The sequence below is a fragment of the Archocentrus centrarchus genome, chromosome 7 (assembly GCF_007364275.1).
Source record: "Archocentrus centrarchus isolate MPI-CPG fArcCen1 chromosome 7, fArcCen1, whole genome shotgun sequence".
In the NCBI taxonomy this organism is placed as follows: domain Eukaryota; kingdom Metazoa; phylum Chordata; class Actinopteri; order Cichliformes; family Cichlidae; genus Archocentrus; species Archocentrus centrarchus.
The window spans coordinates 37,070,272-37,194,188 of NC_044352.1; the positions used below are offsets into that span (position 1 = coordinate 37,070,272).

Consider the following 123,917-nt stretch of genomic DNA (forward strand, 5'->3'; position numbering starts at 1 on the left):
CCCAGTCATCTGATCCTCCCATACTGCCAGGATACACCAAACACCTTCTTGGTAGTTTCCCTGAGCGCTGCAGCTCTACTTTCCCAGTTTTCTGGGAACTCTTCGCTACCACTCATGGCCTGTCTCAACTCCTCCCTGAACTCTGTGCAACATCCGTCCTTCTTCAACTTCCAGCACTTAATCTTTGCCTCTGCCTTCACTCACTTCCTCTTCTTGGTTTCCATCAGACTACCATCCGATGCTGCCACCTTGTCTCTTTCACATTCCACCTTCTGCATAAGATGTAGTCCACCTGTGTGCACCTTCTTCCACTCTTATACGTCACCCGATATTCTTTCCCTTCTTGAAATGTGTTCACCACAGCCATTTTCATGCTTTTCAAAAACATCCACTGTCATCTGTCCTTCTGCATGTCTCTCTTTAACACCATACCTACCCAACACCTCATCATCACTTCTGTTCCTTTCACCTATATGTCCACTGAAGTCTGCTGCAGTCACCACTCTCTCCCACTTCATCCCACTCACTCCAGAATTCTGACTGACCTCCAACCTGTGGGATATACGCAACAACATTTTTAGGATTAAAAAAAATCACAGTGTCACAGAAATGTATCCCTGGGTTCATCATTTACCCTACTCGGTCACTTGAAGGTTAAAATCACAATCAGGAGGTACAGAGATGAACATTTTAATCATTACTTGTTAAGTTAAAATGATACAACAAAGTCTGTATTTTTAGTTGCATTTAGTTAAGTTGAGCCATCAAAAACGCACATTTAAACACAGGACAAAAAGTCATAGCACTGACTCAAGAAAAATACGAAGTGCATAGGGCCTATGGTATCACTAATCTTGACAGCTGCAAGGTAAATGGACTGCATGGTGGTGAAGTAGCACTGTTGCCTCTCAGCTTTGAGCCTCTCGTGTGGAGCTGGCATGTTCTTCCTGTGTCTGTCTGGGTTTCCTCAGGGTCCTTTCTTTCTTCCACAGTGCAAACACATGAATGTTAGGTTAATTGGTGACTCTAAATTGCCCACATACAGCATGTGAGGTAGATAAAGTGCTTTATGAATGTATGGTTAAAATGTGGTTTGTAGTCTAAAGTGCTTTAAATGAAAAGTGCTGTATAAATGCAAGTACATCACATACATAAACAGTACCACTTCATATCCCTTTGTCCATTTTGGCAGTTACTTTAAAGTGTCTCAAAATGACAAGATCAACACAAAGTCAGTATGCACTTGATGTTGTTAGTGCAAAGCAGGTTGGACCTGATTCATCCTTACATCTTTCATCATTACAAGAGAGTACCGAAGGATGAGGGTGCAGTGGAAGACACGGCTACTGCTTTATTTTGCACAAATCTCGATAGATCAATTAAGCTGTGCTTCTTGTGCAACTTTTGGGATTTGCAACTTGTGGAGTAAAGGTGGAAGGAGAACACAGGGCACAGATATTGTCAGTGAATGTCTGAAATCATGATGTGTCCTTAAGACTGGGAGGGCAAACAGTGTGTTTGGGGTTGGCCCCTTCTGCCATGGCATGTGACATACACAATAACAGCATGGCACACAGCAAAGCTGATCTTGTTTTTTTTTTTAGAAATATGGCCTTACTGCATACAAACACCAAACCAATGCAGCAGAGTAGACAAGCGCAGTGGGAGTAAGCGCTGAAGTCATTCAGCGTGAGGAAACAGAATGCTGTGGGCACTGCTGACATGCTCACTCTTTCCAGCTAAAGCTGGAGAAAGTGTAGTGAACAGGGAAAGCAGAAAAGTGACTTTTCTATTGCAACCTGTTGACGTGAGTGAAGTCCACTCTGGATTTTTGTGCCATAGTTTTTGTCTGTTGTTCTGTTTCCAGTTTTGAGACAAAGTCACAGAAAGTGTGTTCCATGAGCCATCGTGTGTTTAGTTGCCTCAGACAGATTATCTGTTGTAGATCTACTCTGACCTCTGTACCATTCTGTGTGTATTATACTGACAGCTAACTTTGAAATGCAACAGGAAAGTTCTTGATTATTTTATTTTCTATGTGTGTCCATGTGTGTGAGTATATTTCTATTGGCAGGTGTGAATGGGTGTATGTGTAAGGTCACATGGATGTAATAGGAAAGTCACAAGCAAAATCCATACATCTGCATTTCAAAGATATCGCTCCTGCAAATCCTTCCTGTATTTCTCTGTTGACCTTTTTCCTGACACAAAGATATGAAAGTGTTTTACTCTAAGTCCCTTTTTGAAACATGTTATTAACCGGAAGGTAGGGGGGGGTATCTAGCTTGAGCTAAAGCATCCAGTCAGGCCTAATGTGACTGTACAAACTGGCCTCTTCCCAAATGCTTAATTGAGGATTGTCACATTCAAAATAAAATATGTCAAATTATAATAAAATGATACAGTATCCATGAAACACGTGGCATCACTTTTACAGATAAGAGGTCAAAGGTTCTTCTCTTTTAAGGATAATACCAAATTATTCTGATTGGTCCTTCTTCATTTATTTCAATAATAATGCATTCTCAAGTTAAATGTTAAATAAAAAAATTTCCAAATGGCTTAAAATATATGAAAGGATTTTCTTTTAACCACCACAAATTATGAGTCACAGTGGTTTCCCATGTTCTGTATTATAAAAAAGTGGTTGAGCCGTACGCATGTCTTCAACAATTTATGATTTCTGTTCTTGGTTTTGTAATGAAAATAAATTATACTTGAAACAATGATAACATGGTTATGAATTTGACTAGTTGGGTATCCCCCGATGATCATTTCATGCTGTTCTGGCTGCTGAAGGGTGAGGGTGGTGATCAGTGCAGGATGGGCAGCCCAAGTGGTGCATTCAGTTCATCCAAACTATAAAAACTTCTGCTCATACCTAACAAACATATTTATTTTCATTAGTCCAGAATTTGTGTGTTTGAGCTAAGTTCTACTCTTTGTTCAGCTGTTCGTTAAAACCTGGAAACAAATGTGAATGGTCCCTGATATGGAGACATGTACAGTCCTGTTCCCAAGATTTTGCTGTGCAAAATGTAAACAAAAACATTTAAATAATTCACAAATAACTTAGCCTAAATGAATCTATTTAATCAAAAATAGTAAAAAATACAACATATCAAATGTTAAAACCACTGACTCAGTTACTGCAGTTCCTCCTCAGGCATTAACATCAGCCAGGAGCTTCATGGCACGGGTTTCCATGGCTGAGCAGCTCCTGTAGTGTATGTACAGTGTATGGCTATCAACGTAAATAACATGGAAGTCACTGCATAGGTTCACCAACACTGCTGCAGCAGTTCATCACTGCTGCAGCTTGCAAAGAAGAAAAATGCAGAGCCAGAAACTGTGCAAGCTTCACTGGTCCCAAGCCAAGTTAGGATGAAGTGAGGTGAAGTGAAAGACTGTATGTAGTCTGATCATCCATCCATCCAATTCAGGGTACACCTTGGACAGGTCACAGGGGTGACAGTCTGACTAATCAAAGTTTTTGTTGGTTTTTTGGGGGTTTTTTTTTGGGGGGGGGGGCTGCTCGGAAATAATGGACAACACACCCTCTTGATTAAGAAGGAGCCCATTTAAAACCAGTTATATCACCAGCATCCATTGATTGTACTGGGGTTATGACATGCCACAGAAAAACCTGCAGAACTGTGAAGGCCTGTTAACGCTGAATAAAATACACAAGTTTGAGACCAAATATGTTGCCATCCAGGTATCTTTTTCAGGCAAGGTCCTGCTTATTTCAGCAATACAAACCACATTCTGTATGTGTTCTGCCAGCACGGCTCTACAAAGAATCTGGGTAATAAGGTGGCATTCCTGTCACTCACTGGAAACATTCGTCACATTTTGAAGTGAAAATATGACAAAGCAGCCTCCACACCATTGCTGAAATCCTATGTCAAGCAACAATGAACATATGACTTCCTAAACCACAGCAATTAGTCCTCCCAGTTCCCAATAGTAAACTGGGAACTGGGGGTAGTATTTACTATTGTACTTATTTAGTAACTGAAAAGCGTGCACTGTTGGTTGAGGTCAGCTGGCTGCTTGGCCACTGAAGAATATCCTCTTTCTTTGCCTTGAGAAACTCTCGAGTTGCTATTGCAGTATGCTTTGGGTCATTATCCATTTGCATAGTGAAGGACTGTCCCATCAGTTTTGCAGCATTTGGCTGAATCAGAGCAGAGAGTATATAAGTCACCCTGATACTTCTATCAACAGTAACATCATCAATAAGCACTCTTTACCTGGTTCCACTGGCAGCCACACATGCCATAGCATTGCTTCCATCATGTCTGACAGGAGATGTGGTATGCTTCCGATCATGAGGCGTTTCTCTCCTTCTCCATATTTTTCTCTTCCCATCATTCTGCTACACGATGATCTTGGTTTGTTTGTTTTTTAGAGATCTCTGCAGGCTGTTTTAGATGTTTTCTGACAAAGTAAATGACAGATTTGTCTACAAACACTGTCCAGCTGCTCTTGGAGCTGAAGCTGTACTTTTACCTCTCCATTTCCAGTGTGTGGCACACTTTTTTAAGTTGTGCAAACAAAAATGAAAAACTACAGGCAACCCTGGCAATTAGCTGGTAACCAAAGCAATCACTAAGAGGGTATTGGTGCAACATCCTCTTGGCAAACAATTTCATCCCGTGAGAACCAGCAACCTCCAAGAACCACTGCCAACCAGTCAGGGAACACCTGTACGTTAAAAAGACAAAGCTTTATATACTGACAAATTATCCAGCAGAGCATTTTAGCTTTGTGTCACTGGTACTTTTTAAATAGAGAGCTACAAAGATGAGATGATGGTGCAGGTTTCCAGTTCTGCGTCTGTCATGCTGCATGTGGTCGCCTGCAGGAATACAGAGCAAAATATATGGAGGTATTATTACCAGATAAACTGTCTTAGTGTTGGGCATATATATTAGCATATATTATCTATCGCCCACCTGGCCCTTCCTTTCTGTCTGAATTTGCAGACTTTTTATCTGATTTAGTGCTCAGTTCAGATAAAATCATTATAGTGGGTGATTTTAACATCCACGTAGATGCTGAGAATGACAGCCTCAGCACTGCACTTAATCTATTATTAGATTCAATTGGCTTCTCTCAAAATGTAAAGGAGCCCACCCACCACTTCATCTGCAGAGGAACGGTTTATTTGAAGAGTTTCAGTCAGGTTTCAGAATTCATCACAGTACAGAAACAGCATTAGTGAAGGTTACCAATGATCTTCTTACAGCCCACTGCCTGCTGCCCGCCCTGGGTATCGGATGACCGCTACTGCTAATAGTCCCACCCGCTTGCCAATTGATGATGGCAATCAGTTCTGATAGCAAACCGGCAAAATTCTCAGATGGCACAACGCCAGGCAATCAACTGCCGGCTAGAACCCTGCAATATGGTCACATGATTAGTCTAAGCCAATAAGGCATGAGAAAGAAGCTGCATATCATTAACATATATTATTGTAGCATTTGTTGTTGTTTACTCTCCACTTCAGATAAATACAGCCAAAGAGTGCAAAAGGTAAACATCCAAGAATATGAATATTGTGCTGCACATCTTTGAAGGGTAAAGAACACATAAGCTAAATTTCACAGTTCAGCTCCTGATGGTTTTGGAGTCTGTAGACTGGTTTTCCTGGGTCATATTTTAGTTGTTCCCTGCACTCCCTCAATCACTCGGTCCCACTTTTTCTATTTCTGTAGGTATTTTTATGTTTTTTCCTTCCTTTGGAAAATACATGACAAAAAAGAACCAAGATTTATTTGTATGTTTTAAAAAATTAAATGCATTCTTATCTGTAAAAATAACTGACATCCACTTTTGTCATTACCAAAACAGTCAGTCAGGTCACAGCCATAACTTTGCCACATATTATGGTAGTGACTGTTTTGGTAGTAACAATTTTAACACATTTCTAACGTAACTCAGCAATACTAGGCTAAAAATGACTAGCAATCACAGATTTGAAAAGATGTTCATGAATAAAAACATATCCTATTTCACTAAAAAAAACATTATTTAGTTAAACAAAACTCAAAATCGGTAATACTTGTACTCACTATGCAGCCATTAAAGAAAGGAAGTCTGTCTTTCCTGTTGGTGAAAATTTGGAGTGTGTCTGAAAAAAGGCTCCCCCTATGGGCCAGAAATCTTCTCATTTCAGTAACAACACAACAATGTGAGACAGATTTTTTTGACATATACTTCTTGAATTCACAACAAAACCACAAAATCAATTTGAATATTTAAACTTCCCTTTAAAAATATCACACAAAAAAAGCTACCCAGAATACAATCAAATTAAAAAAATTGTATCATATTTAAATCATATTTTCATTTATTGAAATTTAGACATTAGAGTTTGGGACAGCTGCCTCTCAGAAAGTCATATTAAAAGAAGGAGCATGTGATAGGTACATTTACATGGTTACATCTGTAGGTGCCTGATTTCTCTCTTGTCTCCATTATTATACTCAGCCAGCACACCTGGAACAATTTCTGTGTCCTTGTGGAAAGGGACAGGAAGTATATAAAGGGATAATAACATCTAATAATAACCTAAAATATTATTAGGATATAAAATACTGAAATGAAAGTTTGTACTTAGTTTATACTTCAGCATAAACATAAATTTGGTCTATGATGTTTGCAGACGACATTGTGATCTGTAACGAGAGTAGGGAGCAGATGGAGGCATGCTCTGGAGAGAAGTGAGACAGGATACACGTATGTGAATGAGGGGAGACAGGTGGAAAGGTGAACGTGCAAGGAGCAGTGGGAGTCAGGGTGGATGAGTTTAAATACCTGGGGTCAACCATCCAAAGCAACAGACAGAGGTGAAGAAGAGCGTGCAGCAGGGTGGAGATGAGTGTCAGGGGTGATCTGTGACAGAAGGAGAGCAGCAAGAGTGACAGGGAAGGTTTAAAGATGGTAGTGAGACCTGCTGTGATAGATGGCGACGGTGACTCTGACACAAAGACAGGAGGCCGAGCTGAAGATGTTAAGATTTTACTGGAAGTGACCAAGATATGAAATGAGTCCATCAGAGGGACAGCTCAGGTGGGTGACAAAGTCAGAGAGGCTGAGATGGTTTGGACACGTGCAGAAGAGGGAGAGTGGATACACTGGACAAAGGATGATGAAGAAGGAGCTGCAGGCAGGAGGAAAAGAGGAAGACCTCAGAGAAGCTTCATGGATGCAGGTTGGTGTGACAGAGGAGGATGGTAGGGGACAGGGTGAGATGGAGGCAGATGATATGCTGTGGCGCCCCCTAAAGGGAGCAGCTGAAAGATGAAGATGACAGTATAAGTATAATTTATACATCTCCTGTAAAACTTAAATTGCTATTTTAAAGTAGTGTTGGAAGTTGACAGTATTTTGTTGGGATTTGGGCTCCACTGCTGTTAATGATAATAATCTGTGGATTTCCCTCCTGCAGTCAGTAGCTGTTAGCTGTCCTGTCAAACATGGAGGTGTTTTTATTCTCAAGCTCTTCTGTGCTATAGCTTTTGATTGTTTCATAATCTTTTGTTCACTGTTCAGTTCTACAGACCAGATGTACCAAAAATGTGCATCCTTGTAATGCCAGGTAAGTTCTATGTGGACATGATCCTCGTAAAGTCTAGAATATCGATACGTTTTTAATAGTTCTATTTCAAGGAGCACGCAGAGTTGTGAGGAAATTTGCTTTGCATATGCAGGATTCTTATTTACAGCACTTCAGGGTTTCCACCAGGATGAGAGATGAGAGCAAGACACCGTGGACTGTTTTCCTAAAGAGGAAGTGTCCATGAATTATACCTATCTCAGTTACTGGACTCAGGTGGATGGATAACAAACAGTATAAAATTATAACAATTACCTGGATTTGTAATTATTTTTTAAACTTCTTTATAGTCTTTTTCAAGCTGCCTTTTTAATATCTAAATATTGATACTGTCAACAGCTGGCTGAAAACTGATCGTGCCTACAAATCTCTTAATTATATTGTTGCTTTTGTTTCCATTCAAGCATGCTTCTCACTGCGATGAGTCTAATGGGGTGCTGACTGATGAAACTGTGCCTGTCTTTCCAAATCCTCTCCCCACCTTCATCCAAAGTCTGCTGATGTCATTTTGAAGGAAGGATTTTAATAGGACCCCTTATGGAAAGAACAACAAGGGAACAGTTTACCCTGCCCGTGATAGGGTTACCGTGGCCCCACCCTGGAGCCACGCCTGGGGAGGGAGTTCGAGGTAGAGCGCCTGGTGGCCGGGTGCCCAGCCGGACGCAGCCCGAAGTGATGACATGGGCCCGCCCTCCTGTAGGCCCACCACCCGCAGGAGGCGTTGTAGGGGTCGGGTCCAGTGTGTGTTGGGCGGTGGCCAAGGGCAGAGGCCCTGGCGGACCGATCCCCGGCTATCGAGACTGGCTACTGGGACATGGAATGATCAATTTTGTGATCGTACCACCAGATCTGCGGCCGTATGTTCTGGACACTCGGGTGAAGAGAGGAGCTGAGCTGTCAACTGATCACCACCTGCTGTTGAGTTGGATCAGGTGGCGGGGGAAGATGCTGGACAGACTTGGCGCACCTAAACGTATTGTGAGGGTGCACTGGGAATGACTGGCAGAAATCCCAGTCCGGGAGATCTTCAACTCCCACCTCTGGCAGAACTTTGACATCATTCTGAGGGAGGCTGAGGACATTGAGTCTGAATGGATCATGTTTCGCACCTCCATTGTTGAGGCTGCTGCCCAGAGCTGTGGCTGCAAGGTGGTTGGTGCCTGTCGTGGTGGTAACCACCGAACCTTAACCCGAACCGAACATTAAGCTGAAGAAGGAGTCTTATTGGGCTTGGTTAGCCTGTGGGACTCAGGAGGCAGCTGACAAGTATCAGCAGGCCAAGTGGAACGCAGCTCGGGCAGTGGCTGAAGCAAAAACCCGGGTGTGGGAGGAGTTCGGTGAGGCTATGGAAAAAGACTTTCAGACGGCATCGAAGAGATTCTGGCAAACCGTCAGGCAACTCAGGAGGGGAAAGTGGTGCTCCACACACATGGTCTATAGTGCCGGTAGGGCACTGCTGACTTCAACTGAGGCTATAGTCGGATGGTGGAAGGAATACTTCGAAGACCTCCTGAATCCCACTGACACAGCTTCTGAGGTGGGAGCAGAGTCTGGGGACAAGGGGGATGATTCGGCCATCACTGGGGGTGAGGTCGCTGAGGTGGGAACACAATTTTTTGGTGGCAGGGCCCCTGGGGTGTATGAGATTCGCCCTGAGTTCCTGAAGGCTCTGGATGTTGTAGGGCTGTCTTGGTTGACACGCTTCTGCAACATCGCGTGGAGGTCTGGGGCGGTGCCACTGGATTAGCAGACCAGGGTGGTGGTCCCCATCTTTAAGAAGGGAGACCGGAGGGTGTGCTCCAACTTTCAGGAGATCACACTCCTCGGCCTCCCCAGTAAGGTCTATGCCAGGGTGATGGAAAGGAGGGTCCACCCGTTAGTTGAACCTCAGATCCAAGAGGAACAATGCGGTTTTCGTCCTGGTCATGGAACGCTGGACCAGCTCTTTATCCTCTCAAGGATATTCAAGTGTGCGTGGGAGTTTGCCCAACCAGACTACATGTGCTTTGTGGACTTGGAGAAGGCATTCAACCGTGTCCCTCAAGGTATCCTGTGGGAGGTCCTGCGGGAGTATGGGGTGTCTGGCGTGTTGATGTGGGCCATTCAGTCTTTGTACAACTGCAGTGAGAGCTTGGTCAGTACAGCTGGCAATAAGTCAGACTCGTTTCCTGTGGGTGTTGGACTCCGTCAGGGCTGCCCTTTGTCACAGATTCTGTTCATAATCAGAATCAGAATCAGGCTTTATTGACCAAGTATCGCTCAGACATACAAGGAATTTGTTTTTGGTTACACAGATGCTCGCAGTGCATGGAAAATACAGTAAAAACAGTCTTATTCACACAGCTCACTCTCTCCTTACACACACATTCATACCCGTAAATCTAGAAAACATTTAAAACATTTAGCATGTGCAATTTACCTTGTAATTTTAAAAAGGTGCAGTTTGTGCAGTATAAAAACTATAGAAAATATAAAATATATAAATAAAAAATTGAAGTAAAGGTGAGAATCCTGTGTATGCCCTTACATAAATTAAATAGGTAATTTTTGATATGCAAGTGTCCCAAGTATTAACAGTTCAGTAGTGTTCAATTGTTCATGAGAGTAATGGAAGCTTCTCTGTAGCCTGGTCGTTCGGGTCTTCATGTGGCTGAAACGTCGGCCTGATGGAAGGCACCGAAACAGGTGATGTCCAGGGTGAAACAGGTCAGTGATGATCTTCTCTGCACGCTTCCTGATTCTGGAGGCATGCAGGTCCAGCAGTGTGGGCAGCTTTACACCGATGGTCCTCTCTGCAGACTTGATAATACGCTGCAGTCTCTTGGTGTCATGTTTTGTGATAGCGCTGCCCCACACTGATGGATGTGGTGATGATGGACTCTATGATGGCTGTGTAGAACTGCACCATCAGCTCTTTGGGTAGGTTGAACTTCCTCAGCTGGTACAGAAAGTACATCCTCTGTTGTGCCCTCTTGATGATGGAGTTGATGTTGCTGTCCCACTTCAGGTCCTTGGAGGTTATTGTGCCCAGGAACTTGTAGGACTCCACAGCCATCACAGTCCTGTCTAGAATAGTGAGTGCTGGCAGGGTTGGGGGGCTCCTCCTGAAGTCCACGGTCATCTCCACTGTTTTTGCTGTGTTCAGCTCCAGATTGTTCTGACTGCTCCAGAGGACAACCTGATCAACCGCCCGTCTGTAAGCAGACTCATCACTGTCATTGATGAGACCAATGACTGTTGTGTCATCTGCAAACTTCAGGATTTTAACATGGAGGTACAGTCATCATCATCAGGTGGCGGAAGGCTTCTTCTTTGGTGGCCTCAGAATCTCGTCTCTGCTCTTTGTGGATGATGTGGTCCTGTTGGCTTTATCAGGGGGTGTCCTCAGGAAACGTTTTCCTCCACCAGCATCACGTCGTGACCTGGCCACTATCCTGCAAGAAGAATGACTTAAAATCCCTCTGACCACTGTGCAGGACTTGTATATGTCATTCCCAAGACGAATTGACGCTGTATTGGCAGCAAAAGGAGGCCCTACACCATACTAATAAATTATTGTGGTCTAAAACCAGGTGTTTCAGTTTCATTGTCCAACCCCTGTACATGCTGCTCACTGACGCTGTTCATTGGTTAAGCTGACATGTGGTTCCTGCTTGATCCAAAACACACCCGCGGCATTAGAGTACACCACTGAGGAGTTTAGCAAGTATTTACATCATTTTCCCGCTGTATTACCTTCCTAATGAGAGGTGGCACTTCTCATACATTTCTAAAAAGAAAAAAAACGGTTGTGCACCCCTCCGTAGTGCCTCGTTTATTATCTAAATTAGCCATGCTAGTGCTGATAGATCGTGTTTTAGACAGATTCTTTGAGCATATGTTTTAGTGCACATGCTGCCCTGTAATGTTTTATTCATTTAGGCTATATCTCCCAGCTCTTGCTTGAAATGTGTGTGGTAATTATATGTGAAAAACCATTGTTGTTAGTTTCATAATGACTGAAATGTAAGTAGGCTATGTCATATGAAAGCTTTGAATTATAACCTTACTAGAGAGGTTCTAAAACAGAGAGGTGATGGAGCTTTTGCAGCAGCAGCACCAAAGCTATGGAACGATCTACCTCTCCATATCCGCACAGCTCAGACGATACACACATTTAAATCTCTATTAAAAACACATTTCTTTTCCTTGGCATTTGGCTGCAGTGCTACCTCCTTTTAGGTGATTGCTTTATGGTATTTTTATGGTATTTGCTTTAAATGTTTTTAGTTGTTTTATGTTATTTATTGTCTTTTAATGTTTTTATTTATTTATTTTTATTTATTTATGTTTTTTAATTTTTTTTTTATTTAGTATAGTCCTTGGGGTTATAGATCTTGTACAGCACTTTGTCAACGTTGTTGTTTTAAATGTGCTTTATAAATAAACTTGACTTGACTAGTTATATTAATTAATCTGTTTTTAATTTAGTATTATGTTAGTTAGCTACAGAAAACTAAAAACTACAGTTTAAATAATAATTAAAATAGTGTTGTCTCTGCCAAACAGTCATGGATATAAATACCAGGCTGTCTTATTTTGTGTAGAGCCCAAATGAAGAGAAAAGGGAATATCTCCCATTTCTTCTTAAAGAGGCAAAACCCAGGACCAGACAGAACCAGACAGAACCCTGCAGCAGTGACCCGCCTGGAGAAGCCAGCCAGGAGACACCAGGCCCAAGTGTATCAGCAGCAGGTTAGAGGCTGTGACAGTTATTAAGTAGTAAAATCCAATAAGCCTAATTCTAAAGGTTAGCATGATGCTTTTTGCATTTTTTATTGTGTCTGTTTATGCATTTTACAGTTGAGTTTCAGAGAGAGATGAGGGTGATATAGATTCAGAGTCAGACTCTGGGGAGGAAGACACTGAACCAGAAGGAAATGGCACTGAACTCCCCCCACCCAGCAGAACCTATTACACACCAAAAGGACCAGTCAGTAGGCACACACTACCCATGTTATGCTATAGGGCCTAGAGAAACTTAACTAATTACAACTTAACTTATTGACATGTCTGCCCCAAAATCCTCTTAAAATACTTAGCATGGAACAAGAACGAGGGCTTTCAGCAGCTCTTGGTACAAAGTACTCTGTATCTCAAAATGCCAGTTACTGTTTCGCATGCAGGCATTTCTCCCTCCCTCGTTACACAGAACCATCCTTCACATCTGAAGCAGAGTTTTTCAACTGGAAAAAAGCCTTGTTTAAGGATGCTGGGTTTAAAGTTCATTCAAAATCAGAGCAGCACATAAATGCAATGTATGCCTGGACTGAGTACAAAAGGGTCAATGAGTGTAACAGATCTATTCTTGATGCCTTAAATGAGGGTAGGAAACAGGAAGTTGAAGAAAATAAAAAATACATTATAACAGTTGCTGAGGTGTTACTATTAACAGCAACTCAAAATATTGCACAAAGGGGTCACAGGGAGTCTGATGACTCTGACAGTAAAGGCAATTTTTTAGCCATTTTGAATGAAATTGCAAAGCATGACCCCTTTGTGCAGAGAAGGTTAGATGCACGTGGCAATGCAAAGTATACTAGCCACCAAATCCAAATGAGATTCTGCAGGGATTGGCTGAAATGGTTCAAAAAGAAATCATAGCTGAAGTTAAACAAAGCGAGGTGTTCAGTGTGTCGGCAGATGAGACTAGAGATTTACAAAAGAAAGAACAAATATCTTTAGTAGTTCCTTACTATTACAGTGGTGCCATACATGAAAGCTTCCTTCACTTTCAGTCGGCAGAAAGCTTGGATGCTGAGGGTCTGACCAAAATGATAGTGGGGTGTCTGGAGAAGCATGGTCTGGACTACAGAAACAACCTTGTAGGACAGGGTTATGACGGTGCCTCTGTGATGAGTGGGAAGCATTCAGGTGTTGCTGCACGCATTCAAAACGATGCGAAGTTTGCATTTTATGTACACTGTAACGCACACTGTTTGAATGTGGTTCTTCTTCAGTCAGTGCCTGAAGCTGAAGACTTTTTTCAGAATATTTATAAATTTGTAACTGGTTCTGCTGTTCACATCAAGCGGCTTGCTGTCCAAAAAGAGCTGTGTCCACAAGAGAAGCCGAGGGAGCTCCAGAGACTAACAGATGTTAGGTGGGCACGTAGATACCCGGCATGTCGCAATCTGAGAGACAGGCTTCCAGCGGTTTTGAGGCTTCTGCAAGATATTTCCCTTGAAAATATCAGTGGGGATAGAAAAGTGGAAGCAAAGGGTCTTTTGGCTCAGACTGATTTTCAGTTTATAGCACTTTTAGTTACTTTTTAAAGTGCTTGGGGATGTCAGACAGGATGTCTGACATGCTTCAATCTAGCAATCTTGATTTATCAAAAGCTGCAGTTGGCTCCCTGACAGACACATTGAAAAGCTACAGAAGTGAAGCTTGCTTTGGTGAACTACTGAGGGACACTCAACAACTAGTAGAGCGCTGCAAAATCAGCACCCTGCCACTCAGCAAGAGACAGCCTAAGGCCAGTTCTAGGTTTTGGACTCACTGGTAATGACTACTGTAGGACAGAGGCACAGTGACCAAAGTAATGAGGATTTTAACAGAGGTGTCTTTTATCAGATACTTGACTGTCTCACAGCTGAACTTGAGAGGTGTTTTTCACAGAAAAATTGTGAGATAATGCTAGGGGTTCAGTCTCTAGTCCCATAAAGCCCATTATTCTTGAAAGAGGAACCACTGTATGCCTTTGGACAGACATTTGAGTCAGATCTAGAAGATCTTAAACACGAGGTTCACCAAACCAGACGGCCTCTTCTGAGGAGAGAAAAAAGTGGGTTAGAGAGAGAATTTGTTTTTAGTCATATTCTGGGCTCTGAGTTTACATTTACATGTTCACTGTTCCACGATGCCGTTTAACGTCTTGTTTGGTCATGGAAAATCTTTGTTAAATAAACCATTTTAATTTGAGTGTGTGTGAGAAAATATTTGTTTCCTTTCATTCATCATTTGTATATGGACCCCTCTGATAAAGCCTTGCTCACCCTTTGGCCACGCCTTGAAAAAAAGTCTAGCTCCGCCACTGGATAGTCAGGAAAGAGAAACTGGGCAAGGCACGTGGCAGATGGCAACAGGCCAGGACTTGAACCTGCTCTGGCCACACAGCCGAGCAGCATACATGGTCGCCTGCTCACACCCTGAGCTATGGTGGAGCCCCATTTGTGTCTTTTTTTTTTCACCAGTTTTGTATTCATGCCGTACTTTTCTAATAAAATCACTGATGTCGACTTTGGTGATTAGCATTTATTAGCATAGTTACGTAACTAAACATCCTGACGTGCTCGAGAAATTCTGTTTGCATATTTGGAATCAGCAGATTTGGAATCAGCAGATTTGGAATCAGCACATTTGGAATCAGCAGATTTGGAATCAGCATATTTGGAATCAGCGTACCCAAATTAGTAAACATCAGGTGTTTTTCCTCAGGCAGCAGACAAAAAGGGTTTTTGTTGACCAGTGTAATCAATCCTCATTCCAAATCCTTTCTGAAGACTGCATCCCTTTTTTCATGAAATCCCAGAGATTACTATTAAACTGAGGCTTCATTTCTGTGACTGTTTAAATATATCTGGCTAACATTAGACCACTGCACACTTTCTCACAGGACTTATTTTCTATATTGTCGTTCCAATTTGTCTGCATTATTTCACTCTCAATAAGTGCTAATCTTTCTTTGGATAATGGATATATTAGATGTACCTCCAGGACCTGGAGTACGTCTCCACACAGCAGCAGAACAATGCAAAGAAAGTTTGCGTAAACCAAGCAAGGGACTCTCTCTGGAAGACTGTCCCAGGCCTCTGCTGGAGATATAGGTGGGTGGGTGTGTGAGTGAACTGGTTCAGCGCCCCTTGGCATGGATCAGAGGTCTGTGTGTGTCCAACGGCTCACAGGGATCATTGATGGCCGAGGCTGCCTCTCCAGCATTGGAGTGTTTTTTCCTTACAATCCAAAGCACCTCGAGGTAACTGATTTCATGATTTTCATGCTACATTAATAAACCAAATTCCTTCTCCAAGTTTTAAAAATGCTGTGAAGGCATGGAGCAGCATTCGTCCAGGAGGTCCCTGTGATAACCAGCAGATACATCATTGACTTTTGTGCCCTTACTGAGCTCTTAAACCTCCGTTCAGACTTGCAGCCACGTTCACCCGTACGACATGTACGACTCCAGTGGACTCAGTGTCTTACCCAAGGGAGCTCAGACATGCTGACTGCAGGAGCCAGGGCTCAAACCAAGGGACCTCTGGTGGATGGCCGGCTCCACCTCCTCACTGTGCAGTTTTCCCATTCAAAGCCATTTTAGTGTATTTTGGTCACTGGGTGTGACTGAGCTCTTTTCTTCATCATTCAGCCATTAAGCTGTGGTTTCTCACTGGCTGCTGTGACAGGAATGTCCCATCCATCATTCACCTTCTCAAAGATTCAGTGATCTGGAAGAAACCACTCCCATGGGATAGAAAGGAAGCATTTATTTGCACAGTTTTTGTTCTCCACCTATCAGAAAGTCACATTGATTAAAACATCTACTGATTACTAAAACTTAAATATTCAAACTGCAAAATAATCAGCTACTGACCATAAAAATAAAAATACAGGAGAGGGACAAAAGTCACTACAATGGGCCGGGCTTCCCAGAGGAGCCGTTCACAAACGTTCTCATGTATCTGCAGTAAAGTCTGAGTCCATACGCCGGCTTCACAGAATCCACTTCTTTGGCAGGAAGAGTAGAAAGGTATGGGTTTTTTTGACATATGTGAATTGATACAAAGATACCTTAAAAAATAACCAGGCATAATAATAGATCATATCCAAAAATGAGACATTCATCCACCTGTGCAGCTGTTAGTGAAAAGAAGCATGGAGCTCCTGCATGTGTGCTCAGACTGCTGGAGGCTCGGCCCCTCCCTGCAGGTCTAAGCTTACTCTGTAGTGGTGAGACTGTTACACAGAATACAACAGTCATCTTTACAAACTTGTGTTATTTTGTCTGATCAAAGGATCAGAGAAGCACGAAGTGCCCTCTGTTCCTCTCATTGAGAGGGTTGAGAGTTGGTGCAGGCAGAGCAGCGCCACATCTTCTAGTCTACACATTCAGAAGAGCCACACTTTGATTTGGCAGTGTGACGACACACTGCATGAATCTGTTTATTTCAGCAAACTGACAGCATGAGCCAATTGCACTTCTCTTTCTGACCCCACCCACCAGCTGAGCACTACTCCATGCTGGCCACGTAGCAGAGTGTGGAGGACCAGCACAGGCTTCCGGTGTTGGTCCTCCACACTAACTCAGCAGCAGTGCAAAGCAGGGCAAGGCCAATTAAGATTGGGCCTTTATACCACTTTGCACCTATGACTCAGCCGCAACTAAAATAAGCTAAATACACACTAAAAGACAGTGTGAGGGACCTGGCAGAGGAGAAGGGCCTGCCACCTGCAGTACAACCAAACCAACCTGAGCTTTCCAGCTCAATGTCGTTGTTTCAGCCCGGTCCGAGTTTGAAAACCCTTCATAACTGCGTGCCCAACAAAACTATGTACACAGACGGATGACAAACTGAGCTCAGTGTTAGTGTGGTGAAACTGCCGGCTGGTGCTGAAACAACATCAGAGCCGCGTTTGTTCCAAGTTGCAACCACATATACTGCACCTTGGTTCTAATATCGCACTCACATCACTCAAAGCAGTACTTCCTGGGCAGAAAATGCTGCTGCAGACGGGCACTGCCTGCCGCACACTGAGTGGAATAATGTTGTTATGATTACCTGCCATCAGCACACAAAAGCATGGAAGGATAAAGACACTGAGAACTGAGTGTGAGCCTGTCAGCCTGGCGGGATTACACTGCAGTGATCACCCCAACATCTGTCCCTATAAATCACTTCAACCAACAAAGATCCAGATTGAAAAACACTGGAGTGCCTGCCTGCTCGGCTTTCTACCCATCACGCTTCTTTTGAGTGATGTGGCTGCAATAAACCTGCTGCAGTCACAGGAACACCAGAGAGGACTCACGCACTGCACTCTGTGGGACGGCCCAGCTGTTTAACCTACCACGCAGTTACAGGAGGACAGGAAACAAAATGACCTCTTTGTAATTAAGTGCGCATGCACACACGCGCACACACACACACACACACACACACACACACACACAAAACTAGACCGTGGTTTCCATCTTAAGAGTTTGCCGTGTTCACAAAGTGGAGTTGGAATTTAGTCTTTCATAAAAGATAAACATTAAAAACATAAAAATCTGTACAGTTTTCCAAATCTTTACACAGGTATAGGTGTTGTGTCTCCCACAGTCCTTCAGAACAGATATTTTCGACACGAGTCTGATCCACACCGACACTCCACTCGAATCCTCTTCTTTGGAGAGCTAGGAAGCCCAGCTAGACTGAAACTGGAATCCATTTTGGTGCTTTCTGTGTCAACTGGATCAACTAGAAAGAAAGAGAAGTGAGACTGGTTCACATCCATGTGAATTTACCACAGCAAACCCCATTTAGATGAACAACAACAGAAGATTCATTATCATTGCAGGCCTTCATGTTCTGTTAATGTCAAAACACGTGCAGTGATCTCATTGATCTCATAACAGTGCAGATCAAGCTAGCACACCGTGCTACCAGCCACGCCACAACACAGCTCAAAGAAAACAAGCTAGAGTGAAAGATGGCTAAGCTATAGCGATGGTCAATATGGACCAAAAATAATATCTCAATATGTTTTCTTCCCAAAAGTATAAACAAAAAGGCCCTTCTGAGTCAAAGCTACATACCCCAAATGTCACAGGCACCTTTATCAACCTTCAGCTGTAGATGTACATGAGAAATTGTTCAAAAATCAACTATTGGCATATTTAAATAATAATGCTCCTCACATAAATTAATGCTTTTTCCCCCATAACAAAAGACTCACAGCTGTGCTGTTAAAATGTAAACAGAAAAGATACAGAGCAAAAATAGCAAAAGGCTGAGTTATTCTTTACAAAGTCAGTCTGCAGTGAAGTAGACTTCACCAAAGTACTTCCTCCTCTGTGTACTCCTGTACATCTAGTACTCTGTGCAAATAACAACATGTAAACAGACTGAATGAATAAAACTGCATCCTTCAGTCAGCAGGGTTCTAGCCAGCTCAGCAAATCCACAGATTTATGTGCTGACATATCACAGTAAAGGGCCCATCCACTCAATGCGGTGTCTACGTATCCACCGGCTGCATCCCGAAAAAGACCCACTTCTGCTATTAAAGTCACGTGACTTATGGTACAAACCAACAGCCAGGGACTCCTGGGGGTCCGGGCGATGCTAAAGCGTACCAACGGACGCAGTACGAAGGATGTATGAACACAAAACACGGCGACAGCGGAGGATTTCAGGTTTCCAAAACTCTCCAAAAGTCGCTGATATCACCGGAAAAAGTCACTACATTTGTTGCTAGTCACTTTTTGGAAAAAAGTTACTGGGAGGGGTATGAAAAGCCACTAAGTTGGTAACACTGCCATGCTGTCACTTCCTGCATGATTTACAGGTGAAGCTGTGAGGAAGAAAGGCCGGGCCTTCTTGTCTCATCTTATATCGCGTATGAAAATATATCGATATTTCTTAAAACCTCGATATATCACCCAGCCCTAGGCTAGGCCTCCGAGATTTCCAGATCTGAACTCAGATCATGAATCCTCGGGATGTGCCAGAAGACGTCTGATCCATACAGGCCCCACAGGGTGGCTGTAGCTCAGTAGGTAGAGCAGGTCACCTACTGATCAGAAGGTCAGCGGTTCGATTCCTGGCTACTCCAGGCTACATGCCAATGTATCCTTGGGCAAGATACTTAACCCCAAGTTGCTCTCCGACCGTTCTGTCGGAGTAAGAATGCGTGTGAATGTTAGCTAATTAAAAAGCACTTAGCTTCATAAAAATGGAAGTGCTTGTATGAATGGGAGTGCATGGGTGAATGCAAACAGGTTGTATAAGCGCTTTGAGTGCTCAGACTGAGTAGAAGAGCGCTATATAAGAACTAGTCCATTTACCCTGCAATCTACAGGATCCAAACGTCCCAGCTACAGGCACTGCAGCACCCGCCTGGAGTTCTCCTGTTCCAGAGTGGGTCAGTGTGGTTACGACAGCATGGGGAGACCAACATAATTACTATTCAATCTTTCCTTTATGCATGTCTTACCAGGGGGGACAGAACTGAACGTATTCAGTTCTGCAGACTTCTGACAGCACCTTAAAGTCTGGTTTAGGTCAGTTTTTGCACCGAGACGAAACTGAAACTATAGCTCAAATCTGCTCAGTCACAACACCTACTTTGCATCTTGTAGTCGAAGGTGAGCTCCTCTCCTGCTCGGATGGCGCGCGTTGAAAATAACGCGATTCTTGGAAGCCTCTCATCAATGTTGTCGATAAACACGTTGTATACCTGCAGGTTAGGGTTACACTGTAAACAGAACAAAAGGTTTTCACTCAGACTCTGCTTTCAAATTTAAAAGCCACAGTCTGGCTGTGCATCAGTATCGATATTAAAAGCTTTCGTTTTGATGGAACATAATGCAGAATCTATAAAGGTGTGCTCATTTAGAAATGGTCTGGAGATCCAGACAGACATGTTCACACTGAGGCACTCACACTGTGGTTGACAAAGTGAGAAATGTTTCCTAGGTGAGCTGCATCCACTGTGTACACATCCTCCACGTAGTCCAGGTCAAAGAGGTATGTGGAGCCTTGGCAGTCATATACATGCCCCCTTCTCTCTGCTTCATCTGTTGTGATAATCTGTGGAAACACAGCGACAGCAGTGGATGGCGAATATTATTTTATAAAAATATTAATGTGGGCACATAAGCTCAGTCACATTAAGCCCAAAAAATGAATAAAAAAAAAAAAAGCTGTCTGAAGTTAAATGCCAAGATGAATGGTCAATACTCAGTTTAGGTTTTTAGATCAGCTGGTGGAGGAAAAAGCAGCTGTGGCTCCAACACGTCACTGTAAGCAGATGATTGGAAAAAGGCACTTTCAGCATTCTTATGGATCTACTCTGACTTCTGAACTGGGATCTTGGGTGTTTGGTGAACATATACAAACATGTTAGACAAACATTAACGCTGTCACTTAGTGAACACACATTTCACCAAGACCAGGCCTCTGCTGCTGCTTTCTAGATACACTCTTCTATTTATTGTGCAACTGAGCATCGCTGGATTAAAGTCACATAAGAATGAACGTAGGTCATTTTTTCTATTGAACTTTTATTTATACAGCACCAATTCAAGACAGCGGTCATCTCAAGGTGCTTCTGTTCTACTGTGTGAGTGTTTCAGTCTGCAGTCTGGGCTGACATCCTTCATTAGGCTGTCAGCAGGTTTCAGTTGGATCTTTTCATACTTCACCAACTTTCAAAAGCGAAACCAAAACAGGGTCACAGAGAGCTGTGTGAGGCTTCAGACTGAGCTAATTCAGTAGCATTAAGGTAAAGTATCAAGCACAATGCATTCATGTTTAGTGCTTAGCCCCTTCAGTCACCATACACCATCTGCCTACATAAACTTTTTAGGGAGGAGATGTCAGAAAATGAATATTATAGTACAAAATATAACTATAGAAAGTGATGTCCACAATTGTGTATACAGCGGCTGAAGGGATGAATGTCTTGAAAGGTGTGTAACTGTTACTAATAGAAGCATAAAGCTGTGGATTATTAAAGGGCTTACTAATACTGGGAGTATGGATCGTTCTACACACTGTGTGCTTTCAAACATTTCTACAGGCTAATTATGCAATCAAGCGTTACACAACATTAATGAAGGCTCTTCATTAACATCAGAACATGAACACGATTAGAAACACCTATGTGCAGCATGTTGGAGGAAAAGCACCCACAGCCCTGCCCTTTGTCTCCCCTTCTGTTCATGATTTTTATGGACACAATTTTTAGGTGTAGCCAAGGCAGAAGGCATCTACCATGGAATCTCATCTCTGCTTTTTGCGGATGATGCGGTTCTGTTGGTTTCATCGGGTGGTGGCCTCCAGCTCTCAGCGGAAGGGTTTGCAGCACAGTTGTCCTCAGCCGGAAAAGGGTGGAGTGTCCACCCCGGCTTAGGGACGAGTTGCTGCCCCAGGTGGAGGAGTTCAAGTATCTCGGGCTCTTGTTCAGGAGTGATGGGAGAAGGGAACGGGAGATCGACAGACGGCGCGGAGCTGCGTCTGAAGTGACGTGGACGCTGCACCGGTCTGTCGTGGTGAAGAGGCAGCTGAGCGTGAAAGCAGAGCTGTTGATTTACTGGTCGATCTACGTCCCTACCCAAGAAAAAGATCATGAATACAAGAGGCAGAAATGAGCTTCCTCCGAAGTGTGGCTGGCCTCTCTCTTAGAGATAGGGTGAGGAATGCAGCCATTCAGGAGGGGCTCAAATTAGAGCCGCTTCTCCTCCACATCGAAAAGAGCCAGTTGACGGGGTTCAGGTATCTGACTAGGATGTCTTCTGGGCGCCTCTTGAGTGAGGTGTTCCCGGGCATGTCCTACCGGGAGGAGGCCTCAGGGCAGACCCAGGACATGCTGGAGAGATTATATCTGTCAGCTGGACTGGGAACGCCTTGGGGTCCCCCCAGACAAGCTGGAGGAGGTGGGAGAGGGAGGTCTGGGCTTCTTTGCTTAGGCTGCTGCCCCTGTGACCTGGCTTCGAATAAATGGAAGAAAATGGATAGATGGATTTTTTTTTTTCTTTTCTTTCTTGGGAGGAAAAAAACAGAATTACACACAAATTAACTAAAACTTCCACCACTAGGTGGCAGTGGATGATAGTGTACTCACACTGTTCTAAGAACTACAGGACCTGCCCCAAATTGGGGTGGTAGTAGTTGGCACTGCTGCAGAAAGGCGGTGCTGGGTTCAAACATCTTTTTCAGCTGAGGCCTTTCTGTGGAGTTTATTCTCCCACAGTCCAATGACATGCTTGTTAGGTTATGGCCAAAAGATAAAATAAAATAGCCGTCGGTGTGGATATGAGTGTGTGTGTGTGCTTCTGCGTCACTCTCTGTTGGCCTGTGATAGACTGGTGCCCCCCCCCACCCCATGATAACTGGGACAGACCAGCCCTGTGATGCTAAGCTGAATAAACTGTTAACCAAATAGATTTATAGATGGTCTGAAAGTCAACAGTACCTATGATGTACTGTATTATTATACCTGCTGAGTATAAGCACCAGTGATTTTTAATCCACAGATTACAAAAATAAAGTTACTGACAAACCATTTTTACTTGGGTGTGTTTTTTTTTTCATGTTCTACATCTTTTATTTAGTATTATTGTGAAATACAACTATATAGCATTCAGAAATTGGCACTAGTCATCTTTTGCAAAGGGAAGTTTTTTATGTGTGTCAAATGTGGGATTTTGCAGGACTGCTTGTATTATTTTTCATATTTTAACTAAACCATATTCAGACATGTTTGGATGCATCTGTCCCAGATTACAGATCCTGGTTCATTTGTATGGTGAGAAAGACCAGAGAAAATTGATATATTCATGTTCAACCACTGCCTCAGATTTTGAAGTGCAAAAAAAAAAAACATGCTGGAAGTGGGCCAGCAGACCATCTGCTCTTTCTCAGCATCAAGCCAGACTGCTGCTCACTGACCACCACCTCTCTGTTTAACCCAGCTTCAACAGCTCTTACCCAGAGCTTCGTGGTATCAGCTTTAACCCTCTGTAGTTACTACAGCTCTGCACATCAGCCTTGTTCTGGGAAACTGGTACCAGTACACTTCTCCATTCCTCAGGCATCCTCTCACTCTCCAAGACTGTGTTCAACAATCTGGTCTAAAAGGCCACTGTCCTCTCTCGTAGACACCTCCATACCTCCACAGGCATGTCATCTAGACCAACCACCTTTCCACTCTGTCCTCACTTCCTTCCTGATTCACTAACTGTCCAATTTGCAACCTGCCACCGGGCACGGCCAGTTTCGTTCACAATGTGTACACGGGATCTTGCAACGGTCCTGTTCAGGCTTGATTTTTTTTGGGCAAAATAGCAACCATCATGAAACCGAGGGGGGAGTAGAGGAAAAAGGGCGCTCAAAGGACAATTTTGGGCTTCCTATTAAACATAAAATCCCAGGAGCTTGTCTTGTTTCTTGTCTTCGTAGACTCACAAGTATAACACACTGATGTGTTGCTTAAGGAATGCTTATTAACAGTAGCTGCAGGTAAACGTGAATTTAATTTTCATAGCACAGACTACACACGGTCCAATCAGATTCAGGTGCCTTCAATGACTCATTAGTTGTCAGTTAAAATCATCAAAATTAAAAAAAACAAACATTTGAAATATATCAGTCTGTGTGTAATGAATGAATATAATATACAAGTTTCACTTTTTGAATGGAATTACTGAAATAAATCAACTTTTTAATGATATTTTAATGTTATGACTAGGGCTGCATAAAACGATTATTTTAGTAATCGAGTATTCTATCGATTATTCCAGCGATTAATCGAGTAATCGGATAAGAAATACTTTTTTTATTAACAGTTTATCTGCATATTTTAACTTCCGTACTGCAGTTTTTCGCCTGTGAACAAACAGCGGTGAATGGAGCAGCTACAAAGTTCTCTTTTCTTCACCTTAACACTTGCTGATCAGGTGCTTGATGAAGGACCTCCAGCTGTTTCACAGATTTAATGGTGGTTACTAAAAGAAAAAGCTGCTGTTTTGGACGCTGGAAAAATGTTTCCTTTTTCACTACTTGAGCTCACCCTCACAGCTTCGCCTCTTTGCGCTTGCGCAGTTAAAACCGCTGCCTGCTATGAGTGTTTTGAAAAACTAGTGGCTGCGGGAGCCATGGCGCATGTGTGAGTAATGGTGTAATGCTTTGTATTCACAAGCATTCTCGAAAATACGTTTCTACTGCAGGTCTATATTTAGTCACTAATAAGGGATTAAAGTATAAAAAATATTTTGAAGGAGCCCCTCGGTCCTGGGGGGCGGGCCTTCCGGTACCGAACCATCGCTAGTGCTAATGGCCCGCGCTCGCTAGCAAACCAGTTCTGGTAGCTACAGCTGAAGTAAAGACAAAAATAGCAGCTGAAATTCTCAGCGAGCACAACACACACAGACACACAGAGAGCAGTGGAGGCGTGGAAATGCATGTCAGCGACAGTTGCCACCCGTCCCGTAAAGTACGAAACACGGCATGTTACGGAGCCGTATTCCACGGAGTCCCGTAACATACGGGGTTCTGTATTTTACGAGACAGGTGGCAACTCTAGTGATGATCCACTCTGTGTTAAATGAAATCCATCGCAGCGACGGAGAGCTTTTTAGAATGTGTGCTTGTGTATACGTGAGTGATTCACACTCCAGTCCAGTAGGTGGCGGTAATGCAGTTCTATGTTGGTTTGCCAGCCCCCAATAAACCCACAAAAAAATGTCAGCACTAATGCTGCTAATGCTAGTGAGGAGCGCCGCTTACACCGAGACAGCTGAGCACTGCAGAGTTTAAACAAAGCATCGACACAGTAAATTTGTGTCGATAAATTTTTAGAATCGATTTAATCGATGAATCGTTGCAGCCCTAGTTATGACCAGTACCTGTATTGCTAGTGAGCGCTGCCATTAGCACTAGCGATTGTTCCCCGTCAAAATATTTTTTATACTTTAATCCCTTTAATAGTGACTAAATATAGACCTGCAGTAGAAACGTATTTAGGAGAATGCTTGTGAATACAAAGCATTACAACATTGCGCTCATGCAGCCCCCAGTTTTTCAACAAAAACACTGATAACACAACAGCAGTAGTCAGCTGTTTTACCAGCAGTCTGCACAAAGAGGCGGAGCCGTTATAGAGACGGTGAGCTCAGGTGGAGCGAAAGTAAACATTTTTCTAGCCATATATCGCCTTTCCTGTAACCTCCATTAAACCTTTACTGGAAACAGCTGGAGGTCTTTCATCAACCAGCTGATCAGCAACATGAAGAAAACAGAACTTTGTAGCTGCTCCATCCACCCGGTTTGTTTCACACAGAGAAAAACTGCAGTACGGAAGTTAAAATATGTAGATGAACTGTTAACACGAAAAAAGTATTTTTTAACTGATCACTTGATTAATCAATAGAATAATCGATAGAATAAGTAATCAATAGTTGCAGCCCTATATCCAACTCTTCACCAACACTGAATTAGCAAGCTGCCATGGCATTTAGCGTTAGCAAGCTAATGCTAATTAGCCCCCACACCAGGCTGAAATTTATTTCTTGCTAGAACCCTGCTCATCACCTTTGGTTTCCTCACCTACACGTCCACTGAAGTCTGCTCCAATCACCACTCTCTTCTTTCTGGGGACCCTCTCTACCACTTCAACTCACTCCAGAATTCCTCTTCTAACTGACCTTCAACCTGTGGGGCATACGGACTGACAACATTCAGCATCACCACTTCAATTTCTGTCTTCAGACTCATGATCCTGTCTGATGCTGTCTTCACCTCCACAACAGTATTCACATACTCTTACCCCAACTCCATTTCTCTTTCCATCCACACCATGGTAGAACAGCTTGAATCCACCCCCAATGCTCCTGGCTTCTCATCCCTTCCACCTGCTCTTCACCAACAATATATCTACCTTCCTTCTCTCCATCATATCAGCAGTTCTCTCCCTTTACAGTCATAGACCCTACATTTAATGTCCCTAATCTCACCTGCCTTTCCTTCCCTCCCACTCCCTCCCCGACGCTTCTTCCTTTGTCTTCAAGGACTGACACAATAATTCTAAATAGGTTACTTACTCCTGCGGCAATTAGTTATATTACACATTTCAAATAAAATAATAGGGCAGAGAAAAATTGTAAAATATCAGCCCTGGTCCAGAGTACCACCTTTCTATAAAACACCACTCAGCTTGGAGACCACACTGTTGTTCCATCATCATGCAGATTTTAACTGCTTCTGATTTGTTGTGCTCTGCTCTGCAGTGACAAATGGCAGTGAAGAATGATGTGGCATGTTTTTAAATGAAACAGGAAACCAACAAGAAAAGGACTTTATCAGGTCTCACCTCTCCGATGTACTCCATGACAAATGTGTTCTTCTTAATATGTTGCAGCGTGCGGACTCCCCATCCCCGGCCGTTCTCTGTCTTAAAGATGCACAAATCGAACTGGATTCCTTTTTGCACAACTCTGTTGGGACAGTCAGGCCCACAGCTGCACTGGGAGTTACACTCGTATATGGGCTGTCCGGGCCGGATCCGGACCTGTCCCCTGTCGTTGTAGGCCATGCGTTGGAGAGAAGCGCCAGGGCAACAGCCATTCATTGGCTCCTCTAAACAGTTTTTACACTCACAACCTACAGCCATCTCATCTAACACAATGCCCTGACCTACTTTATAGTTGTTGATGTAGGTAAAGTTTTTTGGAGGACCCTCTAGGTCCACTTCGTTCATGACAAAAATGCGACCTGGATGATTGCGAGTCTGATTCAAATGGTCCTCCCAGCGCTGCAGACTCTGACGGAGTTTGGCCTTTTGGACCAGAAATGAGGAAACTTCTTTATCAAGCTTTTTTGGCATGTAGCGTCTCTTGTGGCGCCTCAGCTCCTGATCCAAGTCCAGATGGAACTGCTTAATCAGTTTGGGACATTTTAGGTTTCTCTTGGGTTCCCAAGTGTTATCCGATTCTGGGAAGCCCTTCCATTTCACTAAGTACAACTCCTCAACCTGAAAAACACATAATAACATCAGTTTTTTGGGGCAAATATTGGCTGTTCCTAAATTTTAATGTATTCACCCTGTTGCCATGTCCACAAAGACAACAGATGTTCTAAATATCCAAACAGCTACCACACAATATTTACAGCATGTGCAAAAGTTTTGAACCACCCCTCATTTCTTTTTATTTTTCTCATAAAGAGCCAGACTTTTTCAAGTGTAAAGTAAAGTGCTGTTGAGCAATAGTTCTCCAGGCTTTTCTCAAGTCTTTTCTTTGGCTGCTTTTTCATTCTTTCAGTCCAGCTCTTGTACCTGACCATTTTCAGAGGAATGCTTTTTTTGTTTGTTAAGCCACTGGATACTGACTTATGAATTGTTCAACCATAAAAGTACAACTAAACTCAAGGGATGAACCTGTGCTGTGTTTACACATAACAGACAACTTGGCAGAGAACCCATTTTAAATTGTATCTTTAGGCTCTTGTGGTATCTGGCACTTTTATGTGGCTTGTTGCAAAAACATGTAATTTGTTCTGATTTCTTCAGTTGAATCTATGAAAAATGCCAAAGATAACACAGAATGACAGGCATAAAATAATATTTTTGCACCAACAAGGTGATTCTCAACAAGTTATTAGCTGAAAATGTGGCATCTTAGCATGGTGTGCGGTATGTTTTTAAAAAACTTTGACAAAACTGGACAACTGGAAGTCAAAAGAACAAGTAGCACTAAAAAAGTAGAGCAGATGAACAGGATCTGAAAGTCATGTCTTTAAGAGACAGGAAAAAAAAATCCAGCAAAGACCTGACAGAGGACCTCAGAGATGCATCTGGACCTTCAGCTGATCCATCTGCTGGTCACTGAAGCCTCATCAGACATGATCTCTGTAGCTGCCAAGAAACCATTCTTAAGGAAGGGAAACAGGGAGAAAAGGCTGAGGTATGCCACTTTACAGAGTGATGAATCCAAATGTGAAATTTCTGGCTCAAATCATCAGTATGTACGGTATCAGTATCAGTATGTTTGAATTTTTCCAATAGGACAAACAGTCGGGTAATTACGGTAAATCAAAGTGTGTTTGATCAGACGTCTCAGCAGTGATACGCTCGACATGAACCAGCTGTTCACGGCAGGTAAGGGCAGGTAACAGGTGCGTCGCGGTGATCACTCACTGTTAAAGGAATGACAGGAAACTGCCTCAGAGAGTTCAAACTGTGCTGAGGAATAAAGGCAGAGTTGTCAAGTCTCCCGTTTTGGCCGGGAAACTCCGGTATTTTACCCCTCTGTCCCACTGTCCTCCCGTATTATTATTTTCCCGTAATAATAACAAGTAGCCTGGGTGGCAGTTCTTGCGAGGTTAGTGCCGACAGCCAGAACATAAAGCCTTCTTACTGCGTCCCTTCGTACACTTTGGCATCGCCCAAACCTCACTTCGACTCCACCCTCCAACCCCTGAACCTCACTTAAACACCGAGCCTGCCTATCCGCTCCCATCCCTGGACCTCGGCTCAGCCTTTATCAACCTTTGAGATATCCAACAGCGAGTTTTCTTACGCAAGTTGGCAACAGCGGCCCAGATAAAGGAGGAGGGTTGAACGTAGTTAGCAGTCTCACCCCACAGTGTTTTCGTTAAATTTGATATTCTAACATTAAACAATACGGCACAAAACTGATCTATGTAATGTGGGTCTAAGCAAAGAATTAAAGTTATTAAGTTTATTTCATAAAGTTCATTTGTAGTTCTAAATATATTTTGGGTGTTTTTTCTACACTTTTTATCTCTCCAAAGATCTTATTCCTCACTCCTACAGCCTCGATTGCAACTACATGCAAATGACCAATGATGCAAATGAGGTGATGACATCATATAGTGACCTCTATTTTCAGCACCGGAAAATTTCCCGTATTTTTAAATTGACAGGTATGTAAAGGAGGTCAAGAAATATTCACTTTCAGGCTTGTTAGAAATGGTATAAACTCTGTTTTTGCCTTGCACATTTCAATAAATTTCTGTACCTATTTCCCATTTTACCTGCAAAATATAAAGAAATGAGGGGGTCAAGAGCTTTTCACAGTACTGCATTTATTAGGACTGGGCGATATCGAGTTTTTTTGTTTTCCCAAAAAGTGACTAGTGACAAATTTAGCAACTTTTTCCGGTGATGTCGGCGACTTTTGGAAACCTGAAATCCTCCGCTGTTGCTGTGCTTTGTGTACATACAGCCTTCGTTCTGCATCCGTTGGTATGCTTTGGCATCGCCCAGACCCCCAAGAGTCCCTGGCTGCAGGCAAGAGGGGCCCACCATACTGCAACTCCATAGTGGAAGTTGGTTTGTACTGTAAGAAGTGGGTCTTTTTCATGTGCATGGAGATGCCGCATTGAGTGGGTGGGCCCGTTACTGTGATACGTCAGTGCATATGTCTGTGGATTTACTGAGCTGGCTAGAACCCTGCTGACTGAAGGATGCAGTTTTATTCATTCAGTCTGTTTTGTTATTTGCACAGACTACTAGATGTACAGGAGTACACACAGGAGGAAGTACTTTGGTGAAGTCTACTTCACTGCAGACTGGCTTTTTGAAGAATAACTCAGCCTTTTGCTGTTTTTGCTCTGCATCTTTTCTGTTTACATTTTAACAGCACAGCTGTGAGTCTTTTGTTATGGAGGAAAAAGCATTAATTTATTTGAGGAGCATTATTATTTAAATATGCCAATAGTTGATTTTTGAGCAATTCCTCATGTACATCTACAGCTGAAGGTTAATAAAAGTGCCCGTGTGACATCTGGGACATGTAGCTTTGACTCGGAAGGGCCTTTTTGTTTATACCTTTGGGAAGGAAAAAATATAGAGATTTATATTGTATATCGCCATTCAGCTAAAAAATATTAAGATATTACTTTTGGTCCATATTGCCCAGCCCTAGCATTTATACACACTTTTCCCAAACATGAGTGCTTTTCTGAAAATAACAACAGTGAAAAAGTTTCTCAAATGCAATGAGATCACAAGCACAGCAAGTTGAATGTTTCAGTCCTAATTACATAGATTCAAATTATCTGGAAATGACTAAATCACTGCCATCTCGCAAATTAGAAAGGCAGTGGTTACTCTTCCTTAGTAACCTGTCTCTCAGTTCAGTAGGAGGGTAAATGGCTGCACATCCACACTGAGCCTGCTGAAGGCTCCCGCCACACATACTGAAGAGTTAGATTTCATTTAGAAACGCCTCGAGATTCTCTTGTTAATGTGTTCTGTGACAGGAATACAAGAGAAGGTTCATTACAGGCACATGTGCAAACACATTTAAAGAACTTGGGGCTAAGATGTGAGAAACAAACAAAATTGTGCATATATGAGCATGTTAAAGACACAGCAAATAACAGTGCTTCAACAAACTGATACAAGAATCAAAACAGTTATGTTATCCAAAATACTGAAATAAGTTATATCATAGCACAAAGCATCTCACTCCTACAAACTATTTTGGTTATGCAGCAATTGTTGCATTGTACAAACCTGGAGTGTCAAATTAGAACGTTTGCTTCACCAAAGCGGACGCGAACAGCAAAAAGGACTGTTGGCCTCACCTCGGTACACTGAATACACACTTGCAGAATATGTGACTCATTCACTTTCACCATAATGCAGGTGGACAGGATTATCTGTATTATTTTTAGTACTGTCTGGGTGATGTCTTCTAACAGCAAACATATGCCCTGTCCAACAATTAAAATGCTTAATTACAAATACTTCTAAAGGAGGTTCTTTCTGGCAATGTCCAGAAACAGCACTAAAACTTCCCTCATTTCACAATGACAAAAGTGCCATGAAAGAGCACAGCTGTTAGAGATGTTAGGATGCTGGCACCATACCTTAGTCTTCTTGTAGTCACACAGGAACTCCACCTCATACTCATTGACGTTGGCCCTGCTCACTCCCAGCTCTCTGCACTGGAGTTTCTTCATACGGCACAGGGCTTCCAGCTCATCCCTGGACATCTTACAGGGCACACTGCAACCTGACACACACACACCTTTAACAATGCAGGTGTCAGCTGACACCTGCTGTTCTGAGCTGAGGTTAAAGTGGACACGAAACGCTGGGTGTACGAAGGCTGGTTTAGAGCATGCTCTAAACCAGCCTTCGTACACGCAGCGTGCTGATGGATCCATCAGCAGGTCCAGGAGAACAGACTGATGTGTGCGACGGGAAAAAACAGCCTCCGAGGAAGAGCTGCCACGCTTTCTGGAGACCTTATTTCCGTGTTTTGGTTTAGATATTTGTATGTCACATAATCTAACTGAGTGGATTCCTTCATACTGGAAGTGAAGAAAAGCGAAGCCCATATGTGAGCGGACAGTAACCGATTTATCCTCCTGCTGACCTGCTGATGGATGTCAGGATTCCCGATCGGGCTTCATAAGAAACTAATCTGCGTTTGTGGGAGGTGCTGTATGTTATAACCTGTATGTTATAAACTGGCTGGATGTGCTTGGGAACGAGACTAGTTTGTTGCATAATATTGCTGATCGCATTTTGCGGACATCTGCTTTGTCAGCTGATCGACCCCACGAGGAAAAAAAAAAACATCAGCGTGTCTGACTCGAGCTGGTCGGTCCGGTCACCCGGCAGGCTCTCCAGCCTCCAGTCTTCATTTATAAAGTCCTCTGCAAACCCGAATATTATAGCTATTATAGCTATAGCTATATTCAGCGCAGCTAGCCAGCAGCTGCTGGCTCAACAGAGAGAGAGGGTAGTTAATATAAACTCACTGCTGCGGTCGGGGCAGCACAGACTGACCCCTCAGGCTGCTTTTAGTTTTTCTTTCCACTGTGTTTTCGCTTCTGTCTCTAGTTTGGTCATATCAGCTAATTAATGTGAGTCCGTTTGCGGCAACCACCCAGTGACGTCACGGTCTGTGCTGGCACAAGATGGCGCTACACAAGCTGTAAAACTTTCAACTGTTACTTCTTAAATTCAGCTTCACAGACTGAATCTGTGACAGTGTTTAGAGCAGCTCAATGCTGTAAACTTCATACATGTAGCGTTTCATGGCCCTTTAAAGTGAAGTGGCCTGATGCGCGCTGGGCTCTGAGGAAACTCCGCTCTCTCTGAGCACTTTCTGATGACGGGGCAGCGTCGGGGTTTGTGCAGATGGACGAGCTGCATGTTTGCTTTGTGCTCCCTGAGAAGCAGAGTTGCTCAGTTTGAGAGCAAACGCGGGGAACCAGAAGCACTTTAAAGTGCGCGGAGCTGCGCCCACGGCCGCGCACACGCTGACATGTGGCGCTGCGGCTGCGATGTACCGATGGTTTTGCCGCTAAGCCGCGCATTCAAAGCTCAGTTTACAGAGCGGCTGTAATCCACTTCCCGGCGTCCACAGGAGCCCCTCTGAGCCGAGTCTGAGCTCCTCTGAAGCCGCAGGCCTGTCATTTCCACAGAAACAGCCTTTAGCTGCACACGCACCTCCAGCACAGCCGCGCCGTTAATGCTGTGTGAACGCGAGGATTCAAAAACGCGCGTATTCGGGATATTTAAATGATATACATGCAGCCCAGTAACCCCACAGACTGAACATACAGTGGAAAATGAAAGCAAATTATAATCCTCAAGTGTTACCTTTCAAAATTTCCGCCATCTTTTCCGCACAGCCGCCAAAATAGGATAAGTTGCATTGGTTAGGAGCGCCTCGCGACGCTGAAGCCGAAGCGGCTGCTGATTGGCTGAGCGCCCTCTGTGAGCGCTGTCATTGGTTCAGAAGCAGTCCGGCGGGTCGACCGGAAGACAACAGCTAACAGCTAACAAATCTCGTTACGACAAAAGTAGTGTTGTTCAGAGAGTCTGCCACCTGGCGGCCTTTCCGCCCACTCCGTGCGTGGATAACAAGCGGAAACCTCTGGCTGTGAAAACAAAGCCAAACCGCAGCGCTTGTATCGTCGCTGTGGGTAAGGTCTATGACGGAGTATTAGGGCCACAGTGAGAAAAAAAAGTGCTTTCTGAGAATAAAGTCAAAACTTAGAGAAAAAAGCTTAAAAACTATTTTGAGATTAAAGTCGTCATTTAAAGTTAAATAACGGCCACGGCTGCTATACTGTCTACAAAATGCCTTGGGTAGATGAAACCACTTGATCAGCTGTCGTATTGTGATTCTGCATATCCCCTCTACTGCACGAAGGTGCAACGATCGATATCCATAGACATAGACAAACTTTGTCATTCAAAATTGCACCATACAGTGCACATTAGAACCAGATTTCGTTGCTATAGGCTCAGGTTAAATTTGGAGGAACTGCAGCAGCGATGTACAAATAAGACTACCAGAAAGGAATAAAAATAAAGAGAAAAATACTAAATAAATAATCTAATCAAAAATAAAATATATATATATATATATATATATATATATATATATATGCATGAGGATGTGATCATGAGGAGATGATGGTTGTGTCTCTGTTGTCCTACATTTAAGTACTCTATGGAAACACTGTTTAAATCATTCATCTGTACACAAATCTTACACAGAGGACTAACAGCCTGAGAGGCAAAGGTGCAGACAAAGGGCACAATGATGAAAAACACAGTCATATGAAAAAGAAAGTATACCCTGTCTCAGGTTTATAAAGGTTTATAAATCATCTGCTCCTTGTTCTTTAAGTGGCATAAATATAGTTTCAGACATGACACATTGCACTTTGTGTCATAATGTACCAAACAGCAGGCTCAGAGCTGCAGACTGTTGACTGGAAGGGTCGCTGCAGCACAGCTGAGCTCTGAGCAGGGAGATCAGCCTATAAATAAGCTTAAAGTTTGCATATGTTGTCACCATGTACTTAATTCTAGTTCTGAGCATTTTTAGCTTTATGGAAAACTAGAAATAATGACCAAAAATAATAACTAGTAGTTGTTGTAGCACTAATACTACTAACACAGCCAAGCCTGTGTAGCAGAAGGGATATTAATTGCCTGGCCAGCAGGGTTAGGAGGTCATAGTATAAAAGGCAGTGGCTACCTGAGCATCACAAGTGACGCACACTTCCGGGTTTTCCCCCAGCTGCAGCAGGTGAGGGCCGTGTTTACATTGTCGCTGCGTCAGGTTTTCTGGTGCTGTTGCTGCCTCATGTTACAGAGCACGCTGGTGGATACCTTGTTAGAAGCTCCCCGCCCATAAAATTCCGGTAGAGTATTTATTTCTTTTGTTAATCTTGTACTTTATTCTATTCTGTAGTGAGTCTGATGCTCCCAATTACAAGTGGTAGCTCAGGAGAAGCTCATACTGGCCATTTCTTTTACTCCGGTAACTGCTGTGACTGGTAGGGAGCGTTTTTACGCTCTGGGTTTTATGCCGGTCACTACTATATTATTATTTAGAGAGAGAGACTTCCCGTTATGATTAGCGGCTAATGGGGATTTAATATAGGAACCCGGTTTTAGAATTTGGTTGTGTGGGTGTGTGTTGTGAATGATCACACAATCTTAAATGTTATTTTAAGACTATTTTTGTTTTATCTAGTCTGTGGATTATTTTATTGAAAGTTTTATCATTTGTTTTGTTTCTCTTATTTAGGAGCTGACTGCTTGTGGTGGAGGTGACTGGGTGCCTCGGAGGAGGGATCTGCTTTTGTGTGCTGTGGCTATCTACGCATCACTTTGTGTGGCGCTTTAGTTTTTGTGTAGAGGACAAGATATACATGTGTGATGCTGACTTTCAGCCCTTTCTTCAGGCATCCCAATCACCTACGGCTACGCCAGTTCATTGCTCATTTGTACATTTATGATTTGGCTTTTTAGTATTTGCAATAAAACAACTTTTCTTATAACTAAAGGCCTTTTTTGTAACTGATGCATATTGACAGATTTCCCTGCGTGAAATTCCCAGGGTGGCGTTGTTGCTCCAATTCCTTTCCTCCTCAGATTTAAATCCATATAGCCATTGCCACACCTGCATCATTTCTTCATGTGCATGAACTGCAGCAGTTCAGTTTTCATACAGTACAAAGGCAGGTAGGAAGTGTTGCATCACACAATTATACATCGTTTGTACACAGATTTGTGGGTATGGCCCAATGATCCCGAGCTGCTGCACCAGCCTATCAGAATCCACAGCTGTGCACAAATGAAGGCTGCAAACATCAAGGAACTGAAAGATTCCTCCACGGACGCTGATACACCAGGATGCTGTTTCTGCTAAATAAATGATGCCGTGTATTCTGTCGTGTGGTGTTCATCTGAGACATTTACTGAAGTTTACAGCCTGGTAAGGACCAGTTAACTTTTTTTATGTCCTGATGTGTAAAAGCTTAGAATAAATGTGACCCTACATGTAAATATCTCTGATGTATTTAGTATATTAGCTGCATCCTGGCAGAAGACAAAAGTTCAGCTGAATTTCAATGGAAACCTTGTAACTCTGCTCACAAAGAAATAGTCTCTAATTTTGATGGTATTTTCATTTTAATGAAGAGACCGACATCAACCAGAAAAAAAAATTACATAAACATAAATTGATTTGCATGTCACTGAGTGAAGTATGTTATTCCCTACAGCTCGGCCAGAACTGTCTCCCACAGATTGACTGTATGTCCACGTGATTAGTCAATCGGTTATAGATACTCCTGATCTCAACTCGTTACGTGTATAAAGCACACCTGTCCACAGAAGCAGCTTCTTCCATTCCAACCTCTCCACCACCGTGGACAAAGACCAAAGAGCTGTCAGAGGACAACAGGGACAAGACTGTAGACCTGCACGGGGCTACAAGACCCTCAGCAAGAAGCTCGGTGAGAAGGTGACAACTTTTGGTGCGATTATGTGGAAATGGAACAAATATATGACCTATCGCCCTCAGTCTGGAGCTCCATGCCTCATGAGGTGAAGATGATCATGATAAAGGTGGTGGATCAGCCCCAAACTACACAGGAGGAGCTTGTTAATGATCAGGAGCCAGTTGGAGCACAGACACCAAGTACACCACTGCTAACACACTACACCACAATGGACTGAAGGCACATGCACAGGTCCATCAAAAGTTTGCCAGTGAACATCTAAATGATTGAGAGAAGGCCTGGGAGAAAGTGCTGTTGGCCAGTAAGCATTAAACAACAAGAACAGGAGAAACTACCAGGCATCATCCAATAAAGCGTATGTGGCGCTGTGAGATTAGATGGTACTGTACAAACACACTGTTGTGATTTGGGGATATATAAATAAAAATTAATTGAATTACTAAAGTCATCAAAATTGTATCTGTGGAACAAAATGAAGCCCAGTGCTAAGTGTGCGTAAGGTAAAGCTCACACATCCCAAATCTGCACAAACACTGACAGCAGTGTGGGGCGCAGTCTTTAAAGAATAGTTGAAACTTTGCTGAGAGTATCGAGTCGTATATTAAGGGCTTTTTTAGCTTTGATTTTTAGAGCCTTCAGAGGCTTGATGATCTTGGTTTCCACCAAATGAGCTCACTTCTGTTGTTACACAGTGCAGGTCAGTAAAGAATTTCAAGTTGAATATTTCATCAAGATCTGGTTTGTGATTTAAGTGTTCACATCATTCTTTGAGCAGTATATTTTGCTTGAAATGCTCGTGTTAGCATCTTCAGTAGTTAAGCATAATCTTATGCAGTTCTTTATTCCACTGGTCAAACCACAGTGACATCTGTAGAATTGTGATTTATATCAGCCCTGACAGTAATGTGTGTCAGATCTACACCAGGCTCCACTGGCTCTGAACTGCTTGGGTGCTGACCTTTGGCCCGAGGGAAGTGGAAACCATCCAGGGGTGCGTGCTCTATCCTGCACAGGCTGTCTTCACTGTCACTGTTGTAACTGGGACTAAATGAGGTGCCGATGTGGCCTCGGCCAGGCCGAGACTCCTCTGACAGCACGCCGGTCTCGGGATGCGTCGCCTTCATTTCTTCCGTTTGGACAGCCTTTTCCACTCTCCAGACATCAAATGGTCCCTCTGCACCCTCCACTTCATTCGGCTCCACCTTACGGAATGTGTGGCGGGCATACAGGCCAATGCAAAACATCTCCACAATCACACTGTAGTGATAGATCGCTGAGATTGGACAGGAAACACACAGTACAGGATTGCATGATATTAACAGCCAGTGCAGAGTGCCTTGGGTGCAAAGACTGTATATTACAGGCAGTGTCAGTTTTCATTCAAAAATATAGGTGATGAAATATATAACAGATGATGGCTGAAGTAAGAAACCACACATCAACTACACATGAAGAAAGTGAACGCTGGTGTTTGACGCTGTCACTCGAATTCAAACGATGCTCTCTTGTACAATTCTCCAAACCCACAACATGAACTTCAGCCAACATTGTGAGGAGTGAAGGACAGAAAGAATCATAGTGCTTGTGTAAAGTCTGAAATTTTACCATTTGTTTACATCAAGTTACACAGCACTTATCTGGTGTTACTAAGAACCCAAAGCACATTTACACTACAGTCCTACCTCGGCCAAGGACACCTCACGCTTACTGCAGCAGCCGTGGATTGAACCACTCACATACCAATTATTGGATGACCTGTGCTACCTGCTGATCCACAGCCACTCTGTCCATGTTTGCAGGTATGTAATGTGGTATGCTCAGATGTGTTGCCATATTCATATCTATAGATATCAATCAATAGCTGTAAGGGAGATAGAGCCTTTAGAGAAACCAGCTTCAAGTTTGGTGGCTTCTCTGATTTTAAGATTGGGCTTTCAAACTCTTTGATAAAGTGTGTAGTGGTGGCTCAGGTGACCTTGAACCCTCTGATGAGCCCTCTTCTCATCAAAGCCAGTCAAAGCAGTTAGCCACAGGCTTTCTAATTCTGTATGGTCTTGGCTTATGTCAGTGTGTAACATACACTGCAGTATACAGTACCAGTCAAAAGTTTGGACATACAGTAATCCCTCGCTACTTCGTGGTTCGCTTTTCGCGGGTTTTCAATCAATATTAGTGTAAAATATTTATTGCGGTATTTTCGCTGTTTCGCGGGTTTTTGCAGTACTCATTCTTCACATGCGTAGTACGTGTTGTACAGTAATGTATATATTTGGTGTATAAGTGTGTGGGGAGGGTTTATAAAAACTTTAAATAGTGTATAACTACTAAAATATAGTATAAGTATTAAAATAAATATAGCGTCCCTACTTTGCGGATTTTCACTTATCGCGGGTTTTCCTGGAACGTAACGCCCGCGATAAGTGAGGGATTACTGTACTTCAAACTTTTGACTGGTACTGTATATAAAGGTTCCCACTCGCCCTGCAGGCGGTCTTTGCCCTCCAAGCTCGGGTCCTCTATCAGAGGCCTGGGAGCTTGAGGGTCCTGCTCAGTATCTTAGCTGTTCCCAGGACTGCGCTCTTCTGGACAGAGATTTCAGATGTTGTTCCAGGAATCTGCTGGATCCACTCTCCCAGTTTGGGGTCACTGCCCCGAGTGTTCAGCTTACTATGGGGTCCACTGTTACCTTCATCTTCCACATCCTTTCTAGCTCTTCTCTGAGCCCTTGGTAGAGAGTAAGGCAAGTCCTAAAGAGTCAGCTGAATGGGAAGAACAAGATCTGAGCAATCAACACCTACACCCTGCCAAATGTCAGATACCCTGCTGGGATAATAAGCTGGCCAAAGGAGGAGATAGAAGTCAAGAGCCTTCTTGACAAGACAAGAAAGCTCCTTACCATGCATGGAGGGTTTCATCCCAAATCCAGCACCCTGAGACTGTACGCTAAGAGGAAGGAAGGAAGGAGGCCGAGGACTAGTGAGTGTCAGAACCACTGTCCTAGATGAAACAACAAAGATCCATGAATACATCAGGAAGATGGCCACAAAGGATCATGTGCTTAGTGAGTACCTCAGGCAGCAGAAACCAGAGAAAGAAGAGGAGGAAGAACAGGAACCATCATGGAAGGACAGGCCTCTGCACGGCATGTACCACGAACAGATAGAAGAAGTGGCTGACATAGAGAAATCCTACCAATGGCTGGACAAGGCTGGACTGACAGACAGCACAGAGGCACTAATCATGGCAGCACAGGAACAAGCTCTGAGTACAAGATCAATAGAGGCTGGGGTCTACCACACCAGGCAGGACCCCAGGTGCAGGCTGTGCAGAGATGGCCCTGAGACAATCCAGCACATAACAGCAGGGTGCAAGATGCTAGCAGGCAGGACATACATGGAACGCCATAACCAAGTGGCCGGCATAGTATACAGGAACATCTGTGACCTGGAAGTCCTGAGGTCAAAATGGGATACGCCCCCAAGGAGCTAAGATCCTGTGGGACTTCCAGATACAGACAGACAAACTTGTAATGGCTAACCAACCGGACATCGTAGTGGTGGACAAACAAAGGAGGAAGGTCTTAGTGATAGACGTTGCAACACCAAGAGACAGCAACATCAGGAAGATGGTGTGTGTGTGTGTGTGTGTGTGCGTGTGCGTGTGCGTGTGCGCGCGCACGCCAAGGGTGAACATAATCCGCCTGTAAAAGCATGGACAGATCAACACGATCATGGGCCCGGCTGCAGCCTGCCTGCTCATACAATGAGCAGCCCTGCATGGGTCTTTCCTTGTACAACATAATATATATGTTAAGGAGTCAAACAGACTTTAATATAAACTTTCTTCTGCCTTTTTTTTGGAGAAAGTAACAGATCAGGAACAGCTGCAGAATTATTTTGTGCAAACTGGATTGTGAGGTGGTCTGGAAGACTAGAGGAGGCTGCATGTGTTGTGACTTACACTGGGTCCTGGCCAAGACAGAGAAAGGTGGTGTGCAGGGGATGACCTCCAGCGCCCCCATAGTCTCTAAGATGCCACTCTGCAGGCCACACAGCACCAGCACCAGGATGATGCAGACAAACTTGGCTCTCAGTCCATAGCCATGTAAAGCACTCTTTGTTGCTTTGTAAAACAACAGGTGGCCATAAAAGGACACAAATGTTGACACACCTATGATGCCATTTACATACAGGTTGGGGTCAACTGAATCCACCTGGAAAAAAGAACATGATTGTTATGCATTTTATACTTAAACTTATCCAGAAGAAATTCATCTGAAATGGAATGAACATGTGAGACTACATGTAAATGTAAATGCTTCACACAGATTGAAATTATTATTTCTCTTTATTCTATTTATTTGAATTCCAGATTAGTTTTTACCTTATTAAGATATCAGTTTATTTTACTGAGTATTTAACTTAATCTTTACTTGCTGTAACAATTGTCCCAGCTTTGGGATAAATGTTAAATGAGGAATGGGAAAACACACTTCCTGTTTACTATAAATACAGCACATCACACCAGCACAGGCTGGACTAAATTATCCTCACTGGTAAAATAAGCATAGATCAAAGTCTTTATAAAAGACTCACATCACCATAGTCGTACTGCTCATCTGTCCACAGCACCAGAGTCACAAAGAACAAGATGCTTCGGACAACAGAGAGCTGCAGCACAGCCGCCATCATCCAGGCCCTGCTGCTGCTGCTGCACACAAGAGAAGGGACAGTCTACAACATTACATGTATTAATGCAACAACAGAGCCCTCTACAATCAGACCAGTGCTGAAAGGACATGCATGCTGCAGCGTGCCCTTCTTTGTAATACATCTACAAAGTGCAGTCCAGGTAACAGACAACAGGTGTACACAGGTCCTAAAAACCATCATCACACGTCTAAAGCCTGTGCAGAGGGTGGATGGACCGGTTCTTTTCTACTCTACATGAGCACCCAGAGCACTTCATGCAGCATGTCTCACTCACACCAGCACTTTCTCCATCTTTCTATGACATTCACACACACACAGTCACACTCCAGTGAGAGGTTCAGTATCTTGCTCCATCTCCTGAGAGGAGCCCACAAGATGATACCTCCTAATAAAACCTTAATCATTTCAGTTCAGGAGTAGTTTTTCACTCAGATTTGTAGCTGCTGCTGCGTACCTGTTGATGGTCACCATTGGGAGACAGCAGCAGCAGCAGCAGGGGAAAGGATCTGGAGATACTCGCTGCCCAGACAAGACAGCCAGCATGCGAGCTTTCCCTCCAAAGAAGTCTGTGATCAATCCCATGAATTTGAGCAAGGTGATGGAGTGATACCTGCACCAAAAATACTCATTCAGACAGGATTTATATGATTTGTGAGCGCAGTGAGTCTTGACAGACTTGTTAACTTACAGTGAAGCAATGAAATTACACAGAGAGGAGGAGCGCGGCACATACAGGGCTATGAGGGAAGTGAAGGCAAACACCTGAAGAAAACAGGAAAAGAACAGCAGGAGTCAACTCAAGTGCACTGTGTACCGCAACACATCAGATGAAACCAGGAACGTCTGCTGTGTGAATGAGGAGGCTGACGGTACCGGGTACATTCCTAATATCCAAAGGTAGAGACGTTTACGTCGAGACGAGGAGGCACTGCGAAAGAAGAAGCCCATCTCTTCCAGAAACACACCAAGCAAAATGAGAGCCAGGCCGGCCGGGATGAGGAAGAGCCACAGCTCATCTTTAATGGCTGACAACAAAAACAGTAGCACCCAAACACACAAATTTATACAAAAAATGCACAGAGCTCCCGGTAGCTGGAGCCTGGGAGAAACCAGCACACACTGCAAGTTATTCCAATTATTCCAGGAAAATATGGCTTCAATAATAACAATAATGTAGAACAGCTTTCTAAACACATTTGGTTTTGATTTGAACACAAAGGTACATTTACCATGGCCAAAAGTATACGGACACTGTTTTGATGCAGGTGGTTAGTTTATGATAATTACATTCTGCATCAGTGTTTTGTCCCTTTCAGCGTGCTGCCCAATAAAAATGTCCTTATATTGTCAATTTTCCAGCATTTTCTACAGCTTTAGAAAATCGATGGTTAACATTTAATCCACTGAGTAAATTATGTGATCATCATTTGCTAAAGAAGCTAAATGATTCACCAAGCAACAAATAAGTTCTAACAGTTCATAGTTCTCATTTTTCTGTGTAAAACATCAAACTCTTTTGGAGTTCAGTACTAAAAATCCAAAATGCCAAAGAGAGAATTCATCACTCCTTAATGGTCCTTAACAGGCAATGATAATAAATGCAAAGGTTGCCTTTAATAAACTGAGGAAGCAGAGAACTTTACTTACCACTGAAGACTTGGGATGACAGAGGGATCTCAGGCCCAGTCCAGCTGCAGTTGGCCCTACTTTTCATACTCTAATGCTACTCTCCACCTATCCACAACAAACGCATACAAAAGTGCATATTTATAACAGTCAGCTACTTCTCTTAATTCATAGCCAACTAAATCCCACGGCACTGATTTTGGTACCTTGAAGAGGCTGTGGTGTTCTGCAGAAAGATTTCCACAGGCCTCTCCCGTCCTCAGCACTTCCTGTCTGTTAATGATTGATAGGTACAGGTAGAGGACAGGTGTGGGATCCAAGTTCATCTTGAATAGCCAACAGTTTATTTGAGAGGAACAAATGGTTTAAAAACACAGCTACGATGTTTATTGTGCGTGCCACTAATCAATATTTCTTGATAAACAGGGGATCACATGGCTATATGTGAAGGATCCTGAGTCCAGATCAATGATTTTCCCTTCTTTAGTGTAATTGTTTTGGACCAACTAGAAGAAGATCTTATGCAATAGGACACACCTACACGGGCTGGCCAAGCCCGGCAATCTCACTGACAACACTTTGTTTCACAGCCAGAGCTCCTTCGAAATGTAACCGTTCTGAACCATTAGATCGTTTTTAAGGATCAAATATACTTTGACTACCAAGGGGCGTTCATTTCATCAACCAAAAAGAAGCTTTTCTTAGGCACACACAGTCTGTACTCACACATCAGTGGAGGGGAGCTTGAACATTAAAGAAACCTTTGACTCGCTCAGTGAGGCTGGGAAAACTTTACGCAAACAAAACAGGTTACATACTTACACTGTCCACCATACAAAAATAAACCACGCAGTTTGTTTTCCTAACCCTGGCATCTTATTCAGCTCTAGAAAGAGTGAAAAAAACATGAACCTTGAAGATCATTGTGAGTTTTTGTGGGTGTTTAATGAAAGAGGAAAAATAACTTTGTGCAGCCGATGCTCAGCAGTCTTCCCATGGAGGACTTTCCAGACCCCAGAGCAGCTGCCAGCCGCCCTACTGGGACTTCACAGTTTTGGCCTCAGTGACCACTCAGAGCATCAAAGACTCACAAAGAACTTTATTCTGTGCACTCTGAAGCTTTTTCTATCTACCCCACATGAAGAACTGATTCAGAGTGATCAGCTAAGCTAACAAGCATTACTGAGTGTGGGAGAAATCTGGAGGCATGGGGAGAACCTTGTTGCTGTGAATGCAGTATGTTTGATCAGTGACCTGTTCGGTGCTTCTATCGGCAAACTGGCAACATCAAGGCAATTATTGTTCAGACCCTGGACCTCCCTTCCCTGCCCTGCGGCTGGGTGTAGGGAACTGGGGTGTTTAGTGAGCCAGTAGTTAGCTGGCTCTCTCCCTCCAGGGGTAGCCTTCTACCTCCCGGTCATATGTATCCTGACCCTTCCCCTCCTCCCACTCAATCAAACAACACATCACACACACGTAGGGTCTTTTTGGGGGCTTCAACACACCTGAGTGAAATATATAAGTCATTAGCAGGACTCTGGAGAACTTGACTGCATACTGAGGAGGTAATTCAGCCATTTGATTCAGGTGTGTTGGATCAGGGACACATCTAAAACCTGCAGGACACCGGGCCTCGAGGCCTGGATTTGAGGATCCCTGACGTAGGGCCTTGGGGGGCAGGTGAGTCACGCTGTGGTTAGTGGGTGGAGCTGCCCTCACTTATTTGTTCACTGCTGCCTGCTCCTCAATTTTATTTACATCTTAGACATTGAGGGCTTTGGGGTGGGGGGGGTGGATGGGTGCTGTTGCTCAGTGCTCATGTTACATCTGTCCCTCTAATTTTAATAGCACCGTAGCTTTCACACAGTCATACACATTCCTCCCACTACATACACCCAACACATCACCCCAACCACCTTGAGTGGGACAAGGGGGTGGGCGGGTCTTCCCACACCCCGGTTTCGTGCACCCTGTCTGGGGTAGGGACTGGCTAGTGGTTCGGGGCTGGGTTGGCTGCTTCCCCGGGATGCTACTGGCTCGGTGCTGGTACTCGCTCGCCCACACTTAGTGTCCGTGTGTGTGTGTACGCATGTACGGGTGGTTCTCGGGCGCCTGAGGTCGCGTTCTCGGCTTGTGCTGGGGGGGTGGGCTGCTCATTGCCTCTGGCTCTCTGGGCTCTTGCCCATTGACCGTGAGGGCTGTCTGGGGTCTCCCTCCTTCCTCCTCTGGGATTTTTCTGTTTTCTCCCCTTTTGTTTTCTTTTCTTCTTTCTCTCTTTATCACTCTTCTTACCCCTTCCTTCCTGCCTGTCAGGCAATATTTTCGGTACACCAGAGTATTCAGATCATCATTCTGATTGCCAAAAGCGCCAGACATGACAGGCTTAAAAAAAAACAAAAACAAAAAAAAGAGAGGTCCTGCATGCCTGCACCTCCACTACATGTGGGGTCAAAAGGTCAAACACAATGTAAAGCATGAGAGACAATATGTTGAATCCTTGGACAGCAAATAATCCTCAACAGATGCTCCTCATCGATGACTTCACTGAGCTGTTCAGCCTGGATGGTCATCATGCTGGGTGCTGTACCGTTTCAGGGAGCAGCAGAAACTTCTTCCCTTTGACCAGGAAAAAAAGGTCTTTGGAACTTTGTGCTTTTATGAGAGGTGCTGAGTGGAAATGACAAGGAAAGAAAGGACGATTCACCAACGAGCTGAAGAAACAGACACAGGGTTGGAATTACTGTAATGAAGCCCTGTGATATGTAAGGTCTTTATTTTTTTTTAATAAATCTGTTTTCTGTAAGTGGGTGTTCATTGTGAGCTGGAGGTCTGATGCTCTGTCTGTGAATATAGACTCTTTGCAACCTCTTGGAAATTTGATAACAGATATTTAGTGAACTGGATGCATTACACATGCACAAGACACAAGCGGCGGCATGAGGAAACTTATGGAGATGAAAGCAAGAGAGACGGCCTGTTACCTGCTGAAGTTCTAAAAATGCTGAATGATGTAAGTACCTGACATTAGTTTGTTGTATACATCTGCTGCTAACATGGCGAGGGAAGGCTGGGAGCCCAGCAGCTCACTCCCACTCAGTTCTTTCTAATAGCACAGCTCTTTTTTCCAGTTCATTCATGGATCCTGTAACCTGCTGCAGGCCAACGCTGAAAAAACACTGGAATCAGAATCAGCTGCAGAAACCTGCAGTCAGTCCACCAATAATAATAAACAGTACTGTGTGAAAGTATTGAACCACACCTCACTGTTTTATATCTAGGAAAATGGGAAATAGGTGCAGTCATTTACTGAAATGTGCAAAGATACACAGAAATACAGCATATAAGGCAAAAACAGAGTTTATACAATACTTGTTATGACCTCCTTTATTCCTCAGCACAGTCTGAACTCTCTGAGGCAGCTTCCTCTTCCTCGGATGTTGCTGCCTTTGGTTCTGTTCTGTCAGGATGATCCCACACTCTTCACTAATGCTGAGGTCAGAAACTGCCAAACGGAGGTGGCTCTGGACACTTGGCTGAGGAGCTCATGACTGGCTCTTGCTCTGGGAGGTTTCTGTGGTCTGCTCTTAGGTCCACCAGCCACTTGGCATTGGTGCTGTGTGACGCCCCTTCCTCCCGGATGTTCAAGTATTCCTCAGTCTCGGCTCTGGGCGGATCTGTCCTAGTGCCGTTGTAGCTGCGAGTACACCCTGGCTGGATCTTTGTGAACAGGCCACGTATTCTCTCGGCCTCTGCTTCTCTGGTGTACGTCTTCAGCCGAGCTTGAGGAATACAGTCACCAAGGCATGAAGTGACAAAATGTGGGTGCATACTTTTTAAAGTGATGAAACAATAATTATAACGTGGAGAAAAAAAGAACATATCCTTTTCATAGTGACATGTCTGACACCATGTTAGCAGATAATCATGAACCAGGAGCTTGTTTATATTCACAGGTGCATTTCATCAAAATGCCAATGGAAATACAAAAATCAGTACAGCAGTAAAAATAAGAGCCTGTAACAGGAAAGCTTTGTACAAGCACAGAAGCCACACTTCCATTTTCAGCAGCAGAAATGTGTTTGGACATGTCCAAGTGTTTCATTTCACTGATCCTTCAGAGACCAGTCATTACACCGACTCCACCTTCTCACCTGCCCCAACATTACTTAATTAAACAGTAGAATATCCAGGAAGCAAACACAACCCAGTGGCTGGCCCAGCTCAGTTCAGACCACCTCTGGATGGTGTGGATGGCTGTGAAATCCTGAAAACAAGAACACACATGGACACAGTGTCAGTCAGGTTAGGAGGGCTCAGGACCAAAGGTGTACACGAGCACCAAAAGACGGTTTTTGCCTCTTTAAACCAGTGCAGCTGGAAACGTGTGCACATGAATCAGCATCACTCACATCCTGCCTTCATGTCCACATTCAACCATGAACGGTCAGTGCAAAGTATTCCATTATTGATTATCCATACAGTGATGGTGCAGCCATCCTACAGCGTGTGCCACCACAGTATTTGCAGGTTTAAAGCAATCAGACTGATCGATCCACTCAAACATGGTGCTCACTACTGATTTACTGATATGAGAACATTCAGTGTAATTATTGTAAATGGTAAATGGACTGGCTCTTATAAAGTGCTTTTCTACTCTATGTTGAGCACTCAGAGCACTTCAGGATACAACGTGCCTCATTCACACACATTCATACTCTGACGGTTGCATCAGAGAGCAAGGATACTTTGGCACGCAGACTGGAGCAGCCAGGAATCAAACCACCAACCTTCCGATTGGTAGATGACCTGATGCACCTCCTGAGCCACAGGCAGCCCAATGTGAAATTTGTCATTGGCTTTATTTCCAGTGTTACCTCTTCTACTTCCTGTTCATCAATGCCTGGGTCAAACATGGAGCCTAGGTAGGTCAGATGGAAGATGACCAGCAAGCTGAAAACCAGGTTCAACAGCATCACCCAATAATCCTACAGACCACAGGGGGAGAGAGAAGAGTTGCATGTTCTAACACAATCCCATAATATTAACAAATAACTAAATAACAGCACAGCCTGAACCCTCTGAGGCAGTTTCCTGTCACTGCTTTAAGCAGTCTTCAAATATGGTTCTCCAGGCTTCTTGAAGGACATCCAAAGCTCTCTGGATGTTTCTGCCTTTTGTTCTGTCAGGATGATCCCACACTGCTTGAACCTGGGCTCCGTGAGGCCGAGCCATCACTGACTGTGTGTTTTCTATCCAAGGATGCTTTTACTGCACTGGCAGAGTGTTTGGGATCATTGTGGTGCTGCTGCCAATCTGACATTTCCTTGGTAAATGGACTAGTTCTTATATAGCGCTTCTCTACTCTATCTGAGCACTCAAAGCGCTTATACAGCATGTATATGCATTCACCTATTCACACCTCATTCATACAAGCACTTCCATATGAAACTAAGCTAAAAGCACTTAGCTTAGTTACATATGGTGCTTTTATTGTCTAACATTCACACACATTCATACCAACACTTGCGTCAGAGAGCAACTTGGGGTTCAGTATCTTGCCAAGGATACTTTGGCACGCAACCCGGAGCAGCCAGGAATCGAACCGCCAACCTTCCGATTGGTAGGTGACCCGCTCTACCTCCTGAGCCACAGCCACCCCGTTCTCACTTCCCACTGAGACCGTGTGTCTGATGAGGCTGCAGGTCCTGTGTCAGGTCTTTGCTGGATTTTTTCAGATACTATTCATCTGCTATAGGTAATCTTTAGGCCTAAAGATTATAGATAATCTTTGCTGGTTCTGTTTTGTCCTCCACTTGTCCAGTTTCCTCAAATCCTTTTAAGGACACACTGCTCCCTATGCTGAGATGTGCCACATTTTCAGCTAATAACTCTTTGGGAATCATCTGAGTTATCTTTGGCATTTTCATCAGTTCATCTAAAGAAATGGCAACAAATGTGTTTTTGTGACAGGATACACAACACTGGTTCATCCCTTGGTTTAGGTGGTTTTTTTATGCTGAATCATTCATAAGTGTGCAAATGGTCAGACACAGGAACTGGACTGAACAGGAGCGAAAAAGCAGAGAACTGTTGCTCAAGAGCACTTAAAAATTATAAGAAAGTCTTGGAGACAAACTATGAAGAAATGAAGGTGATGAGACTTTTCCACAGTACAATAAGGAAGGTGAAAATGATGTCATATGTCATTATGATTACTGTTACTTTATTAGTGGTCTGAATTATTGAATCATTTGTATTGTTCTTAAATTCTTTGTGCTGTTGAGTTTTACTCTATGTGGAGCATTTCGGTGCAACAGAACTAAAATGACCTTTGCTCTGTATGTTCTGAAGCATTCCCACCATTTACCACTTCTCCTCTGCTACATCCCACAGCTGAGTAGAGATGAAGCCGTACCTTTTTATGTTGATGGCTGCAGTCAGAAGCACACGGCCTGGACAGGATACAGGCACTGAAGATAGAGGCAAGCCTCTTTCTCAGAACTGAGGATTAAAAAAAAAAGGTTTGAGAACTTGAACCAGAAAAATGTGAGAAACAAGCTCGACTGTAGGGCTGCACAATTGATCAAATTTGTCTGCATACAATTAAATGAATATGATGGAGTGATTTGTGTCCTCTGCCAAAAAACTAAGCAAAAGCAAATCAAGTGCCTAACTGGGAAAATCAAAAACCTGTTTTATTTGTTATTATCTATCGTCCACCTGGTCCTTACTCAGAGTTTCTGTCTGATTTCTCTTTTTATCTGATTTAGTGCTCAGTTCAGATAAAATCATTATAGTGGGTGATTTTAACATCCATGTAGATGCTGAGAATGACAGCCTCAACACTGCATTTAATCTATTGTTAGATTCAATTGGCTTCTCTCAAAATGTAAAGGAGCCCACCCACCACTTTAATCATACTCTGGATCTTGTCCTAACATATGGCATAGAAACTGAAGACTTAACAGTATTCCCTGAAAGCCCCCTCCTGTCTGATCATTTCTTAGTAACATTTACATTTACTTTAATGGATTACACAGCAGTGGGGAATAAGTTTTATTACAGTAGAAGTCTTTCTGAAAGTGCTGTAACTAAGTTTAAGGATCTAATTCCTTCATTGTTATGCTCTTCAGTGCCAACACAGTGCAGAGCAGCTACCTAAACTCTGCTCCCAGTGAGGTCGATTATCTCGTCAATAGTTTTACATCCTCACTGCGTATAACTTTGGATACTGTGGCTCCTCTGAAAAGGAAAGCTTCAAATCAGAAGTGCCTGACTCCATGGTATAATTCACAAACACACAGCTTAAAGCAGATAACCCGTAAGCTGGAAATCCTTGAAAGAGTAAAACAGCTAACTGATCATCTGCAGAGGAACGGTTTATTTGAAGAGTTTCAGTCAGGTTTCAGAATTCATCACAGTACAGAAACAGCATTAGTGAAGGTTACCAATGATCTTCTTAGAGCCTCTGACAGTGGACTCATCTCTGTACTTGTCCTGTTGGACCTCAGTGCAGCTTTGATACTGTTGACCATAACATTTTATTACTCACATGCTGCGCTGTCCAGAAACGTTGAGGGGGAAATTTGAAAGGGATCTCACAGCCATCAAGTACTTTGCTACAAGTTTTTTAGTCCCGTCCATCATGCAGGTACAAGACTTTATATTTTTCTTCTAGGAAATGCAGGTCAGGTGAATAAAGACCTTTTTTTTTTACTGTAACTAACAGGAAGGTAGAACAATGAAAAGGTGAAAGCTGTTCCCTCTTGATTTCATTTTAGATTAAGTTTTACTGTTTATTTTCTTCTAAGAGTTACACTCAATTTATAGAGACACAATGTTAAAGTGTTCAGTTTCCATGAAAGTGGGTTAAACTATTTTTGTCACTAAAGAAAATAAATAAATGAATAATCGTGACAATAATTTTGACCGTGGTCGTGCAGCCCTACGAGCCAGCCTTCATAAAATCTGCTCCAGTCCTCCTTCAGTGTGTGTGTGAGTGCTCAACAGTCTCAGACCACATCAAGTGGCACTTCTGCACTTCAGTTTGTGCCGGTGAAAATCAAAGCTCACCTTCAGCAGGTAACCAAAGCGTAATGTCATACATACCATGTTCAACATATGTGATGAAGCCAAGAGAAAGCAGAACAGCTCCCAGGTGAAAACTGAGACCCTGAAGAAAAAAACAGAATTAAGTCATGAAATTTTCATCAGTGTCATCCTTCAAATGCAGAGTTACTGCTGAACCGAGAAAAACAGATGCAGGTCACCTGTTAGTTCGCCATCGCCATCGTCATCACCATCGTCTATACATCTCCATTTATTGTGGTGCCCTGCCTCCAGGAGACTCTACAGCTCTCAGTGAAACATGGAGACTGCAAGCAGTGAACTAAGTGCAGCTATTAATCTCTGTTTTGGGTTAAGTGGTGTTGATAAGGCGAGCTGCACAGATACAGTTTGTAGATTATCTGCCTCTAAACAGTTGTGGCCAAATAAAGGTGGACTAACAGGTGACCTGCATCTCTGTTCACCTTTCTGAGTCCCTGGAGTTCAAGTTCCAATCAATAAAATGGAAATTAGAATTTAAACTAGTTAAATAGTCAAACAGTATGGGGGGGGGAAAGGGCATGGATAAGGTTAGCATTACCACTCACTGACTTTCTAGATTTATGAGATGCTCCATTTTTTTACCTTTACACCTGTGGCCTTTATTGATCATAGGAGCTGTTAGCAGTTAGCAAGCTGTGCCCACTGATACTGTAATAACCCAGTATTTCAGGATCAAAAAGCATGGGTAGCAAAGCTAAACTGATCAGTCAGCTAATCTCCCCAAACCACAGCTACAAAGGCTTCTATCATCAGCAGCTCAGCTTTCAGGACTTCATTTTAAAATAACACGTAATATAATAATATAAAATAATAATAAAATAATATTATTTTAACACCTCGGTGAAATGCAGAAGGTGGATAGCGCCCAAGCCCAGCGGCCCGTGTGTTTAGTAGAATGCGGCACAAATGTATGGTGGGACTACTCTCAAACATGGCTTCAGGTATACTGTATATCAAGAAGAGTCCACTGTGCCATAAAGGTCTCTGGATAGAAGTGTGGAAGTATGCATCATCATACTAACATGTAATAAGGCGCTGGCCGTGTATGTCACCAGGATAGCTGGAAAGGTTCCCAGTTTCACTGCGTTTTTAAAGACATCTGAAGAAGACGGAGGACAGAACACAGTGAACATACAACATTATGACAATGTAGTGCACAGACAAATTCATCATCATCTTTTGGCTCATTGGATCATCTGCCTCCATCTCACCCTATCCCAGCATCCTCCTCTGTCACACCGACCCCCTGCATGTCCTCCCTCACTGAAATACCTTTGTCTTACCTGACAGCTCCATCCTCAGCATCCTTTGACCAATATATCCAGTGTCCCTCCTCTGCACATGTCCAAACCATCTCAGCCTTGCCTCTCTACCTTCGTCTCCAATCTACTCAACCTGAACTGTCCCTCTGATGGGCTTTTTTATAATCTTGTCCATCCTGGTCACTCCCAATGGAAATTTTAACATCTTCTGCTCAGTCTCCTCTCTTTTTGTCAATAGCGATTTTCTGCTCAAACTTTTTCCAACATGTCTTATCCACCCATTTACACACATTCGTGCAAGCATTTTTTCTACACTCCAATTTTGCATCTGAGGCCACTCGGGGTTCAGTATCTTGCCCAAGGATACTTTGGCACAGCCAGGAGCACTGAAGCAGCCATCGATTGAACCACCAACCTTCTGATTAGTACATGACCTGCTCTACCTCCTGAGCTCAACCAGGGAGAACAGAAGATTCTCTACTAGACAGACGTGTTGCATTGTAGGGCGTTACTTCATTAGGCATGAGAGGGTGGTGGGGATTATCTCCACCACAGCTCCAAATATGTACAAAACAGACGTTCATGCCTTGCTTATTTACTGGCAGGTTTGCTCACTGCATGTACATGTGGGTAGGTTAACGTGTGTCCAAAGTATTCTTCATATTTCAGTCTTTGCAGCTTGATTTTACCATATAAATATATATTGGAATAGATTCCTTGTGCTCGAATTATGCACAAAAGTGGGTTTAGTTGTTTCTATGATATTTGGTTGCAAAGTTTCTGGTAAAAATCTATTTGGCAGCCATTTTTCTCAACATGTAATCACATACAGTGTGCTATGTGGTTGTTTTTTGCATCCAGGTCTCTCTTGGAAAAGAGATTTCGATCTCAGCGAGACTAGGAAGTATTAAAAGGAATAAGGGACAATGAAAAATTCTTTAAGGCCGTTTCACCTGTTTGGATGATATCTGTCCATTTATATCCACAGCTGGCTAAATCATCCATCGCTTCATCTGAACAAATGTAACCATGGTTCGCTGCTCTCTCATTGGTATGACCTCTCAAACAGCTGCTCTCCATCTCACAGCTCAACAACTTTTCTGGCAAAAACTCTGTGCTGTTAGTAACCTTAAGACATTTAGTCACGGTAAACATCAGCATTAAGAGCTCTGATCTTTCTGGCTAAAAATATGGCAGTTCAGCATCATACTCATTATGACTAATTTCCTTAATCATCTAAAGCTGCCTCCAGCGGTGGAAAGCTACTCTGAATTGAATTTAGTGCTGGTGGTGGTAAGACCTGCTTTCTAAGTGCTTTAACTACTCTCTGCTGTCCAACTTACTCGAATACCTGTCCTTCCACATCTACCTCGTACACCACAATGGAAACATGAATGCTGAGAGGGTCAGTTAGGAGGCAGTCCTGTAACTGTTCAAGTTTCTGCAGACGGGACCAAATTGGCTACTTAGGCCCCGTTTACACTGTGTCGTGTAAACGGGGCCTAAGTAGCCAATTTGGTCCCGTCTGCAGAAACTTGAACAGTTACAGGTTTAGAGTTTAGAGTTATCTGATTTCATCTGTCCAACCAACTTTGCTTAAGTCCAACAATCTGGAGTTTAACAGATAGAGAAGGTTGCAACTTACAGGTCTTAAGCCAGCGAGACATGGGGATGTTCCAGGATGTAACCACCATCACCATGGAGCGAGGCATTTCCACATTGAGAGGCTTCACCACTCTCATATCCCTGCACAGTAAACACATAGATATATAGTTCTGCAGAATAGAGATCCAATTATTCAGTGCTTATTTGGAGAATAAGTCGGTCCATGTTCATGTCTTGCTTTATTTATTGTATTTTTAGGCCCCAAGCACTAAAGGTTTCTATCTGCTCTGTTTATTATTATTCGGGTAAATGAACTGCCTTTTTGAGGGCGTAAACATACTCAAAAAAAGCTCATGAAATTTCAACAAGCATCAGGTGTGGTGAAACTTTACATGTTTCAGAGATGGGCGTGGCTCTGCAGCACCACCCACAAAGTTGTAAAAGATGAGCCCCACTGCTTTGTTTCACACAAAAGTATGAAATTTGATACACAAATGTAACATGCCAACAGGAAGTCTGCCATTTTTGCAATTTTCAGTCCTTGTACTTTTTTGATCTCCTCCTAGGGTTTTAATGGGATCAACTTCATATTAGGTCAGCCTGAACTACACACCTGAGTGAATCTAAACTGCAAAGCTTTTGAGTTGAATTTTGATTGGCTGTCATTCACATCTACATTACCCAATCTGGCCCAGACTTCTCAAGTGTGATAAGGGTCTGTCCCTGAATGCAAAAATATGGCACCACCAAGAGAAAATGTCATGTTTTATACTTTGCTATACTGCTCCTCCAAAACTGACCTCAAAACTGGACCCTGATGATTCTTCAGTGTGAAAATTGTGAGTTTTCATTTAATGGCGCACCCTGATGGCATGGCAATTCACCATGAAACAGGAAGTGGTTGTTAAGGGGCTTGAAAAGGTTTAGATACCATCAGCCGTCAGTGCTACCCCACTAGGCTACTGACGGTAGCATCTTTAGGTGGCACAAATCCCCTGGAAGTTCAAGAACACATAATTATCAGGTCTCAGGACAGCTTAATTGAGTGCATATGAGTCTTACTGAATTCCACCCATCCACTCCCTTCTGCTTATCCTGTTCAGGGTTGCGGGGGGGCTGGAGCCTATCCCAGAGTATGCAGGCAGTTCCTGGAGGATAAAGGGCCTGATTCCATTGACTGGCCCCCACACTGACCTAAATCCAGCAGAACACCTCTGGGACATTATGTTTCAGTCCATCTGATGCTGCCAGGTCACACCTCAGTGATGTCCTGGTCCAGATCTGAGAGGCGATCCTCCACCACACCATCCATCATCTCATTAGGAGCCCTGACGTTGTCAGATACAAGTGGGGGGAAACAAACTACCGAGAACCATTTAGAGTCGCTGCAGTGAAATTTGGGTAAAATCTTCCAGCTGCTGCATCATTTTTTCATTGTCTGATAATTAAATTTTGATCATACAATTATGGCAATAATTTGGTTCCTAGCACATTACCCAGTCCATATCAGTATAGACATTACGGGTGGGACTTTAATGGGTTAATTTCGATTAATTAATTACGGGGAAAATAACGAATTAAAAATTTTAACTTTGCACCGTGGAACGTTTCTCAGTGCGAGTTCCCGGCATACAGATTATATCGACGCACAATGTCCAAATTTACTGGCCGCATCCTTCGAAGGACCCGGCCCACGTAGACCGAGTCCTTCGCAGCCCACGAAGATCGCAAAGGCCGGAAGTGAGCGGCTAGCCTTCATATCAGCGTCACCTGCCCTCACCTGAGCGTAGCTCATCCCGCCTAGCAACGTGAGTGTGAAGCACAGCTGTGTAAAAGCAGCTGGTTAAACGAAGAACGAACTTTTGCTCCTTTTTGTGGTTTAATTTAAGTCTTTATTCAAAATAAGCTGTTAAAACAAGCATAACAACATCGAGGAATACAGCTGAGAGAATGATTAATTTTCAACTATAACAAGTGAGACATTAATGTTGAATAAAACTATCCAGTTATGATGCTTAACTTTAATTTCAGGAGTTTGCTTATCACAGGAGCACTTCCACCCTTCATTGGTCTGTGTAGTAGACTGGTGGGAAAATAAACAACATTTTGAAGTTTAAGCTTATGTATATTGATTTATTCATCAACTAAACTTAAATTAATATTTCTCATGTCAAATATTGAAATGCGATTAAAATGCGATTAATTTCGATTAATTAATTACAAAGCTTGTAATTAATTCGATTAATTTTTTTAATCGAGTCCCACCCCTAATATATATATATATATATATATATATATATATATATATATATATATATATATATATATATATATATATATATATATACACACAAGTTAAACTCCAAATATTTTTGTTTTGATTTTTGCAGGTGAATAATTTAAAAATAAAAAAGATGTTTCCAGTTGAAATCAATATTTCACTGCCTGTCACTAATTCTGTATGAATTTTATGCCATAAAGTGTTCATTTTTGGACAAGCCTAGAATATGTGATACTGACTGACGTCCCAGAACCCAGTTTTTCCAGCAGCTGGAAGAGCCTGAGTGGCATGACCTCTTAGACAGGTGTGATAAATCTACTAAGACTCTTCCTGACAAACACCTAATGGAAGCTTGTTTCTGCCACTGAAAAAAGAAGAAAAATCACCATCAGTAACTCGAAATTTTGAGTTACGTATCTCAAATTTTCATGTTAATAACTTGAAACTTCAGCATAGCGCTACTAACCATGAAGCTCTGAGAAAGAGGTCATTTCCTTGTTATGCAGAAGCAGATGCAGCCAGCGCATGCGCACTCAAAATGGGGTAGAGACAGTATCAGTGAGCTGGCAGTTTCTAGCAAACATAAACAAACTGTCAGCATCTTTTTGACCATCAACAGTCAGAATGTCTTCTAGCAACAAACAGCTGCATAAAAGGTAAGGAACCAATGTTTTCATGTTGATCTGTTGGACAGCTGATACCTTCAGCTTCCTGCTTCCAGTTAACAAGGAAATGATGTACAGATCACGGAGCTTCCTGATTGTCAGGGCTAAGTCGAAATTTCGAGGTATTAACACGAAAATTTGAGATACGTAACTCGAAATTTCGAGGTATTAACACGAAAATTTGAGATACGTAACTCGAAATTTCGAAAAAACAAGCTGTGGTGGAAACAAGCTTATAAACACCCCATGACACCAAGCTTGAAATCTTCTATTCAAAAAGCAAAGTATTGCATCCCGTTTTCTTCTGAGATCCCATTTTTGATTTATGTAGGTAATGCTCAGGGCAGCACGGCGGCGTAGTGGTTAGCACTGCTGCCTCACAGTTAGAATACCATCTGGAAGGCCTGGGTTCGATTCCACCTTGGCCCAGGCCTCTCCCTCTCTCTGTGTGGAGTTTGCATGTTCTCCCCATGCTTGCGTGGGTTTCCTCCGGGTACTCCGGTTTCCTCCCACATTCCAAAGACATGCACTTACTGGGGTTAGGTTAATTGGCTAATCTAAATTGCCCATAGGTGTGAATGAGAGCATGAATGTGAGTGTGAAAGGTCGTCTGTCCCTCTGTGTTGGCCCTGCAACAGGCTGGCGACTTGTTCAAGGTGTACCCTGCCTCTCGCCCTATGACAGCTGGGATAGGCTCCAGCCCCCCCGGGACCCTTAACAGGATGTGCGGAAGCGAATGGATGGATGGATGAAGGTAATGCTCAATGTTTTAACCTCCTGGAGACCTTTAAATATTCAAAAATTTTAACTGTTGTTTTATGTGCATGCCCATGCACACACAGACACATTTGTGTTGCAAGTGCCAGTTATATACAGAGGTGTGACATAACTATGACTTGACAGATTTATTTTATTATGAATCTCAGAATAATGATATTTAATTTAATGCCTGTCTGTGATTCGCCCCTCATCACAGTGGAAGGTTATGTGTCCCAATGAACCCAGAGGCCACGTTGCCTGGGTGGGGCAGTTGCCCCTGGGACGGTCTCCAAGACAAAGTGGTTCTGAGGGACCACACGAAGAGTGATTCAAGAAACCCCTATGAAAAAGCTACCAGGGGACCAGCTCATCCTGCCCGGGATGGTGGTTATACCCCAGTTTCTGGTAAGAATAAGCCAGAACACAGACGTCACAGTGAGTCAGTCACAGCAATCCACTTCAGCGGCATCAAACGTGCCCAGTTCATGAACTTTATGAGATTCTTCATGACTCGTGCTACTATGTTTCAATGGAAAACCTGTAATGGCTTCAAGATTGTATGTGATGCCATTCCAGTAATGCTGTACATAGTTATTAATGGTAAAATACCCAGCCAATAATACTAACTCCCTGAGTCACTGTACATTGTTAATTATGTATGCTTTATGTTGGGCAAAAGAGCATCAATGGCAGGCCAGGAAGGTGGGGACATTACTCACCCTGTCCCTCTCAATCCCGACAAGGGCCATCACGTCCCAGCCAATTCCCGCTGTTGCATGGAATATTGTAACCAGGCCATTCCTCAAGATAGGAGGTGGCTGTAGCTCAGGAAGTAGAGGAGGCCACCTACTAATCAAAAGGTTGATGGTTCGAGCCCTGGCTTCTCCAATCTGCCAAAGTATCCTTGGGCAAGGTACTGAACCCTCTCTGATGCAAGAGTATGAATATGTGTGAATGTTAGATAGAAAGCACTTAAGCTTAGAAAGAAGTGAATGTGGGTGAATGCAAACGTGATGTATAAGTGCTTTGAGTGCTCAGCTACAGCAGAAAAGCGCTATGTAAGAACTAGTCCATTTACCATCCCTGTGGTCTCCTATCTTCTCACCACTGTGACACTGGGTTTCCCTAGCTACAAACCATAGCCATGTGTTGCACTATTTCCCCAAGCTTAGCTAAGCCACAGGCCCCTGTGTACCCAATCACAACCAGTTTGTCAGCCTCTAAACCCTGCACCAGTACCTAATGACGCTGAAGGAGATGCTCAACTCACACCTGGAAAGCACTGGAGTGCTCCTAATGAATTGTATACCAAATCTGATGCAGAGAACCGTTTTCGTTCCCCTGACCAGTCACTCACTCCGGAAACATACAAGAGCACCAAAACCAGCTGTGGATATGCCACTGAACCCAATGCATGCCCTAATGCTTATGCCTACCCAAATGTTCCATGAAGATATGGCAAACTTGGCCAGGGATCTCGCATATCTTATTTGGAAAAAGAGAAATAATTATACGTCTGCATTATATGTAAGTAATGTTTGGTTTTTCACCTCTACTTGCACAGAAATGCTGAATAATTGATGAGCTTAACTACTTTGACCTATTTCAGGTAGAAACATTATGTGTGAAGAGCATCGTCATTATTTGCTCATTAATAATTAATGAATCTTTGTTAAACTATGTTTAGACCCGAGCCGTACCAAATCAAACAAAGTAATTAGCACTTCACTTAGCATTTCAAATTATCTCAAGTTTTTATGATAAAGATTATCAAACATTGGCATATCACATAGATTAAGAGACACTTGTTTTACAATAGATTGTTCTACAGGTTTAGAGGCTCTGATGACTTTAATGATGATTAAAAATGTCCCGGGTGAAGAGAGAGCGAGTGAGAGCAGCTCAGCTAAACTTACCATCTCGTGTTGTCTTTTTCTTCAGTGAATCCTGCTCCAGCCAGCATGCTGGTACCTTCACTAAGGTGACCCACAAAGTAGTTACTGAAGTGGAAGGACACTGCATTTTCATAAGCATTCAGCCACCTACGCAACACAGCACAAGCAAGTCAAATACACACATCATCATTATGCAATCTCTTGTTGTCACATGAGTATTATACCAGTGCATGTTAAAGCCAAATAAATCCTGTAATTAGATATTCTGAAGGATCTGTCCCAAAGTACTCAGCAACATTTTATTCAGCAAAATATTTATTTAAGTTAAAAATAAGAGGTAGACAGATGGACTGGGCTACTTATAATGCTGATCTCATACTGCTTTCTCTTGCAATGCGATTATTGATACGCCTGTGCCATTTTTCTAAACCTGATTTAAATCTAAACCAATTCGGAGTTACTCTTCATCACGTGAATGAGGACCACGTGAACTGGAATTAGCAAGCTTGGAATACGAAGACACAAACAGGGGAAAGCAGCAGAGGAAAGTTGGAGTGCAATTTAAATGGGCAGTATACTGTGATGTTGTTATTTACTGCATGATTCTCAACCCTATTTCTGATCTAAACATTAAGAGATGAGAGTCCTCAGTAAACACGGGCTAAAACTGACTGTCTCCTCATCAGAGCTCCTCACCACATCCTGACAGCATCCATCAACAACTCCTGCTTCCTTACTGTTTGACTTAAAGCAACAGTGAATCTACTGCCTCACTTTTTACTTTTTAGTAAAATCATTTTCATAGATCATTTAATAACACTGTCAAATTTACTTCTTTTTTTCAAGACATCCATCAGTCTAGTTTTTATTAGATTTTATATCAGTGCTGTGTGCCTTCATTTCAGCGCCTGGATTCACCAGCAGAAAGGTTTCAAAGAGGACTCTGAAGTCATACTAATGAAAACCAATGCAGATGTGATTCAGTTTCAAGACACACTGAAAATGAACTGGAAACACTAAGTTATTACATGGGTGGGAGAAGACAAATAATACAGGCCAAGTCTATAAACTAAAGTATCTTCACAGAATGTGATTAAATAGTTTGTTTCCCTGGGAAATTATTCAATGATTAATTGCCGGCATGGCAAACTACAGACTAAAGAAATCAAATTTTAATACCTAAGGGGAAGCCTTACCTTTCTCAAATGTATCTTGGAAGCAGAGAAAGAAAGACAGACAGTAGAGAGTCAAAGCAGTGACTGGAACAGCTGCTCTGGGTGGAAAACAACAACAACTGAAAGGAAATCTCTTACTTCTTTGTAACTGAGTTTCCATGGATCGGGATGAACCACGGGAAAAGGTATGGGGCGACACAGGTGGAGATTAGCAAACAGATCTGACTCTTCAGGAGGCTGACGATGGAATTATGCAGCCACGGCCAGCTCTGAGAACCAAAACCCCTCATTATCACCACAGTGCCATCCAAGACTACAAAACATACTGATTAAGCTAGAACTGCCAATTACTCACCAGTTTTGTGCCTTCGGTAGCATTCTTATAAGTGGAGAAGCTGATCCAAGGGCCAAAGACAACAGTACCCACAAAGAAAACATAGCCCAGGAACTCAGCTGGGGAGGGCAGGCCACTCAATGCTCCTCGATCCAGGTCGAAGGCCACAGAGATGGCCTTCATGGCCACCACCATCTGAGAGCCTCAAAGACACACACACAGTCATTTTCCAGAACATCACTTTTTATGTATACTCATCCTTATTCGAATTATTACTACTATTCTAACCATCACCCAAGTGCTCCCCCTAAAGTTTGATTCCCGTCATTGTGACACTGTCATGTCCACCACATCATCTGACTTGCTACTTCTTGTGTTCAACAGTGACGTTACTGTGATAATATATTCAGACTGTATTAGCCTATAACAGTGACTTTAATGAGGAAGCACAACAGAAATCCCAAAGGGCTGACCCTTTGTCTTCAAACAGTATATACAGTAACATTGTTACCCTGAATAGTGACCAATAGACTACTAGATAGACAATATAATGGACACTATAGTATACAATGGCAGTTTTTTTCCCAGTCATAAGTACTGCCAAACCTTTCTGACAGACTTGTTGGTGCTTTCATTTGCATGTACGGTGGTTGAAAGTTTACATACACTCATCACAGGCATGAATGTCATGTTCATTTGGGGCTTTTAATGATTTCAAACATTTTTAATGACTTTAAAAAACAAGAATTGTGTGCAAGTTTGAATTTTCTCTGATCCACACAGGGTCAAAAATTCACATACACACTCAAATATATTAAATGTCCCTTAGCAAGTTGTGCCTCCACCAGATGCTTTTGGTAGCCATCAACAAACTTCTGGCATAATTCTGGTTGGATATTTGACTGCTCTTCTTGGCAGGGTTCATTTAAATTGGTTGGTTTCCTGGGATGGGCTTGGATTTTAAGCACAGTCCACAAATTTTCAACAGTGCTGAGGTCGGGGCATTGGGAAGGCAATTCCAGAAACTTAATGTTAGCCTGCTTTATCCTTTCCAAAACCAGTTCTGATGTGTGTTTGGGATCATTGTCCTGTTGGAAAACACAATTGTGTTTCACGGACTCGCTGTTTCGTGGTTTTTTGCGGTACTCGTTCTTCACATGCGTAGTACGTGTTGTACAGTAATGTATATATTTGGTGTATAAGTGTGTGGGGAGGGTTTATAAAAACTTGAAATAGTGTATAACTACTAAAATAATGTATAAGTATTAAAATAAATATAGCGTCCCTACTTCGCGGATTGTCACTTATCGCGGGTGGTCCTGGAACGTAAGGATAAGTGAGGGATTACTGTTCCTTGTTTTAAATTATTCTCCACAATGCCAGGTGCACATTCCAAAAGTTTCATTTTATTCTTTTTGCCTGAATCCTTGTGTTCCCTGCATTAGTCCATTCCCACTGTTCACTCAAATTTCTGTCAGAACTGTATCATTTAACTTCACATGTGAGAAACTCAACACATACTCTCAATACTTCTAAACAAATCCATGAACTACTGTAGTCAGCACTGCATGTTTTATGTCAATGAATAATAGTGAAGTCCTTCTCCAAGACACGAAATTACATTTTTCATAAAAATACAGAAAATCAACAAAAAACTCATTTTGAATAAAATGACAAAATGATGTAATATTTACCTCTTATTTTATGCCAGGTCACCATGTCAATTAAATGCAACTCGCTAAAAAGAAGGGACAAAAAAATAACATTACAAGCCATCAATTTTGCCCCAGAAGCAAGAAGGTGCCGCACTTCTGAGGAATGAATAAATATTAAATGCACTTCTGAGGAATGAATAAATATTAAATGCAGCTCCCCACTCGACCTCTGAGCAGCTGGTCTACTAACAGACTCACTTCTGGATCTTTGCTTCTGGGTTCAGGCATCACAACACGCACTGCAATTGTACTTTCTCATATAAGATTTCTAGTTTTATATAGGCAGTGACTTTAGTGATGTGTATGTAAAACCAAGATCGTACATTTAAGTGAAATACAAGTAAACTCTCAACAGCTGGAAGCAGCATTTTATCAGTGGGTGAGCTGAAAGGCTTTTGGATGCGTGCTGGTGAAGAAGAACATGATGACTGCCTGACTGCCCCCTCCTGAGGTACAAAGTGGTATTACACAAAAATAGATCTGGGCCACAGTTCCAACTTCAGTTGGCATCTCTTCCAGACCTCACAGAGACATTAACAACAAAGTCAAGGTGGATGTTACTTCCCATTGTAATTCTAAAGTTGTAACTTTTGTAAATGATTTTACAATAGGTACTCTGAATGTGATGAACACCCATTTGTCTCAGCTGTCTTTTAACAGCGACTATTATTTTGTAGATAACCTTTAATTCTTTAAGAATGTGGATTAAAAGCAGTTCAGCTTGTAACACGTCCCCATTCATCCATGTGAAGACAGAGGGCATGCAGGAAGAACACCACCACAGAAGAATCATTTACATAGTGTAATGGATCTTCTGACTAGTATATGAAAAGGTTTAAACAGCCGTCTGCAACCAATTAAAACTGTTCATGGTCGACTCAATGACTGCACTCTGTCAGCATCTGTTTTAGTTCAGTAAAATGAGCTCGTCGAGCAGTCGCGGTCACTCAAACCTGCCGTAAATGTTGAGATGGGGTCAGTCTGTTCCTGACTAACTGATACATCCCTGAAAATCTGCTGCTACACACATTCAGTCTGTGCTCAGCAACCTTCCTGCTCTACAGGACTATAACCAGAACACACACAGCTGAGTCGAGCTCTCTCTGAGAGTGACTGCAGTCGGTCCCATTTAGAGTGGGAACTGTTTGCAGAGCGGCTGCTTTCTGTCGACCTGTGCAATCGCAGTCCCGAGTGTGCAACACCCTCAAACTCTCAGCAACCATTCACAGACCACAGGTTGCAGCTGATGACAAACAATTCAATACAATCACCAGGCAACGTTTTTGTAGACGGACGGTTTCTGTCTTTAACTCGTGTGAATGAGCCATCAGCTTGCTCTGAATTAGGAGTTAGCTTTGTCAGGCTAAATGGATGGTAAATGGGCTGCTTCTTATATAGCACTTTCCTACTCTACAGCACTCAAAGCACTTCATACAGCATGTCTCATTCACCCATTCACACACACGCACGACTTTTTACATCTATATAACATTCACACCCTGATGAACGCATCGGGAGCAATTCAGGGTTCAGTACCTTGCCCAAGGGTACTTTGGCATGCAGACTGGAGCAGCCAGGGATCGAACCACCAACCAATTAGTAGATGACCTGCTCTACCAGCCACTTGGTCTTGCATTTTAGTCCTGTCTGTCCTAAGGATGCTGTTGAAGTCTTGTGGTTTGCTGTGAGAAGAGGCTTTCTCCTGGCAAACAAGCCATTCATGTTTGGTCTCTCTAATTGTACTGTCATGAACTTTAACCTGCAACTTGCATCCTGAGGCCTGCAGAGCCTGAGACGTAGCTGCGGCAGCTCTTAATTCCTATGGAAGCAGTAACCCTTACTGCTTCCATAGGAATTAAGACGACTCTATTGCAGTCCAATGAAATCTTTTTTCCTTGACTGCACATTCCTAATCCACACATGAGTTGAATACCTATGAAAACATACATAATATTGGTTTGGAAGGTCAGGAAACTCTTTTTATACACGATTGTTATAAAACAGTGTGAGCAGATGAACTACAGCCTCAAAATAACCAGCAGCAGGTGAATGAATGTTAGTCTCCAGAACTCCTGCCAGCCATCTCTCAGCATAAATGTTTAGAGAACACTGAAGAGTGTTTTCCAGGCACAGAACAGATTTTTTCTGTGTTGCTCACCCTGTTAGGAGGTAGATGAGGATGACACCTGAGAGGAAGAGGCCTCGGCTCCTGGAGTGTTGGCAAAGCCACAGAACGAAGTAACAGAGCACAGTGAGCAGCAGAATCCACTGCATATGCTGCTCAAAGAACAGGAAGAGGCCACACATCCCAGCCAATGCTGACACTACATGTTTCATAGTGGACACCACACCTGAGGGCAAAAAAGCAGGAAACACTTAGTATTATAATCATAAGTATTCTCTTGTGGTTCTTGCTTAGACTATAAAGCATGAAAAAGTCTAACATGGTCCAAGTCTATGTGATTTTATCAGCTAGACTGAGACACTAAACATATCAAAAGACCAACAAGTTTATTTTTGACTGAGATTGAATTCAGTCAGTGACAAAAGATATTCAATGACTGACGCATTTATCATGGCTGCTATTGATGGTGGGCAGAGTTGTTTTTTTTATTTGAGGTACTGTTTCTGCAAGCTGGTGTAGCTAAGTAGCATCTGATGGTAGTCTGCAGGACAGCTGTGGATGTCAAAAAAAGGAAGAAAGGAAGAAAAGGAAGAAAATGAGAGAGTAGGATGGATGGAGGACAGTTTGTGAATCAGGAAGTGCAGAGGGCAGCTATTAGAGGATGAGGAGTGGACAGGCACTTGGTCCAGATGAAGTCTTCAGAAACATTTTGTCTGTCAGTTTAAAGAAAGATGAAACCAAACTGATTCATCATGCAGCAGGATAACGACCCAACACACACCGGAGTCCATCAGGGGCCACGCAACCTGCAGACTTAAACCCTGTGGAGCATTTTAGCTGCTAAACAGGAGACTGAGGGGAAGGGAGGGGGAACACCCCCCAAAAAACAAACAAACAAACAACAACAACACCAACTGCAACAGGCTGTGGTCAAAGTCTAGAAAAACCACAGAAGAAGAAAGAAAAAGTTTAGTGATGTCAGTGGGTCACAGGCCTGATGCAGTTATTGTAAGCAAAGGATCTGCAACTAAATATGAAGTCTTATTCAATTTAATCTATTTTAGCTAATCCAATACTTTTGCTGACAAGAAAAATGGGTGGGTTCAGACAAAAGGTGCTGAACTGTGTATGAGATGCAGATGGAAATACCTGGAAATTAAAGCTGACACACTGATTTTTTTTTCTCATATTGATGTCAAACCCAAACGTTTTCAGTCTATACAAAAATAAAGAAATTGGCCTCACTGCTCTGATATTTGGAGGACCTGTGGAGGTGTCTATGAGGGAGGACAGTAGACTTTTAGACCAGAGTGTTTAACACAGTCTTGTAGGGTGAGAGGATGCCTGAGGAATGGAGCAGTGTACTGGTACCAGAGCTGTAGTAACTACAGAGGGGTAAAGCTGATGAGTCATACCATGAAGATGTGGAAAAGAGCTGCTGACGCTGAGTTAAGAGGAGAGGTGATGATCAGTGAGCAACAGGATGGCTTCGTGCTGAGAAAGAGCTCTACAGATATGATGTTTGCTTTGAGAGTGTTGAGAAGGATAGAGAAGGTCAGAAAGAGGTTCACTGTGGATCTGCGGTCGGAATGACTTTCATATATATTACAATTGTAGCAGCATTCGTTCTGGCAGCCAGCATGCTGACTGATCCCTGTGGGATCATTAGGGTAAGGGGGGGGTCAGGCTCTTTTATCTACTGATCGTGCCATGTGGACACAACAGCTTGGCCTTGCAAGACTACTCGTGAAATGAGCTACTGATCCTTCCCTGTCTTTGTCAATGTTTTACTATTTTTATTTCTATGTATGAAACATTTTGCATCAGTACTTGTGTTTTTAGTCCCTCTTAGCTCAAAAAAAGGCCAGTGGGTGGATGAGCCTTTAAACAAAATATATCTAGAAAAGTATCATTTGCACCTAGATATCATTTCACAGTGATCATTAGACATATCCAAACTTTAAACCAGAACATTTTCAGAGGCAGCCGAGCAGAAAATGTACAAATTTGATGGCCCCGAGGACCCGTTTACTTCAATCACTGTCAAAGGTCGCTCCCCCTGTTTCCTACTTGTTGATATGCAGTCAGTGAAGCTCACCCAGCCTGAAACAGAGTCTGCAGATGAGGCAGAGAAGCAGCAGCCTCCAGACCTGCTGCAGGCCTTGCTGCACCGTAACCAGACCGCAGCTCTCAGCCAGCTCCTGCCACACCTCCAGCCTGCTGGGCACGTCCATCCTGCGCACGCGCACACACACACACACACACACACAATGAACATGTATCACAACACTGGAACAGCACAATACCTGCACACGCGTGGAAAAGTGAAAGTGCGGTGTTCACCCGAACATTCCTCTGTGCTCGTTTTTGTACGCTTTCTCACAGAAACTAAATGAGGTGAAGAAGATGGACGGATGGATGGAGCTGAGTGAGGAAAGCAGACTGCATCACCCACTGACTGCAAACCTCTCCGTGTCACAGCTTCTCATTAGTCCTCACATATCTCCCAGGAAACTGGATCTAAACTTCAAAGTGAACATCGTGTTCTGCAGTAATGAACCGGCCTGAAGAAGCTGCCCGCACTTCATCCAGCTGCCCTCGGCCACTAGCCGCCTTCAGCCCCGCTCATGTTTGAACAGCCGGGAAACAAAGTGTTCTAGCTCCGCTAACTAAGCCCAACAACCCGGTAACGGATTAGCAGCAGGCTGACCTTAAAGTAGAAGCTGAGCAAATACCGCCGCCGCCGGACCGACCAGCCTCCCGGTGCTCTCCGTCTTCCTCGTTTTTGGGAAGTAGACGGAGGAAAACGTCCGGCGCTCCTCTACTGCCCCCTGGTGGTTGCTCTCAGATCCTCTCCCAGCGGGTAAAAGTGAACAGCAGGCAGCGTGCGCCTCACCGAGGAGGCCCACTGTGACTTAAACACGAGTGACAGAAACTGCTCACTTATAGCCCAGCTGACAATACACTTTGCATTCTGTAACAGTGTTAGTGACATGTTTATATTTCCAATATTTTTGGATATGGTGAAAATTGACGACACTCAATGGTGAATGTAACAGATAGGAGAACATTTTTAATCACACACAAACAGTGATGGGCTAAAAGTCTGATCAAATTAAATACCTGAAAGAATATATAAATAAAAACTGACTAATTGATGGTTTTGTTAAGATATGAAACAGCAGGGGTCACAACTGCTCACAGAGTGGGAGGAGCCTATCCCAGCGGTCACAGGTCACAGACATCCTCACAGTAAGCCTCACAGTAAGCATACTTTCATCGGTTAGAACATCATCCATACAATGATGTGCAAAAGTCTTGAGCTGCTTCTCATTTCTTTACATTTTTTTTCCAAGGAGTCAGATATTCTTGTTGGTTTTAAAGTGCCCTTGAGCAACAGTTCCAGTCCTTGTACCTGAGCATTTTTACAGGAATGGTTTTTGTTTGCTATCATTCATCACTGACCTCTGACTCAGTCAAGCATAAAAGACACCAAACCGAATCAGTGTAATGTCTGCACATAACACACGCCCGAGCAAAGGACTGATTTCAAACTGTAGTTTCAGGAACTTTGTTACAGGCATAAAAAAGTAGTTTAACACCAACAAGATGATTCCCAAAGAGCTAATAAACTTGGCATATCTCAGCATGGTGGTCAGTGTGTCCTTTCAAATTCTGAGAAAACTGGAAAAGTGTGAGGCCTAAAAACTACCTACAACAGATGAACAGTATCTGAAACTCATGCACTTAAGGAACAGGGAAAGAAGCCAGCAGAGACCTGACACCGTGCTAGAGAATAAAGGAGGGCACACCAAGTACTGAATTTGACGCTTGTTAGAACTGTGCAAACCGTGTTTTATTTTCATGCTTGTTTGTTTTAATACTTTCTGTACATGGTTACCACTGTTAACACTACTGCTTCACAGCAAGAAGGTCCTGGGTTCAAATCCAGCATCTGGCCAGGACCTTTCTGTGTGGAGCTTGCATGTTCTCCCCGTGTCTGCGTGGGTTCTCCGGCTTCCTCCCAGAGACACAGTCAGTGGGGGGTAGGTTAGCTGGTAACTCGTATCCATGTTAGCCCAAGTGGGGTAAGCTGTTACCGCTTTCTTAATAAAACAAAAAGAAATAAGTGCTCAAGACTTTTGCACAGTACTGTAAAAGTACACAAGATAATAATGAGTAATAGTATACTTATCAGGTAACAAACAGCACAGCCTAAGCTGTGTGAAATACTGTCACTACTTTTAGTACTTCCACCAGACCTGTGTGTGCAGCTATTTCTCCACTTTGTGTTTGACCAAGAACTGCCCCGCTAGCCAGCTGCTGGCTCTTTAAATATTGACATCGTGTTTGCCTCCAGCACCCCACGGACCGGGCCAGGGGGAGCCCAGCCCCGGCAGGGCGGCCCCTCACGAGCAGCGGCCGGCTGCAGCTCTCCTGGGCTCCTGCAGGAGGCAGTGCAGCGGGGTTTCTGTCCATGGTGCTGAAGATTCGGCGTCTCTGTCCGGGGTGCTGAACGGCTCGGGGCTGCTGGACTCAGTCGGCGGCTGCTGTCACACGGATTCGGTTCCTCGTCTCCCGCTGAGCTCTGCTGGTCTATTGTACTCGCTGTCGTCGGAGTGTTACCGGGAACGTGTCTGCCACCCAGAGATGTCGTTGCGAGGGGGGAGGGGAGGGCAGTAGTCTGAGCGGAAGGTAAGGCAAGCCTGCGCGTCTCTGTGACAAAGAGCAGTTTTATTTGTCGGTATTTTCTGAGGCCTGAGCTGCAGACTGTCACGCTGGATGTCGGAGCGAGCAGAGAGGACATAATGAGGCCATATTTAGGCCAGCCCACCGTGACAGTCGGGTGCTTTCCGAGTGTTTTCCTTTCGTAGAGAATCACTGAAGATCGGGCTTTTAAACCGATTATTATTATCGGTTGGCTGGCGTTTCCGGCTGTTATATGGCGGCCCGGTGCCCATGCAGCCGCTGAAGTGGAAGCTGTGAGCCCGTGAACGCCGCTGAGGCAGGCCTCGCTCGGCCTACATTTCCTCTGCCTTTCACTCTGTGCACACTTATGTTCTCATTTCTTTTTGTGTGAAATATTCAGTGTGATATTCAGCCCCTTACACACTTTTAAATCGATGCAAAGCTCCCAGCAGGTGTGAGGTCACTTAAAACTTCAGGGGCCTCTGATCGACAAGACCCGAACCGTCACGTCCGCAGCTGCCCGCTGTCAGACTGACGCTGCGCTGGTTCCCAGCTCCAACTGCGCTGAATGAAGTACCTGTGTTTCTGAGCTGGCCTCATTCCTTCTCTTTCCAGTCATAAAAAAGATCATTTTTCTATAGTTCACATACAGCATATCAGTATTATACACTGTTTGTTTATCGCCATCTTTCAGAGCAGGACTACACGGATACTCCCTCACAAAATGACTCATCGGGCGCTGGATTTATTCTCTTCTTTATTTATTCACGCAGTTAAAGTCAGTTAACTGATGATTATGTGTATTTTTGATGTCTTCTAATGAAGAAGGTCTCTATCAAAATTTGACTTTATCCAAGAGAACGGACTGAGTCATGTTTGCCACATTCTTGTAGAAAGCCCTCTGAATCGTCTAAGAGTTTCTTTCCGAAGGCAGCTACAGAAACTTTAATGTCCATATTTGATTTTCATATTTTCTGACCTGAAAATCCAAAAAGAGTTTTGGGTTTGAATCTTCTACTTGACTTGGCCTGCTATATAAACACAGAATAACAACAGCAGCGCCTCCATCTCTATAGACTCCAGGTCAAATATACCTTACACCTTTGTGCATCCACACTTATCCCACAAATACACATTTTCTTGTAGAAAAGGAGAGTTTTCACATCTTTCACATCCCATAGAACTGTGGGAGTCACAAGTGAAAAGTTAAAACTCTGTGGTTGAACTAGAAGCAGAAGCTTAATATTGTGTGAAATAATTGTCTTTCATTACTAGCTGACTGTAAGGAGGTGTTGTGTGTTTTGTGTGTTTTATCCAGCAAAAAAATGAGTTCAAAGGTCAGAGTCTGAGCAGCGGTGGACCATTAGAAAGCCAGTCAACCTGAGAGGATAAGCCTCAATGATTGTATCGATCAATCTGTCTGTCTGTGCAGCACTTTCTCACTTATGAATGTTGCTCATGTCTCTTTGTTATTCAGATGAGTCAAGACACTACAGAGACAAGAACGCGAACCCGCTCCAAAGGCATCCGGGGTCAGTATAGACACACACACACACACACACACACACACACACACACACACACACACACACACACACACACACACACACACACACACACACACACACACGTTTGCTTTGGCACGTTTCTCAGAACAGTTCTCAGTACTTGCCAAAGACATGTTTTTCAGAAGGTGTACATGCACTAAAACAATGTGATTAAGCAGCAAAAGGTTGTGTTCTGTCTCCAAACCATTAATGTGTGTGTTAAAAGGATGTTTATGTGTGCATGAATGAGCCATGTCATCAGTATGAGTACTGTAGCTTCATTAACATGTAGACAATCCAAAAGACGCACTGTGAAAACAAGGCATAGGCCTACTATGAGTAAAAAGTGTAGTACTGGTACTTGGAGTCAGAGGACACCTTGTCACTCTGTTGCACACAGATTCTCATTGACCTCCTACCCTCTGCTCTAACTTACAATATAATTTAGAAGAAGTGTTATGAATGTCTTACAGTAAGTACAGTCATTGTCTACACCAATAAGTTAAACTCACAAAATTATAGCCCTACCCTTTTTACTACATTAAAGCCAAATTATTTTTATTACTGTATCTAACGTCTGTATTCCTGCTTCATTCTCAGCATCATCAGAACTGGTGGCACAAGAGATGAAGCCAGACTTAAGGTAAGTTAGTTTATATCTCAGCGTGTGAGCATTATAATCTTCAAAGTGTGTACATAAAACGTGAAATTGATTTGCTGTGTGTCAGTAGCAGCTGTCCTACTCCTGGATGTGATGGAAAAGGCCACGTCAGTGGAAGATACTCACGACACAGAAGGTGAGATTCTTACAAAAACATTCTGTACAGCAAACAGCCAGTTATCATAACTCTGTGTGTGCGTGCACACAGACACACACACACACACACACACACACACACACACACACACACACACACACACACACACACACACACACACAACCACAAAGTGCAAAGATAATATCAAAAAACAAAAATCCAAAATATCAATAACATCATTCTAGCTGTTAATCAGCACCATGGACAGCAACCCAGGTCAGAGAATGGACACATTTATTTAATATATGCTTATGCTACAAACTCACACCATTTTCAAGGAGAAACACTGGTGTGAATGTCTCTGATCAAACAATCAGAAACAGACTTCATGAGGGTGGTCTAAGGGCCTGACCTCCTCTAGGGGGGCCTGTGCTCACTGCCCGGCACCGTGGAGCCTGATTGGCATTTACCATAAAATACCAGAACTAGCAGGTCCACCTGTGCTTTTCACAGATGAGAGCAGGTTCACCCTGAGCATGTGTGACAGACCTGAAAGGGTCTGAAGAAGCTGTGGAGAACATTATGCTGCCTGTAACATCGTTCAGCATGACCGCTTTGGTGGTGGGTCAGTGATGGTCTGGGAGGCATATCCATGGAGGGACAGACCTCTACAGGCTAGACAACGGCACCCTGACTGCCATCAGGTATCAGGATGAAATCCTTGGACCTGTCAGACCCTACGCTGCTGCTGGGTCCTGGGTTCCTCCTGGTGTCTCATGTGGTGAGAGCATGCAGGCAGTTCCTGGAGGATGAAGGCATTGATACCACTGACTGGCCCCCACACTGACCTAAATCCAGCAGAACACCTCTGGGACATTATGCTTCAGTCCATGTGATGCTGCCAGGCTGCACCTCAGACTGTCCAGGAGATCAGTGATGTCCTGGTCCAGATCTGGGAGGAGATCCTCCAGGACACCATCCATCATCTCATTAGGAGCATACAAGCATGTGGGGGCCACACAAACTACTGAGAACCATTTAGAGTTGCTGCAGTGAAATTTCAGCTAAATGTTCCAGCTGCTGCATCATTTTCACTCTGATGTTCAGGGTGTGTTTGAGTTCAGCCTCTGTATGTGGCATCCTCTCATTCCTAACACATTATCCAGTCCATATCAGTGTGGAGATCAGCATTTTTATCCCACTGGAATCTTATGTGTTTTCAAAGTGTTCCTTTAATTTTATTAAGCAGTGTATTTGCTGCAAGACAAAAAATATGACAAAGGTGAGCAGGACTGTTCAGCAGCTAGAATCCTCTATCAGACAAGAATGGGACAACGTTCCCAAAAGTCCAGCAGCTGCTCTCCTCAGTTCCCAGATGTTTATGGACTGTTGATAAAGGGGATGCTGCACAGTGGGAAACACGGCCCTGTCCCAATTTTGGGATACGCTGCTGATGAGAATGAGCTAATATTTTTATTAAAATTGTGAATAAAATATGAGTTTGAGATTTGTGAATCGTTATATTCTGTTTTTGTTTCCATTTATTTTAGAATTGGGGCTGTCATACATTTCCCACCAAACTCCTCCCTCCCTCCACCCCACCCACACTTATTAACCACTGAAAGTGTTTTGATTACAAGCTGCATTTACATTTTTTCCACACATTCATACTGCACTTCGTTCTGTTCACTTAAGCTTTGTTTAACTTGCATCTACAGCTGCAGCCAAATTAGAATCACTAATTGATGTAACAAGCATGTCTCTGGACTGTGAGAGGACAAGTTTGGGACAGATCATTAACTAGCTGTTATTTTTTTTATGTTAACCTGTTAGATGTTACAGTTCACTTCAGTAACCACCCTACTCTTTATTTTTAGCATTCTCGGTTGTCCAATTGTGAAGAAAAGGAAGCTGGAGGAGGCCGAGGCAGAGGAGAGCCAATCCGCTCCCAAGAGGAAGAATCAGCCTGCCAAACAGGCAGCAGATGGAGGGTTCACCGCAGACAGTGACACAGCAGAAGAGGAAGAGGAGGAGCATAAAGAGGAGGATGGGGATGAAGAAGAAAACAAAGACAAGAAGAAGACCAAAACAAAAGGCAGGCCAGAGTCGATAAAACGTGAGTGAAGTCAAACTGGAACACTTGCCATGAAAATGTGTGGAGACGCAGGTAGGGCCAAAAGAGCGTAAAGGGCCTCTTAATATTTTAAACAGTCATGTATAGCTTGTGTGGCAGCATTATTATAAATGATGCACAGCTGAAGAAGATTCAGCAGGATCACTGGTTCATCCTGGAGAAACAGCCACGGTGTTGGACACGTTGTTAGGACAGCAAAGAAGCCTTCACAAAGTAACATTTCAAATTTAGGATAGCAGTCAGTGTACAGCGCCAAGCTGAAAGAACAAGCCATTTCCATCCAAATAATTGTGAGGATGCAGCAGACAGAACTGAATATCTCCTGTACACAGGTGCAAGTACTGTTACTTTACTAAAATACGAATGAATTGCTAGTCCAGCTTTTGGTGTTAAAAATATTCAACCCCAAAGGGATTTGTGTCTCCTCCCAGGACTGAACCAGGGCTCTTCTTGTTAGGTAAATGTGTAAACCACTACACTCTTTGGACAGAAACACAGTTTTTGTACTTTTGCCTCTGTACACAACCACAGTAGATTTTACATCATGCGACTGAAGTACAGACATTTAGCTTTGACTCAGGGCATTTTGCAAACTGTTTGCATTCATTTTTTAGGAATTGTCCCCATTCTCACAAGCTAACATCATTCTAAGTACAAAGATTGTTTTTAGGACTTTGATGAAAATCCTTTGCAGTCAGTGGCTGCCTTAAGTCTAGAACTCATGGTCATTACCAAATGCTGCGCTTCCTCCTCTCTGTTGGGCCTCTTCTGTTCCTTTCTTTCCATCATTTTGCTTCAGGTTCATCTTGGTTTCATCTGTCCACAGAGGTTATTTCAGACATGTGCAGGCTCTGAAGGTGTCTCTTGGTTGTAGACCTTGATATGCCTCCTGCAGAGTTTCTCTTTACCAAGGACAGAATTCTGCAGTCATCCACTTTGGTTGTCTTCTGTGGTCTTTCAGACCTTTGACCGTTGCTCAGTGCAAAGAATGTATCATATTATTGATTTGGCCACTGAAGTTTTGGCTCTCGGTTTGTTTGTTTGTTTGTTTGTTTGTCTGTTTGTTTGTTTGTTTGGGGGAGTGGCCTAATGATGCCCCCTTCACTCATATTGAGAGTTCCTGTGAAAAGCTACCAAATGCAAGTTCAACACTTGGAATCAACTCCAGATCTTTTATCAGCTTCATTTATCACACTCGCGCTCTCAGAAATGTCACACTGCTTGTCAGTAAATTGTCCAGTTACTTTGGGACTTTGCAAATGGGGGGACTCTGTACTTCTGTTAAAGCCCATCTTCATTGTTTGACTTAACAACTACAGAGACAACATTACAGTCCAAATACCTATGGAGCTGACACAGTACTGAACTATGATTTTCAAAGTCATGAAATCGATGATAAAGAGTAATGCATACTTACGTGAGAGTAACATTATTGACTTGGAAAAAATACTGATAAACATACAACTACCCAACAGTAACTGAAGTCACTGTAAGTGCCTGGTCCAAGTTTCCACATGGAGACCTATTAAAGCTAACATATGTCACAGAGCTTTGCACAAAAGCAAGAAAGTTAAAATATCTGCAGCATCTCAGCAACTATGAGGGACAGAAGGGTTTCAAAATAGCAGGGAGCGTACGGCACGAGTGTAGGCACAAGCCAGCTGCCTGAACTAACTTCATTTGTGCTATATAAATCACAAAATCGGAACAATCTGTGAAACTGACATTCATCTATACTTTGAACTCCACAGCAGAGGACTCACAGGTGACAAAAGAAACTGCAGCTTGTCCTTCGACTGACCCTGATAAGAACAAGAGCATCGATAAAGAAGCTGAGAACAAAACTGTGAGTGAGAAAGCTGGGGAGGAATCGAAGCCTCTGACACTCACTGAGGACCTTCAGCAGGAAGAAACAGAGACAGAGGGTGTGAAGGACGCTCAGGTAGTGGCAAAGGATCAGCCATCAGAGCAACCTGCAGAGCTAACAGGCATCACTGAGCTAACAGAAACAAAAGAGGAGCAAGAAGCAGAAGAAGAACAGGAAGTGAAAGAGCAGCAAGAAAGTCATGAGAATATTGTAGAAGAGAGGGTAGAAGAAAGACAAATGATGAGCCAGAAAAACTCAGATCATCAGTATTCAAGTGGAGATTACAATCATCAGGCCAAAGAGTCAAAACAGCATAAGAGGGATGTGGATGAAGAGGAGGTGGAAGAAGAGGAAGAGGAGGAGGAGGAGGAAGAGGAAGAGGAGGAGGATGGAATCGAGAGGGAGGTCCTACAAGAGGTTGACACTCCTTATACTTTGAGTCCACGCACTCAGGGATCTGAAACTGAGATGTCACTCAGGGAAGAAAAGATCAGCACTCCCATGATGGAGGAAGAGGAAGAGGAGGAAGAGCAAGAAGAGGAGAGAGAAGAGGAGGAGCATGACAGACAGGAGAAGGAAGAAGGTGAGATCCTGGAGGAGGAAGAGGAGGACCAAGACTCCAGCAAAGCCTCTCCAACAACAGTGGTTATAGAAGTCCGCTCTGAAGAGGACGATGATGAGGAAGATGAAGAGGAGGAAGAGGAGGAGGAAGAGGAGGAAGAGGAGGAGGGGGAGGAGCAGGATCGTGTCTCAGAGGGCTCAGGAATCACGGACGACTCAGAGAACTGGGATATGACTCGGGGGAACCTGGGGCTGCTGGAGCAGGCCATCGCCCTGAAGGCAGAGGAAGTGAAGGAAGGCCAGGAGAGCCGCAGCTCGCCGGACTACCAGCCGTACAGCTCCTCCAGCAAGAGCTCAGAGGCTGCTGCTGCAGCACGCCGCACCTCTCACTACAGCAAAGGTAGACTTCCTGCTCCTACTAAAAAAAGAACACAAAGTGAACTTTCTTCTGTAGAAAGTGGGCTTTCACCATCGACATAAAATCATATCTTTCAGAAAAAAAGGAAGTAAAGTGTCCAACGCCAGGGTGCGATGGGACAGGTCATGTGACTGGGCTGTATCCTCACCATCGCAGTCTGTCTGGATGTCCTCACAAAGACCGAATCCCTCCAGAGAGTGAGTACACATCACTATTAACAGCATCGACCAATAGACACATTAAAACCATAAGAATTATTAACATACTGACCTTTTTCCTAACTGTGTAATGCCAAGCGCATCATATCTGAGACCTCTGTGTCACCAGTGTGGCTTCTTTAACCCTAACACCCTCATACAGGAAGATAACAAACTGTGAACAATAAAATGCTGGATGAAGCCAAAATGATACAAAATAAAACTCATATATGCAAATTGATATTTAATTTCTTTTTTATTTGTCAGAAGGTTCCATAAGCGCTCCAATGTGAATTTTCTGGCATTTATTTCATGCTTCAGGCCTCACAGGGTCCAGATATCCACCAGCTCCGAGTACGTGGTCTCAAAGACCACCAGCTGTACCAGCACTCGCACTACTGCTATAAATCCTACATCTTTATTTATATAAGCTGTTCTTGTCACTCATGCTTTTCAGCTCATATTTGTATTGTGCAGGTACTATTATTACTGCTGCCAAAGAAAACTAACTGTACTCACCTGAGTCTGCACTTGCTGTGTGTCTGTAGTCCTGGCCATGCATGAGAACGTCCTGAAGTGTCCTACTCCTGGCTGCACAGGCCAAGGCCACGTCAACAGTAACCGCAACACACACCGCAGGTTAATAAAGCACTCAATGACACACACACACACACACACACACACACACACACACACACACACACACACACACACACACACATAAACACTCAACTAAAATATAAACGCAAATCAGCTTCTCTATTCCAACAGTATATAAGCACAATAATTATTGTGTACACTGAGTATCATTTCAGGCTTCAATAGCAGCCACTGTTTCAGATCTTTATGCAGCAGTGCAGGTGTTATCAGTGAACACAGCGTGGTCAGCGATCACAGCACTCAGTACTGAGTGTGTCACACATCTGCGGCGCACAGACATCAGGTTGTCAGGCGTCCTGTGGGATGTTGTCCCGCTCCTCCTGGAGTGCAGATTAAGGCATAGGTCATTTTAACTTAACCTTTTGGGTTTGTGCGTTTATATTTTTGTTGATTGTTTATATTTGCAAAAGAATATTGCATAACATCTCAAAGCCAGGAAAGCTAATCTCATCTAATCCTGCTACTTATACTGCTTTACTGACAATGAAATGAGTTTTTCTTGATAAGCATTTTATTTCATTAAATGCAAACATGTGTGCGTGCCTCCCCATCAGCCTGTCCGGCTGCCCCATCGCAGCAGCTGCTAAGCTGAACAAGAACCAGGACAAACAGGTTCATTTGCAGGCTTCAGCCAGCGAACCCTCTTCCAATTCTGACAGAGTGCTCAGGTGAGGCATGCAAACAAAGTTTTCTAATCAATGATACATACAGCTTTGAAGCATTAATACATGAATTAGGGCTTTTTTTCCCAGGCCCATGTGTTTTGTGAAACAGCTGGAGATCCCTCAGTATGGCAGCTACCGGCCCAACGCGGTGACCACTACACCTCGAGCAAACCTGGCCAAAGAGCTGGAGAAATACTCCAAGGTGTCTTTTGACTATGCAAGCTTTGATGGCCAGGTTTTTGGAAAGCGTACGCTCATTCCAAAGACACCCAGCACTGCTGAAACATCACCCAAAGCCTTCAAATGTAAGACAACCTCACTCCCAATCCCTTCTTCTATGTTGTATTGAAACAACTTTGCAGCATTTTGTGGCTTTTTTTGTTACACTGGCTCTGTTTGTGGACTGCATCACCCCTGCAGGCCACTACTGTTGGATATTTTATGGATTGCTGATAGCATGCTCATATTACAACTAGATTAAGGGTTATACGAGATATTTGAAATGACACAACATCTGACAGTCAGTATTCATTCTATCAAACTACTTCTTTCAGCCTCAGAAATAAATTGCATCACAGTTAGAAAACAGCTGAAGTCATGTTTAACACTGAGAGATGATGAAGACAAAAAGCTCCGTTCATCATGCAGCTGATGAATCATAAGGACATTCCTTCACCATCTTCTTGTTTTTTAGAAACATGCATTCATGCAATATCCAAACAACTCAAACACAGAATCATAAAAAAGGCTGACGAAGAGAAACACTGGACTGTTGATACACTGTGGCTGAGGGATATGATAAACAGGAGGGCAATAAGATGCAGGTGATTAACACAGGTGAGAACAGACAGGAAGTAAAACTAACCCAGGACACAAAAGAAAACTCCTTTTTCCCTTTCTTGCACATCTTGTTAAGTGTAATCATATCTATATCAATCTTCTTTGGTTATTTTCAGTTTTATTTTGAAGGTTTAATTTCTGCAGTGTCCGGTGTTAGTTATACTTCCTGTCTGGCCCCCTGATTGTACCTGCAAGAAACCCTGCAGCCACAGCTGGGGTTTGAACCAGGAGCCTTCCTACTGTGAGGTGATGGTGCTACCCACTGCATCACCGTGGGTAGCACCGTCAACAGGCTTTTATTCATTCACATGCACTGGTATTAGAAACAACTTAAGCTTCAATGTCTTCACCAAGGACACTGAACAGGAGATTGAAGCTCCACCCTTTCTATTATAGGACCAGATTCCCACCTGAGCCACGTGGACTATTGGTGAATGGACTAGTTCTTATATAGTGCTTTTCTACTCTGTCTGAGCACTCAGAGTGCTTATACAACACGTTTACATTCACCCCATTCATATAAGCGCTTCCATGATTAACTAAGCAAAGTGCTTTTTATTATCTAACATTCACACTTCGTTTGTGTTGGAGAGCAACTTGGGGTTAAGTATCTTGCCCAAGGATACATTGGCATGCAGCCTGGAGTAGCCAAGAATCGAACTGCTGACCTTCTGATCAGTAGGTGACCCGCTCTACCTCCTGAGCTACAGCCACCCAACAATAATCGACCTAAAATCTATAAATTTCTATTACAGATTCATTTGTACATATAAGTTTGTTTGTTTCTCACCTGCCAAACTCCACACTGCAATGTGTGACGTTCTGCTACAGCTAAAAGCAAACCTGAACTAGAACTCGTATATATAGTGTCAGGGTACACAGTAGTTGCCTCTCAAATTCATGTTTCAAGGAATTCATTGTGCTCCACTTGTACACAGCTAAATTATTCCCCAAGGAGCCCTCCCCCAGCCACAGCATGTCGGGAAGCTTTTCCATGAGCACCTTGTCCTCCAGTGGTTACGACTATAGCCAAGATGCAGAGGCAGCCCACATGGCAGCAACGGCTATCCTCAACCTGTCCACCCGCTGCTGGGAGAGACCAGAGACGCTCAGCACCAAGACCAGAGAACCCTGCACCAAGGTGATGCACAGTGGCTTTCACTCAGACGCATGCTTCTCGGCTCTTATTTAAATTAGCCTAACAGTGCATGCTCTTTGATTTTCTTTATTTGCAAACTGTGTCCTCGCTAAGGAGTCGGACATTGAGGTGGATGAGAACGGCACCTTGGACCTTAGCATGAAGAAGACCAAGAGGGAGGGCGTACAGTCTCCAGAGCCTTCATCCTCTTTGTCCTCTTCCTCTCAACATGTGGGAGTCACTTTGTCTCAGGGCCACGCTCAGCAAGAGTGGGAGGGGCCGCTTGACTTCACCAAACAGAGTGGTGTCAAAGAAGAAGACCATGAAGAGGTATGTGCACACCCACTGTGAGTGAGGACAGGTAGGCTGGAAACCTGCAGTGCTCAACAAACCTATTTACAAGTATTTTAGAACTCTCTCAAAAACTTGTTTAAAACAAAACAAACAAACTGTTGTTTATTCTGCAAATAAACTGAATTCACACGTTTATGCCCAGATTTGAGCCGCACTCTGGACTTTAACAACACGAATCAAGTTCAACCACTAAAACAGATTTTTCTGTCATTTGGCCTCCTGATCAAAAATAACTGTTTTACTGTTTTATAGATGAGGTGAAAGTAGTTTGAAATTCTTGCTGGTACACACACACACACACACACACACACACACACACGCACACACACATATATATATCAGAGGGGAGAGAAGCACGAAAGGTTCAGAAACAATTTGAAATGAGAAAGAAAAAGCTATTTATTAACTGATTAAGTCGTGTTTTAGACTGATTATTGCTAACAGATCTATTCTGACCCAAAGTGCAGCCGTGACTCGTTCTGAATGAGGCTGTACAGCAGACAGCGGCTCCCCCTCTTCCAGGTACTGCAGACTGCAGAATCTTTTACGCAGTACTGAACCATACGGCTTACGTACTGATTATAGAACAGATTCATGGATAACAACAATAATCATATTTTAGCATTAAAAATGTCCTTTCAGTGAAAGTGCCAACACATACTGGTGGATTAACCATTACAGAAACACAACAAATGATTTTATTTCAATATTATTCATTTAGGACAGCTGTGGCATAAACCTTACACTGTGTGGTGGTCTAATACATTTGTTAAGCACTGCATGCCTTACCTGTCTGCAGGTGGAGTACACAGCTCCCTCATATACCTCATCTGAAGGTGAGGAAGAGGACCAGGAGAACCTGGAGGACAGGAAATACCCCGGTGAGGTCACCACCAGCAGCTTCAAGGTCAAGTTTCAGCCTAAAGACAGCAAAAAAGAGCTTCTTGTGTAAGTCTTTGTTTTTCTTTAAAGAACAGAACACACAAACACAATAGATACAGTAAAAGTCTTGTGCAAAAGTCTTGAGCTACCCCTTCTTTCCAAACTTATTTCCAGACAGTATTTTTTACAGTACTCTTGAGCACCAGTTCTCCAGCTTCATGAAAGTCTTTCAAAGATCTTCTGTGGAAACTGATGAATCAGTGTTGGGTCTACACGTAACAATAATAATAATTTTAATTGTATAGCAAGTTTTAAAACACACAGTTACAACCTCAAAAGCATGAAGCGTGGAACAGTTCACAGACCCTGGATCAGAAGATGGAATAATATCTCAGGAGCTCTGCTGTACATGCAGGTGTAGGGCTTTGTATGTTATTAATAAGACTTTAACGTGAACTGTGAATTTCACTGGAATCCAGTGAAGGGAAGCACGAACAGAGGTGATGTGTGACCACCGGCTGGTTTTAGTCAGCAGCCCAGACCACTGAAGATGGGCTGAGGAAGACTGTGCAGGTGAAATGTGAGTTACAAAAAGTGAGACAGGAGAAAATTAAAGTGTGTATTTAAAGTTCCTCATTATTGGATGAAGGTAAAGGCTTGATTCTTGAGGTGTTTCTTAAATGAAAAAAACACTGTTTCACTGAGAAGCATGGAAGAAGAGGAACCAAGTGTATGTGAGGGAGTGTAAGAATGAACGAGAGCAGAGGCATATGGGGGTGCAAGGTTATGAAGAGACTTGTAGGTGAGGAGGAGAGTCTTATATTCAGTACGATGGCTTATAGGGAGCCAGTGGAGTTCCTGAAGGATGGAGGTGATGTGTCGAGTGGAGGAGGTTCGGGAATTCTGGACCATTTAAAGTTTATGGAGGAGTTTGAGTTGTAAACCGGAAAGAAGTGAGTTACAGTAATCAATATGAGACGCGACCAGGGAATGAACAAGGATGGTGGTGCTGATGGGTGTGGGGGATGGACGAAGGCGGTGGATGTTGTGTAGATGGAAATATGCAGATGGAGTGAGGATATTGAAGTGGCCCTCAAAGGAAAGTGTGCTATCCAGGATAACACCCAGACTCTTGACTTATGAAGAGAGAAGGATGATGGAGTCTGTCGATGGTGAGTGTAAAATGATTTGATTTGGCAAGAGTGAACTTTGTGCCAACAAGCAGGATTTCTGTTTTATCACTGTTTAGTTTAAGAAAACGATGTGAGAACCAGGTTTTTATTCCCAGGAGAAATAATGAATAATGAAAATGAATAGCAGGTGTTCTAAAAGTGGGAGGAGGTAGATGACATAAAGGAGAGGACCTCAGCATGTTTACAGTGGGAAGGAACACAAAGTCATCTCAGTGAGCTGTTAGTGATTGTGAGAGTTCAAACTGGACAGAAGATAAAACCTCTAACAAGGATGAGGAGGGTTTCATCTTGCCCATCATTGTAACTAACCACTGTGTTTGGGCAGAATGAGCTGAATGACTCAGGATGCTGAGAGCAGTCTTCATAAGGGGAGGAACATAAAGAATTTTAGATCTCAGGTCCATCACCTTATTTACAAATTGATAGAGAAATATATTACAGTTACCATCAGAGGCCTTCAAAGCATAAAAACTGTTCATGTTAGTGTCAAACTGAAAGAGTGACACATTCTATAAGAGCATCCTGACCGAGAACAGCAGCTATCTGAAGCTAACTCAACCTCATGTCATATTAATATAGTAGCAAAATAATGTTGGGAACAGGAACTTTATTTCAACATCTATCATCAAGTGTTCCAGCTGAATGTACTCAGTGCTCCCACCCAAACACAAAACGGTGTATCATTCTGTTAATGCTGCATAAATTGTTTTGTTTTGGTTTTTGCTTCTGTCATTTTTATGTCTTTCATATCAGTCGTGTGCCATAAGCACTGATAATAGATTCGTCAATAGGATTGTCTTTTAGGTGTTACTGTTGCCAATATTTAAGTTGAAATCGGTTTGATGTCAGTGCAGGGGAATAATGAATGACCAACTCTGAATGTGTTAAACTAATGAGTCCGTGTTGAAAATGTGAGGAGCAGAAAGAATGTTTGTGTTAACGTACAAAGCTGTAATTTACAGGTACCTGAAATGAATGAAGTAGAGTCATTTCATTCAGCCTATCATTCAGTCAGTCTGTCATCAGATTTCACCCTCTACACTCGGGTGGCTGTAGCTGAGGATGTAAAGCAGGTCACCTACTAATCAGAAGGTTGGTGGTTTGATTCTTGGCTTGCTCCAATCTGCACGCCAAAGTATCCTTGGGCAAGATACTGAACCCTGAGTTGCTCTCTGATGTGTTCATCAGAGTGTGAATGTTAGACAGAAAGAACTCAGATGTAGAAAAAAGTTCTTGTATGAAGTGCTTTAATGAACCAGTCCATTTATTATCTCTCACTGTGCAGCACTGAGCAAACTCGTGTCATCTTATACACATGCAACTTCAGTTCACTTTTATTTGTAACATCACAACAAACAGTCGCCTCAAGGTACTTTGCATTGTAGGTAAAGACCCTACAATAATACAGAGAAACCCAACAGTCAGAACGACCCCCTATGAGCAGCACTTGGTGACAGTGGAAAGGAAAAACTCCCTTTAACAGGAAGAAACCTCCAGCAGAACCAGGCTCAGGGAGGGGGGGTCATCTGCTGAGGGGGGAGAGAGACAGGACAAAAGACAAAAGTGACACTATGGGAGAGAACCAGAGTTTCATAATAAATAGTAGTTAAAAGCAGAGTGGAATAAAAACATCCAGTGAAGAAGAAAAACCCAGCAGCCTAGGCCTATAGCAGCATAACTAAGGGAGGGTTCAGGGTCACCTGATCCAGCCCTAACTATAAGCTTGATCATAAAGGAAAGTTTTAAGCCTAATCTTAAAAATAGAGAGGGTGTCTGTCTCCTGAATCCAAGCTGGGAGCTGGTTCCACAGAAGAGGGGCCTGAAAGCTGAAGGCTCCTTGTTACCAACTGAGCACTGTTGAAACACCACAGTCTGTGTGAGTGTTGTTGCTGACCATGCCCATCTCTTTATGATGTCTGCTTCCAACAGGATTATGCACAATCTCACAATGTCACAAAGCTCAAATCATCTCAAGGTGGTTTGTTGAACATGACAATAAGTTTACTCAAATGACCTCCACAGTCACCAGGTCTCAATCCAGCAGAGCACCTTTTTCAGTTTATGCCACAAAGAATTAAGATAGAAACAGTATCCAACTTGGTACTAGCAAGCTGTACCTAATGTAATGGCCAGTGAGTGTCTTTATCAGTAAGACTGTGAAGGGATTCAGGGTCTGCACTGTCAAAGTTTCCTGATCCTAAGAGTCACTCCCAGTGACAACAAAGAGAGAAACTCTTAGAATTATTATCTAATCATTTCCACAAAGTCTCGTTGTCCTTAAGAGAGTGCCTGTGATTAAAAGATGACTAAGAGTGGAGAGAACTTAAGGAACTCTAAGACGTCACTTTCACAGAGTTACACATTTTGAAGAAAGGGGCATAGCTGTTCACCCAGCTCTGTGTGTGATTGGGTGAATGAGACTTCCAGCAGAAAGCACTTCGAGTGCTCAGTTGAGCTCCATTTACAAGCTACTGTACATATAGATGTGTGTGCAAAGAAGCGACTGCAGCAACTGCAGCAGCTCAAAGCTGTGAGCTAAGACAATATTCACATATTTAGGGCAGATTTAGTCTGTGGCAGCACAAAGCCACATTTTAGCACTAAAAAGAGGCATCGCATCAGTTTTTTCCCTGGAAGGCATTTACAGGTGTTTTTGGAGCTGGCCTTATTGCATATGTATTTATAAGAGTTTCTCTTTCAGAGTGCAGACTTTTGGGAGAGCATTCAAATGAAATTCACTATAATCCTGGTATTTTGATGAAACAGAGCAGAACTGACACAAACACAGGCAGGCTTTTTCCTGGAAAGTCAGTACGAGCACTGCACTGATCTGTGACTGTGCTCTTGGCCCTAGGTGTCCCACTCCAGGCTGTGATGGCAGTGGACACATCACCGGCAATTACGCATCACATCGGAGGTAAGACCTGAAGTCTGACTGAGAAATCACGTCCAGTGTTTGTTTCTGCTGTTGTGATGTGCTGAGGCTGAAGTTTGGGCCGGTGCTCCTGACGTGGATCAGAATAACGTTGGGAGGAAACACGTGTTCCAGCAAACACGTGAGGCCTGCTCAAAGGCCTCTCACAAAGTGCATTCATGTGTAAGACAGGAAGTGATTAAGTGCTGAGCTGAGCAGTTAATATTTACAAATAGATTTTTACAGTAAATAATTGTTCTTCAGTGGGTGCTGCATAGAACTGTCTATATTTCATACATGAAGTTTCCTTCATTCAGTACTGACAAAGATAACTGACAGAGGAAACACATAAGACAGCTGAGCAACAAATGAGTGATGGAAAGACTGATGACAGTGAGGAAATCAGTATAAGAGGAGGCGGGGTTATGGTTCTTCAATATGTATCTATCCTCTGAGTTTGCTGCACGGTTACTGAGACACTGAAAGCGTGACAGATGGACAGACGGAGGGAAAAGTGATCCCTAAGTGTCTCGGAGTTTGGTGGTGTGCTTTTGCCTAATCCTGCCTGTAAAGAAGACTGCAAACCTGATTCTGTGGAAAGTTTGCACCACATTAGATTTCTGTCATTCAACACCACCACTTTCTAGTATTCTATGTAGGTGTAGACACTACAGTTAACGAAAACTGCTCCAGCCTCTTATTCATTTCCCCAAATGCTGTATTTACTTGTGATGTCCTTCACCTCCAGCGCCGCGCTGATGTCAGCATTCTGACCAAACTCTTCCTCTCTTTAAATAATCGTGCTGACAGGAGGGTTCAAGTTCCCTCTCTTTATTTAGACCGATTGAAGTAAGGTAAAACTCAAGCAATAAACAGCCATAAAAATATACAATATCAGTGCAAAATAATTTGGCTACCCAAAAATGGGACAGCATGGTGGTGCTGTGGTTAGCACTGTGTGGAGTTTGCATGTCCTTCCTGTGCGTGTGAGGGTACTCCAGCATATCTTCCACACTGCATGCATATGCAGTGTGGAAGATATGTCTGTCTGTCCCTCTGTGATAGACTGGCAGCCTGTCCACGGGTACCCTGCCTTTCACCCTGACAGCTGGAATAGGCTCCACCCCCACCCCACCCCCGTGACTCTGAATTGGATAAGCAGCAAAAGATGGATAGATGGAAAATACTAGCTAATTTTTTTCTGTACAAATGCTTCCACTAACTAAACACTGTCCTCATACATACCCAACATGATTTGCTCTTTATTAAAATTAATTTAGATTACACACTGACAATGCTTTCAAAACCATCTCAAGCTGAAGAAGTTACAGCAAAGACAATTGTTTACTTTTCCTCCAACAGTAACGTCCTCCTACTGGTAACAGGTTTGCAAACATGTTACCCCAAATCCTCCCAGAAGGTGGCGCCAATGAACTAAACTTTCTCTAAGGAACATTCATGTCAGTGCTAAAATGCAGCTGTAACCCTGTATAAATAAGTAGGCATCATGCAGTTTGTCCTATTTCAGTCACCAAACAATGCAATTTTGTGACTTTTATTTGAAGGAGACTTTTTTTTGACATACCTGTGCCAGTGAATGCAGCTTCACTGTAAATGCATTGGAACCAACATTTATGAGAAATGTGTTTGTTAACCCTGAAAATAGAGTTTTTAACACGAAATGAATAAGTATTTATTTATTGAAGTGAGGGGTAAAGCCGGAGGAGACCGGCACTGTGATTTCCCATGAATCACAAAAAACCAAAAAGAGCAAACAGCCATTCTCTGATGGGGAGTTTATCAAAAAGTCCCAGAAAGTTGATTCTGTTCATCTGGACCCTGAGTTTCCTCCAAATGTCCTCTTCAGGCTCAGCTGACTGCAGGTTTCCTCAACCCTAGTACATTTGCTTAATGACTGAAACTAGCACCATTAACTAAGCATGAGCTGGGTGCTGGGGTGGCTCAGAGGTTGAGCAAGCAACCACATACATATGCCATGTAGCAGTGTGGTGTGGCGCAGGTTTGAGTCCCAGCCTGTCACTGTTTCCCATGTGTCCTCCCCCGTATCTCTCCACTGTTAACAAAAGTCACTGTGGCTGAAAAAAAAACAATGTGCTCTGATTTGCCTTTGATCACGGCATTGAAAGATGTACTCTCAGCTCAGCAATGGCCATTCCCTTTTCACATAAGTGGCCTCGTTGATTGCCAATTCAAACCAGCATCCCTCCCTGTCCAGGATGTACACATCCTCATCATTGAGAGAGAGCCCACTGGCCTGTAGGTGTAAATAGACTGCAGAGTTTTAGCCTAACGAGGTACCTCTTCTTTGTTGTGCTATTTTGTAGTGTGTTTGGGGTCTGAAAGCCACAGAGACTAACGGTGTTGAGAAAATGCATCTCAGCTGTTCTGATACTTCTGACACATAAAGTGAGGAAAATTTGATTCTCTGCTAAATTAGTAAGTTTGCTCACTTACAAAGACATTCTCTAATTTTGATGGTAGTTTTGTTTTAATGAAGAGAGACAAAATATCAGCTGAAAATCCAGAAAAAAAGACATTACATGAAAGTTATAAATTGATTTGCACAAAACTGAGTGAAATTAGTGTTTGATACCCAAGCAAAACATAACATAGTACTTGGTGGAGAAACCCTTGTTGGTGAGTACAGCCATAAGATGTTTCTTGTAGTTGGTCATCAGGTTTGCACACATCTCAGGGGGGATTTTGGCCAACTCTTCACAGAAACTCTAAATCCTTCAGGGTTCTTGGCTGCTGCTTGGTCACTCGAAGCTTCAGCTCCCTGCACAGATTTTCTAGAGGACTGAGGTCTGGAGACTGGTTAGTCAGCTCCATGAGCTTCTTCTTTAGCCACTCCTTTGTTGCCTCGGTGGTATGTTTTGGGTCACTATCATGCTGGAAGACCCATCAACATCTCATCATCAGTGTTCTGGCTGAAGGAAGGAGGTTCTTGTCCAAGATTTTATGGTACATGGCTCCATCCATTGGCCCCTCAGTGTGGTGAAGTTGTCCTGTACCCTTAGCAGTGCTTTACCGTGGGGATGGCGTTCTTTGGGCCATTCCTCCAAACATGGCGGGTTCAGTTGATGCCAAAGAGCTCAATTTTGGTTTCATCTGATCACGGCACTTTCTCCCAAGTCTTTCCTGAATCATTTATATGTTCACTGGCAAACATAAGATTGACCTGTACATGTGCCTTCTTGAGCAGGGGGACCTTGTGGTGCTGCAAGATTTCAATCCGTTATGACGTAGTGTGTTACCAACGGTGTTCTTGGTGACTGTGGTCCAACTGCCTTCAGATCGTGAACAAGTGCCTCCTGTTGCACACTAACAGATCTCAAGCACAGAATGCAGCAGTAAAAATTTAGACAGTTTATTGAAGGACCAACAAAGAATTCAGTGATTAATAGAAAGTCCCAAGAAGAGGTATGGCTCCAGACTGAGGGCAGCTGATGGTAATTTTATATTTCTTCCATTTCCTAATAATCACAACAGTTCAATTCAATTCAATTTTATTTATATAGCACCAAATCAAAACAAACAGTCGCCTCAAGGCGCTTTGTATTGTGGGTAAAGACCCTACAATAATACACAGAAAACCCAACAGTCAAAATGACCCCCCTATGAGCAGGGTCACCTGATCCAGCCCTAACTATAAGCTTGATCATAAAGGAAAGTTTTAAGCCAATCTTAAAAATAGAGAGGGTGTCTGTCTCCTGAATCCAAGCTGGGAGCTGGTTCCACAGAAGAGGGGCCTGAAAGCTGAAGGCTCTGCCTCCCATTCTACTCTTAAGTATCCTAGGAACCACAAGTAAGCCAGCAGTCTGAGAGTGAAGTGCTCTGTTGGGGTGATATGGGACTATGAGGTCTTTGAGATAAGATGGGGCCTGATTATTCAAGACCTTGTAGGTGAGGAGAAGAATTTTAAATTCTATTCTAGATTTAACAGGGAGCCAATGAAGAGAAGCCAATATGGGAGAAATCTGCTCTCTCTTTCTAGTCCCTGTCAGTACTCTAGCTGCAGCATTTTGGATCAGCTGAAGGCTTTTCAGGGAGCTTTTAGGACAGCCTGATAATAATGAATTACAATAGTCCAGCCTAGCAGTAATAAATGCATGAATTAGCTTTTTAGCATCACTCTGAGAAAGGATGTTTCTAATTTTAGAAATATTGCGCAAATACAAAAAATCAGTCCTACATATTTGTTTAATATGTGCATTGAAGGACATATCCTGGTCAAAAATGACTCCAAGATTTCTCACAGTGTTACTGGAGGCCAAAGTAATGCCATCCAGAGTAAGTATCTGGTTTGATACCATGTTTCTAAGATTTGTGGGGCAGAGTACAAGAACTTCAGTTTGATCTGAATTTAGAAGCAGGAAATTAGAGGTCATCCAGGCCTTAATGTCTTAAAGACATTCCTGCAGTTTAACTAACTGATGTGTGTCATCTGGCTTCATTGATAGGTAAAGCTGAGTATCATCTGCATAACAATGAAAACTGATGCAATGCTTTCTAATAATACTGCCTAAGGGAAGCATGTATAATGTAAATAAAATTGGTCCTAGCACAGAACCCTGTGGAACTCCATAATTAACCTTAGTGTGTGAAGAAGACTCCCCATTTACATGAACAAATTGGAGTCTATGAGATAAATATGATTCAAACCACTGCAGTGCAGTACCTTTAATACCTATAGTATGCTCTAATCTCTGTAATAAAATGTTATGGTCAACAGTATCAAAGCTGCACTGAGGTCCAACAGGACAAGAACAGAGATGAGTCCACTGTCAGAGGCTCTAAGAAGATCATTGGTAACCTTCACTAATGCTGTTTCTGTACTGTGATGAATTCTGAAACCTGACTGAAACTCTTCAAATAAACCGTTCCTCTGCAGATGATCAGTTAGCTGTTTTACAACTACTCTTTCAAGAGTCTTTGAGAGAAAAGGAAGGTTGGAGATTGGCCTATAATTAGCTAAGACAGCTGGGTCAGTGATGGCTTTTTAAGTAGAGGTTTAATTACAGCCACCTTGAAGGCCTGTGGTACACAGCCAACCAATAAAGTTGGTTAATAAGCAACAGTTGCAGTGCAGGTCTACATTCTTGTCCCTGATGTCCTTTGACAGCTCTTTGGTCTTTGTCCATGATGGTGGAGAGGTTGCAATGGAATAGTTGATTGCAATGTGTGTGCCACATGGACACACATGAATTCTAGCTGGACTCGAGGGGACCAAATACTTATGCAATTCATTGATGTGAAAATCAATTTGTAACTTTTATGTAAAGTGTTTTTTATGGATTGTTGGTTGATATTCTGTCTCTTTCCATTAAAATTAAACAGCTGAGACTGAAGAAGCCACTTGGATGAGTGACAAAAAGTTTCTCCCACTAAAAATGTTGCGTTCAGATGAACAAATTCAACTTTCTGGGATTTCCTTAGATGGATGATTGAGCATGCATCAAGACATTTATCTAAGTGTTTGGTGGACTCTGCCACCCTAATATGCCCCTCTCCAGCCAAACCATAACAAGATGGATCAGGGACATTCTGGTAAATCCTGAGCTTCAGCTGAAAAACAAAGTGGACAAATCTGACTTTTTCTCCTTGGTTCTGGATGAGCACCGCAATGTCCACAACACAGGCTACTCATTTTTCTATGTGGGACAACAAAAGAGTTTGAGATTATGGAGGAGCTGGGTAAGTGCATACTTGGATAGGCTGGATATGAAATGGGACAAACTGGCAGGTGTTACAACCAATGGCTGTTCAACTCTGACAGGGAAAAGTGTTGGACTTTTGAAGCGGATGCAGGATAAACTGACTGAAATGACTGCATAACTGAAATTGGTATTTTTGCACTGTATTATACACCAGGAGATGTTGTGTAAGCCTGTGCTAAAAAAATAACCATATTGCTGATGTTGTAACTAAAATGTCATCAGAGCACTAAATCACAGTTTGTTGTACTTGTGGAGGAGCATGAGACTGAACATGGCAACATAGGCTACCACCACCCAGCTGTCAGATGGCTCAGCCTGGGCAAAGTGCTAAGAAGAGTATCAGACCTTTCTCTCTTTCCCAATTTTATTTATATAGTGCCAAATCACAACAACAGTTACCTCAAGACCCTACAATATCAAACATAAGAGCAGAAAGTTGACAGTTTTGTGGGAAGAAATACAAAGATATTCCAGAGCTCTTAAATTATTTTATTTATTTAACCTTTATTTAACCAGGAAAGCTCCAGTGAGATTAAGAACAGTTTTTTCAAGGGAGTCCCGGCTAAGATAGGCAGCAACACATACAAATGCAAAGCACCTTTACAAAATGACATAGTTAAAACACAAGCAAAACACAACATGGTTTAAATTTTTACAAACAAATTAAAAAAAACAAGTGCATGTTGTGGTGTTGGCCTCAAGAAAGTGCAGTTTGCTTTTAAAAGTGCTCAATGAAATGAACCCAGTCAGTTTCTAGTCTTTCTGTAACAGGTTCCATGTGAACAATGAACAAGTCTTTTTACGGGCAAATGGATCAAATACTGAAAAAATGTTTCACATTTTCATTGACTGACTGTAACATTTACTCTTAGCAGTGGCAGTTTGTAAAGTAATCAGATTAATATTGAGCAGATTGAGTTTAGCTTGTTGGTAGAGTCCTACAGTCCCAGTTTTTCGTGTGTGCCTGTGGGGAAAAGTGTTTGCCCACCCCTGATCATAAGAATCCCCACATACAGGCACCAATGGTCATTTTTAGCAACCTTAGCTAAAAATGTTGTGAGCACCTCGTGTGAGTTTGCAGTGACTCCATGATACGATATGTGATATCATTCACCCCCCACCCCCCCACCCCCACCCCATATAACACAGTGAGGGCTGCTGAAGCTCCGTGTACATGCACTCTGACAGAAACCAGAAGTTCAAGTCTACTTTGTCATTCCATCATATTTAAAATACAGTGGGACAGAACTGCATTTCTCAGGGCCAGAAGGACCACGCACAACAAAGATAACACAATACAATACAAAGACAGTGCTGAAGTCATCAAGTGCAACCAATAACTGAGTTAAAAATATAAAATAGTCAAGGATATGAAACAAATGTTTTGGAAAATGAATGAAAATGGTCTGCAATAAGGGAGTAAACCCCAATGACCTTCTCAGCCATCCTCACCACTGCTACCATACCGAAATGTGATGCAGCTAAACAGGATGCTCACAATAGTGTCTCAAAGGACATGCATCCTCTGCTGAGCCTTCTTGACCAGGTGTGTGGTGTTGAGAGGCCAGGAAAGATCCTCAGTGATGTAAACGCCTAAGAATTTTGTGCAGCTGACCCTCTCCTCACGGGAGCCACTGATGTGCAGTGGGTGATGCTCAGCCTTTGTTCTAAAGCCCACAATTAACTCTTATTGCTGACATTAAGGGGCAGGTTGTTGCCACTACACCAGCTCACTAACTGTTCCACCTCTGCTCTGAAAGTTGTTTCTGTTGCCTCCCTAGGTTTGTCGTCTGAGGGGCAACTGGCTCCCTGTAACAACGTGTGGTGCTGTAGTAAAGAATGGCAAAAGGCACACACGTTGAGCTATCATAGCTTCATAACAGGAAAGTTTATTTTTCACAAGAAAATCTATAAACATACCTCAAGTATTACTAAACTGAATATAAAAACCAATGGCCTTTCACTGTAGTCTCTTTTACAAAACATGGTCATAGTGCTCCTGAGTCAAGACATTATGAATCACAAAACATTTCCACCACTTCTTAAAACTATTCAGTAGAGTCTTTGAGTCCATCAACAGATTATAATCACAATGTACAAAAATTAACTCATTCATTGTAAAGATAAACACAAACACACTCATACTGTTGTTCTTAACTCAGTCCTTTTAAACTACATGATCAAAATCTTAAGACCAGTTAAAAAATTGCAAGAATTTGCATTATTGCATTATTTGCACTGCTGGATCTTAAAAAGGTTCTAAGTAGAACTTCACAATGCTAAAAGAAGAAATCGGCGTAAGAGACAAAACCTTTAGAGCAGTGAATTTTTTGAAAACTACATTTACACTCAAACATGATATTTCCAGCTGATCAAAAGTTTAAGACCACAGCCTTTAAAAGCCAAAATCTGTGCAAAAATTTGGATTCCATGTCATTTTCTGTCAAGTCTTTACACTGTCCAGACCTCCTGATGGCAAAAGCAAAAAAGCTCACTGACTTTGAATGTGGTAGAATTGTTGAGCTGCATAACCAAGGCCTCTCACAACGTGCCATCGCTGCTGAGGTTGGATGCAGTAAGACAGTCATTTTGCATTTTTTAAATGATCCTGAGGGTTATGGAACAAAAAAGTCAAGTGGTAGACCCAAAAATATTTCACCTGCGCTGAGCCGCAGGATCCGATTGGCTGTCCGTCAAGACACGGGACGATCCTCTACCCAAATTAAGGCCATTACTGGCGCTGACTGCAGCCCAATAACCATCAGACAGCATCTGTGAGGGAAGGGCTTTAGAAACAAAAACGTCTTCAAAGGCCACGTCTTCTTCAACGCCACAAAACTGCCCGTTTGGACTTTGCAAGGGTGCAGCAAACATGGGACACTGAAAGGTGGAAGAAAGTTGTCTTCTCTGATGAGAAAAAATGTAACCTTGATGGTCCTGATGGCTTCCAACGTTACTGGCATGACAAGAAGATCCCACCTGAGATGTTTTCTACACGGCACAGTGGGGGGGGCATCATGGTTTGGGATGCGTTTTCCTTCAGTGGAACAATGGAGCTCCAGGTTGTGCAGGGGCATCAAACAGCAGCTGGCTATGTGGAGATGTTGCAGCGGGCGTCCCTCATGACTGAGGACCCTCGTCTGTGTGGTAATGACTGGGTTTTTCAACAGGACAATGCTGCTGTTCACAATGCACGCCTGACAAAGGACTTCTTCCAGGAGAACATCATCACTCTTTTGGACCATCCTGCATGTTCCCCTGATCTAATCCGATTAAGAACATTTGGGGATGGATGGCAAGGGAAGTTTACAAAAATGGACATCAGTTCCAGACAGTGGATGTCCTTCATGAAGCCATCTTCAACACTTCAAAACGATTGTTTGAAGTGATCAACAAGAATGGTGGAGCTGCTCATTACTGAGTCCTTTTTTTGACACTTTGATTTCTGTTTTGAGGGGGTTTTCAGGGTTTTTTGAGCTATGGTCTTAAAATTTTGATCAGCTGAAAAAATCATGTTTGAGTGTAAATGCAGTTTTCAATAAATTCACTGCTCAAAGGTTTTTGTCTCTTGTGCTGATTTCTTCTTTTAGCATTGTGAAGCTCTAATTAGAACCTTCTTAAGATCCAATAGTACAAAATGCAAATTCTTGCAATTTTTTAACTGGTCTTAAGATTTTGATCAGGAGTGTATAAAAGACAGTAACACAGTAACATTGAATCTGTCTCTTGAAGAGTTCACACTTGGCAGGACGAAGCTTAATACCACTCCCTCCATGCACCTCTGAAAGGCGGCTGAGGCATTAGTCAATCCAAAGGGTATTCGCATCCATTCGTAGAGTTCCCACGGGGTGCTAAAAGCTGTTAAATGTCTCGACTCCTCACTCACAAAACCTTAATGGTACGCACTCCCTTGATCCAGGATGGAGAACCATGAATTGCCCCCCAGGCTGTCCAACAGATCCTGGATCCTTGGTAGCGGATGGCGGTCTGGGATGGTCTTATGGTTGAGCACTTGGAAGTCAACACAAAGGCGCAGACTGTTGTCCTTTTTCCGCACACACACTACTGGTGAGGAACAGGCCGACACAGATTTTCTGATCCACCCCCTGTTTAAGAGGTTTACTTTACCTCTTTACACAGTGGCCGCAGGATGGAATTTTAACTTTTCTGGACTGGATTATTGTCGGTTGTGTTGATTCTTAGTTGTAAGCCAGGGATGCATCCAGTGTTTCCTTCATCACGAGCAAACACGTCTGATTCCTCATAAAGTAATTGCCGTACCCTGTTTTGGTCAGACTCAGACAGATGGTCTAAACTGACATCAGGGTGCCATTTTTCTTCACCCTGGGCCATCCTGTGATTTTCTTTTCCCTCACCCCATCCATCACAGTTTGAACTTACTTAAGTAGTGCAGAGTTGAGGATCACTGAGTGGCTCTGTTGACTTCTGGGTAACTGGATGAATGTTCACAGGTGTACTTTCAACAATTTCCTCGATGAATCCCAAGACTGGTTTTGGAGGTAAGAAAATATCGTGCTTTGTGGAATTCTGGATTGGGATTCTTACTATTTTAGAGGCAACAGCCGGCACGTCAACAACAGCAGGAAACAACTCCAACCCATCTGGCAAGCTACACTCTATATCTGGCTCAAACAACATGACTCCACCTCCAGGAAAAGCTCTAATTCGACATCTCACCTCACAGACCTGGCTGCTGTGGATGGGGAGTCCTTTCTTTCCCATTCTCACTGTCCTGACTCTTCCTGGTGTGGCATTGTGTAAACCAGTGTTAATTTCGTTGACAAAATATTTTCGTCATAGTTTTCGTTGACGACCCTTTTTTTCATGACGATAACGAGACGATAACTAAGTAAAAACTACCTTAAATGATAAAACCGAAAACGAAATTAATTGACACTTTCGTCAACGAATGAAAATGAGACGAAAATGCTTGGCAGGGATGAAATCCAATCAGAACTTATTTAATTTGTGAAAGGGCGGGACGAGTTAGGAAAACATCCAATCAAACGCACAGTAGCGTAAATGTGCTCTAAACCCCTGACGGACAAACTAGTCTGTGATTGGTCGTTCCTTCCGATAGAACTAAGTTATGTAATCAATGTCAGCAGGGAGAAAGAGAAGAGCCGATGTATGGACACATTTGTCCTTTGACGTTGTGACAAATAAAACGATGTGTAAACCATGTGGGGCGACTATCTCGGGCAAAAAGACGAAAAATCTTAAACGACATCTGCAAACCAGTCACCCAGATCTCCATGCAAAGGTCAGCATTTTAATGTCATGCAGGGTAAAGTGTTTTTCCCAGTTTGTGTTCAGAGAAAATCTCCACACCGCGGTGGATTAGCCTTTATAATCTTAGTCCTGAACACTGCCCTGTACCTTTCAGAGCGTCCTGCTGTAAAACGCTCGTATTATCTCAGTAAGGTGGTGTTAATGATCAGGTGTGTGGGAAGCAGGTGAAACACTAATGTTAATATTATTAATAATATTCCATAACTTTTATTAAATGTTTAATTTTGTGTAAGTGTGTACAATGACTAAGAAGAAGAAGAAGAAGAAACAGCCTTTATTGTCCCACAGAGGGGAAATTTGGGTGTAACAGCAGCCGCAGTTATTATAAATATAAGTAAAAATATAATAATTCACACTATTAAGAAAAGAATATAAATATATATAAAATCAACAAACAAGATTAACCTTAATACTACTAATAATAACACTATATACAATGTACATGATGTGCCTGTGTGTTGAACCTTAACAGGCCGGACTATTTACAGTATATTATATATTATCCTACATTGTGTAGGTTATTGTGGTTTTTGTTGGGAGCAGTGATGATTATAAAGTCTTACAGCTGCTGGGAGGAAGGATCTACGGTAACGCTCCTTTGTGCATTTAGGATGCAGCAGTCTGTCACTGAAGGAGCTCTCCAGCTCAGCAACAGTTTCATGCATGGGGTGGGAGACCTTGTCCATCAGTGATGTTATTTTGGTCAGAGTCCTTCTGTCTCCCACCACCTGCACTGAGTCGAGAGGACATCCTAGGACAGAGCTGGCTTTCCTGATGAGCTTGTCTATCTTCTTCCTCTCAGCTGTAGACAAGCTGCTGCTCCAACATACTGCTGCATAGAAGATGGCTGATGCCACCACAGAGTCATAGAAGGTCTTCAGGAGTGTCCCCTGCACTCCAAAAGACCTCAGCCTTCTCAGCAGGTAGAGTCTGCTCTGACCCTTCCTGTAGAGCGCATCAGTGTTATGAGTCCAGTCCAGTTTATTGTTTAGGTGAACACCCAGGTACTTATAAGAGTCCACTATCTCAATGTCCACTCCCTGGATGTTCACCGGTGTCCGTGTGGTGGGTCTGCGCCTGCGGAAATCCACCACCAGCTCCTTGGTTTTAGCGGCGTTGATCAGGAGGTGGTTCCGCTGGCACCAGTCCACAAAGTCCTGAGTCCACTGTCTGTACTCTGAGTCATCCTCACCTGTGATGAGGCCAACTATGGCAGAGTCGTCAGAGAACTTCTGCAGATGGCAGCGTGGGGAGTTGATGGAGAAGTCTGCAGTGTAGAGGGTGAAGAGGAACGGTGCCAGCACAGTTCCCTGTGGGGCCCCCGTACTGCAGACCAGCCTGTCAGAGACACAGCCCTGTGTCCTCACGTACTAATGACTAATTCAAGGGAACTGAAGAAAAAGCATTTACATTTTACACCCTTTATATTTTAGTCGACTAAATCGACTGTAGATTTAGTCGACTATATTCTTACCATAATTTGTTGACTAAAACTAAAACTATTCAATGACTAAATTATGACTAAAACTAAATTACATTTTCGTCAAAAGACTGTGACTAAAACTAAATCAAAATTTGCTGTCAAAATTAACACTGGTGTGAACAACAGTGACAAGAGTTTCAACACTATTCTTCTTAATTTTTAAAGCCTCTGACAATAGATCCACTAAATTGGCCTTAGCAGTCTGATCACTGTTCCCTGCAATAATCTCTTGGATCACATTGAAACCTAGTAACACCTACTCACGCCTGCTTGGCTCACTAGCATCGGGACATGCAGAGCAACTGAGCCATGTTTGTTACTTGTGATTTCAAGAAGGACTTCTATCCACCCATTGAAAGGTACCTCTGTCCTATTAGACTCAGTGACTTTGAGTGGGTGGTCTTGCAGTAAGCTTTCCAGTGGTTGAATTGGTACATTGGGCAAAGCTTTCTGCACCCAAGACTTATCCACTATGCTTACCTGGGCCCCACTGTCCAATAGCATCTGAAGTTTGACCCCATCCAAGTAGCACGTTACCATGCACCTACCACCAATCAGCTGGGCAACACGTTCCCTTCTGGACACCCGATGTGGTTTGGTGGACTTGGGAGACAATGGGATTTTCTCTTTGGGGTGCAGCTTCTCTGTAATGGGGGACTCTGCATTCTCTATGGTCACTGGTGGTCCCCCCCCCCCAGTGACCTCACCTGGTTTCCCGACAGATTACACTTCTGTAGGCAGCCAATAGCTCTGTGTCCCTCTTTTCCACACCGCAAACAGTGTGAGGAAGTGTCATTTCTTCAGGATGTATATTGGCGACATTTCCCTTTAACTTCCAGCTTGGCTGGCTGTTTTTGGATGTGGCAGAGGCAGATAAGTGTTTGCTGTTGCCACATTCACTACAGGTGTGAGAGCTTTCTCTAAACTCCTGGCCAAAGATGACACCTGTGCAGTCAGCTCCTGTATAGCAGTGCGGTTAGCTTGCACCTCGGCTGCAGTAGTAGCCTGCATTTTGTCCATCACTATCCTGCTGGGCGGTGTTGACATTGATTGACTTTTGCTTATAGGCCTGGCCCAACCTGATTTTCCTCTCTGTGGCTTCTCTCAGTGACCTTGTAATCAGTTCGAGAATAAAGTCATCAGTCACACCCATGTCTGAAATATGGGGTTGAAGGTCTCGTCTGATGTATGAACATTTTGCTGTCATATTGAAAGTCTGTACTTTGTTTAGAAGCAAACATTATACGTTGTTTCACCCCCATCAGTCTGTACATAAACTGTCGTGGGCTCTCTTTGTCATGTTGTTTTGCGTTACTCAATTCCTGGAATAATTCAGTACTGCTTTTATCCCTAAGGTGTGCTTTGAGGAAACGCTTTAGCTCAGCCAGGGTCAGGCTGTCTTTGGTCATAAGCATGTCTTTTAAGGTACCAGGCTTAATTATCTTAAGCACGGTCCTTAAAATTTCAGCCTCTGAGAAACCCTCAGCCAGCCCTTCGTCAGTTTGCTTACACATACTGTTAAAACTCAAATCAGAATCCCAATCTGAGATGTGACCACAATGTATCTTAAAGTCTCTATGTGGTAAAAATGCAGCCACATCAGTCAGATTTATTAAACCAGTCACTGGATCAGCAACTACTGATTTTGATACTTTCTTACTCACTACTGCTGCTACTACAGGTGGTTGAGTCTCTGATGCCAAAGCAGCATCCTCTTCATCAGACGCTTGGTTTTGTTCAAAGGTTACCTGGGCTGCTTGCAGTTCATCAATGAGGTCACGAAACACCAGCAAACAAGGCATCCCCTGATCCTCGAGATTCTTCACACGTTTGCTTCTCAAGAAGTCAGTGATGAACTCAAAGAGCTCCACCTCAGTGGCGTCATCACCAGGAAAATCATCAGCCTCTTCTTCTTGGCACGAAACTGCAAGTTGACGGAGCAAGTCTCTGTTGGCAGCACTGGTCAGCTGATGAAGCTGCTGCTGCATCTCCCACTGTAGGTCGTGTAGAGTCGCAATCAGTGAATAACTGGAGTCAGTCGCTTTGGTTGCTAGCTCTGTTAATCAGAGGGATGTGACTCCCACAGTTCTTGGCTGATTAGCACCCGTCCACCATGTGTTTTTACTGACCTGTGGTAAAGAATAGCAAAAGGCACACACGTTGAGCTATCATAGCTTCATAACAGGAGGATTTATTCTTCCTCTGTGCCCCAAAGCCACTCCATACCACGAGCGCGATTAGTGCCCTCTAGCGTCCTGCTGTGGAATGGCACATAATACATGAAACTGCACGTAACTCACAAAAATGCTTAAATGGCAGTCAAATTCACAAATATAACAAAACAAAACAAAAAAAAACTTTAGGGTTGACTGTTTTTCTCTTTATCATCTTTGATACTTCATCTCAGAAGTGAGATCATTTCAACCCTCTATATTTCTCATGTTACGCCCCAGTCTAGGGGTAAGGAGCGCAACATGAGGGGTGGATGGGTGTCCCTGCCCCAGCCCCCAAAACTACAAACACAAACTCTATATATAAAGTCAAGCCAGGGGCGCCTGGGTGGCTTAGTGGTGAAGCCGGCGACCACATACATATGCCACGCTGCCCGTCGCCAATTTGCCCGCGTGTCTTCCCCTGTATCCTTCCCCCCATTTCCTGTCTCTCTCCACTGCCCATAAAAGCCGCTGTGGCCAAAAATGCTAAATAAATAAATAAAGTCAAGCCAGTTTATTTGCCACCTTGTACCCAGGCATTGGGTAAAAGGATGCCAAACAGGGAATCAAAAACTAGAAAATGAACAGAAGTTTGGGCTCCGGGGCGAGCCAAGGCCAAAATAACAAACAAAACACCTTGTTCCCCAAGAAAGTGCTACCTAAACCCTACAAAAACAAAACAGAAGACAATCACTAACCCTAACTCCCTAGCACCACAACAGGAGAAAACCGTGCAAAGAAAATGGCAGCTCACCCCTTCTGCTTCACAAATCAAAAGAAAGTATTTACACATAGGGGAAACCACAGGTTTTGAAGACGGAGGCTGGGACCGTCATGCTCAGCTGCTGCCCCTCAAGTAGCTTTCATGGACTGCCTTTTAAGCCGTCAGCTAATGTTAGGGTCCAACCAACAGTCGCCATGTTGTAAGCCAAGCCTCCGGTGGCAGCCAATCACGAGAAGGGATTCTGCCGGTACTCCCCGCCCCTTAAAGAAACAAAAGCAACAAACACAGGAACAACAGACCTATGGCCGGGGCCGTAACACTCTCCATTATTAATGAGTCCCACTACCGTTGTATCATCAGCAAACTTGATGAGGCAGTTTGTGCCAAATTTGGCAGTAGAGTCATGTCTGAGCAAAATGGACCCCATGCTCAGTTTGATTGTGTACGATGACTTAATGCCAGCACATACTGTCTGTTGACTTTCTGATCAGCTAAAATCCACTTATAGTGTAAGGTGTTCAAGCCAGGCAGAGAGAGCTGCACCATTAGCTGCTGTGGGACGATTGTGTTAAAGGCTGAAGAGAAGCTGATTAACAGAATCCTGGCACATCTCCTGTCTTATGCTCCAGTCAGTGCTTACAGCACAGTCCTGAAGTACTGCATTTGCAGCCTCTGGCCAGACTCTGACCTGCTTTCATATAATCTTACTGCATTTCAGTACCATTCTGTATGCTGAAAAAAGCACAACAGAAATATGATTTGTGCCCCCAAGGTGGGGGCAAGGGGCTGCATTGTACACCAAAAGTGGACATATTGGTGCAATGTGGGCAGAACAGATTGTAAGTTTGCATGATTGAAATCTCATCAACTACAATAAAATGTTGTGTATGCACAGTCTTTAGCTCACTGATGGCACTGTAGAGCTGCCACTGGGCATCCTGAGTGTTAGCATTGGGAGAAATTGACGTATCCACCACCAGACTGGCTGTGGATTCCCATGGCTAGTAGAAGGGCCAGTATTTCACAAGCAGATAGTCCACCAGTTGTGAACAGTGAGTTGCAACAGTTTCACTGTTACTGCACCACACATTATTGATGTACACACAAAGCCCTCCACGTCAGGGCTCACCGGAGCTCTCTGTGTTCCTGCCTGTACAGAAGACAGCCCATCCAGCTGGATTACTGTGTCAGGAACGAACATTGGTGAGTAAAAGCAACGGGATGGTCAGTCTGTTCAGGCTGGCTTTTAGCGTTGCTTGAATGTCAGCTCTCTTTCCTCACTTACATCTCTGTGCACACCACCTTCCTGTCCATCCTACCCCAGACAGCTCCTTTGGATGAGCCAGGAGATCACGACAGCAGCCCAAAGCTGTACAGCTCCTCTTTCATAACAAGAAATGTGGAATCTTTCAGTCTTCTCAATGTTGCACTTTAATGTTGTCTCTCGGTCATACCGTAACATATGACATTCAGGATGCTCCAAATGGAAATGATAGAAACTTTTCTCTAGACCTAAAGTGGCCACTGCATCTATGCACATCACCATGCTTCCTCATCTTGGTTAACAGGAGACATTGGGCATAAGGTGCTCTAACTCTTTTGCAGAAGCCTCACATTGAACTGTCCTAATAAGGACTGCCCTACTCTGATTGACAGCTTCCACTGTTCAGGGAATGCTACGCTGATACCATCTCCTACACTTCTTAATGTCTTGTCCTTTTTTGAAGCTCTGAATGATGTGAGTCAGAGTACCAACAGCCCTTATAAGAGAACCCCAGCATAAAAAGTGGTTGAAGATCTGAGACCCACGATGTTTGAGTGACAGTGTTGTGAGAAGAATGCTGGTCCAGGGAATCTTATCGTATTTTCATGATGGTCAGCTGATGATGGTGACACATTTAAGTATAGCCTGGGGATTTTTTACCTGCTGAAGAGAATTTCTCCAGCTGTCCAGTACTTTTACTTTCTCTGCTGGCAGTGGACCATACCAGTCTGAATAGTCTGAGGTGAGTTCTCAAAGCAACTTTCCTTGAATTGTCACAGGACAGACAAATCCAAGAGGATCATACAGGCTTTTCACTGTCGACAACTCCTCGTCGAGTGAATGACTTTCTCTCATCCTGAACACAGTAAGTGAAACAGTCTTAGTCAAAGTCCCTGCATAGCCCAGAGCCGCACTGCGTTGGTAGGTTGTCAGCAGTAAGAGCCAAGGCCTTTTGTTGAGGTCTGGCCCAGTCAGGCGCACTTGCATCAGAGATAACGATTGTGCTGGGTACACCCCAAAACAAGGTAAGTACTCTTTGGGTTTCAGTGTCTGAACCTCTTGAGCATGCCCACTCTGAAAGGTCCTTTCCATGAACAGGACAAACTGTTCTATCATTTCAAGCTTCCTCTTGAAAGATGGCTGTAGAGATATGAGGCTTTCAAGTTGGCTGCACAGGGTTATCAGGAAGGCGTGGTCATTGACCTTGGAAAGGTAGAAGGGCCACTCATCATGTCTCTGACTAGTAAGGGCAGAATAGAAGGATGCAAGTCATGCTTGGAAATACACTTATTTTGCAAGAGGCTTCAGATGCTTGTGGTTTAATGCTACTTCTGGTGTTGGTAGTTCTGAACAGTTGTTTAGAATCTTGTTACATTCAATCACTGTAACAATGAGTGTAACACTGCCATCAATCGGTTCTATCGCCAAGCCATATACCTATCTGTCTTCTGTTGCCTTCTGCATGGTCAGGGTGACTGGCTGAGGACACTTTTCAAACAAGAGCACCCTCAGGCGTCCTTTCTGCAGACCTCAGTGCATGCTGTGAAAATAGCAGTCTCCTGTTCTCTTCCCGACTGCGCTCTGGTGCAGGGGGTGTTTAGTTGATGGACCATTGTGCAGATCCATGGTGCCAGGCTAGCATGTGTACAGGTGATGTCCTCTTCACAATTCCTTGCTAGATGTGCTGCTATGCACTAGATGAAGATCCCATGTTTCTTTAAGAATGTTTTCCTTTTGTCTAGTGGCTTTTGGCTAAGGGGTCAGGTTTGTTGTGCAGTTGGAGGACCACATGCAGCCATTCAGATGTTGACAGCAAACATGCGTGTTGTGGTCCTGGGTCTAGGACCCAGTGTTTTCTAGGGTTGGACTTTTGAACTCTGGCTCTGTTTATGTGCTGTGTCTGGGATCATGCTCTACAGTTTGATTTTCTGTTTGGTATTTTGATTCCCAGACCTTCTCCGTTTTGATTATCCACACTGTTCTGGGTTATTGTTCATTTGTATTTAATCCCAGGTCCAGTTATGTCTCTCCCTGCATTATTGTATTTCCTCAGTGTGCCTGCATCCCTAGGTTCTGTGTAGGTTCTGCCATGTTTAGCCATTTCCTGTTTAACTGTGTTAGCCTTAGTCTTGTCTGCTTGTATTCAGTTTTGCTTCCTTGTCTTGTTAGTTAGATTCTGATCGGCTGTGTTCCTGGTGTGTCCCATTTCCCTGATTGTCTGCATTTTTTCATAGATCTCTGTTGCATTGTGTGTTGTGGTTGTTGTGGTTGTTGTCTATGGCTCCCCGCCTGCTGTGTGCTCTCCCGTCTGTCTGTTAAAATGAGTTTCTTAGTTTGATCTGTTGGCTCTTGTCCAGCTCAATCTGTCCTGTGTTTTCCAGCAATAAAGCTGATGTTTAAGTCCTATCTTGAGTCCTGCACTGAGGTTCTAAAACCTGCCTGCCACAATGAAGTTCATGAAAATGCACGCTTGAGGACTGTGTGTGGCCACTGTGATCAGACCCACATGGCCCACAATGGGCAGCCCACTGTGGGTCCCAGTACTACTGTGAAATCAGCTGCTCCCTTTTTCACAAGCAGATATGATTTAGCAGATTTTTACACTAAGTTTCCTTTCTGACACAACCCCCACTACACTATGAAGACACTTGCTAAAAAATAAATAAAATCCTATCAAATAAGAATATGGCCTGATAACCTTCTCCTTTTGAGTTTGTAGTATATCAATAAGGTTGAGTTCCATTTTACTGAGGTTTTGAATCAGTCGCCTTCTCTCAGCCACATATTTCTGACATTGTAATAAAACATGTTCTATGGTTTCATTCTTTTCATCTTCTCCAAAGCAGTCACATTTCCCTGTATGGTGTTTTCTTATTATAAATCATGTGCCAGCAAACATGCCCATACAGGTCCAAAGTGGGTAGGTGAGGATGAACTGTGGGGCTGTGTGGGTAGGGCAAACCTACACTGACCCCAAGTGGGTGTGCCCACAAAGGGCCCACAGCAGTTTTGCCTTTTGGGGCCCTGATTTGGGTTTTGTATGGGTAAAATTGCTATGGCCTCCATGTGGGCTAGCCTACGCAAGCATCATATAGGTTTTTTCTGGACAAAGCCCACTGTTGGCTTGCCCACAGAAAACCCGTATAAGGGCTCAAAATGGCAAAACTGCTGTGGAGCTGTTTAGGCAGGGCAAAGCACCCACAACTACCCACTGTGGGCCTGCATGTGCTTGCTGGGTTCAGGAAAGGCATTGTTTATGTCACTAAGGCAATACCAAACCATATGCTTGCGTGCAATCCAGCACCACACTGAAAACATTTGGTGAAACAAAATGTGCAATGGTAACTTCTAGTTACTGTGACAAATGTAGATACTTCTACTTACTATTAAAAGTCTGGAGACTTTACCATTTGGTATTTTTCTTCTTTCAGCTAAATGTAGCCTTTAAATTATTTACATATTTATGATTTTATTTAGGTTTACATAGTATCCCTGTTTTTAAATAGTGTTGTACTAAAATGCATTCAAAAGGTTTCTTCAGCTCTAATAAAATGGCTCATGTAAAATCTGTATCATCACTGAATCAGTGTTTGTTCAGCATATGTCTGTGTAGGTTCTCAGTCATGCAGGTCATAGTCGTCTCTGGAGCTTGAAAAAAGGGCGACTGGACTTCTTTTTGCTTCTTGAAGATGTTCCTCCTCTCATCCCAAAGGTTTCTTCAGTTCTCAAACCAAAGGTGGAGAGATCCAGGTATTTAAACCCCTGTGGGCATGGTCCCCTGGAGGTGGTTGTGACCCTCTATTGTTCATGTGCATAATCAAATGCACCAAGGTGTGCAAAGAGGTGTGGGTCATTTTAATCAAAGGTTTCAGGTGAAACCAATTTGGGACTTTGCTCCATTGTTTATGTGACCGATTGAGGTCACTGGAACAAAGGAGTGAATGGGAGTTGAGACGCCTGGGGAGGGAGCTCAGGACAGCACTGTAAAGCAGGGGAAACCACCTCCAGGGGACTACACCCACTGGGGTTTAAATACCTGGGTCTCTCCACCGTTTGGTTTGAGAACTGAAGAAACCTTTTGGATGAGAGATGAAAAGTCTTCAAGAAACAAAAAGAAGTCCAGTCGCCCTTTTTTTCAAGCTCCAGAGACTGTTTGTTCAGGACATTAGCACAGACACCTGGACCACCTCATGGAACCTGAAGATGAAACATTGTTCTCACATTTGGTTACTGTATGAAGTGCAGAAAGCAGTGAAACCTTTGAGGATTTCCCACCTGCCATTTGAACTGAAGAGGCCTTTCAGATGCAGCAGCCAACAGTAGATTGTTTAATTTACAACTGGCATCATTCAGAGTGGATGACTCTGATTATACTGAACATGTTCAGCGTAGCTAACTATGACACTACTTGCTGTGTGTCCTCCCCAATTCTGTCCTGGCTCTGTAGTTCAGTTCAGGTTCTGGCTCTTTCTTTCACTCATACTCAGACATCCTGATCTGTCTGGTGTTCTGACGTTCTCTCTCTAACCTATCTTTCAGTCTGTCAGGCTGTCCTCTTGCTGATAAATCACTTCGGACCCTCATGGCTGCCCACACAGCAGAACTAAAGTATGTGTGCTTTCTCCCGTCTCTCACCTCCACAGCTACAGCTCTGTCCTTGCTCTCCTTTTTAAACTAATATAAAATACAATCAAAAATTTGACACAAAAAACATTTATTCTAAATAATTTAGTGAAAAACTAGTTTCTGCCAGCAATCTGCTGATCGTTTAAATCTGCAAACTGAAAGAGCATCTGTGTGTGTCTCAGGTGTCCCACTCCAGGTTGCGATGGATCAGGCCATATCACTGGAAACTATGCTTCACACAGAAGGTGGTAGCTTCTTTCCTTTTTTGCCCGCCCAATCACATGTTTAGTTTAGATTACTTCAGTTACTCTACATAGTTATAACAGACTTTGGCAAGAATAGAAAAAGTCTATATGTTTGCTTGCTTGCCTCACTAAGACAGCAGCTGACATTTAGCATCAAACATTAAGCTAACAGAACATAATGCTAAAGAAATCACACAGACCCACTGTACATGTACTTATTCCATGTAAATTATCAGAGAAACATTAAAAGGAATCAGCTTCATTTACAATAGCTGACATGGTTCAAGATATACATATGACTTTTTATGACTTTTTGATATCATTCAAAGAATTCTATAACAGCCTGTGTTTAATCAAAGTTTTGCCCTTTCCTCTGTGGTCCACTCTGTTCCTCTGTACCAGTTTGTCTGGATGCCCTCGAGCCAAGAAAGGTGGCATCAAATCTACCCCCACCAAGGATGACAAAGAAGATTCTGAGCTGCTGAGGTTTGCAACCGTAGCTCATTAGCAGCAAGTTTGTAATGTTACGTTATCATTTAGCTCACTTGTAAAGAAACCCATAATGGATACTACTTATCAGCAGAGGATGAACCATGGTGATTCAGGTGAATGATCGTCCTCACAGGTTGCTATACCACAGTTTTTGCTCTAACATGACCTTTAGGGCAAACTGTCACCTTTCTGATCATCACCTGAAAGACCATCTAAAATATTCCGGCCACACTGACCCTCTGAAGATTAGGAGCTCACCTTTAGTTTAATACTCATCTATGCAGGTGTTGTTGTAGAAAAATGGAAAATATCTCAATGCTTGTACTATAGACAGGAAAGAGAGAATCAGCTGTAAATGTTCCTGTGTAAAGAGAAAGCATGAACATCGATTTAATTTATCTGAATTACATATTTCTCTGCTCTAAGCCATTCAGAGGTGGCTGTCTATATTAGTCTACCAAATTTAGATTCTGTCTTGTGTTAGCCTTTTGATGCCTCTGTCTCTAGTGAAATCTAGGCAAACTAGTCCAACTTTGTTTTCTACCTGGCTCCAGATGTCCTGTTCCTGGATGCGATAGCCTGGGCCACATCAGTGGGAAATACGCCACTCATCGTAGTGCTTATGGATGTCCGCTGGCAGCACGCCGACAGAAGGAAGGTCTTCTAAATGGAACTCCCTTCTCTTGGAAGGCCTTCAAGACCGAGGGTCCATCCTGTCCAACTCCAGGCTGTGATGGTTCTGGTCATGCTAACGGCAGCTTCTTGACACACCGCAGGTACTGTACCACTCCACTTTTTCTCTTATTTATTTATTAATAGTTGAAATGCAGATGATAGTGGATTTTGTGAAAAGGATGGAAATGGCTGTTGTGAACACATACTTTAAGAAAGGAGAGGAACATAGGGCAGCATATATAAGAGTGGAAGAAGGTGCACACAGGTGGACTACATCTTATGCAGAAATTGCAATCTGACAGAGACAAGAGACTGCAAGGTGGTGTCAGGCAGTATCGGGTGATAGTCTGTAGGATGACTGGACATTGAGAAGAGGAAGCACATGAAGGCAGAGGAGGAATGTTGGTCAGACTTCAGGGAGGTGGTGCGACAGGCTCTGGGTGGTAGGGAAGATTTTCCCTACCACAGCTGTAGCTCAGGAGGCAGAGTGGGTCATCTAAAAGGTTGTTGCTTCAGTCCCTGGCTGCCAAAGTATCCTTGGGCAAGATACTGAACCCCAAGTCACTCTCTGATACGTTCATCTGAGTGTGAATGTTAGATAGAAAGCATCCATTAAGTATTATCCCCTTAGGAACACCAGGCTATGTACCTCAGCCGGCACCACTGTCGGTTCAATATTATTCAGTTTAATTCAATTTTATTTATATAGCGCCAAATCACAACAAACAGTCGCCTCAAGGCGCTTTGTATTGTGAGTAAAGACCCTACAATAATACAGAGAAAACCCAACAGTCAGAACGACCCCCTATGAGCAGCACTTGGTGACAGTGGGAAGGAAAAACTCCCTTTAACAGGAAGAAACCTCCATCAGAACCAGGCTCAGGGAGGGGGGGTCATCTGCTGAGGGGGGGGCTGAGGGGGGGCTGAGGGGAGAGAAAGACATGCTGTGGAAGAGAGCCAGAGATTAATATCAATTAATGATTAAATGCAGAGTGGAGTATAAACAAGGTAATAAGGTGAATCAAAAGAAACAGTGCATTATGGGAACCCCCCAGCAGACTAGGCCTATAGTAGCATAACTAAGGGAGGGTTCAGGGTCACCTGATCCAGCCCTAACTATAAGCTTGATCATAAAGGAAAGTTTTAAGCCTAATCTTAAAAATAGAGAGGGTGTCTGTCTCCTGAACCCAAGCTGGAAGCTGGTTCCACAGAAGAGGGGCCTGAAAGCTGAAGGCTCTGCCTCCCATTCTACTCTTAAGTATCCGAGGAACCACAAGTAAGCCAGCAGTCTGAGAGAGAAGTGCTCTGTTGGGGTGATATGCCCCCAAGTTGAGTGAAGTTAGCAAAGTCATGAAGAAGGAAAGGTCTTCTTCTAAAGACTTTTTAAGTGACTTCTCTGTTCTCAGCCCAGCGCCGATTTGCCCGCGTGTCTTCCCCTGTATCTTTCGCCCATTTCCTGTCTCTCTCCACTGTCACAAAAAGCCGCTGTGGCCAAAAATGGAAAAAAAAACAAAAAAAACATGCTGTTGTGCAGCCCTTGCTGAAGAAATCTGGCCTAGACTCTTCTGTTTTATCAAACATTAGGACTGTCTCCAAGCTGCCATTTTTGTCTAAAATCCTGGAAAAGATTATTTTCACCCAACTTAAGACTTTCCTGGATGAACATGCAATTCTGGAAGTGTTCCAGTCTGGGTTTAAAACCCATCACAGCACTGAGTCCCCTCTGTTAAGGGTTTTTAATGATATTCTGTTAGCAACCGACTCTGGTGACTCTGTGCTACTTGTGTTATTAGACTTAACAGCTGCTTTTGACACTGTGGACTATGAGATCCTCATCTCCAGGCTGGAGCAGTGTGTGGGCATCACAGGTGTAGCGCTCCAGTGGTTTAAGTTGTACCTCTCCAACAGAGGTTTCTGTGTCAGCATTGATGATGTTGAGTCTGCCTCTGCTGCCCTCCCTCCCTTTACCCACTGCAAATAAGATGGATGGAAAAGCCAGTTCACTTATCCAAAAGTGCCTGGGGCTGGTTCTCGAGCTAAGAGGGTCCACTAAACGGTCAGGAAGGAACACAAACGCCAAGGTTCCTACTGGCCGTAAGTGGACCAAGGTGGGCCGAGCAATCATTAGGCTGTAACAACAGAAATCATTGGCAGAGTCCAGGCAGGGACAGCAGGGCTAAGATGGGGAAAGGCGCCATAGTTTTGGTCTAAGGCCAATGGAGGAAGAACACTACAAGATCAAGGCTGTCGCAAGGCTGACAAGGAAGCTGGACAACCTGGGAGGGAGTCGCCAACTGAAACATCAGGTGCTCTAACCTGTGGAAGATCCCAGAGACAAGGTTCAGCTTCCATATTCGCTCCAGCTACAACATGCTTCCCTGTCCTCAGAACCTTCACCAGTTGTTTGTGAATGAGTAACACTGCTCATTCTGCAATACTCCCAATGCAAGCCTCCAGCACATTCTGTCAAACTGCAAGACCGCACTGTCCCAGGTGTGTTATAGATGGTGCCATGACCAGGCTCTCAGAAAGCTAGCCGAGGTGCTGGAGGTGTGTTGACAGGACAGCAGAGGACCACATCACCTTTGTCATGGAGGGCAGGGGAAGAAGAAACATCAGGCCAAGTCAAGTTCTAAAGAACTATAGCAGTGATTTCCAAAGTGTGGGCCATGAAGGTTCTGCGAGGGGGGGGCGTAAAAACAGGTTCAGTTTGAAATTACTCAGGTATGCATAGTTGCATGTTTATATAAATGTATTTATTTATGTATGTATTTATTTATAATATGGTAATAGGAGGTGGTTAGTTTATTATATTGCTCATTACTCTGACCTAAATTTACTGCTCTTGTATTGAAGTTTGTGTCCCTGTGGCAGGTAGGTGCTATCAGATGATGGGGGGGGAGGGGTGCCCCGTGGGATTATCTGGTTTTTAAGTGGGCCACAGCACTCTAGTAATACTGCCTAAGGGAATGGTAAATGGACTGGTTCTCATACAGTGCATTTCTACTCTTTGTTGAGCACTCAAAGCACTTTACACAACATGCCTCATTCACATACATTCATGCAAGCACTTCTTTCTAAGCTTTCTAACATTCATACTCCGATTGTTGCATCAGAGAGCAACTTGGGTTCAGTATCTTGCCCAAGGATACTTTGGCATGCAGACTGGAGCAGCCAGGGGATCAAACTGCCAACCTTCTGATTAGTAGATGACCTGCTCTACCTCCTGAGCTACAGCCACCCCATGTAAGCATGTATAATGTAAAAAGTATTGGTCCCAGCACAGAACCCTGTGGAACTCCATGACTAACTTCTATGTATGAAGAAGACTTCCTTTGTACACGCACAAACTGGACTCTGTCAGATGGATATGATGCAAACCACTGCAGCACAGTGCCAACATTGTGTTCTAATACAAGCTTGTCAGAATTGTACAAACTCTGATTTTGCTGTATTTCCATGTATATTTGCACACTTCAATAAATAGCTGTGCCTATTTCCCATTTTCCTGGCAAAATACGAATAAATGAGGGGTGGCTCACGCACCTGTGTCTGTGTGTCAAAACTATGAAGAAAGCTGCCTCCCTTCTCCTCCATGTATCCACTATTTCAGCTTTGTGAGTTCTTGATCCTGAACAACTGCTTCTCTCAGTCTGTCAGGTTGTCCCAGAGCATCAGCCAACAAGAAACGAGCCAAGTTCCCTGGAGATGAGTATATCACTGCAAAGTTCAGAGCCAGTGACGGTAAGAGACAGTGACGCTTCCTCTATGCCTAAAATTATGCACTACATGTATTTTTATATGCCACATTTATTTTTGCTGCTATTCTTCGTAATGTTGAAGCACGGAGACCTCAAAACTCAAGATGTTTATGAGGCTTGTCAGAGACTTGCACAGAAGTGGTGCCCCAAATGTGATGGTAAATGGACTAGTTCTTCCATAGTGCTTTTCTACCCTACCCTACTAAAAGTGCTTTATAAGTCTCATTCACACAAGTACTTTCTATGCCTAAGAGCTTTCTACCTAACATTCACAAGAACACACCAGGAGCAACTCTGGGTTCAGTATATTGCCCAAGGACACTTTGGCATGCAGACTGGAGCAGCCAGGAGTCAAACCATCAACCTTCCAGTTAATAGATGACCTGTTCTACCTCCTGAGCCACAGCCACTCCAGTAATGGTGTGATGTTGTCTGCTCACATAGTTTAAATGCTGTAAGAGCAGGACTATTCATTGTCTTCACATTCATTTTGCTAATAGTGAGTTTTTGATCTTGCTCAGTTCTGGACAATGATGAAGATATCAAGCAGCTCAACAAGGAAATCAATGAGCTGAATGAGTCCAATTCAGAGATGGAGGCCGACATGATGAACCTACACACTCAGGTGAGTGCAGCTTCTCACTCACTGCACTGCTATATGCCATACGACAGATATGGTGTATTGGTTCATCTTACTGCCAGGTTTACACAGCTAACATAATAATGATTTGTAAATCTCATAAACTCATATTTTATTCACAATAGAACACAGAAAACATACTGAATGCTGAAAATGAGACATGGCAGCAACATGCTGGGACAGGGGGAACAAAAGGCTGCAAAAGTAAGTGGTACTAAGAAGAAACAGTTGGTGGAACATTTTGCAACTAATCAGGTTAATTGGAAACATGTCAGTCACATGATTGGGTATAAAAAGACTGTCTTAGAGAAGCAGAGTTTCTCAGAAGTAAAAATGGACAGAGGTTCACCAGTCAGCAAAAAACTGTATCAATAAATTGTGGAATAATTTCAGAATAATGTTCCTCTATGTAAAATTGCAAAGACTTTGAATATCTCATCACCTACAGTGCATAATATTGCCAAAAGATTCAGAGAATCTGGAGAGATCAAGTACAAGGCTCAAAATCAGTACTGGCTGTGATCTTCAGGCCCTCAGGCCGGATTTAGACTTCTGCATCAGGTGGGGCCTAGTCCGTAACCTGAAATCCCCTCTGAACCCTACGCGCTAACCAGGCCGTAACCTGACGTGCACCCCTTGACTAATGTAACTACAAGTCGGGTCGATGAGTCTTATTGCAAAACGCAGATGCCACATTCACTGGATTGAAGACGTGAAGCGGAGAGAGACTATCCAGCTTGTCATCAGTGCTTGGTTCAGAAGCCTGTATCTCTGATGGTATGGAGGTCTATGAATGTCTATGGAATTTGCAGCTTGCACATCTGGAAAGGCTCCATTAGTGCTGAAAGGTATAAACGGGTTTTAGAGCAGCATGTGCTCCCATGCAGGCCTGCCTGCTGTCCAGCCCTTTCACTGATTGAAAACATTTGATATATGAAATGAAAAATAGGACAAAGAAGACCCAGGACAGTTAGAGGGTTAACCCTAACCCCGGGCAGCTAGAATCAGACAAGAACAGGACAACATTCCTCTCCCAAAGTCCAGCAGCTGCTCTCCCCAGTTCCCATGTTTATGGACTGTGGGAACCATGACCCTGTTCCAGCAAACATGTAATATCTTTTCTATGTCCTATTGATAGATAAGATAAGATAAGATAAGATAGTGTTTATTTGTCACATGCACAGTTATACACAGTACAATGCACAGTGAAATGTATTTTGTACCTGCAACCTTATATACACACACATATAAATAAGAAGAATAAAAATAAAAATAAGTAATTCACACTATACACTATACTCTATATACTATACACTATACACACTTTTTAAATTATAATATTTACACTGTGCAATAATGGTCCAGTTAGGGCTCAGAGTTGAGCAGACGGATGGCTTGTGGGTAAAAACTCTTCTTCAACCTTTCAGTCTTAGTCCTCAGGCAGCGGTAACGCCGGCCTGATGGGAGCAGGGAGAAGAGAGAGTGTCCGGGGTGGCTGGGCTGTTTTAGGATCTTCATGGCCCTCAGCCTGCACTGCTTGGTGTAAATGTCCTGCAGGTTGGGGAGGGTGGTTCTGATGGTCCGTTCAGCTGAACGAACCACCCTTTTTAGGGCCATGAAGTCCTGCTTGGTGCAGTTTCCCATCCAGGTGGTGATGCTCCCACGCATGATGCTCTCGATGGTGCAGGTGTAAAAGTTCCTGAGCACCTTGAGTGGGAGCTTGAAGTCTCTCAGCCGCCTGAGGAGGTAGAGACGCTGTCTGGCCTTCTTCACAGTGATGTTTATGTGATGAGTCCAGGACAGGTCCTGTGAGATGGTCACTCCCAGGTATTTGAAGGTGTCCACTCTTTCCACCTCAGCACCACTGATGACAAGTGGATGGTAGTCCCTCTGCTGCTTCCTGCTGAAGTCCACGATCAGTTCCTTTGTTTTGCTGACGTTGAGCAGGAGGTGGTTCTCCTGGCACCAGCCTCTAATCAAGAAGAAGAACCTTGACCCTGATGTTCTTTCAAATTACAGACCAATTTCTAAATTACCATTTTTATCCAAGGTTCTTGAAAAAGTTGTTTTTAAGCAACTTCAAGCATTTTTAAGTGAACATGGAATGTGGGAAAAGTTTCAGTCAGGTTTTAGAATGCGTCACAGCACAGAGACGGCTCTTTTAAGAGTTTTTAACGATCTGCTTTTAACTGTGGACTCTGGTAGTCCTGCAGTTTTAGTACTTCTAGACCTGTCAGCTGCCTTTGACACTGTGGACCACGAGATCCTTCTATCCCGCCTAGAACATGAAATTGGCATTAAAGGCACGGTTCTGACTTGGTTCAGATCTTATCTTACTGATAGAAGTTTCTCTGTCCATCTAGGAAACTGTTTTTCTACCACAGCAAAGCTTTCTTGTGGAGTGCCTCAGGGGTCCATTCTGGGCCCAATTCTTTTCTCATTGTATATGTTGCCTCTAGGGTCGATTTTTAGGAAACATAATATTTGTTTCCACTGTTTTGCCGACGACATCCAGGTATATATGCCCATCAAACTGAACAGCAGAGATCCATGGGAACCCCTGCTGAACTGTCTAAGTGACATCAAGTCCTGGATGAGAAACAATTTCCTAAATCTTAATGAAAGCAAAACCGAGGTCATATGCTTTGGTAAATTTGACCCCTCAAGCTACTCCTCTGGCACTCCGAGTCATTTGGCTCCTCACTGTCGTGATGCTGTGAAAAATCTGGGTGTCATTTTAGATAGTAGTTTTAAAATGGAGAAGCAAGTAAGTGCTGTTACCAAAATCAGTTTTTACCAACTCAGAGTCATTGCCAAGGTAAAACCTTATCTCCCACAGCAGGACCTGGAAAAAGTTATTCATGCTTTTATTACTTCCCGCCTGGACTACTGTAATTCTCTGTACTTTGGCATAGATCAATCATCTGTGCGCCGCCTGCAGGTAGTCCAGAATGCGGCAGCTCGTCTTTTAACCGGTTTAAAAAAGCATGAACACATTACCCCAGTCCTGTCATCCCTTCACTGGCTCCCTGTCCGTTTTAGAATCGATTTTAAGATTTTATTGCTTACTTTTAAAGCCTTAAACGGACTGGCACCTTTGTATCTGTCTGAGCTGCTTCACTGTCACACCCCTGTAAGAGCTCTGAGGTCATCGAACCAGCTGCTCTTACAGAGGCCTAAAACCAGACTAAAACAGAGAGGTGATCGAGCTTTTGCAGCAGCAGCACCAAAGCTATGGAACGATCTACCTCTCCATATCCGCACAGCTCAGACGATACACACATTTAAATCTCTATTAAAAACACATTTCTTTTCCTTGGCATTTGGCTGCAGTGCTACCTCCTTTTAGATGATTGTTTTATGGTATTTTATGGTACTTGTTTTAAACGTTTTAATTTTTAATTTTCTTATGTTATTTATTGTTCTTAATGTTTTTATTTATTTATTTTTATTTTATTATTTTATTTATTTATTTATATATTTTTATTTTTATTTAGTATAGTCCTTGGGGTTACAGATCTTGTACAGCACTTTGGTCAACGTCGTTGTTTTAAATGTGCTTTATAAATAAACTTGGCTTGACTTGACTTGACCAGTTCTCCAGGCGGGAGACCTCTCTCCTGTAGGCTGTCTCCTCATTGTGAGAGATTAGTCCCACAACAGCAGTGTCGTCAGCAAACTTGATGATGACGTTGGACTCTGACGTGGCCTCGCAGTCATGGGTGTACAGTGAGTACAGCAGAGGGCTGAGCACACAGCCTTGGGGGGATCCAGTGTTGAGGGTGAGGGAGGATGAGGTGAGGTGACCCACTCGTACCACCTGTGGTCTGCTGGTCAGGAAGCTGTGAACCCACCTGCACAGGGATGGGCCCAGGCCCAGGTCCAGCAGCTTAGAGACCAGCCTGGAGGGAACTATGGTGTTGAATGCTGAGCTGTAATCTACAAACAGCACTCTCACATAGTTCCCCTTACCAGTGTCTATGTGTGAAAGGGTCTTGTGGAGGAGGAAGGATATGGCGTCATCTGTGGATCTGTCTGGCCGGTATGCAAACTGTAGTGGGTCGAGGGTGGTGGGCAGTGAGGAGGTGATGAATGTCTTGATGAGTCTTTCAAAACACTTCATCACCACAGAGGTGAGCGCTATGGGCCTGAAGTCATTGGGGCTGCTGGGGTGTGGTTTCTTTGGGACAGGGACTATGATGGACTTTTTAAAGCAGGTGGGAATCACACACAGTTTCAGTGAGAGGTTGAATATCAGTGTAAACACAGGTGCCAGCTGGTCAGCGCAGGTCTTAAGGACACGTCCACTAATACCGTCTGGTCCAGCCGCTTTCCTGGTGTTTACACGTCTAAACGCCCTCCTCACGTCGCGCTCCGTCACAGTGAGTGTCTCCGCCCCTCCGGCCGGGAGCGCAGCGGGCTGTCGGCTTCCCGACTCAAAGCGCGCAAAGAAGATGTTGAGTTCATCAGCCAGAGAAGCGTCGGCACTCACCGGGTGTGTGTGTGGTGCTTTGTAGTCCGTGATGGTGCGTAGTCCCTGCCACAGTCCCCTGGAGTCAGACTGTTGTAGTTGCTGTTCCAGTCTGCGGCCGTAGCGATGTTTAGCCTCTTTCACCGCTCTGCGGACGTTGTATGATGCAACCTTGTAGTCCTCCATGTTCCCAGAGGCGAGGCCGGAGTTGTAGGCAACGGTGCGGGACCTCAGGGCGTCGCGGACAGATTTATCCACCCACGGCTTCTGGTTGGGAAAAGTCCTGATGGTCCTCCTAAGTGAAGTGTCTTCAACAACTTTCCCAATAAATCCCACGACAGTTTCCGTAAACTCCTCGATGTCTCCGCCCGCGCTGCTGCGAAACATGTCCCAGTCGGTTGAATCCAACGCACCCTGCAGAGCAGCCTCTGTTTGATCAGACCACCGTGTCACTTCTCTCACAGCAGGGGGTTCCTGCCTGAGCCGTTGTTTGTATTTCGGCATGAGAAGGACAGAGGTGTGGTCAGACTTCCCAAAAGGCGGAAGAGGCTTTGCTTTGTAGCCCTCTTTGAATGGAGAATAGCAGTGGTCTAGGGTCCTCTCTCCTCTGGTGGGGCAGTCGATGTGTTGAATCAACTCCGGTATCAGCTTTTTCAAGTTTGCACTGTTAAAGTCCCCGGCTACGATGAGAGCCGCATCACGCTGGTTAGCCTGATAGGTGGAAATAGCCTGTGTTTTATTGTGAATAAAATATGGGTTTATGAGATTTGCCAATCATTGCATTCTGTTTTATTTACATTTTACACAACGTCAAGACTTTGTTCAAATTGGGTTTGTAATTGTGGTTCAGTTGTTAAGTTTTTGATGCAACTTCAAGAATCTGTTGTCTTTCTCTGCTTTAGATTTCTTCTATGGAGAAGAACCTGAAAAGCATGGAGGAGGAAAATAAACAGATAGAAGAAAGGAATGAGGCCTTGTTCCTGGAGCTATCTGGCCTGAGTCAGGCTTTGATCCGGAGCCTAGCCAACATCCGCCTGCCTACCATGGTAAGTATGCAGTTTTTTTGGTTTGCATTTAAAGAGGAGAAACTTGAAGTTCACAGCATCCCACCACCTCTCATACTCAGCAGTTATTAACCAGTTTGACTCGGGATAAAATATTAATTGGGAAAAAAATGAAAGAAAGGCTATTTGGTAAATTATGACAGACTTTTCAGAGTAATGTCTTCAGAAGGTTGAACCCAGATTGAATTTTAAGTAATTTCCCAGTTCATCTGCAGCCCTGTGCACTGGAAGTCAAGCAGTTCACAGTCAGCACAAAGCAGCTGATAACTATTATCAATGAGTCCCTAAACCGCACAGAGCTGGGATACACAGCTTTGGTGTTCTCACCTCTGCCAGTGGAGTGTTATTTGAGGTGACCAAATATCATGCAAGAAAGGCGCTCCACAGAGCCCACTTAATTGGGACATACACTATACTGCCAAAGGTCTTCACTCGTCTGCCTTCACATGAACCTGAGTAACATCAGTTCTTAATCCAGAGGCTTTAATATGATGTGGGCCCACCCTTTGCAGCTATAACAGCATCAACTGTTCTGGGAAGTCTTTCCACAGGTTTAGGAGTGTTTATGGGAATTTCTGACCGTTCTTCCAGAAGCACATCTGTGAGGTCAGACACTGATGTTGGAGAGAAGGCCTGGCTCACAGTCTCCACTCTAATTCATCTTTCATAAGTCAGTCACTATGACCCTCAGCATCCTCTGACCTCACTCTGTGATTTTACGTGGCCTATCACTTCATGGCTGAGCTGCTGTGATTCCTGATCACTTTCACTTAGTTATAATCCCACTAACAGCTGACTGTGGAATATTTAGTAGTGACTGGACTTGAGCGACCCATTCTTTAACTAATGTTTGTAGAAGCAGTCTGCATGCCTAGGTGCTGGTTTCTACACCTGTGACCATGGAAGGGACTGGAACACCTGACTTCAGTGATTTGGATGCTGAGTGAATACTGTTGGCAGTGTAGTGCATTTTAATCCAAGCCATGATCTTTTCTCAGGCCGTGAACTTTGCCTCCTAATAGCACTTCACCACCTCTGAAGAACCTCAGAAAAGTGACAACTAATGAAAGGAAAGCACTGAAGCAGCAGTGACCTGTGTGTGTGTGTGTGTGTGTGTGTGTGTGTGTGTGTGTGTGTGTGTGTGTGTGTGTGTGTGTGTGTGTGTGTGTGTGTTCAGCAGGAGCCGCTGTCGGAGCAGAACTTTGATAGCTATGTGGACACCCTGACCCACATGTTTACTAACAAAGACTGCTACCAGAACCCAGAGAACCGGGCTCTGCTAGAGTCCATCAACCAGGCGGTAAAGGGCATCGAGGTGTGAGAGAACCCAGAGGAGGACAGGCGGCAGGGCATCACGGCGACACCACCAATCTTTCTTTCCAAACCCTTTAGATACTGTGTCATGAATTCTTCTCATTGGAGTTTTGTCCTCTGTTCTTTGCATTTGTTTCCTGTTTGCATGTTGCTTTATGAAGGTGTGAGTGTGAACAGATGTGTGGCTGTGAAGTGTGCGATGGCACACTGAAAGCAAACTGTTAATATAAGCAAGGGCACCTCGAGGTGTCCACAGACAGGCACAGAGTGCAGTATCTGAGCAGATTCTTAGTTAGTGATCATTTCCCATCTCCACTCAGTAATGTTGATAGTATTCTATATGAGCATAGTGATGTTGCACTTCCAGGACTAGTTTGTAGATTCATTCTTACTATTGCTGTGTAACTATTTAAGTCGACTGCAAACGTTGGTTTAATAACTTATTTATTCATGTCTGCGGTAATATTTTATGTTGACTATTTATTATTCATTATCTATTTAATTTTTATTTCAAAGTGCTACCTGAGAAGATTTTAACCGGAAACCAAGAGAAGGGAATCATTTCCTCTGTCCTGGTGAACAAAGAGGAAATATTTTAAGATATCAACTATGAATTGTTTTATATATCTTATTATTTATTTAAAACACTGGGATCTTTTTAAGTGCAAATATTTTGTAACAGAAAGTTTTTTAATAATTTTCTAAAGATTTTTTGTGCTTCTGTTTATATGATTTTTCTTTTTTTCCACAAGCTATTTTGAGTACATTGCAATACACTGGGGAAATGGAGCTGCACATATTTCAGTATTTATCTGGTAATGACGAACAAAGTGATGGTGAATATTTATTTTGTACTGTCTATGTGTTAATGATGGCTGTGTATGAATTAGTTTTTATGTTGCTCTTGAAATAAAGGTTAACCCACAATGAATGAATGAGTGTATATGTGCAGTGAGTCACTATTATTTGAAAGCTTCTGTACAGTGCTGGCTTTTCCTGCTAAAAAGCCCTAAAAATCCAGTTTTTCATCATTCACACGCAGATATTTTGTCCACGTTTGAAGCGTTGGAGCTGCTTTGCTGCAGGTTAGATGTGGTGTTTGGTTAAGCTAACACATGTTACATAACACTGAATCATTACTGAGAGTGGGCCTGCCATGGTGTGCACATATATTAACTTTATAACTGATTTTGAATTGAAGTTTCAATATTATATACTTTCATTGCATTGCATGAGCAGCCTGTCAGTATAAAAATCAGCTCCTCATCTAATGAACGATGTTTTCCTCTGAGACGGAGAAACACTCAGATACGCTGTGGTGTTGGTACTAAGAGGGCCAATCACACCACCACCACCACCAACCTGAACCCCCGACAAGGCAGGATGATCCACGCTTCCATGTTTACTCCAGATTCTGACGCTACCATCCAAATGTTGCAGGAGAAATTGACTCATCAGCCCAGGCAACGTTTTTCAGCCTTCTGTCTAATGTTGGTGAGCGAGTGAGAACTGTAGCCTCAGCTTCCTGTTCTGAGCTGACAGAGCGCCACCTAGTGTGGTCTTCTGCTGCTGCAGCCCATCTGCTTCGAGCTTCAGTCAGCTGTGCATTCAGAGATGTTCTTCTTGTAACAGTGGTTATCTGAGTTACTGCTGCTGTCCTATCAGCTGTTTGCCCATTCTCCTCTGACCTCTGACCTCTGACCTGCTGTGTTTCTGAAATACTCACACCAGCCCGTCAGCCACATTTTTATGTACACTAGGATGAAGACAACATTCTGTATCAGTGAATATTAACCTTTGAGTATTTTTATTTTGCTTTAATTGCAACTGTAGCAACATTAATCACAGCATAAAAACAGCTGGACAGCTTTTATTTTGAAGCTTTGGAGACTCTGCCCTGAGCGTATTCACTGTTACAGAAATGTGCAGGTGATTTCTGCAGTGACCGTTGTCTTCTACCCTGAAGAAACCATCAGCTGCTACATATGGAGTGGAACAAATTAGCATTCTAAATAATTTAATCAAGTCGTTCATTCAGCTTATTTTTAATCCAACAACAGTCTTCGCAAGGATGCCAGCATGTGAACAGGAACCTGTGGGGTGTGAGCCAATAGCAGGGTAGAGCTGGAATCTGATTAATAGACTAGAAGAGAAGGTGAAGCCATTGCTTGATGACAGATCAGGTAAAACCACATTCAGTGTGAGAACGAACTCTGTGCCCACAGCTCACCTGCTTTTCACTGTAAGGTGAAGACCCTGCAATCTAAGACCTGAACAATCAGAAATCCCTAAGAGCAGCATTTTGTGATGGTGGGAAAGAAGACCTCCAGCAGAACCAGGGTGACTGGAGGGGCCTTTTGACTGCTTTGATGGGTGAGAAGAAAGAGAAGAGAGACCTGGAAAACACAGAGACAGTCAATGGGAGACACAAGACAAATATCAATGACATGCACATAAAACCATCAAGAGTGAAAAGAGGTGAAACTAGAAGGGCACTCAGAGCTGATACCTCGCCAGTAAAAGGATTCTTTACTGGGTGAGGTATCAGATCTGGATCCTGGATCCAGATCGTGATCCATGTCATGGTCCTGGACCATGTGCCCAGTATTTTGTGTTCAGTTCTTTTGGTTTCTGTTTTCATTGAGCTCCTTTTATGTTTTCCAGTTTGTATTTGGTTTTGTTCATACATCTAAGTTCCTGTCTTATTTTGGGTCTGCTTTCTAGTGCAGTGTGTTTAGTTTTCCTTCCTGTGTCTCCCTCCCAGGTGTTCCTCATCCCCTCGTTACCTAGTGTGTTTATATGGTCTGTGTTCCAGTCAGTCTTTGTTGCATCATTGTCATTGGTTCTCCTCCTGCTGTGGTCATCAGTCAGTTATTCAGTTTGTCAGTCAGTTTAAGTTTGCTCCCTTTGTGTTTCTGCTGCCTTGTTTCCAGCAATAAAGCTGCATTCTGAGTTTACCCCTAAGTCTCTGCTGTTCTGAGGTCCTCACTCCTGCCAGCCGCAGCAGTTCATGACAATCCAGATCACCACCAAAATGCAATCAATCATTCCTTGTCCCACCCCCAACAACTCCAGAAATGTTCACTGAAATCCGTTCATAATTTTCTGAGTTTTCCCGCTGACACACATACAGATCGTGACTGAAAACATGATCTCTCCACCTATTGGTGGGCAAGATAACAAGAAGAAACGCTGAGTGCAGCAGCCTGAGCGTACAGCAGTAAACTCAGTTTGAAGCCTAATGTTATGTCTGCCAAACCCAAACTGGGAGCTGCTTCCACAGGAGAGGAGCCTGACAGATGAAAGCCTCCCAATCTACTTTTGGAAACTATTAATTTAATTCACTTATTTACAGGTGTTGGTCATAAAATGAGAATATCGTGAAAAAGTTGATTTATTTCAGTAATTCCATTCAAACAGTGAAACTTGTGAATTATATTCATTCATTACACACAGACTGATATATTTCAAATGTTTGTTTCTTTTAATTTTGATGATTATAACTGACAACTAATGAAAACCCCAAATTCTGTATCTCAGAAAATTAGAATATTACTTAAGACCAATACAAAAAAAGGATTTTTAGAAATGTTGGCCAACTGAAAAGTATGAGCATGAAAAGTATGAACATGAAAAGTATGAGCATGTACTGCACTCAGTACTTAGTTGGGCTCCTTTTGCCTGGATTACTGCAGTAATGCAGCGTGGCATGGAGTCCATCAGTCTGCGGCACTGCTCAGGTGTTATGAGACCCCAGGTTGCTCTGATAGTGGCCTTCAGCTCTTCTGAATTGTTGGGTCTGGCGTATCACATCTTCCTCTTCACAATACCCCATAGATTTTCTATGGGGTTAAAGGTCAGGCCAGTTTGCTGGCCAATTAAGAACAGGGATACCATGGTCCTTAAAGCAGGTACTGGTAGCTTTGGCACTGTGTGCAGGTGCCAAGTCCTGTTGGAAAATGAAATCTGCATCTCCATAAAGTTGGTCAGCAGCAGGAAGCATGAAGTGCTCTAAAACTTCCTGGAAGATGGCTGTGTTGACCTTTGACCTCAGAAAACACAGTGGACCAACACCAGCAGATGACATGGCACCCCAAACCATCACTGACTGTGGAAACTTTACACTGGACCTCAGCCAGTGTGGACTCTGTGCCTCTCCTCTCTTCCTCCAGACTCTGGGACCTTGATTTCCAAAGGAAATGCAACATTGACTTTGATCAGAGAACATAACTGTGGAGCACTCAGCAGCAGTCCAGTCCTTTTTGTCTTTAGTCCAGGCGAGATGCTTCTGACGCCGTCTCTGTTCAAGAGCGGCTCGACACGAGGACTGTGACAGCTGAACCATGTCTGCATATGTCTGTGTGTGGTGGTTCTTGAAGCACTGACTCCAGCTGCAGTCCACTCTTTGTGAATCTCCCCCACATTGTTGAATGGCTTTTGTTTCACAATCCTCTCCAGGGTGCAGTTATCCCTGTTGTTGGACACTTTTTTCTACCACAGCTTTTCCTTCCCTTCGCCTCTCTATTAATGTGCTTGGACACAGAGCTCTGTGAACAGCAGCCTCTTTAGCAATGACCTTTGTGTCTCGCCCTCCTTGTGCAAAGTGTCAAAGGTCGTCTTGTGGACAACTG

General features: G+C 43.3%; 4 protein-coding genes across 9 annotated transcripts; 1 reads left to right on the plus strand and 3 right to left on the minus strand.

The window, feature by feature from the left end:
• Positions 1-16,137: 16,137 nt before the first annotated feature.
• LOC115783583 (histone-lysine N-methyltransferase SUV39H1) lies at positions 16,138-33,078 on the minus strand. 2 transcript variants are annotated; one of them, XM_030734475.1, is made up of 6 exons: positions 33,014-33,078; positions 31,267-31,412; positions 26,741-27,400; positions 20,314-20,460; positions 19,996-20,107; positions 16,138-18,126 (listed from the first exon to the last, which is right to left on the minus strand). In XM_030734475.1, the coding sequence occupies exons 1-6, from the start codon at positions 33,030-33,032 to the stop codon at positions 17,993-17,995; spliced, it is 1,218 nt and encodes a 405-aa protein (XP_030590335.1). In that variant the 5' UTR covers positions 33,033-33,078; the 3' UTR covers positions 16,138-17,992. The 2 variants fall into 2 exon arrangements, with proteins under 2 accessions (XP_030590335.1, XP_030590334.1); XM_030734474.1 differs by having other exon boundaries at positions 19,996-20,125.
• A 3,953-nt stretch (positions 33,079-37,031) lies between these two features.
• On the minus strand, positions 37,032-42,844 carry LOC115782500 (organic solute transporter subunit alpha). Its single transcript, XM_075074381.1, is given in 8 exon segments — positions 37,032-37,453; positions 40,141-40,393; positions 40,776-40,887; positions 41,347-41,502; positions 41,581-41,654; positions 41,766-41,917; positions 42,725-42,761; positions 42,764-42,844. Coding segments are annotated over 8 exon segments (1,287 nt in total).
• A 2,489-nt stretch (positions 42,845-45,333) lies between these two features.
• On the minus strand, positions 45,334-67,219 carry LOC115783751 (protein-serine O-palmitoleoyltransferase porcupine-like). 2 transcript variants are annotated; one of them, XM_030734735.1, is made up of 13 exons: positions 67,154-67,219; positions 66,542-66,678; positions 64,477-64,669; positions 62,298-62,341; positions 60,625-60,806; positions 60,408-60,538; positions 59,116-59,241; positions 53,535-53,635; positions 51,650-51,726; positions 50,628-50,691; positions 48,934-49,019; positions 47,393-47,503; positions 45,334-46,782 (listed from the first exon to the last, which is right to left on the minus strand). In XM_030734735.1, the coding sequence occupies exons 2-13, from the start codon at positions 66,675-66,677 to the stop codon at positions 46,681-46,683; spliced, it is 1,353 nt and encodes a 450-aa protein (XP_030590595.1). In that variant the 5' UTR covers position 66,678; positions 67,154-67,219; the 3' UTR covers positions 45,334-46,680. The 2 variants fall into 2 exon arrangements, with proteins under 2 accessions (XP_030590595.1, XP_030590593.1); XM_030734733.1 differs by lacking the exon at positions 67,154-67,219 and adding an exon at positions 66,787-67,129.
• Positions 67,220-68,918: 1,699 nt separating this feature from the next.
• On the plus strand, positions 68,919-120,221 carry LOC115782920 (myelin transcription factor 1-like). 4 transcript variants are annotated; one of them, XM_030733438.1, is made up of 22 exons: positions 68,919-69,138; positions 70,610-70,664; positions 71,280-71,322; positions 71,408-71,476; positions 73,315-73,553; positions 75,323-76,399; positions 76,495-76,614; positions 77,163-77,253; positions 77,829-77,942; positions 78,027-78,244; positions 79,718-79,920; positions 80,032-80,247; positions 81,071-81,219; positions 85,201-85,263; positions 106,538-106,606; positions 106,807-106,869; positions 107,272-107,355; positions 107,916-108,137; positions 111,689-111,780; positions 112,319-112,422; positions 117,811-117,954; positions 119,150-120,221. In XM_030733438.1, the coding sequence occupies exons 2-22, from the start codon at positions 70,610-70,612 to the stop codon at positions 119,291-119,293; spliced, it is 3,579 nt and encodes a 1,192-aa protein (XP_030589298.1). In that variant the 5' UTR covers positions 68,919-69,138; the 3' UTR covers positions 119,294-120,221. The 4 variants fall into 4 exon arrangements, with proteins under 4 accessions (XP_030589298.1, XP_030589300.1, XP_030589299.1 ...); XM_030733440.1 differs by having other exon boundaries at positions 119,153-120,221; XM_030733439.1 differs by having other exon boundaries at positions 71,411-71,476.
• The last annotated feature ends 3,696 nt before the right edge of the window (positions 120,222-123,917 follow it).

Excerpts from the sequence above, each read along its gene's own strand:
- LOC115782920 (XM_030733438.1), top strand. The coding sequence starts at position 70,610 with ATGAGTCAAGACACTACAGAGACAAGAACGCGAACCCGCTCCAAAGGC. Across the intron at positions 106,607-106,806 it reads GCCCACACAGCAGAACTAAA|GTGTCCCACTCCAGGTTGCG; the intron begins GTATGTGTGCTT and ends TGTGTGTCTCAG. Across the intron at positions 107,356-107,915 it reads GAAGATTCTGAGCTGCTGAG|ATGTCCTGTTCCTGGATGCG; the intron begins GTTTGCAACCGT and ends ACCTGGCTCCAG.
- LOC115783751 (XM_030734733.1), bottom strand. Across the intron at positions 60,807-62,297 it reads GACCTGGCATAAAATAAGAG|GCTCTCAGATGGTGGTGGCC; the intron begins GTAAATATTACA and ends TGTGTCTTTGAG. Across the intron at positions 50,692-51,649 it reads CGGCCAGCGCCTTATTACAT|GGTCTCAGTTTTCACCTGGG; the intron begins GTTAGTATGATG and ends TTTTTTCTTCAG.
- LOC115783583 (XM_030734474.1), bottom strand. Across the intron at positions 20,461-26,740 it reads TCATGGAGTACATCGGAGAG|ATTATCACAACAGATGAAGC; the intron begins GTGAGACCTGAT and ends GTGTTTCCACAG. Across the intron at positions 18,127-19,995 it reads CTTCGACTACAAGATGCAAA|TTGATCCAGTTGACACAGAA; the intron begins GTAGGTGTTGTG and ends CTTTCTTTCTAG.